The 144,179-nt window shown below is 41.5% G+C and overlaps 3 protein-coding genes and 1 non-coding gene across 6 annotated transcripts in view; 1 reads left to right on the top strand and 3 right to left on the bottom strand.

Annotated features, from left to right (window-relative positions):
- POLA1 (DNA polymerase alpha 1, catalytic subunit) overlaps nucleotides 1–29,742 on the bottom strand; it is a 185,530-nt gene extending 155,788 nt beyond the window's left edge. Inside the window, 24 exon segments of the mRNA XM_066545449.1 lie at nucleotides 163–287; nucleotides 773–869; nucleotides 1,954–2,073; nucleotides 2,333–2,462; nucleotides 2,873–3,048; nucleotides 3,911–4,027; nucleotides 5,601–5,690; nucleotides 6,427–6,488; nucleotides 7,272–7,356; nucleotides 8,655–8,812; nucleotides 9,834–9,972; nucleotides 10,321–10,395; nucleotides 17,278–17,394; nucleotides 17,841–17,953; nucleotides 21,357–21,535; nucleotides 22,440–22,617; nucleotides 22,837–23,032; nucleotides 23,902–24,000; nucleotides 25,393–25,455; nucleotides 25,699–25,814; nucleotides 26,593–26,673; nucleotides 27,146–27,242; nucleotides 28,170–28,294; nucleotides 29,700–29,742. Coding sequence (XP_066401546.1) covers nucleotides 163–287; nucleotides 773–869; nucleotides 1,954–2,073; nucleotides 2,333–2,462; nucleotides 2,873–3,048; nucleotides 3,911–4,027; nucleotides 5,601–5,690; nucleotides 6,427–6,488; nucleotides 7,272–7,356; nucleotides 8,655–8,812; nucleotides 9,834–9,972; nucleotides 10,321–10,395; nucleotides 17,278–17,394; nucleotides 17,841–17,953; nucleotides 21,357–21,535; nucleotides 22,440–22,617; nucleotides 22,837–23,032; nucleotides 23,902–24,000; nucleotides 25,393–25,455; nucleotides 25,699–25,814; nucleotides 26,593–26,673; nucleotides 27,146–27,242; nucleotides 28,170–28,294; nucleotides 29,700–29,730 — 2,769 coding nt within the window. The 5' untranslated portion in view covers nucleotides 29,731–29,742.
- LOC136553834 (small Cajal body-specific RNA 24) lies at nucleotides 451–581 on the bottom strand. The gene has a single exon (XR_010783235.1). It is a non-coding gene; the product is annotated as a small Cajal body-specific RNA 24 (non-coding RNA).
- A 3,156-nt stretch (nucleotides 29,743–32,898) lies between the features above and the next one.
- Nucleotides 32,899–74,076, top strand: PCYT1B (phosphate cytidylyltransferase 1B, choline). Of its 3 annotated transcripts, none has more exons than XM_066545447.1 (8): nucleotides 32,899–33,131; nucleotides 54,646–54,745; nucleotides 56,049–56,165; nucleotides 59,352–59,503; nucleotides 60,416–60,494; nucleotides 63,594–63,736; nucleotides 65,935–66,123; nucleotides 71,169–74,076. In XM_066545447.1, the coding sequence occupies exons 1-8, from the start codon at nucleotides 33,066–33,068 to the stop codon at nucleotides 71,373–71,375; spliced, it is 1,053 nt and encodes a 350-aa protein (XP_066401544.1). In that variant the 5' UTR covers nucleotides 32,899–33,065; the 3' UTR covers nucleotides 71,376–74,076. The 3 variants fall into 3 exon arrangements, with proteins under 3 accessions (XP_066401544.1, XP_066401543.1, XP_066401545.1); XM_066545446.1 differs by lacking the exon at nucleotides 32,899–33,131 and adding an exon at nucleotides 42,164–42,328; XM_066545448.1 differs by lacking the exons at nucleotides 32,899–33,131; nucleotides 71,169–74,076 and adding exons at nucleotides 42,164–42,328; nucleotides 70,294–70,607.
- Nucleotides 74,077–79,183: 5,107 nt separating this feature from the next.
- On the bottom strand, nucleotides 79,184–133,870 carry PDK3 (pyruvate dehydrogenase kinase 3). The gene is made up of 11 exons (XM_066545445.1): nucleotides 133,691–133,870; nucleotides 115,255–115,396; nucleotides 108,091–108,162; nucleotides 100,316–100,500; nucleotides 98,128–98,217; nucleotides 94,765–94,842; nucleotides 92,572–92,648; nucleotides 91,237–91,338; nucleotides 90,517–90,627; nucleotides 85,420–85,533; nucleotides 79,184–84,375 (listed from the first exon to the last, which is right to left on the bottom strand). The coding sequence occupies exons 1-11, from the start codon at nucleotides 133,794–133,796 to the stop codon at nucleotides 84,232–84,234; spliced, it is 1,221 nt and encodes a 406-aa protein (XP_066401542.1). The 5' UTR covers nucleotides 133,797–133,870; the 3' UTR covers nucleotides 79,184–84,231.
- Nucleotides 133,871–144,179: the final 10,309 nt, after the last annotated feature.

Genomic DNA, 144,179 nt, shown 5'->3' with positions numbered 1-144,179 from the left:
ACCCACAAATTAACATATACATCTTTAAATAAGAAACACTTTTTATGTGTGAAAGGGGACCAAAAAAAAAAACAGTGAAAAAGAACAGTTTCTTAAGGAGCTGATTCACAGAGAGCACTCTGAAGTTAAGACAGTGTAAGCCATAAGTTAAAGCACTCAAACCTCTGCCCTTTTCTGTGCTTCTGATGACAGTCTCTGAACTGTGGTGAAGCAGATGTTGAACTCCTGAATAATCGATGGGTACAAGCTGTTGAAGTCGAGAAGCAAAATAAACTTGTCATAAAAACCTAAAACAGAGTTTAAAACAAAAGTCATAATTACTCCAGTCTCCCAAAGGACTTCACAGTACTCCACAATTAATATTTAAGTGACAGTAATACATTGTACCACATTTCCATGATCTAAATCCCTTGAAACAGCTGCTGAGATGCAGCACTGCCCTTTACAGAAAGCTGTCAGAAGTGGAACGATCCAACCCCATTAACTCACCAGAGTTGAACAGATACCTTCTGTGTTGCTATAGGACACTTGTACAGTTTTCCCCACATAGAGGAGAAACTGAAAGAAAACTTACATGTCCATTAGAGAATTATACATAAATGTACAGTCCTAATCCCTCAAAAGAAGCAGTTCCACAATCAATGTTGGGAATTTTATTGTATGCAACAACACCAAACTCCCACAACCACAGAGTTCCCACTGCAATCCCTCTGTATTAATATAACCTACCTGTTTCTAACTTCATTGAAGAAAGAAAATTGCCACATCTTACCGACTTTGGGTTCCAAGACTAAGCCCCCAGCATATGCTGCTTTCTTTTTCCCTATCTTTGATTTATTCTGATCTTCAAAATCTTCATCTTCATCCACCTACATATGGCATTTAAAAAAGTCATTATCTAGTCTCTAAAATTTCTGTAATGTTAGAGGAGTTATTTTTGGCAAGTCAAATACAAATTTGGGAGCCAGTGCAGAATTCCTTTTAAAATATATGCAAAATATGGTGTTTTCATCATGATCCTTACTAAAGCTCTCTATATGTCAAAACAGCATTCAAACCAATTCTGACAGGAAAAAAAAACTGCGAACAAGAGATTACAAAGACTTTAAAGTATTGTAATCATTCAACATGGCACCAGAATGCCTTTTACAACTGGCTGTAGAAGTCCACATTATGAAAAAAATCAACTCATGACCCAGAAGTGGTATGATTGCCCAATTAAAATGTTGGTTTTGCAAACAGAATGGCTGGGCTTGAATAAAACAAAAACATTACTACTGACCTAAAGAATATTCTGTTATTTTGTATGTTTTAGTAAGAATTCTTCTTCAATTTGTTCAATTCTATTCTGAATCATTTAGAATTCCGGTGCTACTTTGATGCAACAATACAATCAACAGAAATCATTGCTTTCAAGTTTGCTGTTGAACTTACTTAAAACTAAAAAGCAATATATCGTGAAATACAAATACTTTCTCAAATTTTAATTTGTTCACTGACATCTATATATTTCTATAATTATTATTGACAGTGGTATTAGACAAAGGAATTTTTTAAATATCTTTGGATATTTCATCCATATAACAAATTTTTCTTGAAATACTGTTCATCAAAATAACTAAATGCAAATATTAAACAACACAGATTGTCCTCTTTACTGTTTCCCCACACAGACAAGTACTTAACTTATTTTAATTTTCAACTAACAGAACAACTGAGGTTTTTATAGATCTATACTGCAATGGAAAAGCTGTTACACTGTCCCACTCTCATTATGGATTGCACACAAAACCAATGTTTTAATTAAGCATATGCTGTACCCTTAAGTTATATCTGAATTACATTTGGGGTTCCTTGTGTTCCCGCAGAACAGTAACATGCAGAAGATGGAAGAATGGTTTTTTCCTTTTTTTTTTTAATAAAAATTTTTAGGAAGAGAAAAACTGGACCCACCAGCTTCTGTGGAGGCTTTTTGAAAACTTGTTTGTCTGGCACGATGTAATCCTTCTCATGAAAGGCATGAAGCAGCAGGAACTCATTACGTTCAGATCGTCCACCCATCATTGTCCTCGACTAAAGAGGGGGTGAAAAGAGAACTCAGAGCAAAGCACAAAGAACACAAAGACAGCAAAACTCAAATGTGATACTTTTAAGGAAGTTTTACATTATTGCTTGATTAGAACATTGAACTCTCCTCCTCACGGCAAAAAATTTAACAGCATTGTGCATTCTAAATTAGTGTTTAGAAATTAAACCCACTAAATCAAACATAGAAAACATGGAACTGTTTGGAGGGGACAGTGGAGAGGGGCAGAAAGTAATAAAAATGTACCATGACATTCCCAGAGATGTTTGTTATCTGAAGAGCCAGTGGCAGAACATTCAGCTCACACATGATCTGGAGAATGAACTTGGCATCTGTCCAGGTGTTTTCCAGCATGAACAGTAAGCGAGGAGAATCACTGGGGAAAGAAGGGGCACAGCCTAGTACAGTAAAATCCATCCCCCTTGTACTCTGCAGGCTTTAGACCTATGTGCTGTATGGAACACATGGTATCTGTAACATGTGACTGATTAATTTTATAGCAATGTCTTGTAATTGAAAAACCAGCCCAAAACTCAGGCTTGCATCTCCTGTTAGTGTGCCTACACCAATGCTCCCACAAATCAATTTGCCTGATACATAATAAGCCACCACAAGTAGCTTGAAACATTATTTTATCATGTTAAGACAGTATTTAACTTTTCAAATCCCAGTATGCTACATCAGCATCCCCACAACGAATCGAGTAAGGAAATGTAAAATTTTATGTCAGGGAATCAGCTCCTCTGCTCTCCAGAGAAGGATTAAAATTCCCAATCAGCAACGTACCTGTACATATTTGGAATTTCCTCTGGTAGAATTGTTACCTTCTCTGTTTTCAAAATCTGATGGACCAGTTCAGACAAATGGTAACTTTTGCAACGAATCAGTTCTTTAGCAGAAATTTCTACATCACAGATCATGCGACCGCAGGCAGCATTCCTTTCAGCAAAACCTCCTCGGCCCTTCATGTATTACACAAAGAGAGGAGAAAACACAAATAAAATGAAATATTCAAATACTAACAAAAAACATCTACCCACAATGTATGTTTATAAGACTCAGTCAATTCAGCTGGTCACTAAGTACTCAAAAACTCTATTAAATATCACTAATATAAAGACTTAGAATTATGCCCTAAAGGAATCCATGGTACCTTTCACTCTATGTAGATATTAAAAAATAGATACTTAATTTTCACTACTGGTTACATCTTAACCCTTAAACTATCATGCTTTTTTTTTCCTTCAATCATTAGAATAGCCCCAACAAGAACCTGAAGGTGGATTTTGTCTTTCTTCTAAGGATACTTTTTGTAATAACAGCAGGATAAAAAAGTCACAAAACCACACAGAAATACCCAACTTGGCCTCCAGCAAGGACTGGAACAGGCAAGAACACAGCCATGTTCAGCACTTCAAGCTTCAGACATTATCCTCTAAACAAATATGTAATAAGAACTACAGAATTATTAGCTTAGCAGCTCTCTATGGGATGATTCACCCATCAATCCAAATTGCTTTTTCTCATTTTACAGTTACATCAGACAAAGACAGTTAGAGTAAAGACTATTGCAATTAATCTGTCATTACAATCATCTAGTTGAGATAAGTAAACTAAATTAGCCTAACTTGAAAATCGGTTTATCCTATTACTGTAATAAAAGTCTCATAAACACTCATAATTTCTGATCTGGGACCCACAAAATTCAGCATGACCAACAGTCAAAATACATCAGTGTCACATTTACAATTCCTCGGAAAAACTAATTCATTTTTAATCACATGCAACATAAAGGGCCTTAAAAGACTTAAGCAATCTTATTACCCCAAGCTTTGGCATATTAGACCTCCTCAGTCGACCTATCTTGGACCAGTGAGGGACTTTGCACAAATTAATTCTTTGAAGCAGCACTTCCAGATCAAATCCATAAATATTATGACCCTTGAAGCAGAAAAAATAACAAAAAAGGTTACAACAAATGCAAATTGAAAGACTTACTTTCACACACTCAGTATTCCTTTGCCCTTTGTGATTTTTTCCAACTAATTGATGGCATTATCTCTCTTATAGAAAGCACTTTCTAAGAGAACGTTCATCAACAGAACTCATTAGTCTTAACACTAACAATGCTGTTCAGCAGAATACCAAAATCAGCTCTGTAACTGGCTCATTGCACACACAATACAGCTTCATGCTTTGATACCAGAGATAAGGATTTAAAGTTTTCCAGAAAATTCCACAACATTCTTCATAGAGCACATAAATTTACTCTAAGAGTAATTCCTTTCTTCTCCACCTGTGAAAGTGACAATAGTGGCACTAAAATACTATAATTTTTTCCTTTGATAGTGCAACAGGAACAGCTGTTAAACCTGGGTAGAAGACCTTGCAAGCAATATTTACATATCAAAGCACTCCAGCAATATTTTAAACAGCGCTAAATACATTGATGACACTGGTCTGTAGCCTCAGCTGAAAGCAAAATGCTGCCCTGGGGAACATGAGCCAGCCACCAGGAACTGCAGGCTCACTCCAGCAGGTCCCTCTGTGCAGTGCAAAACTGTGCTGGAGAAGCAGCTCCTTAAGAAAGGAGCAGCATTTCAACAGCACTAATTAACCCAGGTGAAAATTAAACTGCACTAACACAGCTCTGCTGTTTTCAGGATAGGACAGCTCTCACACCCCCTGCCCTGCTCTTGGCATCTTCAATTTTAAGCGACTGGCTGCAGTGCTTCTTCTGATTCCCTGCCATAGGCACCAGGAAGCTTAGGTCATAGGCCAACACTGGATACCAGCTGCAGTGAGCTGAAAACATCAGGCACTACTGCTCATTTCATCATATTCCCATCACTTAATTATTTCTATCTACCTACAGAAGTTAGGTAAATACATATAATCTAACAAGTTGTATGTAATCAACCTCAGACTTAAAACCAACTTCAAATTGTCTTCAGAATTTTATTATGTGGAAGTTAGTACTCCACATTAATTAAACATAACAAAAAAAAAAAAAAAAAGGAGTGATTACAATAAACCCTCAGCTGCTAAAACAGTAGAAAACATAAGTATGCTTATTGCAAAATTTTTCTCAGATCTCATGGATTTGTATAGATGGTTATTTTGATTTACAGCATAAACACAAATTATATGAGCATCTGAACTGCAACAGAATCTTAAGTATACCAAGAGTTCCCATTTTTCTAGAAAACCAGAGTTTTTTGTTGTATTTTGTCTTTCTGAGTAAAGAAAAAAACCTCAAACTTGTTTCAGGTATTGTGAAAATACTGCCTATTTTAGCTATTATAGGAAATAATAGTATGTATAAAATGCTGTCAGGGAAAATTCCGTATCATCTTTGTATCAAACTATACCTGCTGTCTCATAAGCAAACTCAATTCATAAGGCAGTCTAAGACAAGCATTAAAAAGCCTCTAAGGGGACAAAAGAAAAAGAACAAAGCTGACCAACTGACAATATGCTTGAATTTAACTCTCAAAGTCTCAGAACTACTCACCACAACAACGTCTGGGTCAATTTTGTGAATCTTCGCAAGGAAAAATCCCAGCAGTGTTCTCTCTGTTGCAGCAATCTCTATTTTAGCATTCTAAAAGGAGCAAGAGAGCACCTGATTTCAATGACCCAATAAGTTTAAAATGGAAGCATCTCCTCTTCCCTACCAGTTACAAGACAATAACAAAGCACCACAGAGTTCTGCTTTCCCTTCTGTAATTCAAGGATTTTTTTCCTCACTCCCATAGACATTGGAAAGCTTTTCTCAGAGGCTTTTTCCCTTCCTGCTTTTGAATGCAGGTGTGGTATTTTAAGAGCCTCATAAGAATCAAGCACACCAGGAAAATGTTCCATATGCATCTTTCACTCACAGACTTTAAGATCACACAGAAATAGAGGAAAAACAAAAATAAGTTACTTTATTATTCTGTCAGCTCTCCCACTACCCTTTAGAAAGAACATCTCCTAAATTTTGACAGACTTTACTCTCCAATAAAAGAAGAAACAAATTCTCCCAGTTTACTATGAGTACAGTCAGGTATAATGAAAATTAACCACAATTTTAGCCTCTTTGCAAAATCTTTCAAACTCTCCTGCCTAACAGTCCTCTATTTTAAGAACACAACTAGCAGCAATACTGAATCACACAGAGCACACATCACTTTTTTACAAGCAACACAGAATAAATACCTGGATTTAAGTTTGCAGAGTGGAAAACTAACTAAATCATTTCATTCCTTCGACTATTTCTCTTCACCACTTATCAAAAGCACCATAAAGTTCATATTCTATAAGGTACTGCAATCAGAAGGGTAACAAAATGAAATTACCTTCTTTCTAATGGCTTCTTTGAAGTCATAAGGAAAAATGCAATCACTCGGTTTGGAAACAGCTGCAAAAAAGTGTATTTGTATTTACATACAAGTTCCTAATCATTCCCCTCCCCATTAGCAACAAATTGAGCTGAGAAAACTGGCCTCTGATTCTGAAACAGAAGCTTTAGATGAATACTGTCTTTAAGATAACCAAGTAATTACTAAATTAGTAATTAAATTAACCAAGTAATTACTAAAATTCCAAATTACTAAAGCATTAACAAATCTGAATCAGTCATAGTTGATGTTATCACTGGACATTAAAGCTATGGGCCACAGCTCCTGAAGAGCTTCTTCTCACAAGCATTCAACACTTCATCACTTCCTGTCAGTGTCTGAATTTCAAGGTTTAGCTGGTATTACAGCAAAGACACTGATGTCAGATCTTTGTCCCCTAAGAAAACTTGTTTATAAATAATTCAGTTCAGAAGAGCTGAACAGAAAAATAATTAAAGTGACAGTAAATAAATGGTCTAAATTGATGAGAAAGATGGAATACAACCAATAAAAATTACACGCATCTGTATAGAGCAAGCTTATCATCTCAAATTAAGATTTTTTTAACTAAGTTTTCAATAAAAAGTCAGTAACCAGTGAAGTTAAAAATAGGGAGTAAAGCTTGTCTGAGAGTTGAAATTTTGTCAGTTGCCTATTTAGGCCATTATTGCTGCAGTGACAGAAAGAAATAAAAATTTACATAAATTAATATAAACCCCCCCAACCAAAAACCCAAAACAGAACAAAAAAAGAAAAAACATGGAATTAATAATTTTTCTACTCAAACTGTTCCAAGTACATACCACAGAAATGTGTTTGAAAAGGAGGCTGAGGTGGAGCCTTATCCAAAGGAAATTTCTGATGAACCAGAGCTGCAAGAGCCACAACCTATACCAAGGAGATATAGAACACACAACTTCATAAGCACAAATAAGCATGACTACTATCCATACTCATTTCTTCCATCCTTTTTTAAGAGCTCCTCATCTCTATTCTCTTGTTTCCCCAACAGATCTTTCTTATTTTAACTCCAAGTAGTTGAAAAGAAGAAAGTTATCAATCGACCTCAAGGAAATAAAACAGTACTTGCTCGTAAATGATTATAAATTTGAGAGAAAAAATAATTCATTTTGAAAAACTTCTACTTTTATCAGTTTTTGTTCTGAATCTGACCAGACCCCACAATGTAAAGGATTCCCCATGGAGTGCAGGGGAGATGTGAGCAGGGCAGAGAAGCCTTGCCTCAGGAAGGGCTGCCCCTAAGCAAGCAGTCTACACTGCCAAGAAGCCAAGAGGTTTAGTGCTTGGAAGCCAGAAGCTTTAATGACTTTTGACTGCTTGGCCTGGCTCCCCAGACACTGATCAGGAAAACCCAACAGAAAATAAAGCAGAAAGGCTTTAAAGCATCTTGGCAAGCCGAGTCCTGTTGGTACCTTGTGTATGTCCCATTACTTTGGTCAGAAACCACTTATTTTCCATACCGCCACCAAAAAAAAACTTGATTCACCATGAGGAATAATTCTGCTTGAAAAATTTGCCAACCTATTAGTCTTCAATTCAATTAGCCAGAAAAAACTGGCTAATTGAATGTTATATATCCTATATGTGAATACTAAATCTCTTCTCCCATTAATGAGAGCTATGTTAAAAAAAAGTGCCTAAGAACACATTGTGGCCTGCAGTCCACAACTGAGAGTGGCCCCTACATCTCTCTTCCTTTCTGAGGAAAGATCTTACAGCAGAATAGCAGGTGCTCTAAGATCAATACCAAATTCTCATTTTAAAATGAGTTTTACTAGCAGAAAAGCCTGGTCATTTTACCCATAAGCTATGATTAGCGCTAGCTTAGTTAATTAATTAATACTAATCCATTAACAGCTGTGCTGGGGCAGTCTCACTTATAACTATGAGACACAACAGACAAAACAGAAGGCTTGAAAACATACATAGGATCCACTGTCACAGTAAACATTCTTACCAAGCAGGCCCCCTAGGCCAGAGTGTGACCCCAGTAAAAATTTCTTTGAAAAGCCCAGAGCAGAGAAACTTTTCAACAGTAAATATATTTAAAACATGTTTTATGAGGATCTTCCAAGCTTAGGAAACTTTTAGTTTATTTAGTTATTTATTTAGTTAGTATTATGCCAAAGAACAAAACCAAACCAAAATGAGAGCAGATTACTTACCTCATTCTGGTGAGTCTTTGGGTTCTGAATGGTCTTCATGCTGAAGGACATGACCACCAGAGGAGGAGGAGGAGAAAGCTCTTTAACCACATTCACCAAGCCAGGCTTCATGGCCACAGCCTCCACTTTACACCAGCTGACTGGCTGATTTGAAGGCTCTGAGGAAACAACACAAACCACCTCCATGCTTCTGGGAACCACAGACAAGGCTTCTCTGATGGCACTGCTGCACAGAGCACATCTTTCAAATGCTTTTGTCCTGGTGGGATAGTCCAATACACACACCAATCCTGCCCAATTTTTGGTAACTCTCTGGACCCTGACTTCCCAGTCAGCAGGAGCTCTTCAACACCAAATAAAAGATTTGGATCTGCATATTCCAAAAAATACTTCAGGAAGCTTTACACAGAGTCATCTGTACTGGTATCAGTTCTGTCAGTGATTGAGTGAGCTGCTGAGAGGAGAACCCCCTGGTGTCAGCATTCATACAGCCAGTTCTGCACTGGAAGTGCCCCAAGGAGACTGCAGCAACAGATGCAGCTTTTGTCCAGTATGATCGACCTCCCTATGTTCATGGGAATATGCAGCACACATTGAATAAAGGGTTCTTACCCTTTAAGCCAAAATAAAGCAGCATGACCACCTCTAAGTGCTACACACCAATCATGAGGTAGAAAGGATTTAAAACTAAAACAGCTCCACACCACAAACTTTTCCAAGTGTCAGAAAAAAGAAATAAAAACCTAATTCACAAACAAAAGAAAACCACCTAGCAGCCGTTTGGTCTCAAAAATACCTATTTGCAGAAAAAAACCCAAATCTTAGTTATCAAGAGCAGAAAGATGAGACATTTTCAAATCAAGTAAGTTTAGCTCCATATACATGACATTAGGGAAGTCATCCAACAGCAGCTGCTAGGCACTGCACAGTTCCCTCTCATTGGCACTGAAAATTATAATCTCATCTGTACAGTGCACAACTTTATACAGATATTTCTCACTCCAAAAAAGGAAGAATAACTTAAAATTTGTACTAGGTAATGAAAATTAAGCCAATAAGTTGCAAGGTAAATGTACAAAATGATAATTCATCTGTACAATTGAAATTTCCCCTACCCCCCCAATCTATAATTGTATGTGTTTCCTGGTAACCAGGTATTTCACATGCAAACCACCATACGTGGATTTTTTATTTCCAGCCAGCAGGGTCCTTTGATCTTCTGATTCATCAAGAGAAGTTCCAGGCTAGAGGTGTTGGTTCCAAAGACATGTGAGAATGTTTGTCCCTTCAGGTCTTGGGGAAGCCGAGGGCATTCAGCCTAACAGGTAACAGAGAGCAGGGAGTCATTTCACCCCACAGAAGTCTTCAAGGTTGACAAACCACATTCAGACAGCACCTTCAGTACTGAAATCACCCTCATCCCCCACAAGCAAAGCCCTAACCCACAATACCTTTCTGTAATTGAGGAAATCACACTATAGGCTCGACTTAAAAATCAGGTCAGTAATGTACAAACACACTGAAGTTTAAGTTCTTCATCCTCACTGGATACATCAGCCAAGACTACAATGTTCAATGACCACTTTAATACAGAAACTGCTCACGCTGTAAACTTAATTAGATAAAAAAACAAGGTATGGTATTTTATCAGATTAATTATACTCACTGAATATTTAACTTCTAGATATTCAGATTTTGCTGGTACATCCGGAATCTCAAAAGCGTAGTATTTTTCCACTTTCTATACAAAACAAAGGTATATTTTCGGTTTCTCCCAATTGAATATTCATTCTGTCCAATAAGAAAGCTAAAGAAAAAAAGACTAGGCAAAAAACACATTTCAAATATTATGGGCTTGATCATCTACCACCAATTCTGCAACTCATTACAACCAGCTGAAGACATTAAGAATATTTTAGTGTCTGTTTTTAATCTCTAAATGTTTTCTTAGCATCAAGAGTTTCTACAGAATTGACTTGCAAGTATACTAACCACTACCAAAAAAAAACACCTGGCAGTTAAGCAAACTCAAAAATATTCTTTAAATTCACAGCTTTCAGACATACTCATGAGAACTGGTGCTTGCAGATCACTGCAAAATCCCAGAATGGCTGAGATGGAAAGGGAACTCCAGGCATTGTCTAGTTGAGCTGCCTGCTCAGAGCTGGGTCAATCACAGTGGGTTGCTCAGGGTTCTCTCCAGCCAGATATGAATATCCCCAAGGATGGAGACTCCACAGCCTCTCTAGGCAACCTGTGCCAGTGCTTGATCTCCCTTACAGTAAAGCAGTGTTTCAGGTTCTGATAAATTTCACATGTTTCAAACAGTATCTCTGTTGCTCTTGTCCTCCATTGGGCACCAGCAAGAAGTCTGCCAGACATCTTTACTCATGCTCATCAAAAATTTATAAACAATTAAAAGATTTCCACTGCCAATGCCTCACCTTGAACTTTCTCTTCTACAGGCTGAGCAGTCCCAGGTTTCTCAGCCTCTCCTCACATGAAAGATGATCTAGGCCCTGTAACTATCTTTGTGGTCCTATTGTGGATTTGTTCCAGTAGCACACATTGTTCCTCACACAGAGGAGCTCAGCTGAACACAGCACTCCCCAGGTACTCACCAGGGCTGCAAAGGGGAAAGGACCAGCTCTTGACACTTGCTGGTAATGCCCATGGCAGCCTTGCCCCCAAGGCTACATGGTTGGCTCTTGTCCAACCTCGTGTGTACCACGATGAGCACATCCTTTCCTCCAAGGCTGCTTTCAGCCAGTCAGTCACCATCATCTACTAGTGCCTGAGGCTATTCCAGTCTTCATACAGGACCACTTCCTTTGTTTTGTATTTATGGATTCTTGTAGGTCATAAGATATATCCAGCCTGTCTAAATTTCTTTGACAGCACATCCATCTGGTGTATCAGCCTCTCCTGGTTTTGTACTGTCTGCAGACTTGCTCTGTGTGTGGCTCCATGCAACCACCCAAAGCATTAACAGGATGCTCAGCATGACTGGATCCAGTATCAACCCTTGGGGTGCACCTCTAGGGACTGGCCTCCAACTGGATTTTGTGCCAGTGATCACAACTTTGAGCCCAGTAGGGCAGCTGGTTTTCAGCCCACCCCTCTGCCCGCTTCATTAGCCCCCACCCCATCATTTGTCTGCGAGGATGCTATGGCAGGTAGCACTGACAGCCTTACTGGAGTCAAGACAAACAACAGTCACTGCTCCCCCCTGTCCACCAAAGCAGTCCATCTCTTCCCAGAAGGCTACCAGCTTGGTGAAGCATCTTTTTCCCTCTGTGAATCTGCACCAAACACTCCCAAGCACCTTCTGACATTGGCCAGCTCCCTCTGCACACAGGGGTGCATTCCATCAGGTCCCACATGTCTTTATCTGTCCAATTTGTTTAAATGTGCCTAACCTGATCCTCCTCCTCTGAGGACAAGTCTTCTTTGCTTCAGGCTTTCCTTCTGGTCTCTTGGCCATCAGAGACTGCTAAAAGCTGGACTAAGCAGTGAAGACCAAGGTGAAGAAGACATGCAGTATCACAGCTTATTCCATGACCTCTGTCACCACATGTCCTGTCCCTGTCAGCAGCACTTTTCTCCTAGTCTGCCTGTACCTGCAGAATCCTTTCCTACGGGTCTGTGCTTCCCACACCAGACCCAGCTCCAGGTGGGATTTGGCTTTCCTTTCTCCATCATGATGTCCCTTCCATAAGCCCATCCTCTAATCCTGACCAGCTCTTTGCCCACCTTCAGGCAGTGCTCCATGCATTCCCACTGCCCTGATCCACAAAAGGGCTTCCCCCTCCTTGCTATCCCAGCCTGCCTTAATCACATCCTACCCCACCATATGTCTGTGATCCCAGCCAGACTTGTCCCTGTAACTGCACACAACTCCTCCCTTTACACTGCAGGCTTTTGTGTACCAGCACTTCAGAGAGGAACCCAGGAGAGATGATTTCCCAACCATCTGCCAGCTTTTATCACATGCTCACAGCAGATCATTTCTGTGACACTACTGTATTTTTCATTTTAAGTGACTTAGGTTTCACTAGAAAGTAGTCCAGTTTGCTTATGTATCTCTAACTAAGACAGTTAAAGAAGTCTGAAGTTAAGTATCACTTCTGCTTTCCTCAAGAACAATAACAATTTTCTACAACACAGCTTGTCAGTTTCTAAGAATAACTACTTTTATTTTTCAAATTATTACAATATCCTGTGCAGCATGTGCTGAAATGCCATACTCTACCATGTCATATGTGTGTTCTGCCCTGTAGTACTTTACAAACCATCTGCACCACTTTTACATACTGTTATTGTAACTATGCTAGCACATTACTTTACTACAGGAATTCCTAGAGGCACCTTAAATTAAAAATCACATTTCCCACTGGACAATGCACTGTGTTCATCACTTTCTATACCAGACTCAGCATAATATGCCACTAGAGAAAGTTCAACAAGAAAAAACAAAATCACCATAAATGGGAATAAAATTTCAAAATTAACAAATACATGCACAGTTAGGCGAACTTGAAGTTATTTGGTTTGGGGGTTGGATGGCTGGGTTTTTTTCCTTAAATTAATAGCATCAGCAATAGTTCCCTCAGGGTGCTACAAGAGGTGCTGTTGGAAGCTTGTTACCTCATGTGCTACTGCAGGTGTAAGGCTGCAAAGCCCAGGCAGGAGAGGAGAGAGACCTCTGCTATAAATAGGAGGCAGACAAATCCAGAAACTCCTATGGCAACAACAGTTTCATGGAAACACAAGTGTAACATAACTTGACAGAAGAGCACCACTATGAAGCCAGATCAGCATTGCAAATTAACCATGTAAATGTAGATCTGAACTGCTGAGCCACAGCAGCACATAACAGGAGCAGATCAGAGCTGTGACATAATAGAAGGCAATAGCAAAAAAAAAAAGCAATAGATGCACTGCTTTTAGCACCTATCACTGGTGCTCCCCCTCCTCTTTTTTTCATTTTAATAAAAACCTCTCAGGCTTCAAACAAGTTCTTGTTGCAAACTAAGATGAACATAGTATAAAAATAGTCAGCTGTAGTGTTTCATCTGCGTTATTGCACAGAGCTCAGCTCAATTACACCAGCGTCTGGTCATAACTCAGTGAATGAATGCTTGCTGCAGAATAATCTGCCCTTCAAGTGGCCCTTCAGAGAGCAGAAATGAGCAGCAGTGATTAGCTGCTAAGTTCCTAAGTGGAGTAAGGCTGCTTTCAAATTGATTTGTGAAGACTTGCTAACTTGGCAGCAGTGCAACCCATTGAAGCTACAATTAGCAGCAGGTGCAGCAGGAAATGATAGGGCTTAAGTGTGTTCAAAGGGACAAAGTTGGGTGCTGGCAAGGCCAAGAGAACAACCTGCCTCAGTGTCTCCACATCATCACAAAAAGGGATATTCTGAAAGAAAGAACTCTGTCAGTAAAAGAACTGTCAGGGATGTCAGTAACCTTCCTGATTTCCAGCTAATGATGGAAGAAGAGTGGTTATCAGTTTCACAGTACCATTCAAACACTGAGACTTCACCTTACTCTGAATGCATTGCTCACAAGTCTCACCTGAGCAGCACAGCCATTTGTTTGAAGTCTGTCAAAACAACAACCCAGCACTGAACCACTGGCTGCACATCACAGAGCAGGAGAGATCTTCTAAAGCACGTTAGCCCTTTACCACATAGAGTCACAACTGGGTGAAGATCGCTCCTTTGGAGCATTCCTTTAGGTGAATGCCACAAACCATTTCAATTTAGAGCCCTGCACACCCCTATGGACACACAGATGCAAGGGCTGTGTAAAAACACCTTGTCTCTGGTGGTATGAGTACAATGAAAAGGAGGTTGATTGTGAAAAACAGAGTCAGGTATATAACCAGGCAAATTCAGGTATCCCAGGGGGAACAGAAGAAAAGGAGGGCACAGTAATGGGACAACCCAATTACTTCTACAATTATCATCTTGCAGAAAGCACAAAGCCTCCCTGCTGCAGAGGCGTAAGCCTGGTCAGATTTGGTGCCACTTGTTCACAGTCAAGTTTGTGCAATCTGCAATATCTGAGTTACCATAATACTATCTTTGAATACTCCTCCAAGGACCCCACTAGGAGTCCTGCTCCACTACTATGCTGTCCTTTCTCTTACCTTCCATATTACTACTGCCATACCTTCCTACTGTCTCCAGTTCTCATTACACCCTCCCAGAATGCAGTAACTACCAAAATTAACTGAAAATTACACAAGAAAAATAAAGCTGGGTAGCTTTTATCCTTTTAATAAAACTCAGTTTACTTAAGAATTCAAAATAATTTGAAATCTTACTGTTCACAAACAATTCTGGTAGGTTATTTCAGAGCTTCCCTGCACCAACTATCCTGCCTAATTAATTCATGAATTAAAAATTACAAATTCACTCTTTTGCTAAAACTCTCCTTTAAATAGCTCTCTAGCTGCTCATCCCCTTTTAATGTTTCTAGAGAGCAAACAGGTCTTATCACTATTCTTCACTTTACCAGCTAAAAAAAAATTAAAGCTCTTTCACAGTCATCTCTGGTATAACTGTCCTTTTGTCTCATCCTTGTAATTGCCATCTTTTGTACCAGTAGTCACTTGAGTTAATCTTTCCTCCTTCCTTTCACCCTTTAATGAGGGTGATCAAGTGTTACAATATTTAAGGGAAAATCTCAACAGTGTCTTAGTGCTCCCACTTCCCCATTCTTGTATTACATCCAAGGACCCACATGTGCTGCAGCCATGTTCCCAGACAAGATTGTTGGGTCTTTTCGCCCTGAGTTCTGTGTAGGCTCAGTAAAAATTTGACAGGTTTTACCTTGATTTTAAAGAGCCATCTTTGAATATTCAACTACATTACTCTTTTACCTCATTCACATTATTCTCACTTGGCACACCACGGAAAAGATGGAGGTTTCCCAAGATTCTGTAAGCAGATCTGCATCTTTCGAGATCTTTCTCCCTCTTTCCTTTCTAGAGTACAGCTGTACTCCTCTCTTTTAAAGAAAAATTTTCTTTGAGTTCTCTCCCTCATTCCTGAAAGGATTTTTGAACAGTGAGCTATCAGCAACCTGTCTTTTTATCTATTGTTAAATTTACTCCTTTCAGACTAAATTTACTCCTGATCCCACATGTAGTTATGTTATAATTAACTATACATGAAAAATAACAGAAAACTGAAAAATCTGAATTTACATCAGTTTTGAGAGAAAAAAATATGCTAGAGCAAAAAAAAAAAAGGCTTCACAAAGTACTGATGTCACATCAATTTTCCCTGAACTCAGTAAATAACACACTAAGCTACAAGTTGCTGAAAAGATGTCCTGTCTTGCATGATTTCAGTATTTGAGAAACATTGCTCACGTTTTCACTTTAACAACTGAAACTTTCAGAATGACTCTAGCTAGCTTTGGATGAGATGACCTCCTGAGAATCTTTCCAACCTGAATTACCACACAAACTGTTTTTATTTTCCCTCATTTACATATTGTTACATTCCATTCTTCCTGCATTTTTACTTGTCATCTCACTTGCTGATTAACTATTCAGGAATGAATCCTGTAAAATCACAAGATTGCCAGGATGGGGGAAGTTACAGCTAATGAAAATCAGCTTTGCCAGACTAATGACAAGTTACTTCAAGAAATATAAACTTTTCTGAGTACTTCAGTCAGAACAGAAGTACTTTTCCCCTAACTTGACTGTTTGCCATATTTCCCCACCAAAGCTTCCCACCTCTGCCCTCCCCTGTAAAAGACAAATACTCTATGTAAGTGGACAATAAAGCTCTCACACTAATTCAGTGCCAAACTAATTCAGTCCAAATCTGCAACATTCTCAGCAGTATCAGCTCTTTTCCTGCACACTCCTGACAAGTATTATCTTAATTTATGTGCAAAGTTTCCATCATAGCAACATTTTGTGTATCCAAAGTCATTTTAAAGATTTGTTGAGCAGGAGCACAGCAAAATAACACTTTTAAGACTATTGCCCATCACTCTAAGCACAGAACAGCTTTCAAGACTGAATGACAGTCCTCACTTGTTACCTCCTGCACAGCCACACTATGACAATCCACACTGAGCAGCATGCACTCTAAAAGATAAATCCACAAAGGTGAGAAGAAGGATGAGACATGCCAAGAGATAAAGTTCAATAAGATGTCTGATCAAATGCAAAGACAGTGGAATCCTAGAGTACTGATTTATCTGCTGGACAACACAATCTTTCATTATAAACTCTGGCAACATGAGCTGTTACTAAAGCTTTAGGTATCAGAACTTCTATCTGTTCTGCATTCTCAGAAACAGCTCAGCAAGCCAGTCTGACACTCAACTCAGTTTTAAAGAAGCTAATGAGTGAGTATTTACAAATGCATTGTTTAAACTTCTGGTGGAACAACCATGTTGCAGATTAACCATTCTTAAAGGAATATAGGCATTTTTAATGGTTTTTACAAGCAGGTAAATTTACACACATCAGGAGTTATACATTTGTAATTTGGCACAACCTCCTTCCCTGGACAATGTTTCAACAGCCTTCCCACCTCACAATCCAGAAAACAACAGAAAATGACCAAATAGAGTGCTCGCAAACAAACCTTGGATTTGAACTTCATGATCTTGTACTTTGGTGAAATGGTGTCATTAAATTCCTTGAAAACACTCATTATAGTTACTGGAGTCTCTGTCTCTTTGCCAGTAGATAGGTCGATTTCCTCAAAAACAGAAGTGAGGTTTTACAAATTAACAAAAATGTCAGCAGACGTGACAATAAGTTGAATTTTACTTTGCAATTATGAATCATGTATCTCTTTTTTTAGGAAGAACTAAAACGCAATCAGCCAAGAAATTCCAAACTTAGAAGATATTACTTGAAACAGAATGTTTAAAAAGCACTAAGTTCTCTAGAAATACTTCAAGACCACTTTATTTGCAAAGCAGCAAAGGGTGAAAAATTGTCTGCCTTTGTTAGCTAGGCTCAGGGGAAGTCACAGGGCTCTAGCCTGCAGCTCACATGTGATGTACACATTGTTTTTGACTTTAGCACCTACATCAGACAACACTGGCTTCCAACAGCTTCCATAGACACTGCTAAACTCCCAACCTGCCATAAGCAGGATGAAAGGCACTTATGTTTGACGTGTTTAAAAGTCACACTTACTGTTTCACGTGGCAGCAGATAAACAGTTCTCTCAATATTTTTCACTGTCACACAACAGCTGACATAGGTGTTTGCAGATTCAATCCAAACTTTGCCAAACAAAAATACCACACCTAAGGAAGAAGGGCAAAGAATTTGATATGTAGTTTTGCAATTAATCATTTCTAATCTTGCTTGAAGCAGCTTATAATGTGTTCTTGCATTGAAACACAACCATTGCTGTGTTGGGCCCTCGAACAAATCTTTCCAATGCATCAGCACATTCTAAGTTGTTTTAAACACCAGCTTTACAAACAGACACCTGTATCATTCTTCCTGTCTCTACCTCTATTGCTATAGTAACACCTGGTATGTAAAATCCAAAATGGCATTACACTGCCAGTCTCAAAATTCTGCTCTGATATTCCATTGCTGCCTGTACTAGTTTGATAATCCCTGGAGAGAGGGAGGAAGGAGAGAGATGTCAGTGAAAACTGAAGATTATGAGAATGCCTATGCTGTCAATCAATCCTCTAACATGTGTTATCTCCAGTTTTCCACTCCTCAGCTAGACCAGTACAATTGACTCCTTTTCCCTACACTTCAGTACCCTGAGATCAAGACTCAATTACCAATAAAACCTGCAGAAAAACATTCTTAAGACAAAAACTGGAAGCTGATCAGCTTTCAAGTGACTATTTTTAACAAATGAGGACACCAAAAGATGCATGACATTCCTAGGAATCCTGGGTGCCAAGACAGCAGTTGTAACCAAGGGAGACACTCAGAAAGACTACAGAGCTGGACCAGTGGCAATCGACTTCACTGTGGACAATGCCCTTACAGTACATGCACACCTTTGAGCCCAGAGATCCTGGCAATAGAACAAAATGCTGCAAACTGCTAATCAAATTATGTCAAACTTAAAAATAACACAGTACCAAACCACCCAACTGTCACAAACAGTTTGCAAATTACAAGTACAAAAAACTTCTAAGTACAACTCAGAAACCTGGCTTTACTGGATTCCCTTCAAGCTCCAAATAATTTGGAATTTGATTATATGGATGAGAGTCTTCCTACAGCATACTACTATTGATGAAAACAGAAATATCCATGCTGAGACTGTCTCAGAAACAGGGTTTCATGCATAGAATCTGCATTTCTCCTTGGCCTGGCAATGCACAAACAAGTCCTTGGTTAAGAGTTATAACTTATCTTTGCCAGCAGATCTATCAGACATAAAGGCACCTTTCTTACTCCATTAGATCAAAGATAAATCAGTGAAGATGCACTAAGATGGATGACAGAGTCAACGTGACAGGCTATGAAAAATCATTTTCTGAGTGCTTGGAATAGATGTGCACAAGACTACTTTTGTCAAGGACAGAGAATGCTGCGGTTTTGAAGATGATGAGAGCAAGGATACAAGTTTCAACTGCACAAAGTATCTTAAGAAATTTTAATACAGAGGCAATCTTGAAGATTTAGACAGTTTGAATAGAAGTATCGAGAAAGAGCTCCAATTGCAGATCTAAGTGACAGGGAAGAAGATTAAGTTCTTGTCCCCAGCAATCTTTTACTTTTTTGTTAAGGGATAAAAAAAACCCCACCTGATACAGGTTTGTTTCATAAAGATGAAACTGAGAGAGAGACCACAAAACAGTAACTGACTGCTTGAACAGCTGGAAATATTAAGAGCATGGAATAGTTAATCTGTCAGAGGGGTACATATAAACAGGGGAGTAGAAAGAAGGATACATGAGCCAGTCAAAGATAGGGCAAAAAACTGCCTGGATTGCAAAGACAAACTTCTATCAACTCTAGCACAGACAAATAAGTGATCTTAATAACCAGACTTCACTGAATTAGATTAATTTAGAATGGAAGGATCTCTTTTTAGATCATCCAGTTGAACACTGGCACGCTCTATCACCCCCACAGACAGTAAAAGCAGAACTAACTTCAAAGAGTTTTCAGAAACATTTCATGCAAAACCAAAAGAAAAAAAAAAATCAACTGAGAGATATCAGGCCCTATGCCCTGCAAGACTATGGAAAGAATAAAGCAAGAAAAAATACTAATAAAGCTTATAAATCAAAGCCTGTGAAAAGAAAGATCATGCTACTAAATGAATCAAAAGGTAAGCAAAGTCAAGACACAGGGAAAATGTCTTGCAGAGGGGAAAAAATAAGGGAAGGTTTTATTCGTTATTTCTTTAAAATGTTAATAGGATCACAATTCTCGAGTTCTCTGCCTAAGATCATAAAGGAAATTATGAAAAGTAAGCCTCCAAAAAATCATTAAGTTTGAAAGAGTCTTATGATTATGCTATAATATTTACTCTTCAGGCAATGCATTTGACATCACAGCAAATGAGGCAAAAACAAAGATCATGAACATGTTAAACAAAAAGCAGTATCAAAATTTTCCCTTCTACATTACTAATTGAAAACAGGTGCAGTCTTTATTATTCAATCCTGAAAAAGTCATAATGAGAAAAGAACACTCCTTGCATGCGAGGAACAGAAATCCTTTCATAATTATGTTCCATTCAGCAATCACTGACTTAAAAGACAAAAAAAAAGGAAAAATAACAATAGTGGGTTCTTTACAAGTAGCAATTTTATATTAGAGCCATTGATTTCATCAAGATATCTATGATTATTACCACTCCCATCACCAAGCTGTTCAGCCCAGCAGTCTCATATTTAAGTTTGGCATCCCAACTCACAATAAAAGGTGTTAACAAAGAAATGTATCTGACTCAATGCTTACAGTTTCAACTGAAAAAAAACCTCCAACAACACGTGAAAGAACCTTCTGGTAAACACACATGAAGCACAAACTAGAAACCCAATACCCTAAAGCTGCTGATGAAATGAGGGGATGGATGGGAAGTGCTCAGAACAGATGTGAACACAAACTGTTTTGTCAGAGCTGAGATCAGAATGAGGCAATTTTAAGACTATGAGAGCAGCAATCTTAATTTGAAGACAACCTTCAAGATTTAGATAGTTTGAATTAGGAGATAAGCAATACAAGACAGACCTTGTATTTTTCAGACCACCTTCCTCCCTTGACAGACATACCTTTCCTTTGCATAAAATCATGCAACTGCTACAGTACAGGCTTTTTTATTCATCCACATGAATTTTGAGCTACTTTTCCAAAAACAAGAAAGCATGCTCAGTTGTTGCATCACTGAGCAAGAAATTAACAACTTCAGCTTGCTCCTGGAATGTATAAAATTTTAAGAAAGACAATAGGTCACCAACACTGAACAGTGCTAGTAAGTCCCTTTTACTTCCCTAACTCTATCCTAGGTCAAAAGATGACATTCTTCCCATAATCACAGTGCCTTGCTCTGCCTCTTCTGTACAGAGGTACAGAAATACAAGAGATAAACATCTTAGACACAGAGACACAGGGCAACTGGATGTAATTCAGTTAAGTCTGAAAACCTCAATTTTCAAAAAAGAAAATCTGAACAAAAAGAATCAGATTAGCATTTTCTGCCTTTAGCTGAACAGTTACCTGGCTGACTGAACTGATCTTCATAAGCATCCAGCCAATAAAATCTGAAGACTTGGTCATCACTTTCCCCATTCACAAGTGGAAGGAGATTGGGGTCCAGTTGAACTTCTGCTGCTACTAGATCAGCTTCATCCTCATCAATTCTGTCCCAACACGAGAGACCTGGGAGAGAACTACTTCTGCAGGTTTTGCAGAAGAATAAAAAAACAATTAAAATTGTGCCTTTGCAGTAATTACCATTTTGATTTTTTCCAGGTCTATATTTTTACACCTTTTGTTTCTCTTTCCACTACCAAGCAATATTCCCAACACCTGGGTTCCCTCAGGTTTCTTCTGCAAAGAGGGATGGAGTCACAAAGACAGACACCCACATTTAACTACGGGCCTTGAGATACCACACGCAGGCTTTGAAAATCAGTCACCTGCTATTTCAGCCTTGGTCAATTCAAGTCTTCACATATCAAATATATCCATCCATCTATACAAGTTGCTTAGTGGGAACAAAGGATTATTTCAACAAAATTACCTTTTCAGTCATTAGATGTTCAGGTCTTTTTCATCATTCAATTATTTTACAGTTTGAATATTTTGTTATGGAAACATATGATTCAAGATTTTCCAAACATTAAAAAAAATCCAGAAACAGGGAAAAGCCCACCTTTTTTCCTATTTCCAAAGACATAGCTGTTCACCATTACTTTTAGCAACAAAACTTTTACCTACATCTATTACAAAAGACTTTCAGATTCACTTGGAGTAAGTATTGTTAGAAATTCCTTGGTTTTGCTTACTGCCATCAAAGTTCACTATTCAACACTTACACTGAATCACTTCAGTGTGCTGAAGTACATGTTATCACATGCTAGATCCCAAAAACATCAAATATTTTTCAATTAAGTAGTTATCAGCATGTTACTATTTTTAATGTAACTATGAAGAAAAAAGCATTGCATAGCATTATTATCATTCTGTCTATATCACAATTATCCCTGTGGCAAAGCAAATATGAAGCCAAATCTAAGGTGAATGGAAACTGAGAGCCTTCTTAGTGGAAGAAAAAAAAGAAGCAGAAGAGATTCTTACAAGACAGATGTCTCTTTCTTCTCTGATTCCAGCTGCTCTGTCTCTTTCTTCTCAATTTCACTGTCTCTTTTCAAGCTTTCAGCTGTCTCAGGTGTAGTTTCCACATGCTCTGCTTCCATAGGTTCATCAAAGTCCTCCTCATCAAAATCCATCATTCCCTGATCATCATCTGGAAGTGCTGCAGGTAGAACTAAAGGCTTGAATCATCAAAATTACACACTGCATACTACAGCAGTATGCAGAGATAGCACACCATAAGCATGACCATAATATACAGTATTGATAGCTTAAATATGATACTTTGTTCTATCTAAACTAGTACAATTTAACAAGTGTTTTAAAACTACTAGACCATATTTAAAGTTTCCAGAATTGGGTTTTCATTTACTTTTGATACCTTTAGTAGCTTTCTCTCCTACTGCCTTCACTATTCTCTCATTTTCTATAGGTTTTTGTACATTCTTGGTGTCCTCATTTTCAGAGACTCTGACAGATTTTGCTGTATTATTGGGGTGTTTAGGATGAAATGAAGCTGGAGGAGGAGTTTCCTTTCTGACATGAGCAGGAACTTTCTTTGATATAGGGGTGATTACCTGAAAAACATTTCCACCATGAGTTAAAAATAATCTTGTAAGAGCAAAGAAGAAAAAAATAAACAAGAAAACCTTTCACTTGCTATTTGCAGATCTAGTAACCAGGGGTGGAGGAAAAGTTCCACATATTTTGCACCATGATCCTCTCTTACTACATCTCCCCATTTTTTTCCAATTACTTCTAGTTTTGAAGACAACTGTTAAGATGAGTAGCACTGGTGATTATTTTCAACATAGGAGCTGATGTCACAGAAGGTTTCACCAATCAGATGTATCTACACAACTCAATTTTCCTTCTACAGACCATTACCAACTATCTCTTTGTATTTCCAGCTATAAAGTCCTTTCCATTTACCAGAAATCCTAACAAAATGCTAGCCTTCCATCCTCAGCAGCCCATCCTCCTCTTGCTCCAAAATCTTCCACTAGGGCAAACTTCTATCCATAGCAACAATTTTCCATTTGTTTTCCATTTCTGCAAACAATTGGTTTCTTATCCTTTTCCACACTACTTCTTATTTCACCTCCCATCCTGCTCTCTTGCCACAAGGGTCTTTTCTACTCTTTGGAAAAAGACAGAGCAGAAACTCACCTTCATGTGGTGCATTGAACATTGTAACAACAGTTTCACCTGTCAAATGTACCAGCTACAAACTTCTACTATACTACAGACACAAAACTAATTGTACTGTTTGTGTTCACATGAAAGGCAATGCAGAAAAAAGCACAAAGTTACACTGTAACACTGCTATGGAAGCTTAGGAGAAAGTTAATTTCCAGGAGGAGAAACAAAAGTCAACAGTATTGAAATCAACAAAAACACAGATTAGCGCTTATTAATAATGAGAACATTTCTTCCCCCCCTTTACCTTAGGAGTTTGGGACTGTACAGAGAAAGGATTGAGTGGTACTCCAGCAGATCTTTTCCTTTTCAGCACTATAACTGGTGGTGGACTTAGCTGAACTGTCTGAATATTGAAAGAACAGAGAAAGTGACAAAAGGAAGAGTTGTTTAGTGTTTTCTTTCGCCTTGGTTAGTAACATTTTCCTTTCAAGAGAAAGAGGGACACCAATATTTTTGGCTGATGAAGAAAACACCTCCTGATATGAAACCCAGCCCCATAAAATAATGTTACCTGAGCAATCAGCCCATGAAGACACACACTAGATTTTTTGGGAGAGGAAACAGTCTGAGGAAAACTGCCATCAATAAGTGAAAGTTTTCAAACAGTGAGAATTTCAATAGCTAACTGTGCCTTTATTGCACAAGTATCAGAATAATTTGTGCTGCTTTTCATATCTGCTGAAGCAGTAGTATTGAAGATACATGCCTCATGAAAGGCTGAAGTGCTCTTTCAGTACTGTTCCACTAGAGGAAAACACAACTTATTTACAGATATTTTATACTTGACCTTATCGACGGTTAATAACAGAAATTTTAAAACCAGTAACAACAACAAAAAAAGAGTAGCTAACTAGTACTTAAGTAAATAGAAGCCACAGTGTAATTATTTTCCCTAATCAATGCTCCACAAAATTGACAGCATTAAATTGCATTTCTTTAATGATACCAGGGGGCGGGGCGCTTATAGTCATGGGGGGTTTTATAGCCTCAATCAGATGTCATAAAGAGGAGTAAAATAATAAGAGCACAAAACTAAGAGAATAACTTTACATTGGGATATCCTATGGCCTTTACAGGGCTGAAAAAACATGTTCAGCTTACTATGGTCCAACACATTCCACCTCAGTATCTCACTACTACAGCAGTTTCAACATTTACGTGTGAGCAACCCTTCTGGTTTTAAGAAATCTTGCTAAAAGGACATCACATATTTGAGACAGTCCAACCCTGCACTCCTGCCTCCAAGGGAGTGTTAAGCTGGTCCCCTGCAGGAAATCATGGAAAGCAGGAGGCAGACAGAGGTTCAGGTTACATGACCTTCTGAAACACTGCTCCCTCAGCTCCTCCCATACAGCTCAGATGGAGATGTCCTACAGCTGAGGTGTGGTGACAGATACACAGCACACAATTCAGAGGCAGCCAAGCCCTCTTTCACTCCACAGTGACTCAAACCCTGAAGGCTGCACTAGTACAGGCTCCACATCATCTTGATATAAACAAGCTGTAATCAGGTTATAGAGGTATTGCCTTACCAAGCAATGCAGTCATGTAACATCTGCACGGTGGAGACAACAGGCAGAGAGCACACACATGTGGAATATATCAATGAGATGTGCTATGGATGAAATCAGTCTTAGACTGTCTAGTTTCACAAAAAAATGTATTTTCTTGGTGTGTTCCATGACAAATTAATGGATTAATGATTATTTCCAACAGGTTTTATTAACATACTCACTTCAGCACTAATATCTTGAAGAATATCCCCAAGTAAATCATCCTTGGACAGGTCCACAGTTTTCTGTAAGGTGAAATTGGCCAAACAGTTCTCAGTTACATGTGCAAACCCAATCAGCAGTAAATGACTAAGAGGATTTTCACAAAACACACACAACATTTTCAGAAATGCTTCATACACAAGAGATCATAATAGAAGTTTGTCTCACTAGAGACAAGAAACTAAAGTGGGTCTTTGATTTACTCCACTCCCACTAAAACTGTGAACAAGTCAGAAATATTTAAATTCAAAAATGTAAAAACTTACATCTGTGTTTTTCTTCCCAGCACTGGCCATAAACATAGACTTAATTGTGTTTGGCTTTGACACCACAGATTTTTTCACATTCTTTTTATCAATTGCAGATGTTCTGCCACCTTTTCCTAACAAAACAAAAAATTTTAAAATGTGCATTTCACGTTAAAAAATTCAATGTTTACAGGTCCAGTTATTAGCAGGGATAGATAGCCAAGGTAGTCTGCCCCTTCTACCTTTGCACTTCTGGCTGAAATGAAGCCTAGTCATCTTTCAGCTTTGTAGGAGCTGTCACGCACATAAAAAAATGAAAAGCCCTCTCATCACCCTCTCTTTGCTAATCATGTCATAGATGCCTTTTGCATACTCCAGAAAAAGGACAAAGATACTTTACATGGAAGCATTTCCAGGGAATAAAAAATGACTGTCCAGGAGTTTGGCACTAGGCTTGGATTCTCAACATCAGACTCAGTTTCTCAGTTTGCCACCAAATTACATTAAAAAATGGGAAAACCATATGATCCTAGATTCCTACAAGCATGCAAGTATTTTAGTGGTCAAGAGAAACCACCCATCTTTTAGGCACTGGCTTTGAAAACCAAGACTCCTCCCAGATGCATTTTTTCTAGAAGTGAATCCCCATTCCACAGCAGACTGAGCAGCAGTGCCCCAGTCATGCTGAAGCAGCTAACAGTGATGTGACCTCAGTTTGTGAGCCTCCATCCTCTGCATCACTGGGGCTGAATAAAATCCACAGGCACCAAATGACAGAGCTTCAAGTAAGAACACAAAGTCATCTGTCATTTGACCATATTTACCACATTTACTGATGGCAGGAAGTTGCCCATTTTGGGTATCTTTTAAAAGACCCTGGCAGGCAATCTCCAGTGGTCACATGCATGTTACCTTTCTTATTGGAAATAAGAGCATCATCATCCAGATCTTCATCAAAGATTTCCCTTCCATCTTCTACATAACCTATTCCATCTGTAGAAAAATTGTTTAAAAACTGTGGTTTAAATTCTGTCTTCTGACATTCCTGAATTTTTTACATATTAAACACTTTCCTCCCTTTAATACAGAGCAAAAGTTACAAAAGCAAGTATTAAATACAGCACTCTCAGCTGTATCCTCTATTAGACTAAATATATTTTTACATGTTTAATAAGAAATTATCAATAACAGTGCTTTTTTTTTTGGTAAAACTGTAACACTGATGACTGGAAATAAAATTTCAACAACAGGTCTTCATGGGAAAATATTTTCATTATCATACTAACAGACTATTATGAGAACAATCCAAGATTAATTTCTATTAAAAGAATGCCTTTCTCTTGTCTCCTAAAACAAATTTTAAGAATATACTAACAATAATTTATCTCAAAGCATGAACATTATGAAACCTAATTGAATTATAACACTAGAACCAAAATAACTCTCCAAATTAATTTTAACTTACCATCATCAACAATCCAGTCATCATCCTGACGGTCTCTGACCATCTTGGAGTATTCATCCTCATCTATTTCATCATAAACACCTGAGAACTCTTCAACCTACAGTTAAGGTATACTGAGGATTAACAGTTTCCATACCTTCAATATTGCAGATCATCAGGCAGAATGTAAAAGTTCCCAAGAATGCATGTAGGGTTCCTACACTGCTACACTGTTCACAACTTTTGGCAGTGATAAAAGACAAGTTATCAATTCTTAAAACGATCACAGTATACTGAAATTCAAAATCTACTGAAGCACTGGCAGAGTTTTATTTGAAAGCTACTTGCTTTATTGCTCATTTCATTACCAAAAACAATTTTTAAAAAATAAAAAACCTAGCAGTGAAAACTTGTGGCCTTGGCTCTAGTCTCAAACACCAATCTGAGCTCAACAAAAAGGAAAGGGATTTGATGTACCCAAGCAGAGTGTTCACAGAAAATTTGCATGTTAATGATCTAAGGACTTCTGGTTTCTTTACATTTATTCACCTCAATGAGGAAGTCACTTCCTGTTGGCACCACGACTGGACAATGTTACAGTATAAATGTTACACTGCCAGGTTTTACTTCCTCCACTTAAATTGAGGTCTATTTGTGGAAACACAGCATATAAATACTAATGGATTTTAGTCACGTAAAGTTCTGAAATTAAAGTTTCATATCATTTGAGATTTAAAAAAAAAAATACTTCCTCTCATACCATTAATTATGTAATTTTAAGAATTGGCCCTTCCCTGTAGCATAGTTCTCAAGCAATGGCAGTTAACAAAACTGGGTTGGTTTGAAAACAGAAAGAAACAAATAAATTATATTAGAAAGCAGAAAACTACAGCTACACTCAGAAAAACATACACTATTAAAAACACAAAAGCTGATCTGAAAGGCTTATTTTGTTTCCTCTAACTTTTACATATCTATAAACAGTGATTAAGCTGCTCAGCTCACATTCACTTTTAATTAAGAAGAAAAGATGAGGAATTTTCACCTCATATTTTAATTTTTCCCCAGCTTTGGCTTTTTTCAGACGTTCAAGTGCTTCTTGCTGGCCTCTTCTATTCTTCCTCTCACGTCTAGAACGTGATGCTGCAAAACTTCCAGACTCACTCATAGCTGTAATTAATTAAAAACAAGAGAAATTAGTTTAACAATGAGCTGTTAGCTTTGGTACTTAAGTGTCAGTGATGCATTAATAGATGACTGCAGTTTTGCTTAAAACCACAACTTACTTGGCTAAAAGCTCAGTCACAGATGGCTAAACCAATTCTGGAATGATACTGAGGGCATGGCCTGACAGGGAGCTCAAACAGCCCTCTCATGCTGCTCACATTCAGCATGAAGCTATCACCTAGATTTCCAAAGCACCTCTCGAATCCCATCAGCCTCTCCCTGTAAGAAATCCCTCCACCACTCTTTCCTTGGGAATTTCCAGCTCCTTTTATTTTGCATGTCTCCATGACAACTCAGGAACACCAGACCTGGAGAAGGCCTACACTGCTACAAAGCAGCAATGTTTTTAGGCGATGTTTTTAGGCGGTTTCCACAACGTTTGAGTGTGACCAGATTGAGACAAACTAGAAATCTGTTGACAGCTGACACCCCATTTCCTCTTCCACTTCCTTCCCTCCCAAATGCTCTCCCCAGAAAGATGCTTTCTACTTCTCCAGATCTTTTTTTCTTTCCCTTAATTTGGAGAGGAACACTTATCTGACCAGAGGGAACAAACGGGGCCAACCCAAGTCCTAGCAGCACACAAGCACCCGGGGACAAGGCTGCGGGCTCGGTGTGAGGAGCTGCACACCCCGTGCAGGCACGGGAGACCCAGGTGGCCAGAAGAGCAGGGCACTCCCCTCCTGGGGGCAGCAGGACATCGCCCTGTGACCGGAGCTGCACCCCGGCAGCGCGGCTGAGAGAAGGCCGGATCGGCATTGCTAAAAAGGGCATTTGCACTGCCTGCTGCCCCGCGGGGGAGAACAGCACAGACCGCTCTGGGCGCGTTTATCTCTGTTAATGCTCCGCCTTCACTGCCAGCGCCTCAGGCAACGCTCTCCTCTGGGACACGCGTGCTCCAGCCCCAGCCGGGGCCACCCCTGCCCGCCGCTGCCGCCTGGGCTGAGACACGAGCGGGCAGAGCCGCCCCAGCCCGCGGAGCTGCACCGCCGGCGCGGGGCCGTGCGGCCCGAGCCCGTCCCCGGGCGGATCGCCCCGTTCCGCGCCCGCCCGGAGCGGGTCCCGCCGCTGGGGCAGCGCGGGCGCGGTCCCGCCGAGCCCCCCCAGAGGGACGCGGGACCCTCGCGCGGCGCTGTCCGCCCCCACCACGACCGACCGACCGACCGACCGACCGCCGCGCACGCGCGCCCCCGCGCCCAGTGCGCGCGCGCTCGCCCTCGCCCTCGCCCCGCCGCCGCTGCCCGGTCGCCCCCCGCCTGACAGCGAAACGCCAGCGCCTGCGAGGGACGAGGACAGGCAGGAGAACAAGGACAGGAGCCCAGGCCGCCCCGCCGCCCCCGGGTCTCACCGTCCGGGCCCCGAGCGCCGCTCTCGGCCATGGCGCTCGCGCCAAAGGCTCCCGAAAGTGGCGCGAGACGCGAGCCCCGCGCGCCGCCGCCGGGGCCGCAGCCAATCAGCGGGCGCGGGGGCGGGGCCGCCCCGGGCGCGGAGGGAGCGCGGCCCGCGGAAGGGCCCGGCCCGGCCCAGCCCAGCCCAGCCCAGCCCGCCCCCGCGGGGCCCGCAGCGGGAGCGGCGCTCGGCGCCGGGCGGAGCCGCTTCCTGCGGGAGGCCTGCACCGCCGGGCACGGGCCTGGCCTGGGCTGCGCTGGGCCCGCTGTTGCGGCCCCGGTTTTGCCGGCGTTCTTTTGGCGCCAGGGCCCGCAGTATCCCGCGAGTCTGAAGGGTCTGAGCAGGGCTCCATGTGCTGCAGGGCCCATAGCCCGTACGGGTCCGGTGCCGCAGTTGGGACAAAGCCATGTTTAAATGCTTTGTCATAAATGTATCTCGTCTGAATGTCACGTATAAAATACATCTCCTGAGCTCGGAGAAGGCGGTGGCCGATGCCAGTTGATAAAGGCTGCAGCCAGGCTGGAGCATGAAGGTGAAGAATCACCTGCAACAACGTTAAAAACGGGGATTTCCCACACGATTTCCATCGACCTGTAACCCCTGAAGGGCGAATAGTGATCATGACAATATTAACTTATGTAGGAGCTGTGGTCTTCTTTTTGCATATTTAGGTATGATGCTCTATCACAAGTTTCAGGAACTTCTTCAGTAAATGACTAGAGTCTTTCAGAGGCTGGTCAGCTTAGTGACAAAATATGTTTGTTTATATATATATATATATATATATTTGTGTGTGTGTATGTGTAAATTTAACATGTAAATATAGTTTACGTATATAAAAATACATCTTTTTATATAATATATATATTATATATATATATTATATATAATATTGGATGCCCTCCTATTTTCCAAACCCTTTTTCCTTTTTATTTTCTTCTTCACTACAAATGGAAAGAAAAAAAAAAATGTAGATTCTGACTGGATTTCTGATATCTCAAGAGGCCAAGTGTGTGTAAGGCTCTGAGAAAAGACCCACCAGACTTTTGTTCTTGCATACCCCTGACTTGGTCAGGGTGGGAAGGTGGGGTATGTTCTCTTCATTTTGATGCTACAGAGATGCCTTCACTAAAATGTGTCAAGAGTACTTACATAACAGCCTTTAGCTGAGGAGCAAGGACTGTGTCCAGAAAATTACATATTTCAGTTTCAAGCAAAGATGGGAAAAGGTTTTTGAAGCTTCAATTAAGACAACTGAAGCATTACAAGTCCTCTCTTCTAGGAGTGTTCACATCTGTCTGTGTGGGCATTCAGAAACCCAGGGAAACTGAAACCCAGGGGTTCATGCTGTTTCACCACAGATTAACCTCGATATTTTGTCCAAAAACATCAGTGCTGGCTAGTCATTACTCAAAAAACCTACCACCATCATTTGTAGAATTTTGTGGAGAAGCATTTACTGCTCATGAAAATATGCAGGCAGTGACTCCAGCTTCTTGCAAAGGCAGGTGGCACCACAGGGCTCTCTCCTTAGGGCTGATATGCTGTTGCAGAAATGTGAACCAATATTATTGGGTCTGAATATACTGATTGTTTTCAATGACCTGGAGATAATTTATATGGTTCTGAAAATGAAAATTACTTTCCTTCCTTCTCCACCGGGACTCCTTTGCTTTGGTAAGAGAAATAAAAATCCTCCCAATCCTCCAAACTTACATACCCAGGTGCTAGTACAACATTATCCCACTGCTGGACCTAGTCTAGGTAGAAGCAGAAGAATGACCCCAGCCACCTGTGGCAGCTCCCTGGTGCCAAAAGAGGCTGGACACTGACAGCCAGAGTGCCCATTGCAGGGAGAGTGACCCCTCTCAGCTGTACCCAGTTAACAGGCTTAGCTGTAGCAAATGTGCATCCTTGGAAACACTGACAGCCACATGAAGAATGCCTCTCATCTGCTGTCCTGGTTTCCACCACAATCGAGTTAATTTTCTTCTTAGTAACTGGTACAGGGCTGTGTTTTGGATTCTGGGAATACTAATGCTGATAGCACACTGATGTTTTGGTTGTTGCTGGGCAGTGTTTACACTAAGCCAAGGGTTTTTCAGCTTCTCACTCCACCCTGCCAGCAAGGAGGCTGCAGGGCACCAGGAGCTGGGAGGAGGCACAGCCAGGACAGCTGACCCCAGCTGATATTCCATACCATAAGATGTTGTGCCCAGAATATAAACTGGGGGGAAACTGGCCAGAGGCCACCGCTCAAAACTGTCTGAGCATCAGTCACTGGGTGGTGAGCAATTGCACCGTGCATCACTTACTCTGTAAATTCTAATTATTGTTGTTCTTATTTTTTCTCCTTTTTTCTCCTATTAAACTGTTTTTGTCTCAACCCTAATACTTCACTTTTGGTTTTTCCCCCAATTCTTTCCCACATCCCACTCAGGGGGTGGGTGGGAGAGTGAGTGAGTGGCTGTGTGCTGTTTAGCTGCCTGCCAGGTTAAACCAACAACACCTACACACAGCCTCTCCTTCACAGGAGTGTGGCACTATTTGCTTTACTTCTTTTTTTAAACATGTGCACAATCACCAAGAGTGATGTGGGGCTCAAAATCAGAAGTTACTCAATTTTTGAACCGCAATACATAAACATTTATAAAATAAAAATATTTCTAAATTCTTCAGTTTGAATAAAAATAGAATGCCAGTGCATTTCACATTTACCTAGCCTTCAGATGCTTTGGATTTTTGAATTGGCTGGATTTTATTGCTTTTGATTACAATTAAACAATACCCTTTGTCAGCTGTCATGTGAACAGTGGCATGTTTGTCGTTCAGGTGGTGCTGTGCTTTGAACACAGTGACACAGTGAATTTCCCAAACGGAAGTTGTTGCCACAGCTCCACTGTGGGACAGCGCAGACCAAACAAAAGACTTTTTCATGGATGCTCCCTCAATCCTGACATTCATCTCTGGCCATAACAAAAATGCATCTGTTTCCCACAGTACAGCATAATAAGCATATTTAAATGTTTCAGGGAGAAAAAAATAAAAGGTGGGGGGAGCAAGGGACGGGCTTTGCTTTGGGAAGGAAAAATAACCCAGCAAGATTTGGGACTTCCTCTGCTAAAGGGTTTATCACAGCAGATTGCTTTGAGCTGATCTTTACCCTCCCTTTGGCCAGCCATACAAGAACAACTTGGCATGACCTTTGCTCAGTTGTCTTTTAAGAACAAGAAGTGGGAATTCTGGTGGTCCAGAGCCAACAAGATTCCCTTGAGGCAAGTGTGATAGCTACAGAGAAAAGTGCAAGACAAGCATAGTAACGAAGATGGTAGGCAGCAAAAAACACAGTACAGAAGAAGAAGCTCAGGAAACTCCAAGATTTCAACAACAGGTGACAAAGATGTATTTTTTGTTTTGTTTTCTCAGAGCTGTAATTTAAATATGTAAGTTATTAATAGTAAATCCTGTAAACTCATTGCAAGCGTTCCAAGATAATATAAACAGCAGTTTACATTAGCATAGGAAAGTACAAATGTAGTATCAAAACTAAGTTAAAAGGACAAAATAATTACTGTATTGAAGATTATTTTTTTCTTCCTTTTAATGACTAGAGTGTGCTTGATCTGCTGCAAAAACAGTAGGGCAAAAAGTTAAAACTTTCAGATTCAGACATGCACATTAGTTTATGGTAGATAACACTTTTGATGATGAAAAAAATCTGTTAAAACTAAGAGTAGTGGTACAAAAACAATGCCAGTAAATCATGAATGACAGCAAAATAGCAAATTCAGCTGTACTATGACTACCTCAAAATGCTTAAATATTATTATATTACTTAGTTAAGTCTGTTAAGTACAGACTACCTTTGTGGAGAATTGTGTGTGTGTGTGCATGCTACTCAAGATATGAGTGTATATGTTCTATGTGTGTGTTTCCTACAAAAATTGAGTATTTAATTATCTTACTTTTAATATTTACATTGATCTGAATTAATGAACATTATCACTAAATTAAATTAAAGTTTTTCCTTCTAATTTCATCCAGCTCTGACCACTTCTGCAGCTGCTTACTAAACTGTGCTATGCATGCGACATTTCAACAATAATTATTTAACTGTTCAGGGTACTAAACTCCTAAAGAAACTAGTTTTATAAATTGAAATGAAATCTCAAATTACTACCTTACAAGACATCTTTCCTTCAAAACTCTTCACATATAGTTAATTGACAGAAGTATGAAAGAATAGATGCTTCTCCTTGTGTTTATCAATAATAATAATGCAGACATTTATGTTAAAAGGGTAAATTCCTTACTTAACAGGCCTCTAAATGCCTTTTGTTCACTGCACAGCTCTTTTTAATTTCCTACCTGAGTTACTTGCTAACAACAGGATGAAGAGAATAAAGTTGTTATTAGGATGTTAAGGCTCTGAAATGAAAATGTGAAATGGAAAAAAGAGCACACACTAATCTCCATTACAACAGAAAAAGTCTATGGAATGAACATTCAGAGACACTTTTTTCATTTTTAAACAAACACAATTCAATTCTGATTGCAGTTAAATTACAGCAAATCCTAGTAACTGGACCAGAATTGGTGAAATTATGCTAACTGGAACAGAGAACAGAATCTCATCACCTGCTTGCCTAATACAATATTCCTATTCAAGCCTAGAAGAAAAGTACAAAATATTATCATGTATATTAAATAGGGAAGACAAGTGAGAGCAAACTCACAGAAAATGAGCCCTCACATAATTATAATGTCTAAGAATTAAGTCTGATACCAATGGTATTCAAGAGCATACAGTTATTGCCACAGCATGAAGGTCTCTGTTTTAACTGCTTTCAGCACTCTCTCTTTACAATTGCACAGAAATGAACAATTAATGTATAAGCAGAACATTATTGCAGAGAGGCTGTTACATTTCAAGACCTGGCTGAAGATCAAATGTGCTTCCATGGGTGAATATTCTCAGCATTCACTATTTCAGATCCCTTAGGCAGAAGGGAGGACAGCATCATGAGATGCTGCAGAGTCTTGTTGTAACCCTGACAGCTGTGGTGCTGGCCTGGTGCTGGGGAAGGCTGTGCTCACACTGTGGGGAAGCAGCAAGGGCCCTTGCAGCAGGGGAGCCTGGCAGGAATCTGGGGCCTTTTCCCCAGCCTGAGGACTGTGAGCAGGGCAGCCTGGAGATGGGAGTCAGGATCAGCTGGGACAAGTCCACGGTATTGAGACTGGTCTCAAAACAAACCAGAAACGCAACTCAGAGTCAGGTCCAGTGATGGTAGCCTGGGTCAGATGCAGCCCAGTGATCACCAGGCAAGTTGCAGAATGATCTGGGTTTGAAGGAACCTTAAAGGTGATCTAGTTCCCACCCCTGTGTCACAGGCAGGGACACCTTCCACTGGAGCAAATTGCTCAAAGCCCAATTCAGTCTGGTCTTGAACACTTCCACTGGGGACTCACCAAACAAGGGCATTAAACAAGGCAGGTTCCAGGCCAGGCTAGGGAGGCAGGGGCATGGCTGTGGCTGAGCTGGATGGAGACCAGCACTCCTACAGCTCAGCTCCAGCAAGGACCAAGAGCACAGGCCAGAACTCAGAGCCGTGAGCAGAGGGCAGGGGACCCAAGTGAGGCTTGGTCAGGACTGTCAGTGCCCTCACAGCCTTGACAGCAACTCCATTCCCCGCAAACAAGGTGTGTCCTCACACCTGAGAGCTCAGAACAGGAAGAGGGATTTAGTTTGTGCAGGCTGTCAGTGGATAACTTTAAGGACACTCAACCAGGGCAGGGACAATGCCTGGAAAGGGGCTACAGCAGATAGACCTAGAGGGTGTCAGAAACCCTATAGACCAGCCCCAGGGGGCTGCCAGGTGGGTTCTGAGAGGAGATTCACTCAGGAACGGGGGCTGGACAGGGGGCCAGTACAATGAGGACACCAAAGCCAGTCAGGCTGATGGCACAGGAGGAATTGCAGAAGATCCCACAGCCATGGGCCAGGCCCCACTGTGTTCAACTCAGGAAGGCCTGATCCAGCTGTGTCAGGGTGTAGCAAGGGGCAGCTGCTCCATGAGGACAAGGAGACAATGACATGATAGGGCTGGTGGGGGTGGGGGACTTGGCACCCAAGGCTGTGTCCCACAGACCCAGGCAGGGCGAGCATCAGGCCCAGCCAGGAGTCCCCAGATCATCATAGAAGATTCTGGACCTGCCTCATCATTGCAGGCAAGGTAGAAACACAAGTTAGGTCAGGCCTAGTGGTGGTGTCTCCTTGTGTGTCCCTGTTCCAGTGCATCTGATCTTGCTTTCCAACACTAGCGAGTCAAAAATTTTTAATTTCTTTCAAGTCCAGCTTTTGACTCTTCCTGTGGACACTAGCAGGAAAGTAACTGTGAACCTGAGAGAAAAGGTCTTTCCAGTTAGGTTTGGTACTTGGTCTACCTTAGGTCAGGCAAAATGGGAGAAGCTGTTACAGGAAGAGGCATTCAGATAATAACTAGTAAAACTATACTAGCTCCCAGATAGCCATTTTACAGTGCATAAAGTAGTGTTTGGCTTTAAGTAAAGTGTGTGTCTTTACCCAGATTATGAAACTCTCCAGTTATTAAGTTTTTGGTACCCAAAATATTAATGTGAACTCCTAACAATCACTCAAATGCAGTTTACAGTATGATTTCTCATGTTTCACTTGGCAGATTTGCATTTGGAAGAGTATGGGCAAAAAGCTGTGAAGGCCCTTGCATGAAACATTGACAAATGGAAAGATAAAGGTTGACAGGAACAGTGGAGAGGAAAAAAAAAGTATTGGAGACTTGTAATCTTGGAAAAGATAGCATGACAGAATACTGCTGATCAGTCCAAGAAGTTTGAAATTGAGCTGGTGGTAAAGGAAGGCACCAGAGAGATTGAAAATGGATAGAAGTGAGTGCAATACAAATATGTTCAAGAAAGGTAGTCTTAGCTTTGTGTGGATTCAAGGAGATTGGAGTGCTTATCTGGGAAGCCAGAAGAAGAGAAAAAGGGATAGAAGGGATAACAACGCAGTTTAAATGTAAATATTAAAGAGATTTTTCTTAAATTATATTTTATCTGTAACAATAAGAAGGAGGGCAGAGAATATGAACCATTCAGACAAAGTTCATACTGAAATATGTAAAGTAGAGAGATCTGTAGCATTCAGCATTATATTTTTTGTATTTCTAGCAGTAAAGTTGCAGCTGTAGTCCTGTGCTTGCACCACTCTGTAAGAAATCTACAGAGAACCCAAAACAGAGCTGGGAGGATAATGGAAAGATTATAACATGTGACCTATGAGAAATTACTGCAGCTGGGACAGTTTAGTCTAGAAAAGTCAAGAGACATGTAACAAAAGTACCAGCCTGCCTGCTGAATATCAGCTCTCTGCTCCAAATCCTCAAACTATTGTTTCAAAATCTTAACCACAGTAGTCATACAAAAGCCAAGGAGAGGAAATCTGTTCTCTGTGTCCAGTAGCAAAAGCAAGCAGTGGCATTAGTTTGCAGCAATGGAGGTTCAGATTTGATATTGAGAAAACCTTTCTGGTAAGAGTGAACAGTGTTGAGTGGATTAAATAGATAATTTGGGCTCTGGGAAGGGAAGGACCAACAGAGGTTAGCTAATCCAGTTGCTTTCTAACCTCTGAGCATCCATCAGTAAAGTGTCACTGCTGAGAATCCCTCAACCTCCCCTAACATTATTTATTCAATAAGTAAAACCTCGATGATTGAAATTAGCAAGGACAATCTAATAATAGGACATTTCCCACACGAAGTGACCACCTCTCTGACTCAGGAAGAGTGAAATGAGGACAGATACCCTCTTGGTCAAAACCCAACCATGATTTCTCCCCATTTTCTTCAGAAGTGCTTATAAAAGTAGTTCATGAAAGAGCAAGAACACAAAGAACCTCTACCAAAGTGGGTAACCCCACTTATTCAAAGCAGTGCTACAAAGCACAGATGAATGGCATCACCAAAGGCCACTATTTTAAAGAATTTGTGCATTTCAGATGATTTACATGTCAACTATATCAGAATTAATATGACATTTTTAGTTATACTCTTATATAAGACTGACTAATTTGATTCTATACAGGTATCCTGAGAACATAGATTTTATTAAACATCACATCTTCACTAAAGAATTGAGGGAAAAAAACAGGTATAAAATCACACTGTACCAAATACTGTTTTTACTTTTCATAATTTATGGACTGTTATTGCATATAGAAAAAATTGGTGGATTTAATCAGCATACATTTTATAAGACTATTTCATAAATAGTAAAAAAATTTTATTTATTCTGACAAAAAGAGTATAGTTTATAAGCATTGTGCATTCCACTGGAATGATGAACTGCTCTTAAAAATTAATTAAAGCTACAGTATCAGCCAACATTATATGGAAGCAGCCAAGAGATTGGTGTTGGAGTCAATGAAAACCTATAGGTTTTATTTTAATTCATATCTTTCATTCTCTACTTTTTTTCCCACCTACACAGGAGGGAAAAAAAAATATCAACCATTGTGGTGTTTTAATCTCAATCTAAAAATATGTGATTTAACTAATTGATCATCTCAGCAATAAGGTATCTTTTTCTGCTATTTTTGACTATTAATTCTAGGATGTCTAGAATTAGCATGACATCGATGGATACATAGATACATAAATGCAGGGATTCATGCATGCACATATACATACATAGAAACACAGAATTTTAATAAAGCTGGTCCAGACATAAACCATTCCTTTGTCTTACAGTCTTGCAGCTGACCTTATGAAGTCTTTCAGTTAAAACCTTCAGTATCCAAAATATATCCATTGAAGCAAAATTTATTCAAGCCCATCAGTTAAATATTCAGTAATTTATTCTGTTTTCTTTTAGATGCTTGTCTTTGAAGTCAAACACTATTTAACCATACAGGGTTTTTTTGTTTCCTGATGACTTTTGAACAGAAATTATGTGAGGGTCTGCTTGTCTTCATTTTGACTCAATTATAAGTAAGAAGACTTTTTCAGCCTCTCTCAGGCAAAGACCATTTTAAATGCAACTTCTGCTGTGCTAACTGGTGCTTGAGATCCATGTAGCTCAGAGAGGGATCATAGTTTCAGTTTGAGAAATGAGAGGATTTAAATGTAATATCTAAACAGATTTTTTTAATCTTTTATAATTAATTGTTGCAGTTTGAGAACTGAAGTTCTGTATTAAAAAACCCCAAACCACTAGGTATCAGGTGGAACTGGAACCCTCCTAATAACTGAAGTTTTTCCCTGTTTGGTGCTTATTCAATTCAGACCTTGAAATTAGTGGAAGGAGGATTGGGATCATGGTTTCCTGGCTTGTTTGCCTGTAATTTGTACACCCTGGGACAAGATTTTGATGCATCAGATGTCTATTAAACCCAAGCCGTTGTTGCAAAGGGCTCAGTCATTAAAGCCTACGGTGATATGTCCCTGTAACTTGTGAAGAAGTGGCAGGAGGCTGCCCGGGGGACCATGATCAGCCTGGCACAGGATATTGATTACAGAAAAGAAATTAGATGCATGAACCTCCCCACTCATGCCTCTTGCTCCACTGTTCTTTTAAAAGCTGGCTGACTTGTAAGGATTCACAGAAGACCATCTGTTGAGCTTTTCCAATCAAACCTAATTTGTATTAATTTATTTTCGAGAGCAAAGAAGACACACTCCAGCCTTTTGAAAGCTCATTTAGCCCCAACAGCTAGAAGATGCAGTTTAGGATATGTTATTCAAGATATCCAATATGTTGACTAAGATTTTTAGACAATTCTATTTGGACAGACATGACAGACCCTACATCCTTCTCTCTGCCATTATTTCAACTTCCTCTCTCTCTTGTAATGAGGTACACAATATTTCTTTTCATGCTCTTCAAACAGAAGGACAGAATACATGAAGCATTTACCAGAGATAGAAATTAAGTAAGCAGCATGAAAAGTATTCCACTTCCACTTTGAAATTCTGGCCTAGCTTAGATAGGTAATAACACTACTGCAAGAGAGACATCACATGTATATGGAAAAAACTATCATTCTGTAATGGTACATGTATATGGAAAAACCTCTCTGTAGAGAAGATAAATCAAAATGCATCTGGAGTGAATAGCACACTCTCAGCATGAAAGCAAAGATGAAATTCATCCTTTCAAACTCAAAAGAAATAGAAGGCAAGGGAATTTACATTTCCAGTATATTGGCAATCATCCAACTTGAAGAAAGTCTGCTTTCCTTTCATCTCTATTCCCATGCACCTGCCTGATCAGGGAGGGCTGAGCACTCACCTGGATATGTCCATACCTGGTGCTACACCTTCAGGACACCAGCACCAATCCCTGAAGAGCTGGCATATGTGCTTGGGTTTATAAAAGGGCTGCCTGCTACCTCTGGCTGCTCCAGTCCTAGCACTGCTCATCTGTGCTGTCCAAATATTCTTCTAACAGCATAACACTCCTGCAAATATTTCTCCTAAGAAAATGAGCTACAAATTTCAGGCCGAGTGCTGTATTAATCATGGTTTAATCATTTCCCTTGAGTATGCTTTCCATAATGTGTGAGTAGTTCTTGCAGAATCACTGATAAAGGAGCTTAGTTAATAGGGAAAAGATTCAGCTGTGAGATTTGCTTAGTTTGGCTACCTGTTTTTCTTGCTTAGCCACCTCTTTTGACATGTATTTGCCTTTTTTCTTGACAGCTGTCTCATTCTTTCTTTTGACATTCTCTTTTCTTTCTACTTTCTTTCTCATCTCCTCTTATTTACTTATCTACCCCTTTCCCTTTCACCTAGTTCATACATTTTTGTATTATACTTGGTTTTCTTTGAAGATGTGCAGAAGATAAATTCACTTGAAATTTAGGTCTCAAGGGGAAAGACCCTGAGGCACAATTCTCTTGTAACTCCTCATGGTCTGGATGGCCTTAGATGCTCGTGTCCTCTGATGAAGTCTGATTTTTAAAAACAATACTGACAGTGACCATTAAAGCTAAGTATTACTGAAATCTACTTTTGATTCTATCAAGGTTATCAATAGCCAATGGAGCCTCTCTGTTCTAAAATTTTTTTGCTTTATATTATCTTGGTCATATTCTCATGCTATTTAGGAGAAGGAAGTATGGTAATTTCACTTCAGCAGTGTAAAAGCTACACTTGTGTGTGTTGAAGCAGCTGTACATCACAACCAAAGATGTAGCCGTGGCTCCTGGGCAGGTGTCAGCCAGGTTCCATGGGAAGGGCCTGGGAACTCTGAATTTGCTATGATTAGAGCTGCTACTATTACAGCCATGTTCTTTATCCATCTCTCGGCAGAACAGAACGACGCTTTCGCCAAAACTGTTATAATAGCTCTCACTAAAAGGCAATTAATGTTTTCAGCACCAAGAATTTGGTACTCCAGCCCCGTGCTCCTCCCCGGGAGCGGAGCGGGCAGGCGGGAGCTGTCCGGTCAGCACCGCCCCGCCTTCGCTGCTTCTGAACCCATCAAACCTCACCGCGGGTGGCTCTGAGGGGTGACCGAGGCCGCAGGGCCCGGCTGTGCAGCCGCGCCCGGGCTCGGGGCGGACACAGCGGTGCCGGCTCGGGGTGCGGCGCTGCCCGCCCAAGACGCCGGCCGTGCTCGGAACGCGGTTCGGGCTGGAGCCAGCAGGGCCCTGGGGCCGAGAGGGCCAGTGGGATCCTGGGGTGCATTAGGGACAGCAGTGCCAGCAGGGCAGGGAGGTGATCCTGCCCCTCCACTCAGCCCCAGTGAGATGAGTGTGTCTGGAGTGCTGTGTCCAGTTCTGGGCTCCTCTGGACAAGAGATCCTGGAGTGGGTCCAGTGGATGGGAACAAATATGATTAAGGGACGGGAGCACCTCTCTAACAAGGAAAAGATGAAGAAATTGGGCCTGTTCAGCGTCTAAAAGAGTCGACTTACAGGGAACCTCATTAATGTGTATAAATATCTAAAGGGGGGACGCCAAGAGGGCGGAGGCTTTTGGAGGCTCCTCTGCTTAGAACAAGAGGCAGCAGGGAGAAACTGATGCACAGGAAGTTCTACCTGAACATGAAGAAGAACTTCTTCAGTGTGCAGGTGACCGGTCAGTGGAACAGCTTGCCCAGAGAAGTTGTTCAGTCTCCCTCACTGGAGATGTTCAAGAACCTTCTGGTGCCATGTGCTGTGCTACGGCACGGCCCTACCCGAGCCGCTGCCCGCGCTTCCCTCCGGCCGGGCCCATTCCGGCCCCCTGAGACCCGCGGGGGCGGGGCCCGCCCGCGGAGCCGCCGTGGGCAGCGCACGGTGGCGCGGCGGGGCAGCAGCCAACCAGGAGCCCGCATGCAAATAACTGGCCCCGCCCCCGCGCGCGCAGAGCGGGGCGGGGCCCGCCGGTTGCCGTGGCGACGCGAGCGGCCGAGCCCCCGGGCGGCTCCCGGGGAGACCCCCCGCGCCGGGCGGGCCCGGGCGGCGGCCATGCCAGTGCGTGCGGCCGGTGCTGAGTCAGGAAGAGGCATCCCCAAATCCCGGTCCGAGACCATGGAGGAGCTGGAACACACCTGCCCACAGCCGCGCCTGGTGAGTCGGGCCCGGCCGCGGCCCGCCCGCTCGAGCCGCCCCGGGTGCTGCGGGGCCGCTGGGCCGGGGGCGAGGGAGGGAGCCCGCGGGCGGCCGGTGCCGCCTCACGGCGGGTCCCTTTGTGCCACGCCAGGGAAAGGGCCAGCGAAGGCTGTCCGAGGTGGGCTGTGCCGTGCCGTGCAGGAACTCGGGGCAGTGCGGTGACAGCCAGCCAGGATCCTTGGTCCGCCCGTTAGAAACCCGGATCCACCGCGCTCCCGGCGGGTCCGGGCGCGCCCGGACACCGGCGCGGCTGCCACATGTGTGCGGGTGGCGGGAGCGGCGGCGGGAGGCGTGCGATGGTCGAGCCGTGCTACGATCTCGAAAGCTGCCAGTTTCCAGTGGTGAATGCAGAGGAGCGGCCCGCGCTCCAAGGAGCCGGCGGCGGGGAGCGATGGCCGGTCCCGGCCGCTCCGGTGCCGCTCCCGCTCCCGCCGGCAATGGCAGCCCCCGCGGGCTCCCCACTGAGCGCCCGGCCCCGCGCTGCCCTGCGGGCCGGGTCCCGCACGGGTTACTGCGCTCAGAACGGCAAATCCCGCTTTTCTCAACTTTAGGAGTCCGGTGAGGAGTTGCCGGTTCTATTCAGGATGTGTAAGGAAGAAGAGTCTCGGAGAGCTGCGGTTTTTGGTGGGACAGGAGAATGAGGGAGGGCCGGGAGAGTGATACTTAAAATAACTCCTCTGATGTTCATTGCTTAAAGACTCCCTCAGACCATGTAGGCAACTTTACGAGGATGCTGTACCCCAAGAGTTCGGGTTCTGAGAGCTGTCCTTCTTTTCATGTGCTCATTTAAAATTTGGAGTGTTTCCTTGCTTCTTGTTTAAATCTGTTATTATTCCCACCAGGAAAGATCTCTCCTTACCTCAGCATGGTATGCACCATTGGCAAGGTGGTAGAAAGTTAATAACAGCAATACATAAATGCAACCACAGAATTGTGGAGGCAGTGTCAAGATGTGAGAATGCATGATGTATGCAACAGTTTAGTACTAGAAATTAGATCACTTAACACCAGAATTCAGTCGCAGGGCTAATTAAAACATATTTAAACATCAAACTTCAGTAATTAAATTTAACACTATAGTTGAGACATTGTTCTGATTTGACAAGAAATAGCAACAGTCATTGGAGCTGACCTAAATTAATGTTTTCTTCTTGCTCATGTTATAATTAAATTCAGCTTTAAAGAAGACTGTTAATTTGTTCATGGAAGGCTTTTGCAGCTGTTTTAATAGGGAAAGTTAGCTCAGATGTAGTTGCTGCAGTGTGTTCATACAGGCTGTCTGAGATTTCTCTGTCAAAAGCTCAGATATAACAACCTGTTTGAATATATTACCCTGTATAGTCTGACATTTTAAAAGATTTTAAAGAAAGGAGTGACAATATGATACCAGTATTTACAGTATCATGCATTCTGGTATAATTTCTGTGGAAATTAAGGTGACAGAGTACATGAATGAAACAGGAATTCATTATGTTGTTTTAGATCTTCCCGAGTACCAATAATGGACAATGGAGGCATTTTCAATAAATATTTGTGGAAAGTGTGTCCTTATGAAGTGATACCACATCAGTCATCAGATGTGTGTTATCTTCAGGCTGAAAAAAAAATGGTTGCCTGGTGAAGTATAATGCAGTACATGAAGTCAGAGCATAGCAAGTGAGGCCAACAAGTGTAGTCAAGCAGTGTCTGAAGTGAGAAAAATTAAGGCTGGGTGTTCTGAAGAGTTAAAGTGAATCACCCCTTGACAGACAGTCTAATAAATGACATGGACATCAAGTTCCTATGAGATCTTTTTTAAGATCTTCAGTACTTGATCTGATCTCATCCTGTGAAGGCAGCATGTGCAGTGGTGGGCCAGTAACCTTGTCACCTAGATTATTAGTGTAAAGGAAAAAGGGTGTCTCAGGTAACATTTTAATATTGTTTGGACCTCAAGGATGGCTTTGGTACTTTAGAATTATATAACTGGTGGCAAGTCTGTGATATTTACAGATGGCTTCTTAATGCTGTTCATTGGTTCTCACACATCTCTAAAATTAATTATCTGGGCTTTCAGGTTATATATAGGCTAAGTTGAAGGAAGCAGTTTTCTTGAGAAATCACCTCAAATTTTAGAAGGTGAAAAGGGGCTGGTTCTTTTCTGAAACTCTTGTTGTCCTTTTCATTTGAAAGAGGAATTATTTCTTTAAAGCTGTAAAACTGTGAATATTTTTAATGGATATGTGCCATTAGACCTCTGATTTTAGGCTATGAAGTCTGCTAGCTTGTCAGGAGCTGTCACATTAGCACTAAAGAACCTGTGTCCTTCAAAGATCAGGAAATCAGGGGACATTGAAGGCAATTCTAGGGTAAGTTTCAATGTGTATTGAAACCTGATATTTTCTAGTGCCTGGTACTGTTGTCATTATAAATTGCCATTAATTTTTTCCCAAGACACTCTGTGCATTTTCTTAACCAGCTGGAGCATTAATGAGCATTTGTGTTGCCTCAGTCAATTCCTGTGCTCCATCTTTGACTTAATCTTTGCCTTCTTTATGCTCTCAACTTCCCTGTATCTTAATGCCAGGAGGATGTCTCTCTGAATGACCCCACAGGTCTTGGTCTCAATGCACAGCAGAGAAACAAACCCATCAGAGTCACAGGCTTTATCCATAGTGGTGACTTTAGGAGTTTTGTGATCAAGAAAAAAGCCCTCACAAATAGCCTTTCTCCAATCCTGGTTTGCATCCTTTTGCATTTATCCCTTTTCTCATCTGGACCAAACTGCTATGTTAGGCCACATTCTCATCTGCTGCAGTCCCATTCATATTTTTAATCCTCGGAATACCCGTTGTCATGAGGGCCTTCGCTGTTTTCAGTGGGATAAACATGACCCCTGGTCATATCATGCACATATTGATGGCATGGCAGTTGTCCCTGGATAGCTTTCAGTAGGCTGCAGAGTGCTGCTGGGCTGTGGATCTCAGCCTGGGAATCCTGCCCTAAGGGTTTGCCCACGTGCATCAGTACTAAAAAGGAAAGCTCTTAGTGTAACTGAGAGATACTACAGCAGGAAGTACCAAAGAGGAAGTACAAAACCTTGTGAAATGATTTGCTCATTTTTTTATAATTTATTTATGTCACTTGGGATCAAGAGTTTCACTTTGGTCCCAGGTGTGTGTAGCTCTTGAAGGATTGGTGTGTCCTTTGAAAATTACTGATCTTCACGTGAAAGAAACAAACAGGCATTTCAACACTTTGTTCAGGAAGACAGTTCCATGCAACATCTTTCATAAAAGAAAACAATGGCAATTTATAAGGACAGTGCTGCAGATAAAGCAAACCCAAATAGACATTGAAACTTACTTGAAAATAAACTTCAGAATGCACTGCTTGGTCTCATCTTTCCCTTGAACACACTGAGAGCTTCTTTTCCTTGTATTTCATGTCTCTGTCTTCCAACACAGGCATCAGTGGAAATGTGATAAAGCACTCTTAGGACCAGGGAACCAATGTCTTATTTTCAAAACTATCAGAGCCTAACTGAGGGTTAGATAAGTTGAGGGAATGCAGGGCAATGAGACATACATTTCCATCACAGTACTTAATTTAAGAAACCAGATAAGCAGAAACCCACCTGAGTTAGCTGGGGTGCATTACAGGGGAGGAGAGGGAGTAGCTAGGTAGGTATGTGGTTGATTTGGCCTGTGCTCACAGGTACATCAGGGGGTAGAGGGCAAGGCAGGAGGAATTAAGCAGCAGTTTGCATTCATTTAAAGTGACTCTAAGATGATGTAAATAAGCAGGTAAGTGCTTTTTGTTCTGTCTGCTCTGCCCTAGGTAGTGCTATCCCCAAAATACTGGGCTGTTCAAGGCTATGTGACATCCATACTACCCTTGGATGTCTGTTCTCAGGCTGCTGAAGCTGTGACCAGCTCTCATTTCTTGTGCAGGAGGTGGCACTGGGGCCCTGTGTGGAAGTACCCACATAGTTGATTGGGGGCTTTTTTCCATCATCATTACAAGGACAGACTAGCTGGACACTTCATCTATCCATATGGCAGATAAAACGTGTTCTGCCAAGGCACTGCAAGTGCCACAGCCCCTTTTGGTTCACCCTTGCAGTCCCAGCACTGCTCCAAAGCCCACATTTACTTCTGTAGTGTTGTGAGATTCAGAGGCTACAGCTTTTACAGGTCAGTAGGAATTAGGGATTTAGTATCTTGGGGCCACTGAATCTACAGTACTTGGAGAATGAGACTCAGGTACAGCTGAATGTGACAGATCGCACATAGTTTTAGATATCAGATGCTTCAGCCATTTTGTTTATTTTCTTGATTTTTTAGGAAAAATGAGACTACATTAATTCAATTTTTTTTCACTTATTCAAGTACATTTGGAAAACACTGTTATTTTTTTATTTTATTGAAGAGAAGAGGAGAACTTTTAGTGTTTACACACACTGGACCTGTATAATAATTCAAAGAGTCACTCTGCTTCTTTAGACAATTTCTTGTTGCTGCTGTTAAGCAATGAACTCAAACACAGAATCTGAAATAATTGCAAGGAAAGTGTACATGCCTTGGATTCCTGTATTTTCATCCCTTCATATTTACAAAGAAAGTTCTAAGAGGTTCTGATGCCATCCCTAGAATAATTGCAATATTTTATTTCCATGAGCTTTCATAGATCTTCATATTCATCTTTCCTATATCACTGGAAGGCAGTTTTAATCAGAGGAGCCAATGATTAATGTAGGGGAAGTTTATTGTGGTTAAAAAGTGTCCCATGCATCTGTTTCTCTCTCACGTGATGATATGACAGGGGGTCTGCCATCTGTTTTCTTCAGTGTGGAATTAAGCATAAATAAATATGTAAATAGCTTTACATTTAAGGAACCCAGAATTGCTTTATTTGACTAGATATTTATTTGGTCCTTTAGAAGTTTGGCTTTTGCTCTGGATTAATTTTCATTTTCATATATGTTGGCCAGTATATAAAACCACAAACCCATAAAAACGTGCCAAGTGAAGTTTGTGCTTGAGGACATGTAGCAATTTTTTCTGCACTTAAAAAAACCTAAATTGCTCATAGACATGAAAAATCTGCTTAGATTTCCCCCTATTACATCAGAGGACTTGCAGTTTATATACCTTCTGAAATGCTACATTTTCTGCAAAAAAATGTTGCAGTACCTATTTGTCAGGTACACAGAACTACAGATACCTTTTCAGGAATCAGAAATCATTCATAAATACAGGGAGAAAACACTACATTCTATATATTGCATTCTCTGCTTGAAATGCAATGATATTTTAGAAACAGGTTTTATTAGGAGAATATTGCCAAGTTCTTAAACTGTGCTGTTGCCATTACAACAAAGGTTTGTATCATACCTTTAAAAAGGAGTGGAAAAATACTGTAAATAGATTCTCTCTGCTCCCTCCTCAGGAGCATAGACAACATTATAATATAACATATGTATAAAGTGTAAAAAGAACTCAGCACATGCGTGGATATGGAGCAGAAGAAATACAGAATTAGGAGGCAGATTGACTACACAGGCAAGACTATGTGTAGTGTATACTCATACATCCACAATCATGCACAGACATTCACTACAGCCATAACTGTCTGTCCCAGTGTGTCCTTTGTTTCCATGTAATCTGCTTCCCTGTTTTACACACATACAAACAGATGGTATAAGATGAAAACCTCTTGAAAGGCACTGGATGAATCAGGGATCTTGTAAAGAAGCCCATCACCCTCCCTATGGGAAAATAGATCTTCCCAGAGTTTTTCTGCTGACAGCTGAGGAACTGCAGAGTATGTGTCTCCTGTGCAGGAGGAAAAAAATGTTTGGGTTTTTTTTGCTTCTTCGTAGCTCTGTTTCTGAGTAATGGTTTATACAAAATGCTGTTCTATGTCTGACATTAAATAATTGATAAATGTAAAGTATCTCTGTAAAGAAGCACAAGTAGAGATTGATTATTTGGCCAAATTCACCCAATAGTTTAGCAATATAACTGAGTTGCTTTCAGAAGATTAACCCTTGCCTGTGTTAGAGCAGAGTTGGGTTCTTTTAGCCATATATCAGGTGAATTCGCAGATGACACTATGTGAGGTAGGAGTGATGTTCTGCTTGAGGGTAGGAAGGATTTACAGAGGGACCTAGACAGACTCATTAATGGGCTGAGGACAGTTGCAGGAGCTCAGTAAAGGAAAGTGCCCTGTCCTGCACTTGGGTCACAACAACCCCATGCAGCATTACAGGCTGGGGGAGGAGTGGCTTGAGAGCTGCCCAGCAGAAAGGAACCTGGGGGTGCTGGTCACCAGCCAGCTGACAATGAGCCAGCGTGTGCCCAGGTGGCCAAGAAGGCCAATGGCACCTGGCCTGTGTCAGCAAGAGTGTGGCCAGCAGGAGCAGGGCAGTGATTGTCACCCTTACTCAACAATGGTGAGGCCACACCTCGAGTACTGTGTCCAGTTCTGGGCCCCTCACTTCAAAAAAGATACTGAGGTGCTGGAGTGTGTCCAGAGAAGGGCAGTGAGGGTTGTGAAGAGTCTGGAACGTGTCCTGTGAGGAGTGACTGAGGGAGCTGGGTTTGTGTACTCTTGAGGAGGCTCAGGGGGAAGCTCATTGCTCTCTCCAGCTGCCCGAAAGGAGGCTGTGGTGAGGTGGGAGCTGCTCCCTTCTGCTATGCCTAGAGTGAGTGCACCAGAGGAAATGGCCTTCAGCTGAGACAGAGGGGATCCAGATTAGATATTAGAAATTTTATTTTTTCAATGTTAGGGTGGTCAGACATTTAAATACGTTGCCCAAGGATGTGTGGAGTCGCCATCCCTGGAGGTGCTCAAGAGGCATCTGGATCTGGCACTGGGTGATGTGTTTTGGTGGTTTAGGGGTTACAGTGGTAGTGCTGGGTTGGAGTGGATAAAGCTCTTTTAAAGCTCTTTTCCAACCTTCATGATTCTGTGATTTTATACAGTACAAGTAAAAAGAAATGTGTAATAGACATTCAAAACACAGGAGCTGACGTTGTCTCCACTGAATTGATCAGTAAAACACAGAGTGGCATTAGAGCAATGGTTACACGGCTCTGGTCTGTTGACCGTGGCCAACTTTCAGCATTCCTCCTGGGTCAGCAGGCAGTTGCCACTGGGCATTGAGTTGCAAATGCTCCACAGCCAGTGTGGTTCTTGGTGATGGTGTCTGCAGGCTGATGATTGACAACTGGTGCTCCTTTGAAGGAGCCACAAGCTTCTTTATCCTGGAATGCTGTGTATACTTCCTTGGTGCTGGGATGTCTGACAGCTTTCCTGTCTGCAGCCATCAGGACAGGAGAACATCCAGGCTCAGGGGCTGCACAGTGCCCTTGCTGCAGTTTGCTCTTCCAGTGAGTCCTGCCTGGATCACTGGCATGCAGAGCTCCTCCCATCTCCTTCTGGCTGTGCCAGGGGAGCAGGCTCAGGTGGATGACTTCCCAAGGGTCACATTTCACTTCTAGCTGGTGTTCATGGAGGTTGAGGTGCTTCATTGGCAACTCTTTCACTTGAACTCTGCTTAACTTGGGGCCCATCCTACCTCTAGGGATGATTTTGTTTTCTAAATAATGTGTTCCAGTTCAGTCAGAAGTCATGGCTGTCATGCAGGAATCTTGTCACAAAATTCTTTGGCCTTTTGCAAATATTACACTCAATTACGTAATAGTTGTTCTAGTTTCATAATCTATGAATCTCTACATATATACATCATTATGCTTCTTGAAAAGGCAGTGGAAGCTGCTTTTCTTCTGCAGTATCTTCAATTTGTAATTACATCTTGCACTTAATAATTACTTAATACTAATGATGAGCAAAGTATATTTGATTGAAGATTAAGCCCAGAAAGAGCAACAAAGTTAATTTGAAATGTTTGCAAACAGAATGCTGAAGTTACTGTTCCTATGAGGTTAGTTTGCCATATTTTAGTTTACATCCACCTTCCTGAGTCAGCAGAAGTCTGAGAGAAGAGGATAGACTTTTTTCTATACTGGCATTGATAGTAGAATAGTTTGTAAAAAGTTTACTAGGAGACAACCACCAGTAACATTCAATTACAACTTAAATGCTCATAAATTTAGGCTACTGACCCAAAGAGGTAGGAGACAACATAGTTTTCCTTTTTGACAGTGTTTGCTCCCTGAACCTTTAAGAGAAGACTTGGTAGGTCCTTAACGTGGCCTTTCCACTTACAAAAAGTGTTCATACCTCAGAAACTTGGCACGTATACTTACTTTTCAGTAGTTTTGATTGGGCTTTTTCTTAAATATTCCTTGAACTGATGTCATTGTTTCCTGCTCTGTAATTATTGTTTCCCAACATCAGGAGCAGGTTCCCAAAATAATTGTTCCTCATATGAGTAGACCTTACCCACGTTATTTGTTCCAGTGAAATCACTTACCTGTTTTAAATCCTGCCTCTGAGACAGAAGGTGGTTACAGCATCAGACCTCCCACAGAATTTCCCTGCCAGTTTCATTCTTTCATTAGCACAGGCCCAGCCTGCTTTATCAGGTGTTGCCTCTGTAGCTGTGCATGATTGGAAATTTCATTGATCTTTGTTGATGGCAAAATCTTAGATGACAATGCAACTTCACCAAGAGGAGGAGAGAAGGTACTGTAGTTGCATGAATTAAAAAAAAAAAGCAGTAGTCCCTTCCATTAGATGTATTTCCTGCAGTCACCCTGCAGGCAGAGGTATAAAGGCAGGTGCATTATGTCTTGGATGGGTCTACATTTACCTACTTAAAAGAATGTTTCTGTCTTCCTTGCTTCTGTGTAAAAAACCCAGCCCAACTACCAAACACAGAGAAGCAAGCAAGCAATAACACAACAGGCTGTAATCAAAAGAGAGCGTGTGGAGGTGCTTGTGTCCTTGACCTTGTTATTTCAGGACTCCTCTTTCTCTACAAATCACCATCAACTTTCCTTTTAATCATTAGAAAGACAAGCATGAGTGTTTATCTTATTCCTAGGAGCTAAGTTAAAGGGCTACAGTAACTTAAGAGACTGTGAAGAGAGATAATAAAAAGGCAGCTTCAAGATACACCTGAAAATAAGGTGCTTCTAGCTGTCATGTGGGGTTTCTTCATGAAGTGTCCTGGCCCCAGAGCCAGCTCAGGGATGCCAACCACACTGTGGTCTTCTCACCAGATAGAGCTGTGGGTTACAAAGACATTGCTGGTGCATGTGGGGCTGTGAGGTGCTTGCTGGGAAAGCCCCCATTATCCACCTTACATCTTTTAGTGTTCTGATGTTTACTGAGTATCATTCAGTTCTTCTGCAAATTTCCTAGAAAGCAAGTAAGACACTATTTAAACTTCTCATAGAATGAACAGCTTCTGATATGCAAGGGTTACAAATATGATGATTTCCTGTACCCTCATTTTACTGAATGCTGTGTCTTAATTTCCAGGAAACAATACTCTTATTGCAAGAGCTTTTTATCATCTTCTGAAGTAAATATCATTAATAAGTCCTAGTATAACAATGACTTCTCCATTTGTGACATGTGATAAGCTTTCTCTCACATATTACTACAGGATGATGCAGGTCTCAGGAGCTTACCTTGGTCCAAAATACAAGGCTAATTTCCCTTGCTAGAGTAATTGCAAAATGTAAATGCCTAGAATATGAGGAAGGCAGAGATGAAGGGAAAACCTATCAGAGAAAGACAAAGTCTTTGTCTAACCATATGATTGTTGGCAGAACTATAGCAAACTTCCAAAAGAAATTTAATGGATTAACCAAAATGAAAAGCTGCTATATACATTATTTGCTGTTTTCTCACAATTCTAATTCTTACCATCAAGAAACTGGAAAGAATACAAGTAATTATATATACAAACTGAAAAGGTTTGATAAATTATTTCTGGGTTTTAATAATTTCTTGAAATATTTTCTCTTATGGGCTTTTATACAAACCAAATGGTCTCATTTTACTCATAAGATGTTTTTCTTAAGCTTAGCAATAATTTTTCTAGGACAGATAAAATAAAATAGTAGTGAGTAGTCATTTGGAAGCTATTGCTATAGCTTTCATCTGTCAGCACATGGTGTTTATGCTTTTCTCTGTTCAGTTTTGACAGAATATGGCTGATTTTAATATATTGCATGTGATGTATTTTCATATCTAGTAACTGTGAGATCAGAGAGTAGAGGGAATATTGACAGGTCTGGTTCTAAGCCCTGATCTGTAAAGTGAGCTTTAATGACAAATATTTATAAAAGCTGGACCGATGGGAAGCTGATAGAGGTTGTTCTCCATTGAGCAGAGACTGAAAGAAAAATCTCAGTGTTACAAAGGTGGTTACATGGATGAAAAGCACCACAGTGTTTGCCTGGGGGGAAAAAGAGATATCTTCCTGCAAACCAGGTCTATTTTCTTCAAATAACCTTCAAGGAAACAACCTCTGCCAAGCTAGGAGCTGATTACCAGTTGCAGGGCTCAGACCATAGCCATTATTGTTTTAACATTTCTGCCTTCCTCTTTATCTCAGCAGGAACCAGGCTGTATGGACTGCCGTGTAACTTGACTTTTCTTGGAGATATAAAGACAGATTAGCACCCAGCAATAGCAAAGCCAGAAGCAAAAAGACAGTATTTAGAAAATAAAGGAAAGAGCTGGCACTGTATGATTATGTGTAATGTTCTACACTGTGCAGCGTGGGTGGCCTGATGAACAGTTCCCCTCCATGAAACCCAGACAGAAACTTGGGCTTGGTAATAGTTTCTCCATTTTTAACCTTGTCTATGCAGAGGTGCTGTGATTTTCATCATGAAGATGCTAATGATGATGATTTCCTTTAACATTTGAGAGTATGGGAAAAAAATAAGGAAAGAAAAATGGAAAGGAAAAGAAAGAAACCTACATAAAATTGCATTACTTGTAGTAAACAAAATGAATAGCAAATCAGCAGAAAGAACTTGATCTGAATCTTTAAGTCTTTGTTGTTGTTTTACTACTCTAAACTTGATCTGAATCTTTAAGTCTTTGTTGTTGTTTTACTACTGTCGTCTGAGCTTTCCATGCAACAAACCAGTGAGCCCAGAGATCAGCCAGCAATTAGGCATGACATGCCCTAAAGTCTCTCAGGGATACTAAAGAATGCTAAATGCTCGTGATTAATCATTCAGCATCAAAAATCTGAAAAACTGTGTAAAGGCAGAAATGGATGCTGTTATGATCATCCATGGGTACTCAAACTGGTGTGACAACTGTACATCAAATGGTCACTGTCAAAACCCAACCAAGCCACAGCTGCACAGCCATGACCTCCCAGTTAAATCAAGTGACAGATTTCCTTCAGCTTTTCTCAACCACCACTTCATTTCAAAAACAAAGCAAACCAAAACTCAGTTATGTTTTTGTAAAGATTTCAAGCCAAAAGCTGTAGAAGCTGTTTTTCCTATCAGACTATATGGCAGATAATAAATACCTGAGGGTCTGATGGCTGATAACTTCCTACATAGACATGGGCAGAAAATACAAATTCAGTAATCAAGTTTCCTGACAGATAATGCCATGTCAGTCTTCACACATCCTCACACTGTCTCATGTATCTTTAGGTTATAAGCTCCTCAGAGCAAGTACCCTTGTGGTGCTCTGATCACAGGTAGAGTGTTTTAGTACTATTACAGAATGTGTCAGACCAGAAAGGAGTTGCAGCTCAATCAGCTCTTGTTAAATGGGACTTAAGGTTGCATCCTTGCCTTTATTTTGAATGGCTCCTCAAAATTATAGGAGATTCTGACTAAAACCACAACAAAAAAACCTCCACTGCCAATTATTTGTACTGATGCCAATGGCAGGAAAGGGTGCTTGTTAAGAGGTGGCTCATTTGCAGCTTTCTAAGTCCCAAGTAGTTTTTCCAGCTATTACTTACAGGTAACAGAATACATTTTTCCTTAGGCCTTCAGAGTCACTGAGAAGTGTTAAGCTGCTCACACCATCCAACCTGACTTTGTTCTGCAAACAAAAAAATTGTGTGCCTTCACCCACCTCAAAGATGACCAAGCTTCTCTAACAAGAGACAAAGAATTCAGTCACATGACATGTTTAAAAAGCTTTATTTTCCTCACCATTGTACCTTGTGTGAATTGTGTGTGCTCAGGGGTGGCCAAAAAGCAAAAATCCCCAGAGAACAAACCGGCATGAAGTCTGGTTACAGCATTCTGCCAGAATGAAAGGGTTCTTTTATAACTGCTTGGTGGTGAAAATAAATTTAATTTCTTTGTGCTTTTTCCTCCTCCCAGACTCTGACGGCACCTGCTCCATTCGCTGATGAAACAAGCTGTCAGTGCCAAGCACCCCATGAGAAGTTGACCATTGCACAAGCGCGCCGGGGAACACCAGGTATGTGGAAAGAGCTACATCCACAGGCCATGGGCACTCCCAAAGCACTGCTTCTTCCATACAAACATCAATTAATGATTATTTGTGCCTTCTACTCAAAAGCAAAAGCCTAATGTCTAGTGCTATCGGGTAATGGAGAAGAAACCAGCAACTACAGTTCTCTTAGAAAAACAACAAGAAAAAACATTTCAAGTTAGAGTTTGATGTATTTGTGGATGTTGGTTGGAAGGAGGGCTTGCCAGCCCACTCCAGCCAGTATGAAAATTGTGTTATGTAGTAGCTACCTTCTGGATTCTCATCTCTGGAAAACTTTTCTTTCACTGATGTTCCTGATGATCACATCAGACCTTCAGTGGCCTTAAAGGTTACTTGCCAATTTCTTTGTCTGGGCATCTGTGATTGGACTGGGGAAGCAGGATGATTTCACATGAAGTCCCAAATGTATTCTTCAGCCCCCCCATATTTGAAGAGCTTATTTTTTAAAAGGCTCTGTTGACTTACTCTACTTATTTAAAATAAGCTTTCAAAGTATGTCCACATTATAGGAGCAAGCTGCAGCTTTCCAGTCAGCTGTGCAAGGAACAGTGCTCTCTCTCCCATGGACCCTTGGATGTCCTGACTGCAGAGACATCTCTCTGCTGTCACTGAAACACAGTCCATGGAGGTTTGAGCTCTGTTGGTTTCATCTCCACTGTGCTTTTGCTTGGAGGTGGCAAAGCATGTCATTTGAGAAAGCAAGTCCTTTTTCATTCTGGAGGCTGCTGCTGAAGGTGCTGTACAGAAAGATTTATAAGAGTGATAGCATGAGAAAGAGAAGTTATAGGCTCATTAGAGAGAAGAACTTGGGGAAAGTCTGGAAAAAGTGAAGTAAAAGGTTTGCATAGAGGAGGTAAGCAATTGATTTTTATAGCAGTAAGCTGTGGAAAAAGTCAAGGCAAGAGGGAAGGAAAGGGAAATGATGGGAAAAATCCATAAGGCATATCTGATTAGAAAGGCAGAGAGAAAAGAACAAGACATATGGTGGAACTCTGAATGAGGTAGAAAGATGACATTTTTGCTAAATTAGAATATGGGGATGATGGATGATAATAAATAGGGTAAGTCTGAGAGAAAACAGCAGAGAGTACAAAGAACAAGTAATGTGCAGTATCAAAAACTGCAGGTTCACCTGTGGGGCTTTTGAATATCAGAACTGGGGTAAATCTGTGCAATCATCTGATCTGGGAACAAAATGCCATCCAGGAGAATTAAGTGCAACTTGTTTGAGATCTGAAAAATCACTGTTGTGTTTCTTTTTCCACAGTTGACAGACCTGTCAGAGTGTATGCAGATGGAATATTTGACCTCTTCCACGCTGGCCATGCTAGAGCTCTTATGCAAGCCAAAACTCTATTCCCAAATAGCTACTTATTAGTAGGAGGTAAGATCAGAGTTATTTATTGCACTGGATTTTTGCTTCTGTGCTTCACTATCAGAAAGTTATTGCTGTGCTCCCACCCCCAGCTGTTTATACACTATGACTTGAATGCTGCTTTCACTCAGGGGCTTTCTATAGGTGATTTGCCTTGAATTACATCTTACAATTGCATCAATTAAAGTAAAAGTCAAATTCTGCCCTCAGCAGCACAGGCACAATTCCCATTCTAGTTAAAGCAGGTGCCTGCATGGGCTCTGAGCTTAAAATAGCTCCATATGAATAATTTACCTTTTTCAGTTATTTGCTCAAAATTGTTCAAAGATGGAGATGAGTGAATGAGAGCAACCATTATTTATTTCTGGCTCATTAGTCCCTTTGCCAGCCAGGCACAGACCATGACCTCTGCCTGCCAGGCCCAGACCCAGCCTTCAGCATCATCACAGAAGCTAAGTCTGGCCCATTGTCATTGAAGACCCAAATGTAGGTCATGAGTGGAATGTCATTTCAGTTCACAGGTGTCCCCAGGCAGGTTACTTCCTTAATCCTTTTTTTTTTTTTTTGGCTAAGAATATCTTCTTTTCTTGGTGTGTGCCTGGCTAACAGCTGTTCAGCAGTTGGCCTGTGCCAGAGGAGTCACTGGAGGGTGGCTCTTTCCTACCTAGTTGGCTGTGCACGCCCTGCTCTCATGAAGCCTCATAAATGTGCAGTTTGGTTCCATTTTCCTTGCCCCTCCAGGGTTGAGATATTCCTCGCAGAAACATTTCACAGCAACCTTCATTCAGCTGCTCAAATGCTTTACAGTGAACATGAGTGCAACCTTCAGGTACTATAAGGTGCATATTTTGCATATTTGTCCCAAACAGTTGCGGGGGCGGGGGGTGGGGGGGAAAGACCCAACACAGAGGAAAACCAAAATCTCTTTATAAACACGTATTTTAGTTTTACTCAAGTTTATGAAATGTGGCAATTCCCACGGAGCTTCCTGTGAGGTAAAGGACAAGTCCCTTTGTTAGGAAGGAAACATTAAGGATTCTCTGGTTTCCTGCTGAGCCAGACAACTTGCAGAAGCAGCACGTGGAAGCACAAGACTGTGAGGTTTAAAAAAACAAGCAAGTTATGTTCATTTTGTTGTTGTTTTCAAAGGATATGGGCTTGCCCCAGATAAGAGAAGGAGCTTTGGGGAAAAAGCCTGGCTCCTTTGAAATTCATGGCATAGCTTCACTTTGCCCCTATTTTTGGTGTGAAGGACAAAGCAGCCAGCACTCATCAGCACCTTCTCCCAGCAAGGCACTGTGTGTTAGCATGTTTGAAAAATGGACACCTTCCCACACCCACATAAAATTTGTGCTGCAAAAGCACCGGTGTCATATGTCTTTGTGGGCATCACAACAAGCCCCTTCTATTTTTCTTGTGAAGACAATTATTTAGACCTAAGATCACTTTTCTTTTTAAAATGGACATTTATACCTTCCCAAATCAGTTATTAGAGCAGGATGACAGATTCAAAAGAAGTACAAAGTAAGATATTGTGTCTGCATTGTACATGAACAAATAGTAATCAGAAAATAAAATCAAACCTTTCTTCAGAATTCAAGCAAAAATTACTATTTCCCAATAATTTCAGTAGACTTTTTCTTCCAGGAGAGGGTTGCCTAAAGATGTCATAAAGGCTGTAAATAAATACAAGTACAGTCTCTGAAGGGATTTTTCTCCTGAAAATGCTTTGATCACCATTAAATTTCTTGTCAGCAGGCATCAAAACTGACATAATAGGACAGAGTAGCATTTTGCTTGCTGAAATTCATACGTATATTATTATGTGGCTTTGAATTTTGCACAAGCTTCAGGGCTATCTATGCCTTTCTACATTTTTCCTACTTTGAAAGTCCTTAATGACCATCACAGCAAGAACATCCATTTCACATCTCAGAAAAGGCTGTATCTTTGCCAGCACCTTGCCTGATAGGTTGATGTTTTCAAATTAGAAAGAAGCAGCAACTGTAGGGCTGCTCTCACACTTCACTGCGGCACTGGTAATGTTACATCTATCATTTGTCAAGTACATTTACAGACAAAGATCCAAAGGCACAGGTTTGACCTGTGGTGAAGGACAACCACTGGCAACCCAGCTATAAACGGGTATCACATTATTCCATGTGGGGTGTCAAATGACTGTTGTAGATGTAATGTTGGAAAGAGGTGGTGGTGGAGAAGGTCACTGGTTTTTACACAATGTTATGTGGGTAGAAAGACAATACCTAACTTTTACAGTCCTCTGGTAATGTGGGTCTTGCTGCCCCTCATTTTAAAAGCAATGTGACAAAGTATTGGTGCATCCAGAGTTAAAGGTGCAGGATTTCTGGACCTTTAATCTGCTCATTTCACTAGAGTATATGGCTTCTCCCAGTCCTTTCCTTGGGGCTTCCTTCAGCAGCTTTCCATTTGAACATGGCACAAGCCTTACTCTTCTTTCTGTGAAACCTGCTGAACTCAAAGCTAAGCTTGGAGACAGATTCCTATAAAGTTTTCTATTACTTGTTTTCCATCAGGATTTATTTAATGAGAAACTGTCCCACTGTGATTTTGAGCTTTGTTGGCAAATTTACCTTTTAGAGTGTTGTTTATATAAAAATAAAAAGCAGGAGGTGGAGGCCCAGAGAGGCTGAGGGGTCTCCATCTTTGGAAACCAAACTGGACATGGCCCTGAGCAACCTGCAGTTGACTGTGCTGGGAGGAGGGGGTTTGGATTAGGTGATGTCAAGTGGTTTTCCTGCCTCGACCATTTTGTGATACCTGAAGTTAGTAAGCACTCTGTGATTGTGCTCACAAAGCACGCTGTGTTGTTTGTTTGGTTTCAAAGCATTGGCCATCACCCCTGGAATATCACAGCCCATGAAATCTCCATTTAAGAGTGGGATTGGTTTACCTTAGCATGTAAAGGATCCCACCTGAAGTGTCTTAAAATACCATACTTGGCCTCTGGCTGCAGCTCCAGAAAGAGAAGGTTGTCTCATTATTACACAGTTATATCTGCCAACTCCAAGCAGAACTCTTAGATGCCCTAGAACACCCCCCAAAATTGCTAAGCTAATAACTAAGTGCTTGATGGATTTACCTAGAATAATCAACTCCTGGTCATGCTAATTTTACTGAATGTGGAGCCATTTTGCTCATACTTCTATATTTTAGTTTGCAGTGATGATTTAACTCATAAATTCAAAGGCTTCACTGTGATGAATGAAACAGAGCGATACGAAGCGCTCAGACACTGTCGTTATGTGGATGAGGTCATCAGAGATGCACCCTGGACATTGACACCTGAGTTCCTTGAAAAACATAAGGTACCTTTGTTCCCTTGTCTCCCCCTTCCCCTTTGTAGACTGACAGTTGAGAATGAGCAAGTCTGAAATCCTATTAAGTGGAGCAAATTATTTTATTCAGTTAATTCCAGTTGCTGAAATTAGGTACCTAGCATTCCTTGCCTCCATCTCTGTCAGAAAACATGATGTTTATTTTGCCTTTTTTTCTCAATATGCTGAGATGATTTCTCTACTGTGATTTTTGAAAGGTAAAATAACACTGAAAAAATTACTGATAAATTGACTTTCAGAAAAGGAGATGGTAAACCAGGAAAGTTGTCACCTAGTGACTGAAGTCCTAAATTAAAGACATGTTTCTTATTAATGGCAACAGGTGCAATATGTAAAAATACCATGTGCCCTCTAAAAGGCAGGATAGAGTGTTTTACATGCTATTGATTGCCTTGCAACACATATGAATCTTAACAAAAGCATAATTAAGTAGGATGTATTTTAGTGTATACATCACTGGGTGACAGAAGGACAGCATGACAGTACTAGGTATACATGTATATATGCACAGCCCTAAGGACCCAACATCAATTATCCTGCCTTCATGGTTTTGAAAGCCAAGCCTTCACCACTTACTTTTGCAGTAGGAATAAAAGCAGGAGCTTGTGTCTTGGGTTTTGTAGGCATATCACACTGAGCCAGTCAGAGTGATGAGGTAGTGGCAGTGCTTTTGGAGAGAAGATTTCTGGTTTTTTATAATTGATCATACAACACAGCAGTTGCAGGCCCAAATCTAGTACAATCCACTAGGTGACGGCTTTAGGATGAGAATGTCAAAAGCAAGTTAGCTAAAGTCAAGAAAAGGGATAACTGTCTGTAACAATCCCCCAGTGAACCAAAATCTGGTGCTGGTGATGTGATTCCTCTTCTGTTCCCTGGCAGATTGACTTCGTAGCACACGATGACATCCCCTACTCTTCCGCTGGATCGGATGACGTATACAAACACATAAAGGAGGCAGGTAAGGGCAACTTCACATTTTTAGCACCTTCCTTTTCAGCCTCAGCTCACATTCTTTTATTGCCTTTTAACCAGAACTGCTGGGAGAGGAGCAATAGAGGTAGTATCACATTGTCTTACACCCTAATGGTAGGTACTGCTGACTTGAGCAGAAAGAAAACCTCAGAGGACATCCTTGGCTGAATTCCTGCCATAACCCCAAGGAAACCATTCAGATCTAGCACAAAATAGACCCATCTGCATTTTTAAAACAGTTTTTGACAATTGTTTTTTTTAACTATTTTCTTGACTAAGAATTTTGAATGGATGAAAATGAGTTCAGTTCCCACAGCAGGCCAGCCAACTTTATTCAGTTCTTGATAACCACAAACTGACACCTCCTTGACACATCCCAGTCCTAAATATAGGTAAGCACAGGCAACCTCCAGGAGCCATTAGGATCCACTTGCACTGAGGGTTCTTTTCATTACAGTGGCAGAGTGTTTAAATCAGTATCAGAGTAATTAATTTCCCATGACCATTTAGCAGTTTGGTTGATACCATTACATTGAACATGAAGATGCTGAACTCATTAGGAATTTGTGTCTCTTCAGTTGAAGGCAGATGAATTTGAGGAGATAACATTAAGCCACTGCTTGCCAGTAGTAGCTAGCCTAATAGAGTGAACAGTGGAAAGAGGAGGAACAAATCACATCCTTCTGCTGCTGCTCCCTCGAGATCCTGCTTTGAGCCTTGGCAAATCCAGCCTCTCTGTTCTGCATAAACATGTATATTGGAGGCTTGAAAAAATTCCAGAGCAATCTGCCTGATGGTCTTATGCCATGCAAAGTGACCTCAAACTATACTATGACAGCCATAGACCAGCTATTGACCTGAGCTGAAGGAATAAGCTTTTTATGGCAGCAGTTCTTGATCTTTTTCCACTTGTGAACCTCCCTGTGGTATCAGACTCACAGCCCTCCTTTGGGAATGACTGTTCTATAGTTTCAGAGCCAACACCAGCTTCCTTCAGTAGGCAGTGAAAAAAGGTCCCTCCGGTAAGAATGGGTCACCAGGAGACATACTGAACATGTGCTGGATAGGCAGCTATTTTACTTTTCTTCTGTAAGGTGCTGAGTGCACAGGACAGCACAACAGGAACTCTTGGTGTCACTGGATCATTACCAGACTTGGTGTGAGAGTGCCCAAACCTGACACACCCTTGTCTACTGTCACTGAGCATGGGCACAGTGCACACACAACCCGATGAGAAACTCCAACTTGGCAGAAGAGAGTACAGACTTGCAGCTTCAGGGAGCTGTGGTCCATTGTGTCTGTCACCATGAGATACCAGAGAAGCATCTTGGGTCTTGTATGGCTGAATTTTGCTATGTATAAACTGGGAATAATGTTAACTTATTTGTGATGAGTTTTGAGATCTAGTGCTGTTAGAGTCCCTAATGCTCCAGAGCAGCATTATTACAATAATGAATTTCCCCTTTCTCCCAGGGGTTTTGTTTGAAATAGACCAGGGCTATTGATGCATTTGCACATTTTTCCATAGTTCCAGTACTCCCATTTTTCCACATCAGGTTGTTGGAGAGCAGAAAGGTAGATGGGAAGCAGGGAGCTCCTTGGGTAGATTCTCATGGGCTCCCAATTCCCCACTACCTTCAGTGGATGGGAGGGCATATGGGCACTGGTGAGCTGGGTAACAGTGCACTGACTGAAACTGTGCACATCTGTGAACATTTAGCTTGGAAAACATGGATCAGTCCAACACATGAAGCAGATGAAAGCAAAGTCAGTGACTAAGGATAATGCCCACCTACAGTTCCACTTTCAGCTTAACAAAGGTGGGGTTTGGATTTTGTCCATGTATTCTTGTAACTCTTATCTATAAAGGTTTCTGGCCCAAAGTGGGTTTCATTGCTTCCAAAAATAGTTTCCTGAGTGACTGGTGGAAGCCTGAAAAGCAACAGTCAGGGAAGCATGTCTGCTCATGATTAAAGTAATCTATTTTTTTAGCAGAGTATTAATTAGAGATCAGAAAGAAAAAATATCACATAGCATTTAGTCACAAGAGGCTGCTAAGCTTCTTGGTTCCTTCTCTGAGTCTTTTTCCAGCCCTGTAAAATTAGGTACCAATGCCTGCTTACTTTAAGTGAACGTGTGAGGATTAATTTGCCAGGAGCTATAACACCATTTTAAGACAAAGCACTACTTTCTTTTCCCAAACCATCTCCAATCTTCTCTCTCTCTTTCATCAGCAGCTTCATGTTGCAATTACATATAAGTGAGAGTAGCAATTTTTTTTTGTAGCCCTAAATAACTACTAAACCAAGGTGTGCCTGCACTCTGCTACTATTTCATTTGTGAATTGCAGTAAGAGTTCAGGTGCTCCTCCTTTGGAGGGGAGCAATTAGAAAGCTACATATATCTCAGTTGTGTTGAGGAAAACATGGGCAGTATTGATAAATGGCCAGTTTTCTTAGGGACTGATTTCTCAGAGCAGGGAGGATGGTTATGCAGCCACTGGCATGGCTGGATGGACACAAAACACTACACTTCATACACATGACACTTCATCTTTCTGTTACAAACCACTGGCACCTCCAGGGTGTTTCCAGTTAACTGTAATGCATCTTTTTCCTGGCTTTTGTCAAGGCCAGAGGCTGGTCTGTTCTACTCAGCAGAACAGAGACTGTCAGGTAAAGCGCAAGAGTGGAAATAAAGGAGAGCAGCAAACCTCCCTGCTCCTTTATATAACATTAAATAAGGGCTGTGCTTATGGAAAGAACTGCTCAGTGAATTGGCCACAGCTGTGAAGCTGGGCCTTCCTGGCTCAGGAGCCCCTGCCAGTCTAATAACTTCCACATCACAGCTGACACTGTACAGAGGGAAATTTTAGTCTTTCTAAAGACTTGAGAGAAAAATGAGTAGTATAGCAACCTTGCCTTCCCCAAACTCAGACAGGAACAACAGGAGAGAACTTGGAATAAGGCAGAATTGCAAGCCTCTTACCTTTGTCAGGCATTTTTAAGTTCATCCTCAGCTATGTGCCACAGTGCCTGGTCCTGCCAAGCTTTATCAGCAGGCTCTCTTTTCCCACTTTGCTCAGGAATGTTTGTACCTACGCAGAGAACCGAAGGCATCTCCACATCGGACATCATCACGCGCATCGTGCGCGACTACGACGTGTACGCGCGGCGCAACCTGCAGCGAGGCTACACCGCCAAGGAGCTGAACGTCAGCTTCATCAACGTGAGTGCTCCTCAAACACTCTCAATGTAAAGGAAAGGTTAAGAAATTATATCTTCCTCATGCTGCTTTTAAAAGAGCTGGAAAGAACTTAATTTAAAAGACACTGGTAAGCTGAGAGTAGGTTTAATTGCTCCTATTAATTAGCAGCTTAGTTTTCATCTTACACTTCTAACAAAGGTGCTGCTCCCCTTTCCTCCTTGAGCTATAGGTGACAATGACACACTAGGAAGGAGCCCACCCTTCCACCAGAAGCTTCTCAACCATTCACCCAAGATATGGTTTCTTTCTATATTCCTATTCCAAGAAGGCAGCCCAGAGAGCATGGATTTTGAGATCCAAAGTTTCTCTACAATGTGATAGGATTAAAAAACCAACAAAACAACAAACAAACAAACAAAAAAAAAACCCCAAAAAACAAAACCAAAAAAAAAAAACCACCAAAAAACCAAAAGCCCTAACAAAGCCAATCACAGAGCAGCAGTGAAATTACTAGGGAAAGTTAAAATGGTTTTCAAAAGCCAAGGAAGTATGCTAGGAAGCTGGTACATAAATGATGCTGCTGTAGAGCTCAGAAACCACAATGGCAGGAGAGCCACGTGAAAGGATGGCTCAGATTATTCATCTTCCACATACAGACCTGCCCTTCCAATGAGAAGTAAACACTTCACGGAAATCAGACTTCACCTCCTTCATTTTCTGTTTCAAGTCTTGACTTAAGACCTCAAGATAACCCATGTAACTGAAAACTCTGTTGTGATCTCTGAGATGGCTCACAGCAGGACTTCCCACCTCCCTCCCTGGAGCCTGGAAACTCCCTTGTGAAGGACTGAATTGTGTCATTTCATTAGAGTTTATCTCTTTCTTATTTTGAAGTCTGGCAGATAAACCCCAGATCACAGGGCATAAATATTTATTTCACTGTGCTTTTTTTGAGTCTTCTACACCTGTAAAAAATCTTGCTTGTAAGTACTCCACTCAGAAAGATCACTATTGCAAATATCCATTAAATTAAGGCATGCTGGATGCCTTGGAGATTCTCAAATTTATCCTAAATTTATCCTTGAGCAGCTGTGAGGTTAAGATACTGTTGCATAAGTCATGCTTGCCCCCCCTCACACTATGATGTCTCCTGAAGAACCTCCTGGAATGATTATTTAGCTTGCAGTAATTTAAATGCAGAAGTACTGATTTGTACTGGAGACTGTTCACCTCAAAATAAAATCCCCAGGATTTCACAAGAGCACTGGTCTTGTTTGCAGAAGGGCACTGGTTTCCTCATTAAAGGGCTGATCACCCTTTAGGTACAGAGGAAGGTTTCTTTGGACCTTGGGGATATTTTTTTGTGCTTGTGGCTTGCAAAGACAGTTCTTCTAGTGATTTGTGAGCTAGAATAAACCCCCAGTGCTTGCTTTTTTAAAATAAATTCAAGTGGCCATTAAATGGAGTTAACAGAAAATTAAAAGCCAATAGTGATATGCGCTTCTACACAGACCACTACACCTTCAAGAGCACAGCCTTTGTTATTTGCTTGTACCAAGCACATAAGCATTTCAAGACAAAAGCTCTTTATTCCTGAAGTATTTCAGAAGCTTTTTCCAGGAGCTCCCTAATATTATCTTCTCTCTCTTTTTTTCAGTATGACTTAGCAATTAGGAGTTCTCTCCTTTCTGTGAAGTTTGCTGGCCACAAGCCATTGGCCTACACACATCTCTGTTGCAGCCAGAAGCTCCTGTATAAGCCAGGCTCAGAATTTATGAGAGTTTTCCTTCTGCTCTGCAGAAATCCACCCAAAGAGACATTTTAGTCCAAGTAGACATCCAGGCTGGCAAGTCAGCAGCATTTGCTAGGGAACATAGGGAGATTTACCTTTTGCCTACTCTTAAGTTTGAGCTGTTAATTTCCCACTCACGTCCTTCACAAGATTCATATCAATTTCAAAGTGCATTCAGTTTGAAAATAGACAAAGATTCAGGTAGTGGCTTAAACACAGTAATCACGCTAGAAACCTTTTCAGTATGTACCTTCTGCATTTCATTCCACAAATGATAACCTTGCCTTTATAAAAATAATGTGGGAATAGCTAACCAAGGCCATATATATTAGGATGCATTAATGCAATTTTTTTTTCTTCTTCTCAACTGTCTGTAGCTAATTATTTCTAAGTTTTTCATTAATCATTGACCACACTTTTAAAACAGGAGAAGAAATATCGCTTTCAAAACCAAGTGGACAAAATGAAAGAAAAAGTCAAGAATGTGGAGGAAAAGTCAAAAGAATTTGTTTACAAGGTGGAAGAGAAGAGCCATGACCTCATTCAGAAATGGGAAGAAAAGTCCAGGGAATTTATTGGCAACTTTTTAGAGCTGTTTGGACCTGATGGAGCTTGGGTAGGTATTCTGCCATCCCAGGAAGTCTGAGTGTTTTTATTTCTCTTCTCTAACACAGGTGAAGAGCAGATACTTTTGCTGCAGACTTTGTCTCAAAAGGCAGCACAGCAGGGTAATGGCAAACCTGGCTGCTGAAGCCATTAATGCATACCAATACTGCAACAGCAGGATTTGCTGCTTCTGGCTGTTGCTTGTTTGGGATATCTGTATTTTGTGAAGGTGTGATGATGAATTTAATACTGCATTCAGCAGAGCTGCATCACAGCACCACACAACACAGTCTGTTGGTACTGTTAGCATTAAATGCAACCACTCCTACATCAGGGATGTACACTGGAGGTAGTGAGGAAAAACAGAACCACTGGAAAGGTTTTCAGTAGTTCTCTTCCTGGTCTGTATGCAGCAGTAGAAGATTATAATTTTCTAACTTCAAAAACTGCTGATAAAAATTCCAAGAAGTTATTTTACTTGTCAGGTTCAGGCTCCTCTAACTGATAGCAGGGAAGGTTGAGGTGGGACTGTAGCACTTACAAAGCTCTCCTTGGGATGTTCTGCCTTCACAGAGCCGTTTACTAAAGGTCCCCAAGTGCCTTGGAAAGGCAGTTCAGAATTTGCAACAGCATCTTTCTGGAGAGAAATCTGCTCAGACCAAACTCATGCACTGAGTGGTGAGCTGGTGACACTTCAGAGCCCCAGAAGAGTCCTGGCCCCCATCTGTCAGTTCTGACAGCTTGCCAAACCTCGAGAAGCTTTGTTTGCTTCTATGACTTTTCTTTGCTGCACTGAAACCAGTAACAAAGCTGAAATTGAATGTAGAGTTTGTCTGTGTCGGGATGAAAGCCCAGACCCTCCAGTGCAGGCACCATCTCAGACACACTGCTCTGGTTGCAAACTCTGAGTGAAAAAGGCACCTTCTGCTGGAAGGAACTCGGCAGGTATTTTGTTTGTAAACAAACACGTAGCAAGAGTCACAAAGCTTTTGTGAATTAAGTAGCTCACATCAGTGCTGTGTCACAACTCAGTGCTACCAAGTCATGCAGTGCCTGCCTCTTACTGCACTTCTCATCTTTGCACTGACTTGCCATGTTGATTACCACTCTGTTGAGAAAAACACAAAATTAGGTTGTGGAGGCTTCAGAACAGAGGCTGTTATCATACAGCTACTTCTGTCCACCCAAAGGCAGTGATCACTTACCAACACAGGCCCCAGCCACACGAGCAGTGAACTTATAACAGATTGTTCAGTGACACTGGCATGTTCCTGGGGGAGGGCAAGAAGGCAACTCTTCTGGTTTACCTACATTGTCCACATCCAGATGAAGCTTCCTCTGTGAGTTAGCCCACAGAGCTTGGTGTGTGTTCCCCCTATGGGATGGTCCTTTGGCCATATGTGCTGAATAACTAAAGCTGATGCTAACAGAGTATGTGAAATTCACAGGAGGTGAGAGGAGTTTAGCTGTGCAGAGACAGGGAAGGAATTCAAAAGTATTGATCCTATTTCCTGGCTCTGCCCACTCAACAGTGCATACTAATGGCATTTTTAAAAACCTTTGCTGATAAAACATTTTACCAAATTGAATTAAGGAAAAGGTGCTCTGCATATGTCTTTTAAAATTAGAAACTCTTGTTCCCTGAGTAAGTGTTTGACCACAGAGTAGGAAGTCTGGCACAATCACAGGGACCTTTGCTAAGAACAAGAGGAGTGAAATCTCTTCACAGTGTTGTCGGAAAAGCATCAGTGACAGCAAGCTGAGAGGTGGTGTAGCTTTTTTAAAATCAGTTTGAGCCTTGGCAACAGGAAAGACTTTTAAAAAAATGATAACTTACTATTAGTGTCAAAACTGTTATTAGTGCTAATTTGCCTTATCACTGTTAGTTAGAAGTTGCTTTTAATGTTGACATTAAAAGTACAGGAATCGTTATGGGCATGCTGGATTCCTAGATCAGTAATTTGCATGCCATTAATATGCTATTATTATTTCACAAATAATTATTATAATATACTTTATGCTAGCATCAATTTTCTAAAAGTAAGGGCTATGTAACCCACAGAAAAATGCCTGCTCGTGAAAGAGGTCAAAATGTCAGTTTCAGATGTCTGGATGTCTGTAATTCATTGGCAATTTTGCCCACCTGTGCAATCCCCCTGTGCATATGTTTTCTGCAAGAGAGTCAGAGAGGTCAGAAACAATGATTAGTGTGGCATGAAAGTTCTCTGTGATGTGAGACAGGACCACCACACAGTCTGGCACACAGGGCCTGATGGCAGAGACACCACTCCAGGGTGCAGGAATCCATTCCAGCTCTTCTCAGACATGTACAACAGGCACCTACAGCTGAGGGCAGAGGAGAGAAAGCACAGCTCACAGGGCAGGGTTTCTGTGCCAGTCTCTCTCAGAAGTGTCCCTTCAGATGAGGTGTCCCTTCAAGGGGCTGGCTTCCCCCAGCTCAGCACACAGGGATATTTGGGGAAGGTTGCCTTCCAAACAGCTGACACACCTCAGACATCATCAGGGGCTCAGGTAAGACAGGTTGCAGATGGAACTTGGGGATGGTGTTTAGGCCACACCACCTGTCTGCAGCCTGGACCTGAAGTGGCCTTGGAACCATCAGAAGCTCAAAAGCAGACACCCAGCTGGTACTTGCTTTGTAAAGCCAAGGGGTATCAACATACAGGCAGTAAAATTCAGAAACAGGCAAAATATTTTTCCCAGTTGCGAGTTTGCCAAAGACAAACCCTAAACTGGTTGGGTGTACCTGAACTTGCTTGAGTCAAGGCTTTGGAACTATTTCCCTACCTGTGGTAAAGGACCACAGTGCATCCAGCCTTGTCTAACCCTCCAAGGAAGCCATTAACACTTGTTCTACTTCTTCAGCACCCAATGGCCCAAGGAGCTCCTTGCCTGCAAAGGGCATGGCTTACTGACCCTGCTAGGGCACAGCTGGAGAGAAAGGTGTTCTGAGGCAGGTGAGTGACACCACCTCCTCCTCCTGCAGAGCTGTGCTTTTAGCCAGCAGCCTGGTGGTTCCAGTTCTAATGCAGGAGGCAATGTGGAGGGGCTGGGCCCTTGCCCTGCTCAAGGTGTGAGTGCATCAGTTGTTTCAGCAACAAACTCTTCCCTGAAGGCCTGGGAAGCAGGTGTCCTGCAGCCTGGCTGAGGGACTTAGCAGGAAGGTGGGATTCTCCTTTCCAGACCTGGCCTCTGTCACTAAGGCACAGTCAAGTACTCCCTGCCACGTGGGATGGTGCAGGCCAAGCCAGGCTGGGGCACTTGGGTGTCCTCCAGCACTGCCACCACACCGCCACAAAGAACCACTGTGCCACTGAGGTGTTAGAAGTGACAACAGAAGGAAGTCAAAGTATTTTGATTGGCCAGGAAAAAAATATATTTCATATCAAACATGGGGGTTTTTTTGTTGGGGATTATCTTCAGTGAGAGGGTGAAACAAGCCAGCAGAACCTCAAATTTCTGTGATCTCAAGAGAAATTTTGCACCCCTACCACTGAATTACAAACAGGCTCTGGGGCTTTGCCAGCCCTGGTGACATCCTTGCAGCTCTCAGCTGCAGAAATCCTCCCCCAGCCGAATGCTTCCTGGCACCATTTATCAGGAGCAACCACCATCTGCTAACTATTGAGATTTTAGAAGTCTTGGACCTAGCAGTCGTTCAGGGGTAGGTTACACACCATGGGTTTTTTGCTCAAGAGCCTTGAGAAGTGTAGCTCCAGGCAGGAACTGTTCTGCCACTGTGTTCTGCAGTGAAATCCAGGCTCTAAAACTAAGTCAATAAAGGCTAATGTGATCAAGATGTAAATTAGGAGAGGGAGCTCACAGAGGAACAGCTAAGTTCAGTATTTGTGCTTGATTTTTAAGCCCTGGGATTTAGCAAACACCCAGAAACCTGAGGGAGAAACCAGCTTCTGCCTCTCTGCTGGCAGGGAATACTGAGTTTCAAAGAGGAGGAGAAAGAGCAAGATGAGCAGCCAGATACTGTGTCAGCACAGGGCAGAGTCACTGCAGAGGGAAGGGGAATAGGAACAGGATGAAAACTGGGCAACTGCAAGCTGGATCTCAGCTAAAACAGGCAAACCCATACATTCTGCACAAGTATTTTCCTCTCAGACCTGAGTGGTAACTTAACTTTGTCGGGGCTGGATCTTCCTTTCAGCCAAGCATCGCCTGTGACTCAACTGCCAGTCCTGCAGCCAAGGTTGAGGCCTCTTACTCCCCATGCCCAGGAGGAGCAGCAGGGCACTCGGATTTGGCACTTCCCATGTGAAGCCTGCAGCAGCTGCACAGCACACACCATGTCTTCCATAACCCAGCGTGATGCAAGGCCACATTGCTGCTAAAGACTAGAGGCACTTGCTTTAGTGTAGCAGATTGCTTGACTGCAGAGGTGGCTCTTCCACCCCACCAACTCTGGCAGGTCTCCACTCAGCTTTCCAAAGCAAAAGTGACAATAAAGCTCCAAGCAAAACATAGAGCCTGCAAGTGTTTTCTCTTTTCAACAGACACCCAAATTCTGACATTCCCACCCTCAGTTTATGGGTTTGGGTCGTGCCTGCTCCAGGAAGCTGGGGAAGTGGCTGCCAGTACTTGGCAGGCACCAGGCTGTCTCCCTTAAGAAGGGACAGAGGAATAAAGGCTAGGAAAGCCAAGAAGCTCAGGAGGAGAGGGGTGGCCCTTCCCAACATTCTAGAAGGAAAAGGCTGTGGGAACTGGAATACTGGGTGTTCAGGCAGAAAAGTGACCTTTGGAGACAAGAGCATGACCAATACATGCAAAAAACACAAAGGGGGTCCCCCGTGTGTGGCTCAGGCCAGTACACATGGTGTTCCCACACTGGGGGTGGCCCAGCTGAGGTAAAAACTTGCATGCGAGGACCAGGTTATCATGAGCACAGCAGAGCAAACCAGCCATGCTCCAGGGCTCTGGCTCCCTGCTTGCTCCCCGGTGAGAGGCACAGTGCAGCCCCTGCCTGCCCCCAGCCTCCCCCTCTGTGCAGTACTCACAGAGCATCTTTTCACTTTGCTTTTGCAGAAGCAGATGTTCCAGGAACGAAGCGGCCGAATGCTCCAGGCCTTTTCTCCCCGGCAGAGCCCCAACAGCAGTCCTACGCGAGGCCGCTCGCCGTCCCGTTCTCCATCTCCACCCTGGGTCATCAATAAGACCTCCCCTCCCTCTTCTCCAAAAGCTGCCTCTGCCTCCCTCAGCAGCATGAGCGAGGGAGACGAGGATGAAAAATAAAATATCTATTTTTTTAACCGTGAGACAGAAGAACAAGCTATGAACTCAACCACCGGATGGGGAGAAGCGTGAGGAACACCAGGGGTACCTCTGGCAGCAGGGATCGTGCTCTGGGAGATGTCAAAAATGAACTGGAGCACTGCAAGGGAGATCTCAGGAAGAGCTTATCCCATCCCCACTCCCTCACGGTGCTGGAGGCCCAGCCAGCAGCACTTGCCAGGCACAGCCCCAGGGACTGGCAGAAAACCACCCATGTGCAAGTTCCTGCCCCTGTCCTGCTGCTTTCCAGCTGCTGCTCCAGGCACCGAGGGGGGCTGGCAGGAGGAGCCCAGCTGGCTCCCGATCCAGACCCAGCACACAGGCAAGGGCTGGCTGCAGCCTGCAGAGAGAGAAGATGCAGTTGTACCCTGCTGACCTTGAGCTCTTCTGGCACGTGAAGGAATGGCATTGCTGCAGCAAATATGTTGAGAAACTGGGAATAAAGATGTTTTTTTTTTTTCTTTTTCAATAACATCTACCCTGGAGCCCAAATCATGCACTGAAATGAAGAGATCGCCAGGCAAGTTGGTGGAAATCCATTTAACATATTCAGTGCTGCTTGTTGACCAAGCCTCTGTGTGGGGTGTAGGTATGGAGTCGGGCTTTTTGCTTTATCAGATCACTTTTCATGTTCCTAGTGCCTGAACAGCTGCCTAATCACTTCTGTTTTGCTCCCTGGCTTTGCACTTTGAAGGCAAGAAAGTAAATGAAAAGACAGCCATAGCTGGATTGTGGTGGTGTAGGAAATAAGACAGTTTCAAGATGCTGATGGTTTTTACTGATGAATTGTAAAAATATCCCAAGGCCTTTGGACGTGGCCTCCTAGGAAAACGTGCTGCTCCCAGCTATGTATCAGCAATGACAAGCAAACAGTGCTGCTGTGGTACTCAGCCAGTACAAACTTCTCATCAAACTTTAAACAAGATGTGTTCACAGACATACTGCCCCTGCAGAGGATCTCAAGGCTATTCCTCTACACTAATATGGAGAAAAAAAATGAAGAAAAGAACAAAGAAACTTTTTGAACAGGATTAGGCACAACTGTTTTCTTTCTCTGTCCATGACAGGTGTACAGCCTCAAGCAGAAACACAGGTGAAGCTCTCCCCTCAATGCTGATCTTCCTAGCTGGCAAAGCCGTCCTGCCTGACATCTGGTTCCACGTTCAGTCCCTCAGCTGACACCTGCTGGGGTGGCTGCAGGAGCTGGCAGGATTCCTGAGCCCTGGGGCTGCTCTGCCCCACAGCTGCAGGAAACCCCCAGCGCTGTGGTGGGGCTGTGCCACTGGTGCCACTTGGCTCCCCAGCTTGCCTGGCACAGCTGCCTCAGTGCACAGGCACGTTTGAGGCTCTCCAGCCCAGCAGCAGCTTTGGTGCCAGGCCAGCAGGTGACAGCTGCCACTGTCCCTGTCTCGCAGGCAGCCTGCTGGGCACAGCCTCAGGCAGCCTGGGCAGGGGGCTGCAGCCACAGCAGCACTCCTGTGCCACCACTGCCTGCAACTGCAACCCCACCAGGACACGCTGGCTGCTGGGGGCAGCACCAGTCAGCATTTGCTGGATCCCTGCACAGGCAGCACAGGAAATGCTGGAGGAGGGAGGGTTCCACGTCTCTCTTGGGAAAAAGCGGAGGGACCCAGATGCCCAAGCATGTGAGGTGGCTGTGCTTGCTGGCAGCAGCACCCCCTGGCTGCTGTCCTTACCTCCCTGGGTGACCTGGTTGATAGGTAGACACCTTTCCAGATACTCTCCTGGGCAAGTAAATTATAAACCTTGGTACCAGGCACCAAATTAGCCCCACACTCTGCTCACTCCCTACAGCTTTCATCCCTCCTCCACTACAAGGTAACTGATTTACTTTGGCAACGTTTTGCCAGACCACCACAAGACCAAGTACAACATCTCATGCATTTTGTCCTCTGGAGTCAAGCTAGTTCCTTCACAGCTGCCAAAACAGGTGAGCAGGAAATAGGGTGGAATGTGCAAAGGGACAGCCACAGATATTTCAGCTGCCACCAGCTGTGTGCCTGATGGGACCATGCAATTAAGACCTTTCTCAGCCTTAGGCAACCTGTTACTGTAATTTCATACCTGGGATGCACTTGTTAGTTTTTCTGATCCTTTGCAAGTCTTAAGTCTTCCCATCACAAACCACTCCTCCACCACAGGAACTGTCTGCTTCTACTGGTGCTGTTGATAGACGAGCCATATCCAAATGCAGTGGAGGTGGGCAAGGATTTGTTGTTCTTGGCTTTTACCGTTGTTTCTTGTTCGTTTTACTTTCCTAGCAGTTCCTGTTCAGCAGCCCTTGCTCAGTGGGTTAAGTGGAGACAGCACCACGACTTGTACATGGGAAGTAGAGAAAAACTCAGCAGTGACCTGTTCTTAACAGAATGTTTGTCAGGGTCACAGGTGGCTACCCAGCCACAAAGCCATATTCTGTACCAGGTGTCTTGTTTGCATTTAGGATATCACTAAGCTGAAGCCTTTGCCCTGCTGGTACATTCATGTGCTGTCTCCTGCAAACCAGAACCTCATGGTGTCTGGACACGTGGAAGACAATTTTGCACTTCTGAGTCATGGTTGGGTTTTCCTTTTCACAAGTATTGCTTTAATTTAGTCCTATTTATCAGCCAAGCTCCACATGAACAATAAAGTGTATGACAGACACAGCTGCCTCTCCCCTTCATTTTACAGCATCTTTGGACAGGTGAACACAACCTGCAGAGGAAACCCCAGTGGTGGCACAGTGACTGTCATCCCCATCCTTGGTAGCCCAGGGCTTTAGGCCTCTACAAAGCCACGAGAGCAGCTCTGCCAATATGCCCAAAAAGCTGCTGCTTGTTCTGCTGCTCTCTGCACTAACAGGATCACCTCTCCTTGCCTTTACCTTGCAGCCAGAAAAGTGTGGGGGAAGGTGAGGAAGTGCTTGTCCCAGCTGGAAAGGTGCAGCATTAGACATAAGCAGACTGATACCTTCTTTACCCTGCCCCAGCACAGTGGAATCAGGAGCCAATATTTTAATTCTTACTTCAAAGTGGAAGAAAGAAATAATGCTTTTGCAGCCATTCTGGTTCCACTGCTGAAAACCATCCCCAGCAGCAACTGAGTTGCTCTCGTGGGTGCCAAGATGATGTATGGCTGTGCCAGATGGAAAATGGCAGCAGCAAACATGAGCCACAGGGACAAATCCTGACACTGGCTTTTGGACTTGACTCTTCGCTGAACCAAGTCAGTCTGGTGTACAAATATTCCTGCTTTGCTCTTTCCCATTTGTCCTTTCTGTAAGAAGTCAGTACCTGCAGCAGCTCTAAAGATTATTTATTCAACAGTCCTGCCTCAGGCAGGGAGCAGCTGAAACAGCAAATGGAGGCTCAGGACTTCCCAGCCAAGACATTTTTAATTACAGAGTAAGCAAATTTCAAAGTCATTGAGCATAGGAGATAAACTATTTAATGGCACAGAGTCTATACCAAAACACTCCCAGATAATACAAATTCCCCGTATCACCTGAGATGGATTTGGGTCTGTTCCCAGCAGTGCCTTGGTAGCCCTTGGGAGATGTGTAAGAACATCCCTGGGAGTGAGCTTACAGTGTGCATCCCAGCCCAGAGGGGAGCCTTGTTCTGGCTGGTGGCAAACCCCTGAGGAACAAGGCAGTCCCTGAACCAACACCAGGCCTGTCAGCCCAGCAGCAAGGAAGGTTTGAGGCTACAGTAAATCTCCTTGTAAAAGGGCACCAAATCATCATGGAAAGTCTCCTGTGTGATAGCACGTAACTCCCTGACCTTCTCATGAAACAGAGCTGAAAATGAGGCAGAAAATGGAGCCAGGGCTTTGCCTCTTGCATGGAGACCCTTTCAAGTATCAAACCATCTTACAAACTCCTCTTCTGACTGGATTTTCACAACAGCTCACTTTCATCTGGCAACACAATGTGTGTTCCACAAGCACACACAGGTGTTTTCTGCCCTTTTCTTTCCGAAGGGAAGGCCCTTTCCTGGTGTAAGGAGAGACAGCATTAACATTTCTAAACCAAATGGAAATCAAGGCCACTGCCTCATGGCTCTTCCTGAGGGGAGAAGAGACAGACAGACTGAAATAAAAATAACTGAAAGCCTTTGGACAGGCACTTTCACTGTGCTAAGTGGGGAATGTGGGACTGAGACTCCAGCAGACCCTGAGGTGCTTGCCAGGACCAGCGGAATGCAGCAGGTTCCTGTGTTACACAATTCCTCAAATGTGACACCTGAGCTCCCCTGCCCCAGCAGGTACTCATGGCCAGGTCAAACGGTTCTTTCACACCTGGTATCTCCATCTCCTTTTAGAGGCTCTCTTCAACAACATCAATCTCTGCTTCAACAAGAAATGGGAAGTTCTGAGCCAGGTGAAGCAGTTTTGCCTTTCACAAAAACACAATTTTTTTTATGTTTAATGGGATTAATGAAGACAAAAATGTTCCATTATCTCAAAACAATTATTCCTGTGCCTAAGCACGTGACAGCAGGAACACTCAAAGGGAAAATCCTCCCTGGTGGCACCAACCAGGCTGCATGTGCACATCAAGTCTCACGCATATTTCAAATTCTAGAAATAGCTTTGAGAGAATAAATCATGTCCTCTTCAGCACATTTTGTGGGTTTTTTTTTTACCATATTCCTGTGATTCTCATAATTAATAATTTCATTAATTATGAGAATCACAGGAATACGGTAAATGAGATTAATAATATCTTTTTTTACCGTATTCCTATGATTCTCATTATTAATAATCTCATAATAATATTTCTCTACAAACACTGGTTTTCCATAAAATAAAGTGACTGTGAACTGCAAAGGCATCAGAGATGCAGTCAGAGCAGATTAATTATAACCTGCTCTTTACAAGTGACCACTTCTGATTACCAACAGGGGATGTTATTTTAATGTTCTACACACCATTCTGGGCTCCAGCTTTTTCATTTCAAAACTAACACATGAACCAGTAGGGATCCAGTTACTCTGCTACTTGGCCATACTTAAGATAGTTTATATCATCATCAGTGTAAAAGTTAATGAGCTTCATTTTTACCAGTGTCCTGAGCTTGCACTTCTATGGTATGTCATTAAAAGCCAAAGGCCAAAACAAAACGGGAAACTATCCCTTGGGGGAAATTTTCATTTGTTCCACTCATCCCCCCTTGGTTATCTAAAAGGCCTCTCACAAATGAGTGCATTTATTCTAGAAAAGAACCAACCTAGCATTTTAAATATTCATATTGTTCACATGCAAACAAAACTGCATAAAGCCATATCCTGTGTAAGAATTAACAAAATGCCCCCAGAATAGCTGGTTCCAAATTAAATATAATTCAAACAGCATCACAGATCTTGGGTGGCTTGTTTTAATTTCCTTTTTCCTCCACAAGAGAGCCTTTTCTTCAAATGACCCACAGCACTAACCTGGTACCACAGCCACAGAGAGAACATGAAGAACTGTCAGAAAACCCATAAGCTCACAGTCTATATCTTTTAGAGAAAGGGAAAAAGAAATAATGCTATGAGGTCAAACACCTCTATTCTGACACCTTTAAACTTCCACTTGGGGAAGTCAAATAAATTTGTCCTTAAGAATGTAGAGCTAAACCACACAGGAGCTAATTAAAACCCAGCCATTATGCAATGAGTGGTGGTGGTACCATGCCATCAGCAGAACTGACTCCAGCCAGTCTGACCTGAATGAAATTGCCCCCACAGAGAACCACCCAAGACATCTTGCATGTTTTACCCAACTGTTTACCAAGAAGCCAAAAGTTGAGATGCATTATGTATTTCAGCACTAACAGCAAAACAAAATGCATTTCAAAAGAGCAGAATAAAGCATAAGTCCAGCCTCTTCACCCATGACAAATGGCTATTTGTGAAGCAGTTTGTGAGTGGCAGCTGTGTCCATTACAACCTGCAGGCCCCAGCAGTTTTATACAGGCAGTTCTCAAGTGCTGCCTCACACTGACACTGACACCCATTCACTGAAGGGACACCCAGATCTGAAAACCAAGAAGGAAGATTTGTTCCCCTGGGGGGAAAACTTTACCTTTAATGCAACAACAGAGAGAAACTACCCCACAGCTGTGACACACACTTGGCACACACAGAGCCACCTTCCTTTACCTCAGTGCAAAGCTCACCATGCCTCGAGTGCTGGGCCTCCACCACCCCAGGACCCCCTCTCAAGCATTCCATGCACACAAAGAGATTTATTAACCAAATAATAATTTATTGACCACCTGGATCAGGCAAGGGAGGTGCTCAGGGGCAGCCATGCACACCCACAGGCCTGGGTCTGCCAGGACAGCTCATGGCACAATGTGCAGCATCAGCTCCCACAACCACAAGCACTTCAATCAAACTCCTCTGGAAATTTCCAAATACCAGAACAGTCACCATGGGACCTTGAAAATGGGAAGAACTGAAGCTTTCTTCTGAAAATGATCTTTTCAATCAGTGTGTTTGCAGGTACCTGCACATTTATTAATTTCAGGAAAAGAATCCACAGTGGCAGATCAAAATGGAAAATTGGTTTACAGTGTTCAAGTGCTGGCTCCAGCTGCAGTGGCAGAAGCAGTGATGTGTCTACTGCCTCTGGACTAGGAGACACGAGGGGAGCAGCTTGGGCCAAAGAAATACAAAAATTAAGCAAGTCACTAGGACAGAAAAGGACTTTGGGATTGCTGTGGCACCATTTCTAAAGGCTGCTGCTCTTAGACAACACAAGCAGGCATTATTTACTACACTCCTTGTAACTCCCAGAGAAGATAGTACAAAAGCTTCAAGTAAAAACAGCCTCTGAGTTAGATCATGAATATAAACTGATCAGACATTTTAAAAACATTTATTTTTTCCTATCAAGCATGCCTGACATGTTTTATATGTCTCACTTCATTTAAAAACTGTCTACTGCAAGACTTCTTTCCACTGAAAACAACAAATTAAAGTACTTAGTAAGTCTGCAGCCATCTAAAAAAGGCATGAATTGTATAACAAGAAAGAGATCCCTTATTACAAATTGTTCTCCCACATATGCCTGTGTCCTAAAGCCACAAATCTTCATTATACTGCTGCTGCAACTGTTTATCTTCCACAGGCAGCAACTGTCAAATATGCAGTACATGCTGACACATTTTGCAATTTTGAGCTACTTAATTAACTACTCAGCTCCTGTGAATACCCTGCCATGGCAAATGGTAAGCAGTGAGAAAGTACAACACACAGATTTCTTCTCAGCTGAAGTTTTAAAATAAATTCTTAATCTGAAAGAAAATTATCTCAGCTCTAGCAAAATTCTGGCCATCTGGAGCCTCATTTATTACTTAATAAGAAAGCTAACGAGCCAAGTAAGATGGGTCCCCAAGTCCCCAAGCATTTTCCTGCTCTGGAACTGCTTGGTAACAAACTTTGGGTTTTTTCATTTTCTTGAATAACTTATGAATGCATATAAAATGTCATGGAATGCTGAAGAAATTTCAAGGTAGAAGCCTTGGGTGTTAGAGATCTGTTTCCAACAGCTATTTTGGCTGTCAAGAACAATCTGAGAATTAGCTTTTGGGAGGTTTATACACCAGAAAAAAATCCAAAGCCAAAAGGTGCTCATATGCTAAAATTCCTCTTGAGCTCCCAAGTGAGCTGTCTGAGGGTGCTCCTCTGTAGGCACGTGAGAAATTGACCTCGGACTGCCAAATCACAAACTGAGCTCCAAATTGTGTGAAACCAAACCAGGCCCTTAAAAATGTCAACATGTAGTTTTTATGTAATTTTATTTGTCAGCCACGGAAGGAAAAAGGAAAACGAGTACACACAAGTCAAATACACAGGTAATAGACTAGAAACAAGACAAGTATCATAAGATTCCAAAATAAATTTAAAATATCACCAAGTAATCTCATGAAAAAATACTTCTCACCCCTCCATTACAGGTTTAGTAGATTCAAACAATGCCACACCTCAGAGGAAAGGCACCACAAGACCACTTTCCCTCGTGGATGCAACCCAGAGCAGCTCACCAGGAAGAGCTGTCCTGTACCTGACCCTGGGGACAAAGGGATTTAACTTCCACCCACATGACAAACTCATCACAGCCAGTCAGGGTCAGCACAGCCTGCAGCTCCCTGAGGACAATCCCTGCCCAGAGCATCCAGGGCACTGCCTGGCACCTGCTCTGCCTGATGTCACCTGCAGAGGGTGTGGATTTCAAAGGACTCTGTCCAACACCTCTTGGCAGTTTCAGTTCCAAGGAAAAATTCAATAAAACAATTAACACCAGAAGGACAATGTCAATTATCATACACTCATCAATCCTTCTAGTACCACATGAAAACCCCTCTGGATTTAAGAAGCAAACAAGTTCACTATGCTGATTTCTGAGGACTTTTAAGGCAACATAATGCTTCAATTAAAGCACATGAACTTTAAATTTTCTTATTTATTTTTAATTAGAAAGCCACTTCAATTACACAAATCTTGATTTTTTTAAAATTAATATCAACAGCCTGAGTCCTGATCCTGAGAACATTCATTTGAGTGGCATTCCTCTCATACACTGTTGACTTGTGCAAGTATTTGCAAGACTCAGCCCTGAAGTCACTGCACAATTTATAGCTACGTTCCTCATTTGTGAACAAACTCAACCTCTGAAGTCAGTAACACATTGTTCTGTCACGTGCCCTCATATTCTCTTAACTTCAGCAAAAACACATTTACATATGTGAATCCATAGGCAGGTGTGGATGCCAGGAAGAAGCAAGGAAGAGCTACCAGAAAGCACAGCAGCCTGGAAACAAGCAAGGAAAGGGACCACTGTCCAATGGGGCACGTTATCCTCAAGATAAATACTAACACTGAACATTGAGGCTGTTTTCTACAGAATTACTTCCATGAATCTTGACCACTTTTGCAGCACCTCACACATAAGGATCTAGAAGTACCCATTAATAAGGTGAGGAGGGAGGAAACCTCTTCCATGTCAATGAGGTCAAGGTATCACCTTAAATACATTGTCTGGGTGGAGGTGAACAGGAGATTGCACTAAAGATCACTCTTGCTCACTTCTTGGAGAAAATGAACAGCTGTTTCAGAGCAAATGCTACTGAGGACAAAGAAAAGAATGCTACCCAGTTGTAGCAGTAAATGGAGCCTTTCATGGCCAGAAAGTAGCCTGAGTTTTCCAAGAACACTATAATTAATATCCATGTTCTTTAAGCATGTGCCAATGGACCTGCTTAAACACTGCCCAAGAGGTAGCACAGACTGCAGCAGGACAAAGATTTCTCTGTGCTCTCCTAGGTCATCATAGTCAATTACACAGGCAAAGACTGCACCTGAGTTGCAAAAGAAGCATTTTGGTATCTTCTGAATTTTTCTCTGAAAGATCCCTTGCCGCCTTGAAACAAAGCCTAAAGAGCAGGGAGCATATGTACACAATTTGGAGAGACTTCTATTAATATTAAACTAGGCAGAGGATTAATAAAATTACATTCAAGACACATACACCAGAAAAATGCACATTGGACAAAAAGTAAACTATTTGTTACACTATGACATACAGAAGTTGTTTGTAAATTCTCAGGAAGAATCAAGGAGCAAACATCTCTTGTTCAGTTTGCTAATCATAAACACAACAGGTAAGGAACATTTTCACTGAAAACTTTTTTGTATTTCTGTGTCCTGTAAGTCAAGACAAGCAGGTTGCAATGACATCAGCAGGCCACAACTCTGAAAATCATAAAAATTGTGTATCATCAGAAAGTTTGGAATTAACAGCCCCAAGATATTAAAACATAGTTATTATAAGAGATTCCAATCAAAGGTGGAAGTAACTGAAAAAAAATCAGTATCTGTAATTAAACCAGCCATATTAAAAACCCACCCATGCTCATTTTTCAGGCACAGCTATTGAAAAACCCTCTCCTAATTGAAGGTCTGCTGTTGCTGCTTCCTAAAACAGCTTTCAGACTAAAATCCCTATGTAGAAACATGGCATAAGGACAATGAGTGGGGAACAACTGATGGCACTCCTGGGATTGCCACTAAAGCACAGACTGCCTGGACAGGGTTGGAGAGAAGTTCTCTCTTGTATTCATTGTAATGCCCCCATAAAGACCTTGGGGAATGGAAAGAAAATTAACTCCTTGTGCTCCAGCTGTTTTGAGGTGTTTGTACAAGCTCAGGGTTCTTGGAAATGGGTGCCATTTCAGGGGAGTTCCGTTTTCAGGTACTGGAGCACTCCAGTCCTGCAAGCAGCCAGATGTTTTTGTGGATCAATGACATCACTAACACAGCACAACATCCTCCACAGTAACTTCAGCTTTTGTTCAGTTTCCATGGTTTACATCCCATGGCTCCCATGGCCTACATGGAAACAAGTCCAGTGTGTCAGCATCCTTCCTTTGCTTTCTGTTCCCTCTCCTCATCATGTATAAGGAGACAGCCAAAAACAAGTACCAGGTCAGGATTTATACTTCAAAATACAATTTCTAACAAAAGCTGAAACTCAATTTTCTTATGAAGACTACCTCATTCCTTGGAATGTTTTGGGTAACGTTCTATAAAAAACTGACCACATGCAACCGAGGAAATACTAGTTTCATCACAGGTTTCTATCTTTAAGCAAAATCTCCTCTGCAATTACTATAAAACAAACAACTTGAAATAATTTTAAAAACAGTATGAAGTTACAGGTGGGGGCAGAAGATAAATGACTGAATTTTAGTAGATGTGACTTGCAACCAGTGTTTCAGTCAAACCATTGCCCTGGTTTCAGCAGAGCTGTATTGCTTGAATAACCAGCTGCCTTCTCTGCAGCAGTGCCTGCAGTGCTGGGAAGCTGCTGCTCTGGAGGCCACACATGTCACAGCCTCACTGTGCCCTGCCAGGATCCTCTGGCCAGGCCCCAGCAAGTCCACTTTGGATCAGGAGGGCCCCATCAGCCCCCTCCACTTCCTGCCCCTGGCAGAGGGGGCTCTGGGGGGCTCTGAGGGCAGCACTGCCCAGCTGAGCACAGGGAGAGCCTTCAGCAGCCGCCCTGCTGCCCCTGACCCGAGGGAAGGGCAGCAGCCCATGGACACAAGGAGCCAGTGCTCCAGGGCCTGATCCCATCCCTGTGTGAGGAACAGCCACAGGACCTCCAGCCCTGGGAGCTCAGCACTGGCACACAGGTCTGGGAACTCACTGCAACAGGCAAGGCAAGAACTTCCACTGCTCAGAAATGGGGCTCTATGGAGTTTATTGCTCAAAGCACTTTATAATCCTTCAATGAGATGTGCTATGAAGTGCAAAGTACTATTGTAAAGTCAAACTAAGATTCATTTTGTTTTTTTAAAATACCTAGGAATTTCTCAGCATTTCCCTAATAAATCAGTTCTTTATAAAAATAAATACTGGGAGGACAAAAGGGACAGTTCCCCCACAATTTTAGTAAACAAGTTTCATTTTTCCATGCTAAAATCTCTATTATCTTTCCAAAAAATATCAAAACACCTAAGAGAAATTGAGGGTGCATCAGAGCTGCTTACAACTCATCTTCTTTATTGCCACAGCTAATGTATCACCAGAGCTTCTAAATTTCACAGGTTTTTCTGAAAGGCCATAGTATCAGAAACAGCATTTGGCAAAGACTTTCTGAAGAACAGTTTTCTAATAGTCAGCAATGACCCTTACTATAAATTTAAGGGGAAAATACTTGGATTTTTTTCATCTTTGATATTTTTTAACTTAAATCAGGTACTGGCCACATTTTGTCCCTCCCATTTCTACTGTATTTCCAGTTTCATGTACTTAGACCAATAACATGTTCCAAAGGCTGGTGTACAACATCTTTATATACACTACAAATTCAGATTACCAGACTGCAGTCAGACATTGAATGTATAAATAACTTTGCAAACTATTTACAGGTTTTAAACTAATCAGGTTTCAAACAACCAACACTCTTAAGGCAAATTCATTTGTGTGACGGCTGTCTGGCCTCTCAGCATTTCTCTCCCCTCCCCAATTCCCCTAAAATGATAAGCAAATAGGAACTTGAATTACCCCCTGCCCCTGTATTGACAGAATTTCTTGTATGAAGAGATGATCTAACTACTTAGGAGCTTTCCTCAAAACAAGGAAAAATGCACAGAAATGCATTTCTGTGTCAAGAAAATCATTAAGTTGCATACCAAGGAGTGGAAGTCCTACCATCTTATAACAACACAACTTTTGTATGCACATGACAAATGGGTTTGGGAATTTGGAGAAAGCATCAGTTTAAAGCTGCACAACCCTTTTTAGAACTATGCATTTATAAACTCACTAGAGATAAGATCTGAAGAGCTCAAAGGGATTTTCTCTTAGTGGTGACACTGTGCAATACAAATGCTGCATGAAGCACACGTTTAACTAGGTCAGAATTTTTCTCTTACACCATATTGCTGTGCAAGATACTATTCACCACTCAGGGGTTCTGCACACCTTACCAATCCTTACATTGGAATAAGAATTGGCCACTTCAAATAGTATCTTTTTGTTACAATATTGTGTTCCTAAGTGCAGTCACAGTGCAATCCCTTTTGTCAATGCATGACTGAAGCAACCAAGCATATTCTGGTGAAGTACACAGGATTCACATACCAAACGTGCTCAGTGCCCTCCTGCAAGTCCCAATCATCACTTTGTTCTTAGTATTTTTCAATGCCTTGATCAGGTCTTTGTTTGGAAGTAATTAGCTACTGTGGTTTGAAGGATTTTGGAACAAAGCAGAGACTTTATACTGAATGCAGAGGTCATCTCCAACAGAGACAAAAGGTGGCAAATTATCGATTGGCTTTGTATTTAGAAGCATCCCTTGGTTCACTGCTGGGATTGCTCCAGTCATCTGCTTCAGGTGTGGTCTTGTAGTGCCGCCATGCTGACTTATTAAAAACAGGAAGTCTTTCAAATGATTCACTTGAAAGGGCCTATGGAAAAACAAAAGGAAGGTTAGGTATCACTGGAGATACAGAGCAAGGTGATACTCTGGGAGTTCTACAGTTACAACTTCTGCACCCAGTAAGTGTCACAGTTATCCCAGTGTTACATGTCACAGCACTACTTTGAAAATACTTGAGCTGCGACTAGTAGCTCTAGTTATACTCAAAGTCTCAGTCAAAGTTAAAAGAAAATAACAGCATTGAAAATTACTTCCCTTCTTTCCAGGGAGTGATGTCTACACAGATGGCAAGAAATAGATTTTTGGTCAGAAACATTTTAGTGGATTTGTCACTGACATAAAGCAGACAGCTACTCCAACACTTCCCCTCCCCAGAGCACTTGGGCTCTGCCAGCACACTGACCTGTGGGGGCTGAGCCAGTTCAGTGCCCTGAGCCACCTTTTTCCTCTGAAAAAGGCCAGACAGTTTTCCTCTACACATACATGCAGAGGATCAAACCCATCAGAAGCAGAGGAGTTCACAACTCACTTGCCATATACAGCAGGGCACAGTGACAGTGCCAAGCCAACAACAACCTACATGAGCTATACACTCTGTTCTTTTAAACTCCCTGATGGAATTCAAGCAGTGTCAACCTTTAGCCCCTGAGTAGCCTGGGCTGTCTCAAAAAATGACAATAGGATCAATAGTCTATTGCATCAAGAACTGCATGGAATAGAACATATTTGCTAGTCAGGAGCTGGCCAATAGCCTTGTCATTTCTATTGTGGCCAAAACTTAGAATCAAAAAGCATTAACCAAAATTATCTCTTATCACTTGTAAGATTCACTACTTATGACAGATTAACAAAATGCAGCAATCCAACATAGGGACTGAAAAAAAAGCAAACTAACAAGTGTTAGTGCTAGATTACTATATATAATCTTGGGGTTTAGGATTTTATGTAACTGACTTAGGTAAAAGTGTCAAAGATAGCAAAAAGAAATTTGAAAACAAGCTGAAGAGTGAAGAGAATCTGCTACAAACAACCTGCACTGCATTACTAGTTTAAAAAAGGGTGAAATTCATACCTTCAAATAAATAACAGCATCTGAACCCACGCCTTCCATTGAGTAGAGTTTAAGGTCACCTTGAAAGTACCTCGCGTACAGACGGGAAATGGGCAATCCATAGCCAAACCCAGCCTGCAAAAGCAAGAGAACAAAGGTAAAAACATGATGAAAAGTTAAAAAAATGCAACAGACCTCTGCATTAATTTACAAGAGAGGATACCTAAATATTAGATTTGTATCAAATTCTTTTTGAAGCTTTCCTTTATGTCTCAGCTTATACTCTAAGTCCATATTCAGCCTTTTGAGCAAACTCCTTTTTTCCTGGGCATTAGTTTTTGGTACAAAAAGGGCTGAGTCCTTTGCTAGAAGTCCTTTGTCCATTTGCACTTTCTCAGAGGCAGGCAGGTACCAGACATGCTGTCAGTAACCAGCAAAGCAAACCAATGCTCTGCACAGCTTCCTCACTGTGAGGACCATTGCATTCTTTCTTTGGAAAAAATCAGAGTTTTGAAAGCAGATTTTTTCTCCCCCAAGCCTGCAATCGTTCTCTCAAATGTCTCCAGACTTAAAAACTACACAAGAAAGCCACAGACAACTCCTGTCTGCTTCATCTGGGTCACACTATTAAGTGACTGCTGATGCCCCAGTGCCACAGAGATCAGCAGAGTCCTGCAGAGAAACACAGACTGACAGAAGGCAAATTATCCTCTCTGTTTAACAAAAGATCAGGATTCCACAGCACTGAATGATCTCCTGAGGACTGACATGCAGTACCATCCACACAATTTTCAAAGCATAATGGACTTGATGGGTCAAAAGTTTAGATTTTAAATTGACAAAACTAATATTCATAACCATGCCTGCAACAAGATCAATCACATGGCACCTCTTCCAACCCTCCCTTGTCAGAAAAGCTGTAAGAAAACCCTCCAATTCTCTCTCACTGGAGCCAGGGAGTAAGATTTTGCTTAACATGACTTTCAGATGACTGGCTGTGTGCTGAGAACCACAGAGGGTGGTTATGCACCCAAATCCCACCTGAACTTTTCAGGATTATCCAGTGCAATAAAGGAACTATTCCAAACACACAAGCATTTGGAAAAAAATCCCCAAACATATACAAGGCAAGGTAGTATGGGTGGACTATGAGAAAAAATAAACACTTGAAGCTTTCAAAAAACCAATAAATTCATTCCACAATAATATTTCTACAAAAGCAACATGACAGAAAGTGATAAACATGCCCTGAATTTTATAAACAAAGGCCTAAAATTATACCAAAAAGAGAATGCTAAGAAGAAGGATTTGCAAGCATTATGTACAGCTAATATGTGGTATCACTTTATAGGAAATCCTTGAGGGAAAAGTGAACATTAAAGAACTTGTACTACAGTGTCCACCACAAATTCTCTTGCTGTCATCTACTACAATATCTTTAGGCCATTTTCCCCGTGTTTTTACAGAATTCTAAATTTAATATAAAATTGGTTTACAGTTGCTCACTTACTTCTCCTGAGCAAAATGAGACACTGAAATGCCCTTTTCACACTGCTTGTCATAGCTATTAGTGTCCCTTAATAGAGTTAAAACAGTTGTTTAGCTGAACTTTTCCCAACATCATGTTTTAAATTTCTCAGAGAGAAATTTCATCTCCCACTAGAGACGCATCACTTTCAAACATCTGGCCTTGAAACTTCAGAGATTTCTTTCTTAACCTCTAAAAAATTTATTTGGCTGTCTTAGAAAGTACTAAAAAAAAAAAATTAAAAGCTGATTTCCTCCTCTGGAGACTGGACAATAAATACAATAAAGAAATTATAAAGCACAGCAGCCAAAAGGCAACTTGTGGACAGTCCATAGCCCAAAGACCAGCTCAAGTAAAGGGCTGTATCAAACACTACTGAAAACACGTTATACATTTCTCACTCCAGAACTACCCCTCCTTAAAAGCCAATTCTGTTTGTCTCCTGTTCCTTTATGCCCTGTGCTAGCCCACATCATTATTTCATACAGCCCTCTTTCACACATCTACTGTCAGCTCTCTGCACTGCCTTTAGGGTGCTGTCCAAACCAGGTAACTTACAAGAATTACAGACAAGAGACCCCAGATGAGAACCTTGTTAAATCCTGGCCTTGCAAAGGGTCTATTTTGCAGAAGAGAATTAACAAGAGGTGTTTACTACATAGATCTGTGCTTGACCTAGGGGACAGAACAGTCTGTGATGGCACACCTGCCTTGAGAAAGGAAAACTCCTTAGAGTAAATTTATCATTAAATGTTATGGTATGCATTAAACAAAAAGCAAGTTATTACATTTCTGTGTTACTAGCATGGACAGATTTTAATTAAAACTAATTTAAGCCACATTTCTCCTACTATAAACAAATGCTGTCAGAGAGAGAACCAATAAATTCCCTAAGAAAACCCACTATCATTACACGACCATGTGTTTAATCTCTACTCTGCGCAGTGGAGATGAACCTAAAACCCACTAGAATCTGAATGCTGCCATGGTAACAAGGTTTCTCAGCAGGATTTAAACAACATTTGCAATGACAGGGAGTAAAAAATTTTCCCCAATCAAGAGAAGGATACCTCTCTTCCACTGCCCAATTCCATGTATGTTTCATAAACTAGACAGGGGATCATATAACAACGGGAAAGAAGTTAGAACAGAAAAATATGTCTGTTTACACTTCACCTCAGCTTAGCTTAGAATATTACCTAAATCAAGGATGACACACTATCAGCCTTCTGCAGCACTATAATTCTTTAGTGGCTTGGTCTTTGTCACTAAAGAGACTCCTTCTGCATGGACATCAAAGAGGATTTATGTGGAACCTTTCTGCTGAAGGATTTTTATTTCCAGACTGACATACAAAGCACTGCGTAATTGTTTTTAACCGGATCTGGGCCATAACACATAACATGTCAAACTTCACTGGTGAGCCCTTGTTAGTGGCAAGATTTGGCACAGACTCAGAGTTTATGACTTTTTTCTTTCTGCACATACATATAATAATAGAACTGAACAGCTTTTCTCAACTTTCAGTCCTGTGCAGGCATTGGTCAGACTCACAGGGCAAAAGCTGCCAGACTCACAAGAGAGGGGGATCCTCTGTAGGTTTGACTACAGTGGCATAGACTGGGAAAGGAAAATAAAGCCTGAAAATGGGATATAGAAGAATAGCAAAGATAAACGCCACAGAATCAAAGTAAGCAGTTTTGAAAATGAGGAAGTAAATATAGCAATGCATTGCTAAAGATGCACTGAAAAAAAGAAAAAAGAATTGTGTCAGTCCTAAGATGAACACATTTTACAATCAGAGCTACAAAGGAAGAGACAGTTTAATAGTGAATACAAGTGGTAATCAAGGTGTAAGTTTATCCTGAGAATGAGTTTCAGGAAATCCTTGTAGACTGATAGGGTAAATTGCTGATCAAAAGTGAGACAGAACAAAGGCAGATTATGCATCAAGAGAGCTTCTACCATTTGTGACAAAGAAAAAAGCTTATATTTGAATTAAGGCCTGTTGCCTCTCACCACATTCAAGAAGATTTTCTATGAAAAAGCAGAAGCTTGAAACACGAGACTGACATGTGCTGTAGAGGAAGGAGCTGTGAAGGATCAGTACCACGTAGTGCAGACACAGGACTGGGTTTCACACCTCCCACAGTGCAAAGGGCAGACCCAGTGCAATGCACTGCCATGCCACAATGGGGTACCCACTGTGGACCAAGGCAGCACCATAAAGACTTTCTGCTCATAAGCTCAGAGGAACTTTATTACCTCTGAGTCACTCTGAAGTGATTTTACCCTCAGTTTACTGTTAAATATTTTATACCCAAAATAGTCACATGGACAAGAGGGAACAGCCCCAAGCTGTGCCAGGTATGTTCAGGACATCAGGAAGAATTTCTTCACTGGAAAGATTGTCAAGAATTGAAACTGGCTGGCCAGGGAGGTACTGGAGTCAGTCACCATCCCTGGAAGCATTAGGAAACAACTGGACATGGCACTTGGTGCTGTGGTTTAATTCACATGGTGGTGCCTGGTCAAAGGCTGGACTTGGTCCTGGGAGGTCACTTCCATTCTTAATGATCCTGTGATTCCATACCCTGCCCCATTATCCATCTGAAGGCACTTGAAGCACAGAAGGATCAGCAGGGGAGAAAAAAACCCAACTACTTAGGAACATGCTAGATGAGAATGTTCCTAAGCAGGGAAAGGAAATTTCTTAGAGAATCAACTTCTCAACAAGCTTAGAGAGAAAGGATTGCATCAGCAGCAACAGACATCAGAAGAGGCAAAACACAGTATCTGTATTAATCCACTTACTGAAACCAGACAAGTGGAACAATAGCTATACAATTTTTATCACAATGAGCCAATATGCAATTTAATAAAACAATTTAGAAATAGTATTTTAATATTTTTTTAAATCATGCTTGCTAAAAGAATCTACACATTCAACACTGAAATAATTTCCCTGCCTAAAAGAAACTATGGGGAAGTATTTTTTTATTTGAAATATGGCCCTGATGTATCTGAGAAAGCAGTATCACAGAAGATATTTCCAATTTAATAGGAATATACCAAATACGTTCATACCATATGCAGGATTTGGTATGTTTTTTGATGTGTTTAAGTCCATAACTTCGACAAAAATTATCTTTAAGCTTCAGTATAAGCTTATGCATTGCCAGAAGGTGCTTCTCAAGTGCTGAGCAGTGTGGCCCAGCTTTTTAATCCATTTATGATAGGAAACTTAGATTAAGAGTAATTTATACATCAAAGAGGAGCTCATTAGGTAATTCACCTGCTCAGTAACATAGCACTAATGATCCTGCCCATTAACCTGTGAAAACACTGTGCTTGTGCAGATTTTTTATGCTTGTTTCCAAGAATGTAATGTCAAGACAAAGCAAAGTAATTTTCTATTCTGTAGACTAAGTGATGATAACAGAATACATTTTCTCCTGTTCTATCTGGAAAGATTTGCTAATGATAAAATATTTCCTCAATGAAAACCTGATCCAGCAGATTGCAGTGAAGGGCAATGTAAAATCAGAGTATTGCAAAGGGACATTTAAACACATATTGCAATTGCTTACCAAAGGCACAGCCCTCGAGGGCTCCAGACTGGGCCTGGGTGCTGTTGAGTACATGTAGTTAAACAATCTGTCTATTTTTCTTAGAGGTACACCTCCACCTTTGTCACTTATCTGAGGAATGAAAATTGAAGAGTTTCAAACATTAGATTCTGGAAAAAAACCCACAAAACATCAAGAAGCATTATCTAAATTACTTTAGAAATTAACTAAAGGAGCAGTTAGGGACTTTGGGGCTGTCTGGTTTGGAGAAAAGTAGGCTGGGAGTGACCTTGCCATGGTCTACAGCTTCCTGAGGAGGGGAACTGGGGGGTGGTGCTGATCTCATCTCCCTGGATCCACCAATGGGACATGTGGGAACAGTTCAAAGTTGCAAGCAACATCAGGGGAGGTTTAGAGTGGACATCAGGAAGCATTTCTGTATGGGAAGGGCAGTGAAAGAGCAGAACAGGTTTCCTGGAGAGATGGTCAATGGCCCAGGTCTCTCAGTGACCAAGATGCACTTGGACACTGCCCCTAACAAATGTGCTTTGGCTACTGGTGAGCCCTGAAGTGGTCAGGCAGGTGGACAAGATGCTCCTTGTAGGTGCTTCCCAACTGAAAATATTCTGTTCCAATGAATATGAAGCAGGTGATACAATAATTAATTTGCTTTTTCAAATTAAAAGTCATTCTACTCTAAACCTGGCAGGTTTGGAATGTGTATTGTTTTTAGGCATTTACCTTAATAGATAGATCTTCTTTCCCCAAAGTGACTAAGGTTTTGATCGATGGATACGCTTCTTTCTTACCTTCATGCAATTCCACTGTGGCTCTCATTGAATTCTGAAGATAAAAGAAAACACAGTCTCTTTGATTCTAACTTTAACATAGAAGATTTTTCTGACAGGCTAGAACTTGAATTTATTTTGTAGCATCCACTCTGTCCTACAGTTGTGTACAAGATAGAAAAGCCTGTATTTAACACAAATTCAATGAATTGCCCAGTTAAATTTTTACATTTCAACTTATTATACATACCTTTTATTTATTTGATATAGTCAGAAAAAAGAAAGCAAGACTTTTTTTTTTTTTGGTCCTGTGTGAAATCAAGTAAATATATCCACAGGATGAGAACATCCTTCACCTCCATCATCACCACACCAACAGTGCCATTCATCACAGAGAGCTACTTTTGATTTTCTCAGCCTGGGTCATGTGTAAGTTACCATCTGTCCATCTGACTTCATGTTAAGAGTTTCCAGTGCTAGTCTCAGTTCTTTACAGGTACAACTTACTGGCTTCAGCCTGTTTCATGACTTCATTTCAGCCTGTTTCATGACTTGGACCAAAAACATACTCACATGTACTGTACAAATTCTCATCTGTTCTGCTCCAAAACTAATGTTACAAATGGCAAAATGGGAGAAGACCTCAATGAACATAGTTGACAAATTTCAGAAATCAAACCCCAAAAAACAGTACTTTGAAAAAGTTTCTCTCTGGCCAAATACAAGTTTTCCTCTCAATTTCTGGCATTCAGCTGCACCACCTAGAGACCTCCTCTCTTCTTTCAAATGATATAGCAGCTCTCACATGTTCCATTTGCACTCTTGTTCCAATTATTCAGAAAATATAAAACCAGAACAAAGCATGTAATCTTCACCATTCAAAGATACAGGGCCTGTTTTCACAAAAAAGACACTGATCCTAACCTCAAATAGGTTAGGATCACTGATCCTAGTCCTCAAATATGCAATAAAGAAGCAAGCTCATAAAAACTGCAAGGTTATGAATATTCCATCACTGCAAACCCAGACTGTCATGAGTGTTCTAAGTTAATCAAAAAAGCTACAAAAGCACAACAGGAGAAGTGGGAGGCCAGGCAGTTTTTAAGTACACAGGGTCATAAGAGAGGGACTGAAGTCTGGCTTTTGAACAAGTGAAGAGTGTTTGAAACTTAAGGATAAGCTTAAGAAAGGAAAACTGAAATAATATTTAAGAACTGTAACTGAAAGGAATCAATTTCAACAGCAATAGGGTCACAACCCCCCCCCAGCATTAATAAGTGCAACCTACCTTGAATAATTCAAATAACATATGAAACAAATGAGAAGGTACATAGACTACTTGAATAGGCTTGTTTGGAGCTTTAGCTAAAAAAAAAGAGAAATAAAAGCATCAAATAATTTTCCTTCAGAACAGTATTTTGTAGCACTGCTGTTTACCAGAATAACACACACATGTAGGCACAGACAAGTATGTAAGCATGTTCCAATTTTCCCAGTGCAAAATTAGTTCCATGAAGTAAAACCATAAATTTTAGTCACTGCTATCACCTGAAAGACCACATTATAATTATGATCTTCAAATCCATTCAGTCAGCAGACTTTGTTTAGATATGAAAATTTCACTAAGTAATGGTTGGTTTCCTACAACAATGTACACTAACCAAGAAAACATTCCTAATTAAGTAGGAAAATTTGACATGCTCACATAGTATTTAAGCATATTTGCTGCAGAGAAAGATTCTTAAAGTAAAGAAAACCCCACTGTTTAAATATTCTGAATTCAACTACATATTTTCCCTTCATTAAAACACACAAAATATAAGTATTCACAAAAATTTTCAATTATACTTCAAACAATATCCCAGCTTGCATATTCCAAGCCATCACTGAATTGTTTGTCCACTGCTGTCCCACTGTGAGTGTTCTAGCAGAGGGGTATGGCTTGGCACAGGTCTGAATGCCAGAGTGCTCACTGATTGATGGGGCAGGAAATAATACAGCTGCATTTAATACATTCCAGGACACTTCTGGGGCTGAAGATGAAGTCATCCCTGAACATTCATGTATCTACTGGCATTAAATTATGCAGTTACAGAGAGTCAGACTGAAGGGAAGTCTCAAACTGTCTGCTTCATACAGAAAAATCTTCCAGGAAGATTTAAATATGCACAAAGAACATGACTGGAGTCAACGTCATTCCTTTTGGCACTGAGGGCTGGTAACAATCCCAGTCATTATTTTAAGAAACATGGTAATGAAAACTCCTAGGAAAAGGAGAAGACCAAAACAATGCTCTGCAAGGCAACTTGATATTTTATTCTGTTATTTTTGTCTGTCCATACTCCCAATTCCCTCATGCTTCACTGAAACCAAGGCAAACTGACTCACACTTGTTAGAGGCACAGAGATAGAAAATGAGTCATTGTTGCTCTTGCAAGGTAATTTGCAAAGCTGCTTTCCTCATGTTGATAAGCTGATTTAAAGGAAACACATAATTCTTTATTCACTTTTTTTTTTTCTTTAAAGCTCCAGCAACTTGCTTTCTCTACTGCTGGATCTTTTTACTTATGCCTTCAGATGAATTTTGCATTGATTGAGTCCTCTGCTGCAACACTCAGTACTTTTATCTCTAGAATCACTCAGTTTAAAAGGGGAAGGCTGGGTCCTTTGTATTTAGGAGAGATGGGTGGCAATGCATCATTGCTGACAGCATCACCTTGTGTAGAGAAATATTTCTACACTGCTCAGTAGTACTTTGAGCAACACACATTCCAAGTACCACACTCTCCCATTGAGTGTTACCTATTTCTGAGACTTTTGCAATTCTTCTGCTGAAGTTTGGAACCATCTTAGTCTTATGTTTGGCTGCTGTCCAAAATCTGGGAGAGGATCACTCAGGAAATTTTTTTTAACTAAAACAAAATAAGCTCCCTTTTGTCAATAAAATAATGAACAGAAAGCAGTCAGTATGCTGACACAGCCTGTCTCATCAGTTTGGTGTCATCCAATTATCATCTCTGCAATCAACTTGAAACAGATTTCCATGTGAGAGGCTTATGATAGGATTTAAAGTATAGACTACCTAATAAAAATCCCAATTTTGCCATCTTACACAGAAGGGCTCACTACTGTGTTGAGAATGCCAGTGGAATTCATGGGCTTATAAGCATATTTTGGAATAAAACAAGTTTGAGTTCTGTTAGAAGATGAGACAGCAGGCATATTTCCTTCTCAGTTATGAGGAGTCTTGGTTTATTTTCTTTAAAGTGATAGTGAAATTAGCAGATAAAGCTCTGCTTTCAGCACAAACAAGTACACATCATGATGATAAACTATAGCTCAGGTGCCTACATAGACACATTAGAACAAAAGTAACTGCATAGTTCAAATTATAATTTACAATTAAATAACAAAATTAGGAATCACAGATACCAGAAATTTATTTTCTTACACACATCAGTTAAATTAATTTCATAATTACCATTGAATTCTTCAACTTCCAGATCAGGTGCCACTGTATAGTACTGTTCACATAACATCTTAGCTGTTTCATAAGCATCTACAAAACAACAGAACAAACATGGATTTATCAAAATCAAGCAATGCCAGCAGTGTCCATCCTCCCTGTGAAGGACCACAAACAGAACACTCACTTTGAGCACCAGTTTACAAGCATAAAGCTGGTATCCAATCTAATCCCTTTTTTCTCTCTACACTCATAGCCCAGTTGCCAGGAAAGGGAAAACTCTATCTAAAGCTCTACAAAGAAAAGCACAGTACTGGAGAGAAACTATTTTTCTTCTTTGTTCAGGGCTTGAAAACCAGAAGGATGTAATCTTAGGCTGACCATAACATCTACTTATTTTTTATTTCCTAATCACAATTTAATACTTGTTCTTTCCATCCAAAATAAAAAGAATGACACTGCAGCCACAAATTCAGGTTCTCCAAATAAAATAAGTATTTACAATACTTAATTTTCAAGGTCTCTTGGGGGAAAAGCTGGAGAAGATTCTTTGTTTCTTCTCACTGAACCAAAAATGACTCCCCCTGAAAATACCTCCCCATAGACCAAATCAGGCTTTATGTATTGTTGAAACACAATCAGAAAGTGTAAGTTACCCTTTGTCACTAGAGGTGGCCCCTAAGGTTCAATACCAGGCAATATTGTTTAATTTACCCATCTATGACTTGCAGGAAGGGGCAGAGGCCTCCTCAGTGATCTCACTGCAGGCCCAGAGCTGGGAGGAGTGGCCAACACCCCCGAGAGCTGGGCAGCCCTTCAGAAGGGCCCTGACAGGCTGGAGGGATGGGCAGAGGAATGGTCTGGAATTCAGAAAAGGCAAATGCAGGGTCCTGCACTGGGGAAGGACCAGCCCAGGCACCAGCACAGGCTGGGGGTGCCCTGCTGGAAAGCAGCTCTGCAGAGAAGGGCCTGGGGGTCCATGGACAATGAGCTGTCCATGAGCCAGCAGGGCCCTGGGGCCAAGAGGGCCAAGGGGATCCTGGGGTGCATTAGGGACAGCAGTGCCAGCAGGGCAGGGAGGTGACCCTGCCCCTCCACCCAGCCCCAGTGAGGCGTGTCTGGAGGGCTGTGTCCAGTTCTGGGCTCCTCTGGACAAGAGAGACAGAGATTCCTGGAGCAGATCCAGTGAAGGGAAACAAGGATGAAGAGATTGGAACATCTCTCTTATGAGGAAAGTCTGAGGGAGCTGGGCCTGCTCAGCCTCGAGAAGAGACAACTGAGGAAAGCCCATCACTGTTTAAAAGTGTCTGCAGGGGAGGTGCCAAGAGGATGGAGCCTTTTGGAGGCTCTTTTCTGTGATGCTGAGCAATAGGAATAGAGGCAGAAATTGATGCACAGGAAGCTCCACGTGAACATGAGGAAGAACTTCTTCCCTGTGCAGGGTAGGAGCACTGGCACAGATTGCCCAGAGAGGGTGTGGAATCTCCTTCACCGAAGATGTTCAAGAACCACCTGGGCACAATCCTGTGCCAGGTGCTCTGGGATGGCCCTGCTTGAGCAGGGAGGGAGGTTGGACCACATGATTTGCTGTGCTCCCTTCCAACCTGACCCATTCTGTAATTCTGTATTTGAAAGATTTCTTATTGTTTTCTTAGCAAATCTGGGTCAAACACTCTGAGTGCAGGCTAACATTTCATCTTCCTCTAGAAGCCAATTCTCTAGCAGAGTCCTATGACTGTGGAAGAGACTGTGAAGTTCAAAGCATGCTTCATGGTGTGGATGGAGATTAAGCAGCAATAGCAGTGAGAGATTTATTGGTAAATCTAAAATCCTGGCTCCAGAAAAAACCTGAATTTGCTGTCAGCTCAAAAGTCTCATTGCAGGACAGACAGCGAGACAGAGAGAGCCAGCTCAGGCAGCACAGACACAGCACTTGGTGCAGCTGCTTGAAGCAAGATGTGGCTGTTTAAATCATTTCTACGTTGTCTGAAGGGCACACAGGGCTTATAGCTGCCACATACATTACCAAAATCAACATTTTAACTGATCAACTGCTCAGAAGACTGCCTGTGAACCAGAACATTTGGGAGCTAGCACAGCATACAGAACATAAATTAACCCTTCCACCAATTCTAGAAGGAAAAGGCCTCGATCACCATGACAGGACTGTACAGCCCCTGTCTTTAAGCCATTTTATTTTTCTGAAAGGCAACACTGGACACTGTTTGGTCAGTTTTGTGTATGATCTAGTTTAGCTACTTGTTTGAAAACTGGACTTAGCACTGTCTGACACTGTGCACTCCCCTGTCAAAGGCAGCAACTGTGAATCTGATGATCAAAATTGATTCAAATATTGCTATTAGAAGGCAAAGCTAAATAAACAACATGGCTGTAACCTACAAAATGCTGAGGCCAAAGTGGAATAAGGTCAATCAAAAGGAAAAAAAGCTGATGAAAAAGACCACCTCAGGAGCCAAGAAGGGGTAGAAAAAAAGCTGTAAGAGAGCTGTAAAAAGCATTACAAAGTGAGCTACCTTGCAGGTCAGACTTTGAGATAAGAAAGGCTTCCCTCTCACTTCACCAAAGGTTGAGAGAAAGTGAAGAAACACATTCTACCCCCCTTTGCAGCTGCACAAACAGCAGCAAAGGACAGAGCCTGCAATTCTCTCCAACAGCACGACCTGCATTTGCAAACAGACGCACCCAGAGTGTGAACCTTCCATGGAGATGTTCCTGAAGCAGGAAACATTGCCTCATGCCTCCTTGCTAACGTTCTGAAAGCAGGTAAACATTCACAACACAGAGCAAACAGGACCTGCAGTGTGACTGTGCCAGGCCAGTCAGGTACAACCATCACATCCATGTCTTCTGCAGGAGACAGAACAGGCCGTGTATGATCAGGTGACAGAGCAATGTGGAGCTTCACTGGGATAGCTGCACACCTGAGGACATTTTACTAAAAGGCCTAGCTAAACAAAATTGAAATTTCACTTACTCTTAGTTTCCTGTAATACCTCATGTGATACAAAAGCAGTACATGAGAACCTGCTTCTAAGTATTTCAGGAAGAAAACACCTGAAGTTTAACAAAACATTTAGACACTTTATCTGATATTTCAAAGTACAAGTTAAAGCTATTAAAAATCAAATTGTGTTCTTAGTTCTGTTAACAAACTAAAAGTTTCTCTCATTTCAATAATGAAAACATTAGAAAGGCTCAATAAGCCCCAGGCTTTATTGTGAGCAGTACTTTCATTTAATAAAATAAGAAAAGAAGAAATGGATCTAAATCACCTTCAGTTGCTTGTATGTCAATAAATTATTTCTGAATATTTTAAATTAGGGGATTTCAGTAACAAAAATATTAACTTCATCTTACCTTTAACCACCTCTGCCACATCACAATTAGGATCAATACTTCCAATATGTTTGGGATGAGCAGGATTAATATCTCCACCAAACAGAAGTGCTAAAATAAAAAAGAAATGGTAGTAAATTATTTATTACCCTTGAGGCAGGCCAGAAAGTTGGAATCTGATGGTATCTGAGATTTACTGGATACTGCATCATTTTGTAAAAAGATACTCCAGCAAGTTGCCAGAATCCTCCTTTAAGGAGACTACTTGTCTAACTGCTCATCTTCCCTCCCTTTTCTTTATTTTCAGTTTTTACAGTCAAGACTAGTTAAAACAGAATTCATGATGTGGGAGGGTTAAGGTGAAAACCTACATTTCAAAGCAGATCACAAAAATTAGATAAAATTAAAATATAAAACACTCCATTCATACTGTTATGTCAGAACAGAAGCACTCACAACAATGAAAACATTACAGTAAAAAGGACTGTGGAGCTGTAAGGCATCATTAGAAGCCTTTAACACTCACCTAAGCTGCAATTTCACAGCAGGCACAGAGGTCTCACTCACTCCACTCCCTGGATCTCAGCAGTATGATCCCCACTCCCTCTCTGTACAAGGGTCTGCTACTCACCAGACCCTTCACCAAGAGTTTAAAGAAAACTCCCAAAGTAGAAAGGTTTTGTACTTTATTTCAGGAGTGATTTTCTGCCATTTTAGCAAGTAAGTGAGCTCTGACATGAAGCAGGTGCAGCATGAGGTGAGCAAAAGTCTAAATCTGAAAGCTTTTCCTACCCTGGGCACAGCAAGCTCACACACTGGGCACTGTGTCCTGCAGAACAGTTCTGGAGGAAACAAACAGTCTGCCAGGAATGTAGGAACAGAAATGCAAACCATGCAAAAACCTGGATTTGCATTCTGCTTTCCAATTATCTTTTTCTTCAGTGCTTCAAGATTAATATTTGCCATTACAGACAGACCACACACTGCTAACACACAGACATTATACAAGGTTAACTAAACTTTAAGCATCTACAAGCAGTTCTAAGCTCCAAACAATTAAAGAGGAGGATCCACAGGAAAAGCTAGTTCAGTTGAATGACTCAAGTTCAATATTTTAGGATTACTGCAAATTACAGTAGCACTCAGCCCAGGAATTATACTAGGACAATGTTTGTACTCTATTGCTAGAACTCTTCTTTGAAAGCCTTTTAACTTGGTTTTATGTCTGTCATTTCTCTGCCCAGGTGCAAGTAAAGAAAAAGCTGTACATTTCTCTCATTTTCTGTGCTTTGCCACATTCAAGTTATCTGTACACACACAGCAAGGCATTTGGTTAATTAGTCACATGAAAGGTTACTGGAAAGACACACAACTTGTAGTAAAACACCTCATACTCCAGCATTTGCATTATCTGCAGCATACAACAACTTCTAAGAGCTCAGAAAAGCAAAAGACTGAGCAGAGAATGAAGTTCTAGAGCTAGAAGGCACAAGACACACTAAAGCAGATCAGAAGACTGTCCTTAACTTTACACAGATCACTTTCTGCATGGTTACACATACTGGTTAATAGGAGCTGTGCAAGTAACTCCCTTCACTCTGTAATATGAATATAAAAAAGCGAGTTTATTAGTAACAACAAATGAAACAGAACCTAATGACAAAGGATGACTAATTCCAGCATTTATTCATAAATAGGAAATAGGAAGTAAGGGAAGACAAGAGATGGAATTTAAAACTTCAGTTAGAAATACTCAACCTTCTTTAGAAGGCAAGAAAGTCTAGATAACTTCCTGGAAAAAACAGGATGTATAGTACCTAACCTATTCAAAATATATAGCATCTTTGCATTTCATTATGAAATAAATGAGCTCTACAAACTATGTTGAAAACTCTGTGAGCAGAAGATACAGCTACTCTACTACTACCTAATAATACTTTATGTATCACTTCACAAGCCATCTCAGCCAGTAAGACTAAAAAGCAACACCACACTAACAAAGACTGACAATTCTAAAAGAAAGCATACTGGTGTTTTGGATTCATTTCTGATCATTGCAAAGTACCAAATCAACAGCTGCCAGTATAGCTTTTGCCACAATTAGCACAGAACAGTCATGAGTAAGGAAAAAAAAATATAAAACAAAGCTTCATCTTCAGGTTTACAAGCAATAACTGAGTTTCCAAGGAAGAGAAAATCAATTACTTACTGTGTTGGTTAATAAGCATACGGAAAGAGATGCGGTTGGTGTAGAATCTATCTAGGAAATACTGGATGTTACTGCTAACAAATGGATCAAAGCCATATTTTTCCTTGTACTCAATCACCCCTTGTGCCATGGTTGGAACCACGTCATTGTGTCTGTTCCTAACTTTAATTAAAACATCCAAAAAGCTGGAGGAAACAAAATTAGAAACAGATTGTTAGAAATAAAATTAAACTCAACAACAACATAACCATATTATCTGTTTACTATGCCTCCCAGTCAGTAACAAATATCAGAGGGAAAATACAAAAATATAATACCTAAACAAGCCTATTTAAAGACAAATATTTGATCAACCTCTCACTCACAAGACCTGTGAAGCATTTAGAGCTCCAAATAAGTTATTTCTCCCACAAATATTCATTGAAATTAAATTAATCTCTCTTCAACACTGATGGATAGCAAAAGATTCTCTTTCACCACAATCATATGTACTACCATAACTGTCATCCCCTGTAACTCCTAACAGTAGCTGAGAGACTGGAAAGGAAACTCAGGGAAAAAAAAACCTGACCCCCCTTTATTATTTCCTTAGAAAAAATTGTGTTTTCTTCCCAACACCTGAACCCATGGAGTGAATTTTGAATGCATTTCCTTCACCTTCCATCTCGTGGGCTAAGTTAGAATCTCAGGACAGGTAATCGTGTGTGCGACTCGTGTTCAGTTTCCTCTGCCACCACTGGATGGCAGAGCGAATACAACGGAGCTCTCGTCCGGAGCTCGGCAGCTTTTAGACAAAACTCCCACTGCTTTTAACGAGCATTTCCTTTCAAACAGCTCAGAGGATTTCTGTCTCTCCTGCCAAGGCTGCTCAACACCTATGACCTTCAATGTGCTCATCCTTTTTTCCCCCCCATGCAAACCCATACATACTTGAAATATCAATTAATAATAGCTTTCTAAAGAGGAAACATGGAAAATCAGCACTACTTAATCCTGCTACATTCTCCAATGTTAAATTAATGTTAACACCACAATGTTTATATAATGCTGTTATGGAAAGTACAAATGGTGAAATGCAGCTTTCCAAAGAAAGCAGAGCTGGAACACTTGTTCAACCATGCCTGTGTCTACAACTCTACAGATCCTTTTCCAAAAAACATCAATAGAACATTCTTTGTAGATTTGTAACAAATACTGAAAATAAATGTATTTTATTTTTATCAAAAGCAGAATATACATTAGCTAATGAAAGAATCACAGAAATCACTGAAGGGTCATCTAGTTCAATCCCCCTGCAAATGAACAAGGGAAAGAACCAAGACCACAAAAAGTAAAAAAACCCAGCCATTGGTCACCACATATAAATAAGATGTTTTCTTCCTTTTCAGCACCACTTAGTCAAGACAGCAATTTTTTTATACCATTTTTAACAAGTGATACACCTTTAAAATAATTGCCCCCACTCTACACTGCCATCTGCAAAGGAATGTAGGATCCCTTTTTACTAGTTTTTTCCTGATCCCAAGTCTAGCTAGCAGTTTTTGCCTGTGTGTTAACAAACAGTTCAGCAGTCTTTCAACACTACTCTGTTGCATAAAAAAGGGGAAGTTTTAACTACCTAATTCCCCATTCTAAATACTATCACAGTACAGAATGACTGTTCTCTTACTTACCAGTCTTGCTGACTGGGCAGCTTAGAACATTTAATGCTTAAAAGGTTTATAGACCTGATGTGTTTATGGAGCCTTGGCTCTGTGGGATCTGTTACCTCAGAGAGGCGATGTCAGAGCCTGGTGCCCGGCTGTACTTGTGCTGCTTCTCTGTTTCTGAGCACAAGGCCCTGGCAAAGAGCAGAGCTGGAAGCAATGTTTACAGTCACATCTGAAACACAACTGACAACACTCTCTCCTAGCTGTTGTTTGCTCTGCTATTTGTTTTTAAATACCTCCACTATCCAAAATATATACCTGATGCCAAGAGGGCAAATTGTTCACTGATATCCCACTACAAAAGTGCTTCAATGCACAGACCATGCCAAAGGGCAAAGGACTTAGGTTTATCTGCTGCAGACCAGCAAAATCATAGCTGAAGCTTAGTCAGCATAAAACTAAATATATAATAAAGGAATGCCTGATTGTTGCACTGATATGACAAAACTCCTGCTCCATCTTCCAAGATAACTGAGTTCACTCATGTGTTTACATTAAGCAGATGTTTTTAAAGGAACAAACACAAGAGGAATACAGGCACATTTCAAAGTAGCAGAGCAGAAATCAGAATACAACTCCTTAACCTTAACACTCATTCCTTACAGTCCCTCTACCTGTTACACTCCCGAAAGCCACAAAGCTTTTACTGTGCTCAAACTGTGGGAGACCATATCAAGGAATTTTTAAACTGTGTATGGGATTAACTAGGAATACTCCAGAACAGCTCTGAAAATTTTCTACCAGTTACATTTTTTGTCCACAATTCTGTGTATTTTCAAAGCCACGAAGAATAAATAATGCAGTTGGTTTGACAAATGAGAGATATTAATAAGAAGCCACTTTAGTTCAGTGAGCTTCAGTGGTTTCTGCATTAACAAGAATAATAACAAGGTTTCTGCCTTAAGAAGAATACTTAAGGCATTACCACAGGTGTTAAATAAATGAAGGCTAAAAAATTCTGCAAATACAAGAAATAACTTGTGTTGTGACAATCATTAATTAACTTCCTAATAACCTATATATATAATTCTGTTTTGATCCATCATTACAGTACAAGAAAACAAGCATAAGAAAGTCAATATAAAGACAAAGGGATTTTTTTTGTGTCTCTTATGGATAATATTACCTGAAACATGAAAAGCACAAAAGTGATGAGTAGAGTAAAAGCCCTTTTAAATACAACAAATGCAATGGTCTGAGGTTTTTCTCAATGGTTGCTGCTTTTTGAATCAGTGCTAACTGGCAGCTGAATATCACAAGAAAGAGAGGTGAAAGTTCACACTCTGAAAGATTTCTCTACTAGAAAGTATATCTACTTCCAAAGTTCAAAACTAATTAAAGTAGCATTTCACTTTACGTAAAAGTAACAAAACGGCACCTTCTTAATCAGATGTACTCCAACATTTACTTAGCTCAAACTGCTTACAGAGCCACTATTTTAACTGCAACTCTGCAGAAAGGAAGGCTCTTGTTTACCAAGTTCCTTGTGCACGTTATCTCAGACATGCTGGCAGCTGACAGCCTCAGTGGCTGCCAGCTCCAGGACACTCCCCTACACCCTCCCTTGAGAGGGCCACAAAGAGAAACTCGGGGGTGTAGAGGCTGCACTAAATGTCCTTTGAGAGCACATGTGAACAACAGTTTTTACAAACCTTTCAATTTTGAAACACATCTTAAACCCATGTGTTCACTGGATAGTGACATCTTGGGAAATTTCCAACACTTCTGCCCGTTGCACCCTTCACCGAGCGTGGACACCTTATCTTGGGGCTCCCTGTTATCACACTGTTTGGCAGAACTGCAGAAAAACTTCCACCTCACCCCTCTACAGCTAAAGAAGATATCTGTGTTATCAAAAAGGTAAAAGTAACCTACCATTTTACAAATGCCCATGCTACTGACAGTGACAGGAATGTGGCAATGCTGCACTGGGGCTTCATGAGGTCTGCTAACCAACAGAAGGCAACAGAGAAACTGAAACACTTCTGAAATGCTTCATTAGAACAATGCCAATGGAAAAAAAATCTCTTCAAAGGATTTTGTCCAACATTCACAAAAAAGATAAAACTCACGAACATCCATCTTCCCAATTCATTCACTAGGAGCAGAGAGAAGTTGGGCCACTCTGACAATCAGCTTTAGTTTAGTCTCTGCACCAACTCCTATAACCACTCACCCTCTCTCTCCACTGCAGGGGCACTGCTGCCTTTGTGGGCCACATGCTAACATTTTAGGGAGCACAGAGCTCAAAGTGGGCTACTCTTCCACTACATCCATTTCCCAGTTCACTTCACTGTGTGGCCTCACACACAGCTGTGCCAGTACATGGATGACATCTATAGTACCATAACATTAATACAGAAAATGGTTTCCCCAAAAAGAGAGCCCAAACTCTGAGAACACTACAGCAGGCTCCCCAGACAAGCAGCAATAAAACCACAAATAGTCAGGGGACAGTCTTCTGTTCAACTGATAAAAGCATTGCACCATTTCAGAAAACAGTAATTGAAGAACTACTGCCAACACTGATAGAGAACATCTGTGGATATCCAACCTCCTTGAATGATCGGTTTAGCTCCCCTTCTCTCCTCTGCTACTGTTACCCTGATTAGCCAGAACAGAAACGTTCACCTCAGCTGACAGAAAGTCCAACAAGGCATTCTTTAATTTCTAAAAATCAACTGCCCTGTTATTCTTCATGTTTTTTGAGTGTCTGAGGTGGACAGGACCATGTTCAGCTCCAAACAGAAGCTGCTGGGATGGTACTGGAACAAAGGCACTTCTACCCAGGCAAGATTCACATCCTGTGACACTAGTTAAGGGAGAAGGGATGGGGGCCATCATGAAATGCCTAAATCACCTGATATCCTTGGACAAGGATGGGCATTCAGTGACCAAAGGATGCAAGGCTGGGTCTTGTGCACGATGAGCCATATACCCTGTAACATTAACAAGTAAAGTGTGCTGTTCTAGAGCATGTTCCACACAGGAACAGGACAGCAGAAAGGAGCCAAGAGATGAAGCTGCTCCAACCCCTCACAGGTTGCTTTTGGTAAGGTACTCAGAGATACCCCACAGCTACTGCCTGCAAAAAGGGCTTTGGTCCAAAGGACCAGACATACCTTATAATCTTCCAGGTTTTTCTTTAAGCAAATCAATCTGGTTAAAGAAAAGAACTATTTCTATTTATGCATCCCTAAAGACACTTAAACAAAGTGTCTTCTAGGACTTAAACAAAGTCCTAGATAAAGACTAAAATTCCACACGCAATCATACATGTAGTCAGAAGAGAACAGAAAACTTTTATGCAAACTTAAATTAACTCAGAAATGTGGGGGTTTTCCCCAGTGAAAAGCAGCATTCCTGATTCTTCCTGACTATACTGATGGGCTTCTGACCACAAGACATGAAATTAGGATATGGCTAGGTAGCAGCAACATGGAATACTGACACAGGAGCTGAGAAATTTGTTAGATTTATCTGTATAATCCTAAGATAAATATGGACATAGTCAAGACTATTTTTGAAAGACATAGTTTGTAAAGAATATTTTAAAAGGTCTAATTACAGCTCAATATGCAATTAAATGGCATAGGCTTCAGTAAATTAGGAATAGTTGACATCCCAGAGCAGGAAAGTAAATCTGACTTTCTAATCTTAGACAGTCTATCCAATACTGCCAAAAAGAACAAATCTGCTTTTTAATCAGATAATACAGTTTTAATGTCTTTTCAAAGGTCAGATGTGGTATAGAAGACAGGTCTTACTGTCAAAGACCCCAGCTGAACTTCACCTCAACAGGTAGCAATAAATTCCATGCATACTTATTTTATCTACTTAATTACACAGAATACAATAAGTGCAAGATTTCAAAGCTTTTAACAAACAGTTATCCTGAATGATATTGATATTTGCTTCATTATGAAATATTTGTTCTTGTACTCATTTAGAGCATAGCAAACAGTATTTGCAGTTGCCATGAAACAGTATCAGGAATGCCATATCCATATGGTAGAATCAGATAATTGATGTGTTAATTATGAGACTCTAAACTAGATCTCCAAGAGAACTACTCATCAACCTTTATTTATTATACTGTGATCTACCTTGAACCTCTGAAGTTCATAAAAAGCTGAAATTCATCTACCTAAATACTGAAAGATGGTTTCAGAAGTTACAAAACCACAACCTCAACCCACACATCCTGGACATGACAGGCTTAAAAGGACCTGTGTTTCATTTGCCAAGCTCACTCAGGTGCTTAGGACAGCTCATGACATCTCAGAAGGCAACAGACACCTAAGTTTTGGTAACTTAACCCCATAAAGGAAAGCCTGCTGATAAACTAGTCACAAACAGAAATTCCTGTGTCATCAGCAAACATGCTGATGATGTAAATACAGAATCACAAAATGTGACAGCTAGAGGTGGTTGAAAAATTGAGTTGATTTATCCTCTACAGAATAAGCACGCCTAGAATGTCACTAAATCTATCTAATCTACTTATAAAAGCTTTTAAAATGGATGCTCTACAGCCTCAGTCTGTTCTCATTAATATTACAATCTTTACTTTTTGCTCTGCACACATTCTCAACTTTAATAAAAAAACAGACATTTTTTAATGCTCCAGTTATTCAGTTAGAGCAACCCATTATGCTTTATTACAGTGACCTTACTTTTTGGCACATGCAGACTTCCAGTGTCTCCAGTATCTTTTTTTGCCAGTCTAGACAAATGCCTTCAGCATTATTCAGAGGTGGAAATATCCAAGGCTCTAAATCTTGTTCCCTTCACATCAGTACTGCCCGTGAGTGTTTTAATTTCTTAAAAGGCAGTACCCAGAACTGCAGGCAGCATTCCAGCATAGAACTCACTCTGAGTAAATGGTTACTTCCCCCTTGTTCAATAGCACTCCAATTCAGTCAGTCTTTAATCCATATGGCTCCTTCTACAGCTCTGCCACGCAGGGAACTTTGTACTCCTGCACCTGAGTTTCTCCTACGTGTATTGGTTGAAACACAAAAGCTAAAGTGTCAAGATCTCAGGTAACATGCTCACAACCAAAAGCGCACAACATTTGAAATGCAGCACCTCCCAAAGCCCTTATTTAACCTGATGTAACAACACAATGTATGTATATGAAGTTTGCTGAAGGCAAAACACCATTTTTGCACAACACAGGCTGCATGGTGCACAAACAGAGCAAGGCATTTGATGAAGCTCTCTTTAAAGCACTTCTTGATCATGCAGGATTTCAGAACTTAAAAAGGAATCCAAAAGACAAACTACCCTAAGAAAGATAATTAATGGAACAAAATCCTGCAAGAAGCAATATCCTGAAACAAAGCTGACTGCTATAGGTACAGGGTAACAACAGACCCTCGTAATGGACAGGTGTCTGTATGAGTGTGTGTGTGTTTGTGTTTTAGTTATTTTGTTTTCAAGTCTCTGATGCATATGTTGCACCTGCTGTTCTCACGTGTGGGGTTCTTCTCTGTTTTATGCACACACATTTCAAGGAAACATTCTAATAGCAATTTCAATGTGATTTTGTTGATAAAGAAAATTGGCTAAGTTTTCCTTTCTTTTCAAGTAATGTTACTCATTAGGTAGGTGAACACCACTAATTGAAGTCCATTAAAAAAGCTTTTAGATAAAAACAATGACTGACACATCAGAATGCTTTCAAACTGAAAAAACCCCAAACTACGAATGTATTAACATACTTTATTTACAATAGAGCACTAAGCCCAATGTATACTAAAACAACACTTTAGTCTTAAGTATCTGATACGCAAGTATAGTCTCCCATCCATGTTGTTTTCTCAATACAGTCTTGAAGGAAGCATTTCATGCCATTTCTTAAACTACCAGTCTGCATAAATACAAAATAGACTGTTCAAAAGCACTTAAGATACCTACATTCTACTCCAGATTACAATTTTAGCTTTTGCCATACACATTCTAACTTACAATTAAGGTAACTGTTTTCCTAGAGTACAAAACCACTTGGTATTTGAGACAGATTAACTTCTTTTTCCTAACAGTTCATTTTTAGATACTCACTCATCCAGAACATGAGGATCCTCAGGACTTTTATTTTCATATTCTAAAAGCTCAAGGAAACTCTGCATGTACCTGAAATAAGCAAAAATTATAAAAAGAGAATTAAAATACTTAAACATAAAATACTTTTTAATTTATTTAGTTTTAAGACTACAGGGTCATGTAAAAGTAACAGATGCACAGTACACCGTTCTCTTCAAAGACTAAAAGTAGGTGGGATGCTGCAACAAAGGGAAAGAAAGCAACTACAATATATTATATTAATTGAAAAAGTATTACTTATGACCTTACAGTCTGCAATTCAGGAAAATTGCTATATAAATGAAACTGGAGTCAACAGGAGCAAAATCTCTCTATGGGTACATCTGTAATTTCAGGTAGTTTGTCCCTGTATTTTGATTTTTCCGCTCATCTACTCTGTACTAACTAACTAACTAACTCTGATGTTAGTTTTTTCCCATATTCCTCAAGAGCAATCCAAGTTTTCTTTCAAAAGAAAGCTCAGGGGAACACTCCATAAAAGGCACAATAACAGGACTGCACCAAGCTGGTCCTACCAGAGGTCTCCAGGAGAGCACACCCATTCACACACTCCCAGAGCTCCTCCGTGTGACACAACCCTCGGTTTCAAATAAACCCCTCTTGCACAACACAGCTCTCTCCTGCTCAGACTTTTGGTTCACAGGAGATTAACTGAGGCTCAGAGCCCCAGAGGACCCAAACCAGAAGCCCTCAACATGAACGTGGCCAGCCTGCTCTGTAGGACCTTGGCACCGCCAGTACAAATGTGCCACGCCTCAGGACCAGCCATCACCCCTGGAGCAGACACATTCAGCAGCACACATGGAGCTTTAAGGACCACAGAACCAGGACCTCTTTCCTGAGGTAAATAATCACACAAGGAATCAATCACACACATAAAAGGCAGGGTTTCAACATTACTCTCCCTTCACTCCTGGTTAAGTGTCACAGACATATTTTATGAAAAAACCTTTCCTTAGGATTTTTTCTCCTGAGAAGCTGAGAGGCCTCAGGAACAAAATGTAAACAATGGTTATCTGCTGCTGTGGAATGCAACAGGTGGATCTGTGATTGGTCTCATCTGGTTGTTTCTAATTAATGGCCAATCACAGTCCAGCTGTCCCGACTGTCTCGGTCAGTCACAAGCCTTTGTTATTCATTCCTTTTCTATTCTTAGCTAGCCTTCTGATGAAATCCTTTCTTCTATTCTTTTAGTGTAGTTTTAATATAATATATACCATAACATAATAAATCAAGCCTTCTGAAACATGGAGTCGACATTCTTGTCTCTTCCCTCATCCTAAGACCCCTGCGAACACCGCCACAGTTAAGTACTACCGCTCAAACTACAGCATCAACACTAATCAGGTGTTAATCACACATGTCTGTCAACAGCTCCAACTCCCAGCAGCGGTGAAACAGACAGAAGAAAAACCAAACAAACCTTTTTCTTTTTTGCACATGAAAACAACTAATTGAAAAGGTGTAAACAGCTAAAGCTAACACAAGAGAGAAGAGACAACCACAGAGCCTACACAAGGAAAAAGCAAAGCACACAACCAAGCCTCTCCCTTTTCAGTAGCAGCTACCCAGTAGATTAGGTCAGCTCAACAAAACGACCTATGCATAAGCTCTTTTGGTAGCAGTTCTATGTTAAGAGCAGCTTAATAAGGCTATGAAACTTCATCCTGCATCTTCAAGCAACAGTGAAGCTTGGGCCAGCACTGCTGTCTATGTGGCTCCCTCCAGAACCACATGGCACCTGGTCCATCTCCTTTTCAAGCTTCAGCCACAGGTCACTGTGACATTCCTCAGGAACACTGACATTTTCACCATGTTCAGTACAGGAACAGCAGCTCCTGTCCCTCAGTGCATCTGTGCCCTCCTGTAAACATCAGGAACCATTACAGAAATCCCCCAAATATTTGTTACTTACAAGAAGGGCATGTAGCTCATACCTCTAGTAGTGCTTATTTTAAAAGATGTTATTTTATGCTGCTAAGAAATGTCACCAGTTCACAACCATCACACTCTGAACTTGGCTGATTCACATGCAACAATTAAATCATGATCATGCTCACTCATAGAGGTACATGTTCTTCAACCCCCACCTGTCATCATATAATACTATCAAAGTCCTGGTTCTGAAACTTCACCACACTTGAGAAGCAACACAAAGGTTGTTTTTAATACAGACCTCCTACCATAAATGTCAAACTACAGCAATCCTGTGCACACACAGGGATAAAACAGGAATGAAGGCTGCTGGTATTGAAGGCAGCTGATACCTGATTTTTGTACTGTGTGGATTTGACTGGTTGCCTGCCATTACTGGAGAAATTAGGGAAATAGGCAATGCTTTTCCTTTAGATTTCTCTCCTTCTGATTCTAAAGTAAAGGAAATGCTACTCTAGAAGTCAAGTTCATTAGCAAAAGCATGCTATCCAGAAATTACCTCGAGAAAAGGTGAACTTCAAACCAAAGTCACTCAAATTTCTTCCAAGCCCATGATTAAACCAAGCTAGAAAAAAGTCACTTACTGTCAAATGGCCCTAACCCACTGCTCAGTGCCTACACTGTCCATCACCCAGTCTGGGGTGTTGTAATACCCTGTCTCTTAAGTCTCTGAATAGAAACTCAGCGGTGCAAATGCTGAACACCTTTTTCTTTTATGCAGGTGTGATTTCCAGTTTGTATACCAAATTCAGCCCCCCACCTCGCTCCCTCTCTCCCAAACAGCTCAAAATTAGAAATTAAGAAAAAATATGTTTAAAAGGAAGCTCATAACTCTGGTCTTAATGACCACCACCACCATTACACTCTGAGGACTGGTGAGCAGCCAGCAATACAGTCCATTCCTGTAAAAGTGTGTGTGAAAATGTCATTCCCTTTTCATACAATCCATCTACTTCCTTGCATTTTGTTTTAATTTGAATTTTAGGTGCAGAGAGGGATAAATGAAGATGTTAACTACAGGATTTGTAAAGCAAAAAAAAGCTTGTGATGTTTAAGCATAGTTCACATACAATTATCAGCCAGAAAGAACAAAAAAGTACCAGAATAATGCATGAATTACTGTATCATTAATAAATCAATACAACTATACAGAATACAAATCTAAAAGAAAAATTCCAGCATATGTGAGAAAAAGAGAATGTCAGTTATATTTTGCTATATTTGGTGAGTCATCAAAAGCAGAAATCAAAATCCATGCCCTTCAAACATATTGTCTTTCTGGTGTTTAATTTTTTATCACAATACACTACAATTCATTGGGCAAGTTCTTTGGTTTCAAGCACCTTTTTGCCTTGTTCTTCTGTTAATTACTGCTACATAGATTGAATTCTTCTTAGTCTGCCAAATGCAATAATTTTAGAATGGCACATTTCATACATGAAAGCACTGCAAAAGCCCATAATAGCAGCTCTGGGTTTTCTTTTCGTAAAAAAATTATGCAAGACACTTCTGCTTTTTTTCCTGATGTGTATTTCACTAAGATTTTCCTTTACAATCATTTTAATACCAAAGCACTAAAATGATAAAACAAATCTCCATGGTAACACAATCTTGCTAGCATAGTCTCAATGTAGAAAATAGAAAAAAAACCAATTATTAATCCCCAAACTGTACATATTTCTCTAATGCATCTTTCCCAAGAGAGAAATGGAAATTTATAGCATTTTCTAAGGAAAAGCCCTTGAAAAAAATAGAGAAATTTGTCTAGGGCTAAAAAAAAAGTGAATTTTACATATAACTGAGTAATATACTGTGCAAACCTCATGCTTACTTTTGATATTTTATAAGCTCTAATCTTATCCATTGTAAGGTTTTATTGTAACTATTTTCCCTCATCACATTAGTGACCATATCCTTTATTAAACAATTCTGCTATATATTCAGTATCCTACCTGCAGTTTAGCTATAGTGCCCTCTCAAAGCTGGCCAAAAACAAGCCCACTTCTTTGGCTCGAGCAAGCTGCCCATTGATTTTAGAAGCTGAAAATAAGGTGCTGATTGTTGATCTGTGTGCTGTTTGGAATCATTGCAGTCCACAGCCAGAACATATTAACTCCGTTTCATTCTAGTGTCACTTTATTCCTTCCCTACTCCTTGCAAAAGATACACACAAATTAAGCTATGACCTCAAACTGGAACAGAGCTGATGTTTTAGCTTTACTGATATGCAAAACTATTATTTTTGGTTTGTTCAGAGTTCACTCTCTGGCTAATTCCAGCTTTATTATTCAGGAAAGTGTAGCTGAGCAGTACAAAGGAAGGAGAGTGGTCTTGCTCAGTGCTGCACACATCAGCCTGAGGAGCCCAGAAAGGAAGGAGAAAAAACCAACAGAGCACCTTTCCCAAGTGCAATCAAGCAATCAGTTGTAAAATCAGATAGGCAGCAAAGCACGGGAAGCAAAGTGCCTCCAGCATGGCCATGGAGATGGATGGGAGAAGGGGAGAACAGGCCTTGCCTGCAGGAGGGAGCAGCAAAACCAGGCTGCCTCCCAAGGGAACCTCAAGGGTGAGAAAACTGAGCAACCCAGAATGTTTGATGGCTGGAAGCAGAGAGGATTGATGGGAAAGGATCCATGCTGCACTGTAGGCAGGCCTGATTTCTTATTCCTCTATTTACAGAGACACTTTAAATTAGAAGTCTAATAAAACCCATCTTAAAGATTAGGACCGTTTTGTATTAATTTTTGGCATGCTGGCATTAATGAATAGATTGAGAACTCGAATGTTAAAGCTCCAGCTAATTTGGAGTCTCACCAAAAGCACACAAAAACATAGGTTTTCTAGTGTAAAATAATAGCAAAAATGAAACAAACATGCTTGTGACTAGATAAATTACTGAATATTAGCAAATAAATATATTAAAGTGAGTAAGGAATTAAATGTCTTTCTAACTTGTGGCAAATGTACAATAGAGTTTTGCTTGCCTATTAATGAACTGACAAGCTTTCTGAACCTATGGCATAGCAAAAACAAAGGATCATGAAATCTGACCCTCAAAAAATATTTTCTTGAAGTAGTTTTGAACTGCATTAAGAAGAGGTTTTTTTCATTTTACAAGCTCACAAAACAGCTGAAAAACTAAATTTATATTTATTTATTCTACTACATAAAACCCAGGAATCTCACTCTGATAGTATCTCTAAACTTTAGGTTAAGAAAGTATAAATGTGTTTCAAAACCTGTTATCAACAGAGCTACATAACACTCAAGGTCATTCACACTGAAGTTAATAAAACCTTTGGTTTGGTCTTTTTAAAAGATAAATTTAAAAGTAAATTTTTCCCAAGGGTTATCATCAGGACTTACAAACTACAGGTAAATGTTTAATTAAGCAATTTAAAACCTCTGAACAGAAAAATACAAACTAAGCTCTTTAAAATCCACACCTATAATCAGGGGGGAAAAATGCTACAATTACTTTTATTATTTTGACATAAAATGATAATAGTATTATCACATAATCTCAATGAAGATACTCCTTTCCACAAAAACTCTTAGTTAACTACAGATCACAATCAGAAGAAAATTACAGAAAACATTTTGATTTCAAACTTCCATCTCTGGGCTTGATGTCCATTGCAACTTCTTCAGCACATTACATCTGGTGTTTTAGCCTGTCCAACAGACAACTATTGGTCTACAGCTGTGATGGTGCAAATCACATTGTCATATAACACATGCTGCTGCTTTTTCTCATTTGGAGTTTTGAGGGTTTTTTCCTTTTTTTTAATCAGTAATTATCTATTGTGGCCATATAAATCATCATGAGTCCTCAAATCTCTTCAGCAAAAATTCTGAAGGGGCCTCCCATCTGAACACCCACTCAGTTCCTTTGCCAGAGGGATCCAAATGGTGCTTAGCTCTGTAGAGGCAGGGCAGAAGCACAGCACAGACATCTGGACTAGAAATATTATGCTGCAGTCACTACAGAAAAATGATTTCCTTTTCTTCATTCACCTATGTGTCCACATTTCATTAAAGACAGCTCACAAGCTCAATCAGATTAGAAAAGCCTAGAAGGCCTGCATATTATCTACTCTTTTCTACCAGCATAACAACTTCCTGTGACATCAGACAGACCGACAAGCCTTCAAACCTTGCAAGCTGCCACCTAACCACAAAGTGATTGTGTGGCTCCACAGCATTTACACTCACTTGAAGCACTTTATCACTGTACTTGAAGTGGTCATCAAGACATCCACTGTTACCTTGCAAAGACAAACACAATTCCATACATCCTAATTTATATTTTCTAAGTCTGAAGCTTGATAAATAGGAGACCCAAGCCAGCAGTCAACATACAGTCAGCACAGAAGCTCTTGGCTCAAGGGCTATGACTGAATTTAACACAAGCCTACAACATTAGCTGCTTTTACTGTTAAATAAGCTGCTACTCACAAAGAGACTTCTGTTGTATACTGCAAAAATATTTTTACAAAAAGTATTTGGAAAATATTAACAGGTAAATGAACAATAAATACCCCATGAATAACGATTTTTTGTGCTTATACATCCAAGGCAGCAGTCTCTAAATCTCACCAAACATGCAATTAGGCTAGAAATTAATTACTGTGGAAAAGAAGGGAGGACTTGGAATCACTTTAGATCCACACTAGTTATTACAATGGAGAAGGTTGTTTACTAGATGACACCAGATTTTGACCCATTCCACACCAGATTTTTGACCCATTCCATAACTTCCACTGAATACCAGGTTGTTTTTAAAGATTTAGCAGTGAGAAAAACAGATGAGGTTTTAACTTTCTCTTGGTGTTTTTGACAAAGGAAGAATAAGGAGAAAAAGCAGCTGTTTCAAGAAGCCATGAATGCAACACAGTAAGGAATGTTTAAAAAGCTTGTTCTTGGAAGTTATGGACTCATTTTAATTACCTGGGAGACAACAGTATGTTTTTACTAACTTACAAATCCTTAGCTAGGATCCAGATTAGGGTATACTCAACATTAGAAGAAAATGAAACTTCACTTGACAAGACACACTATAAACAATTCAAGGCAGAAAACTGACCAATTCAGAAGAATTCAATGATTCTCTGTTGCAAGCATAACAATACAAACAGTGTTAGTTTTACAATAACTTTCCAATCCACTTTTTTTTTTTAAACTTACCAGCTCTGTACCAGCCCAACTGAAGGCCTGTTCAGTAAATTGTCAGGCAGCAAATTGACTTCCCTCATGGTGTTCGCCAGTCGCACAGGAAGCTCCTTCCGCAGGAACATGTACGAGGTCTTCTCACAGGCATTGTCACGACCTGGCAGAAGGAAGGAAAAACATTGCAGCAGATCCAATTTTAGACTTCTTAATATTAGAAGCTTTAAAAAAAAACCACTTGTGAAAATAAGAAGTTTTAAAGCCATTTCAGTACTCACCTTTACTTTCTTCTCACTCATGAGACCTATTCTAAACTTCTACCTTCCTAAAGCTTAAACCTTTTTGTTTGACATTCTTCCACATTTCACATAATCTCATTTTCTCTCCCATAAACAAAAATCCAAAAATCTCTCATCATATAAATAAAATTCATCAAATATCAAATACTTGATATTACCTGGAAATAAGACCTCAAAATACTAGCTTTTATCAATACAACTTTAGTATAAAAGTGAGCTTTTAAAAAGTAAATGCTGCACACCTAAGGGAGGGTGAGCAGTGCAAACAAAAGGACAAAACAATGACAACAGTTTGCTGATCTTTCATGTCACAAGTTCTTCAACCTTTAGTACTTTAACATTTGAGCAGCACTTGGTGAGATCAGCACAGGCCATCATTCCTCCTAGCACTGCCCTGGTAAGATTATCACTAGAGACCTGGAAGGAAAGTCCAGTGCTTATCACCACTCTCTCATTTGGAAAGGCCTCAGCTAAGATTATCTTTATCTTTAACTTTCACTTTTAAAACACTTTTTCTTCAAGGCTAGTATTTTGAAAATAAAACATACAAAAAATCCCAACCATACAGTCAGAAAGCAAATAAATGGATCCAGGAAAATAACAATACCTTCCTGCAGACCTAGAGGCAACAGCATTCATTCTCTGAAGCCATCCTATACAAACTGAAAGACTGACATGACTAAGAGCAATCTTTAGCTAAAGTAGTTAATTAGGATACTGCAAATATTCAAAAGCACAAGATATTAAGTCATTTGCCCAAGATGGAAAATCAGACTTTACTTAACACAGACTTTTGTGTTTTGCATCCTTTAACAAGTGGAGAAAGTCCTATCATAACTAATCTCTAAAGATTACAGGTAAATTAATTTTTTTTAAAGTCCATGTTTTACTTGTAATGAACAGCCAGGATTCTGCTTTCATCTAGAAAGAGAGCAAAGGTCTTTTGTGATGATAACCAGATCAACCATCTGCAAAATTTCTGAGTGAAGGCATAATGTGAGAGATAAAAATTATGTTCAAGCAAACCAGAAAGTGTTAAAAGCACTGCTAGGCACATAATCACTGAGATTTACAATTTGCAAGATTCAAGTACAATGCAACCAGCACAATCAAGGAGATACTTTTTAAGACAGTCCCATTATAATCACAGAGTTTTCACCTTCTTTGCATAGGTAACGTGCATTGATGGATTAGTTCCCAAACCCTAACATTACCTTGGGAAAATGCAGGAAGGATTAGGATTTCCCTTTTTTCCTTGGTCATTTAGGTATCATCAATCTGGGGTATCATCAATCATTAAATTCTGATAGTGCTACCAATTCCATTATAGTTCTTCCAGTAAACATTTGGACCTATTTTACTTGCTCCCATTTTCACACCTCAATTACAAATACACACATCCTGTCAAAATTAGACAAAGGAAATAAGACATTACATTGTTTTATGTGAAGCACAGTAATGACTTCAGAGTTCAAGCTTTCAAATAACTAGATACCAATTCACCTTCAAGAGAGGACAGACACTTGTTTGTTCACAAGTCACTGTATACAGCAGGTCTTTAAAGACTGAGGCTGGACAGCAGGAAAGACTCTGACTCAGCTCAGCCTAAACCTTCTGAGCAGGAAAGGACAAAAACAACTGCTTCTTCCCAAGAGTGACTGAGAGCAAGTGCAGTGATTCTCTAGGTGATAAAAAGCAAAATGAATGAAAGACAGCCCATGCAGAAAATTAGAAAGTTATGAACAAGAAGCCACAGCTCATGGGTTTGCGCAATGCAAACAAAAGCTGCTACACGCAAGCGTGACTGGCTGAAGAGACCCACATCCTCTCTTCCCACATGCAAGGGCACATCTCTATTCAAACTATCTCACCCCAGCAGCTCTAAGCCATCTCTTTTTAAGGAGCTGCCTTGCCCTGTTGTACAGTTCCATTTTAGGTACCTACACTTAGAGCCCTTTGGGGTCCCTTTGCATCTTCAGTGCAGGAAGAGGAAAGGAAGCTCTGGTTTTTAAGACTTCCCTGCTGACAAGCTTACTTCAGCCTAAGTTCAGCTCACGTGTTTGGTATGGAGCACATGTCCTTGTATCAGCTCCTTAGGTGCACTCAGTTTACCTGAGAGCCTCCACAGAGCTGCTTCAGCACTGAGCACCAACAGCACGTGCATGGCCAGAGAGGACGGCTGCCCACTGGGAGCAGCAGTAACTAGAGACCCTCCAGCTTTCCAAGCAAAAGCAAACTGTGTCCTAACACTGCTCCCGGGCTGCTGGTCTCACAGCAACACCTGTACAACCACTTCCATCAAAAAAGGGACATCACACTAAGTAAGAAAATCCCTTAGTCTGTATGTTAGGTATTTTCTTAAGGTACATTATTATAAATTATATTATAATTGCATGTATGATGAAGTCAGTATAAGTTCTAAAGATATTTCCAGAAACAGCATTCTAATAAGCTGCAATGAAACTTCTGCATGTTTAGCCATGGTCAGTTTAATTTTTTTTAAAGGCTGGCTTTAATTTTGATCTAGTCATTCCATCTATTTTCAACATATACAGCAATCTTTCTTGATTTTGTTCTGACTCTAGCTGGGTCAATGCACATTGCCAGCATCAGGCTTTTGTCTGAAACAGCACAGGCTAAAGCCAGTCTAAATCTATCAGTTTCAAAGGAATTTTAAATCACTCTCTCAGGGTTAAAGTGCAAGTTAAGTTTGTGAATAATCCCTCCTTGATTTACACCTCAATAAGTTATTTCAGAACATAAATATATGAAACAATGACCTGCTTACCTTTGTGTGAATTCAAATGGAAAAAGAAAAGCCATCCTATGTCCTAGTGGAAACTACACTGCACTAGGCACCAAGGGCTGTATTTAGCTTTATTTCAAAAAATTTAAACTCTTTAAAAGTATGCCTTTAAGAAACTGAAAATGGAAATACTAGAAGACTCAAATTGAAACACTTCCTATCCACAAAGCCAAGAAGGAAGTCAAGCAAGGCATCTCATGATATAAAGTTCAGAATTTTGCACACACCACCACCATTTGTTTCCTCACTGTCTCTAAAACAGCAATACTTGATTGCAGTGGAACAATAATTCAGTTTTGTGGCTTCAAGTGGAATAATTGTGCAGACAAAGTCAGGCATTGAAACAAGTTTCTTTCAACAAGAATCACATTAAGACTACAAAAAGAACAAACCAGACAGGATGCAACTTCTTTGTTACAGGTCTGCTCTACTGCAGGCAACAAAGCAATCCCATACTATTCTTCCTGGTAGAAAATAACCCTATAAAGTAATTATGCTTTCAAAGGGATTAGGTGTTAATTCAGGGTCAAGAGGCTAGATTATCTTCAGATTTTTACTCTTAATCAAGTTACACTTTCAAGCTGATTAAAAACTCTTACGATCATACCTACAGTGCCTGCAGCTTAACCCAGAATTTGATCCAATGGGATAAAGGAGAAGCACACATAAAATATCCCACTCTACTGGTAAATTACATGAATTTTTGAGTATCTTCTGAAAGCATAGATGGATGCAACAGAAAACAAGATGACAACAATAAAACAGTCTGTGACACAGGAATGAGTGAATCTGATGGATTTGTCTAAGAAGAAATAACTACAGAACACAGCAATGCTCTCCAAGGTCTCTCAGTTCACCACAGAGAAGGCAGCAGTAACCTTGTCCATCAAGCTTTGGACTCAAACTGCAGAAGATTCAACTTTTAATTAGCAGAAACTTCCTGATGGTAAGGAAGAGAGCAACCTGATGTGATTTATATATGTCTTTTACTAGTGAAGATAAACACCTGCCCAAAATCACACTAAGCTAGTTGATTCAGTGTCTGAAATGAGATTAGACTCAACATGGCCTAACATCCTTTGCAGCCCTAATTCTCTCATGACCCAAGAGGAAGAAACTGATCACCTCACATTTTGTTAACCACTTGCAAAGAGAAAGCAGTGCAAATTTGCACAGGGAAACAAGCAAAAAGTGGAAACTCTGAAGCAAGTCAGAGTTTGAAAAAACACAGCATAGACTGCATAAATTAAATTATACAGTAATAGCTACTTTGACAGAAAAATGACAATAAAAAGCAAGATATTGGTGAAGGAACTAATCCTCAAGTTATTAGTATTGCATGGATAGCTAGCACAAAAACTGAAAGAAATGTCAAGTATCACCACAGGTTTAAAAAAGGAACTGTTTAATAAATGTTCTACCACCTTCAATCTTCTGAACCATCTTACCTGTCTGGGCTCATCAGTTACCCTATGTAAAAGTGACACAGAAAAGCACATTCATGGCCTTCTCTCTGCCACTTTCAAACCTTCAGCTCAAAACTAGCACCAAGCAGAAACTGTGATGCCAATCTTGAGACTATTTTCTTTAAAAACAAGTCAGTGTAATGGACTGACAACAGACACAACCTTCAACATTGTGAAAATAAGAAAATACATCAGTCAAACAAAGATCTAAACAGCAATCTCCTGGACTTGACATCAAACTAAGGTCACTGAAAAAATTTCCATTTTCTATTTTTTCAGTGTGGCAGCTTTACACATGACAGACAGAGGGTTTGTAAAAATACTTTGGGAGTGGTACCTGTACAAACACTGCTGTGTTTGGAATGGTCACTGCTCACGAGAGTGAATGTTGGTGGATTTGCTTATGCAGTGAAATATGACACACCTGAAGAATGATGTGACTGCCACAGCAGAAGTTTAAGTTGAGAATATAAGTAAACTTACACATTAAAATTTTAAAAGTTCACCCAGAAGATGACATTTAATATTAAATCAATTTTTCCAGATATGAAAAAGTGTTACATGTTTCCACCAAAAATTAATCATGCCATTTATTCAACTAGACAAGTATCAGAGGCAGAAAAAAACCTAAGAAAAATATAGCAATAAAACATGACCCAGAACCTCTGAGGTAACACAGGTCACAAAAGCAGACTTGAATGCATTAGAATTTCTGAATGTAATGCCAGCAGAAGGGAAAAGATAAAAAGCGGAATGTTTTGGGGTTACACATGAATGTTATCACTGGTGGACCTTCCATTCAAAGGAAACTCAGGAAACAGTTCTAGTTCTACTCTCACTTTTCTCTGTTACTCTCTTTTCTCCTCTCTGGATTCAACTCTTCTCTAACATTTACTCCTCTCTTCTGTTTCTCACTTTTACTCCACAGTGCTGAGAAATGGAAAACAAATTAGACAACTCTTGCAAAGCTCCACTTCGACAAAACTTTTGTTCTGGTTCCTGCAACAAGAAGCATGAACAATGCAGAGGCTTTTCACACACATGCAGCAGGCCCTGATCCAATTCTGGCCAATTCTACCAACTGCCAGAGCAATACTGTACTGTCCAAGATCCACATTACAAAAGGATTAGTTCCATACAGAAGGCCCTACACAAATCTCCATTTTGCTGCAGAAGGGGGCAGAAATGCAGAACAAGACCATGAACCCTGGTTCCAATGCCCTCAGTTCAGCTGCCAGATTCCCACATTCATGAATACCCCTTTGAGAACAGACTCTAGCAACAGCCCTTCACAATGATGGTCAAAGTCACCTAGTTCAAAAACCTAATACAATTGCCACATCCCCAGGCTGTCACTGGACTGCCAAGGTCACATCATAAAAGCATCAGTAATTTCTGAATATTAACTCATCTGTCAGAGGAGGCAGGAAAAGAAGAAAGAAGAAGAAGAAGAAACAGTCTTTGCACTGCAGGCAAAGGTCTGGTTCTCTCCATTAATTATGTACTAACAGCAGAGACAGACACTGCACTCACTACTTTAAAACTCAAAAGCAAAGTCCCACCTGTAGTATACCAGAGACAAGGGACTCCATCCAGAATCTATAAAAACAAGATCAGAAACTACTACAGTTGCTTTTAGATAGAGCAAAATAAAGGAAGAAAGACAGGAAAGCAGGAGTGATCAGCCATATCTACTCTCTTCTCTTGAGCTTCCAGAATATTTCATAGCTCCTGTATAGGGAAACAAAACCAAGTGAAGCAGAAGGATGAATAAATCTTCAAAAGAATATGCAAAAATATCAGTGCATCAGAGGAGACTGAGCAAAAGCTAAAACTAATAACTTGCTGCTGAAGGTAGGAAAACAGAACTTAAGAATAATAGTTGAATTTCAATGATTACACACTATTTCAGGAACATGGGCTATTTATTAAAAGATAAACAAGCTATGCTTGCACAGTCCCAATAAATGTGGCTACAAAGCAAAACCCAGCAAAACAAGTTTAAATTTAAAATCATTCCTATGCTCCAATGGAAATTATTATATTTTCAGCATAGTCTCTAGATATTTATCTCACCAAGCACTAAAAATACAAAAAGTATACAGGGTTTGTTTGCTTGCTACCAGACAGGGCCTTGTAAAACCCAATGAAGATGATGAAGCAAGTGGAAAAGGAGCACAGAGAATATAACAGCAGATTATATTGATGTTGATTCTTGCTGGCCCTCACTCCCTACCACAGACTGCATCTAAGAGATGTGTACTTTGAAACTGGACCTACACACTGTGCTACAGAATGGCAACCACAGCCTGCACAGCTGTTCCCACTCAGGTAGCCTGCAGACAGAGGATCTGAAATTTAAGGATCCAAACCTTGCTACCTCAGCTATTCAGATTCTTTTTAGATACCTCAGGATTAAGCTTTAGCCCAAGCTCCATCACTGCTCTCTAAGGCTACTTTCACCAAGCCTTGCAACTGTTTCATGCAAGTGTGGGTTGTAATGGCATGCTTTCACCCGGCACATTAAGAGATTGGTTCTATGCCAGTACAGAAATGAGAGAAATTCCAAAGTTTCAAAAATGAAACTTGAAGAATTAGAAACAAAAAAATATTTTTATATCTAACCAAACTATAATAAACATATTAATTTTGTGAAGTCAGTTAAGTTCTGTCAAACAACTACTGCCAGAAAACCAGCCTAAAGCCAGAGGAACTGAAGTCTGGAAGTAATCCTTCCCAAATACTTGTTTGTCTTCTTCAGCCCAACTCCCATGACTAGCTGGGCCTTTTCAGCCTAGGGGAAAGCACACCAGCAGGGGGGCTTGAGTCTTCTCAATCAACAAGGTTTGTGTTCACAATGAGAATTCAGTTATTACCACTGTATGGCCCTTGATCTGCACTCTGTGCCACTGCAATCCAAACTAGGAGGCTCACATGTTATTCACCTTTCCATTTAAATTTTCCAACAGTCACATGACACAGCATATGGATAAAACAAGGGCTGAAGTACTGAAAGAGTTGAGCTTAATAGACAATTTCCAATTTATGCAATTCAAATACCATATTCAAGAACTCTTTGACTGGCATGGCCACTGCAATGCTCACTTTCTGCTCCTAAGGAAAATTTCACTACAGCATTCACTCAGGAGAATACACTAGCCTATATCCTGTTGTCTGAATGACCAAATCTCATTCATAATCAAGGTCCAGACTTTTGAACTTAAGAAGTTAAAAATTAAATACAACTACTCTTGAAGTTGTATACAGAAAAAAAATACTTCTCTCCAGTTATTTCCACAAGCCCTAAGAGTGAGCTGGTTTATGTCTTGTGTATTATTACTATGCCCATGTTAAGCAATACCACTGGCATAGAGAAAAAGTCAGTTCACACTTTCATATAAACACAGGTAAAGAAAAAATGCCAGCTAGCTGTCCTTAGCACAGCAGGACAGCTCAACACAGAGTGAATCATTACATTTACTATCATATTAGCTACACACTAATTTAATAATAAATAATAATAACAGCAATATCTAACTTGTCAACTCCCGTAAGCCTGTTTCAAGTCAATGGTGCTCTGCATGAAACTGACTGTGCTGGAAAGCAGCTTAACTTACTGCTGATCTGAAACAGATCAACAGGAGGAATTAACAGATGCACAATACTCTAAAATCATTACATTTAACTCCAACAGCCACAGCCTTCCTGTCACAGAAAAGACCCAAGTGAAGACACATCTGTCCAGCACAGTCAGTTTCCCTCTCAAGAGGAATGGATCATCAGATAATCACTTGTCAAAGCTGTAAACCAGCACTGTGTACTGTCAAACAGAACAACCCAAATTAAAATAAAAGCATGAATTTTTAAAATAGGCTTCCCTGATCTAAAATTAATGTTTAGCTGCTTACCACTCACTTCTAACAAAATCACTTTTTGGGTATTTTAATGCATTTGCCAAGAGACAACACAATAATCAAAAGCATCTATAAAGTTAATGCAGAGGCACTCAACCAGTTACCAGTGTACTATTTTTAGACATATAGACCAAAGGCTGTATTTCCTTAGAGCAATTTGGGAGTAGGCTGAAAGTCAGGTGAATCATTTCAGCAGCAAAGCTCTGTCTCGCCATCATCACAGGCACTTCCCACAGATAATGACAGGCAAAGAGCCAAAATGTTCTCAGGAGAAACCACGGCCCTGATCAGGTTCTTGATCTTAGAACGACCTGTGCAAGCCAGACTCCTTCCCTAGGAAGGCACAAGGGGCTTCTAAACCAGACAAACAGAACCAAACACCGTGGCCCTGCAGGCTGTATCAGCTCCAGAAAAGACTGAGTTGTGCTTCTTGGTCTTATAACCACCTTTTCCTCCCATAAGAAGTAAAAATCTGTATCACATTGAAGATTATAATTAGATGTTCCAAATTTTTAACACTCTCCCTAAGTTCTCACAACTTTGACAACTTCCTTCCTAACCTTTATGAAAAACTTCCATAATTCTCTCTAACCACTCCAGAAAAATACAAATCCCTGCTTTATCCTCTAGTTCCTGACAACCTGCCAAAGAAAAAGAGATTCCAAATCCCTGGCATAAATAAAATTAACGTTTATGAGCAAAGACTCACACAGTTAAAACCAATTACATAAAAATACTGCCAATAGCACATGCTCCAGTTTCCCTTTAGTCTCACTGAGGTGAAATGTATTAGACTGTTAAACATCTTGTTTCAAAACACTTTTGATCATTAACAAACCACATTATAAAAAAGGTTAGAAGATTCTTCTATGTCATTGCTACTTATCAGTTTGAAGTTATTTTTGCAATCTATAAAAATCTTTCAGAAAAGCAAAACAAGGACCAAACCAAACAAGTACCAGTTGAAATGTAAATTATTTTTAGCAAAAAAAATTTGCCTTTCTCTCTATTCAGTCTTAAACCTAATTCTGAAAAATGCCAATTATTTGCACAAGCCTACTATTTTAATGAATTAAGTCAGTGAAAATATTTATAATACTGTGTCACTTTTTTTACATTGACTACAAACTAACAGAAAATTTAAACAGAACAAATAAACATGGGAGAACGTCACATTTACATAGAAAGGTTTAAAAGGAAACAAGAGCCAATAAACCAGCCCCTTGTAACACACAAAGCATCAGAAAAAGGAGAACTATACCTTGAGTCACAGTTCAGTGCTCTAATTCATCCTTTCAATCTAATATTTCCAAAAAGAAAAATTACATTTAACTGACTCCAGAAAAACACAAAAACCCAAACATTTTTAAAAGGATAAGTAGCAGCCTGTAAAATATTTCAGCAGTTCTGAGAAAAAGGTGTTTTTTTAAAAAAGCCATTATATTAAGCATAACTGGTGACAAGTAAGGCAATTCTAATACAGTAACTGTGGAATTAGATAAAATAATTCCTAAATCTATGCCTAATTTTAAGATGGATTATGTTGATTTAAGGGGGACTGGAGACATACCATTCACTCTTCACATCACAGTCCTGTGGAGACCAAGGACTGCTAGTACAATGCAGAGTATTTATGCCATGCTCTCCACCAACACCTGTGTGAGCTGGCTGCTGGGGCCAGATTTCCTCTCGGTGCCCAGAAGGGGCCATTTGTGCTACAGCTGGACAGGACCTGCACAGCTTCTGAAGGGTTTCTCTCTCTCCTGCAAGCAGGACTGGGGGGGACAGGCTGGAGGGGGACAGGCCCAGGAGAGCTGACTGAGCTGGACAAAGGGATGTTCTATCTGACATGATGCCATGCCCAGCAATAACAAAGTGCTTGGCTTTGTCCCCCAAGGTGTCCATCACACAGTGACTGGCTGTGCACAGCTCTCCTTCTGGGGGTGGTGAGTGACTGCCTGTGCATCGCTTGTTTCCCTTCCTCTTTGCTTTACTTAAACTGTCTTGTTCTCAACCCATAAGTTTTCTCATTTTTGCCCCCCTTTTCTCCCCCATGCCAGTGGGGGTGGAAGGAGAGGAGCAAGCACCTGGATGGGTGCTCAGCTGCTGGATGGGGTCAACCCACCATAACACTGAACATCTGATACAACAACCTCACCTCGCAGTTATTCCATTATTTTGTACATTGAGCTTTGTTTGTTTGTTTTTAATTAAGAATGTCACACGGGGTGGTGCCCAGCTTCACAAAAAGCCAGGTACAGCACCAACTGTTATTGCCTTAGCACACACCAAATTAACATGGAAATTAGACCAGGCCAACACAATCTATTGTCTCTTTACTACCTCACTATCTCTGGGTGCTTATCTACGTATTACTTCATTATTAGCTCTTGTTCAGCTACTTCAGACAACCTGATTTAACTCTAATGTCCTCCTCTTCCTTTTCTCTGAAAGACAAGCAGCGTATTTTCCCACTTCCAAAGCCCTGGGGCCATCACCATTCATTAACGAGCCGTGCTGCACCAGGCCACACACATTTGCAGGAGAAAGTGTTCAGCTACTCACAACACACAGAACTGATTTACTTCCACTGGAACCCACTAAGCCAGGAGAATCTAAACATATTTCAGCTTATCTAAAATTTGGGTCAGGGGAGAGTTGTGATTTCCTTAATGTTTCTGGATACAATTCTTCTTTTTCTGAAGACCAAAGCAAAGATTAATTCAACAGTCTTTATCATTATGTACTTACTTTCATCAAGTAAATGTTTCACTTCAGCATTCTCTGCAATTACTATAAATTATCTCAACATCTTTTTATCTGTTTTTCTATCCCATGACTTTTCACCTTGGCTGTTATTTGTACTGCAACCCAAGACAGGATGTCCTTGCTTCCAGCTTTCATAGGTTTTTTAATCAACATTGCTCGTACACTGCTCTGCTGCTTTCCTATCTTTTGTCTGCATCAGAATTGCTCTTTCTCAAACTGACACATCATCTTATCCTCCTCCTTATGTCTGAGGAGAGACCCCATCAGCCTGTTTTCTTGGCTTGAAGATGTTTTGCTATTTTTAAATCACTGGCTGTCAGTTCTTCCAGTCCAGAGAAGGAATGCTACCAAATTCATGTTCATTTCAATCAAAATTTAATTTCTGATTTTCAAGTGCCTCCTTATTAGTTTAAATCTACTCTAAAGAAGGCATTTCAACAATTTCTACAAGTTGCTAGAAGAAAAACATGTCCCAAACATTCTTAGATCCTCAAGAGCTACAACTCCTATCTTTTTGTCCCTCTAGAAAGAAGCTTCCCAAGCCCTCAATTTCTGTCAAGCAGCATTCTCCATTGCTTCTGCTACTTGCTAAAAAGAAATAAACAAACCCACTGGCATTGTTTATTGCTTCATGCAGATGGGGAGTTCTTGTCCTCTCTCTTTCACCCAAGGCGTTCAGCTGTGTGCTTACACACCACACCATCTTCAGGGAATACAAAAAAAGCTCAAGCACGCAGACACATCCATGTGCAGGGAAAGATCATTCCCTTCCCAGCATCCCAAGGCAGAGCATTGCACAGCTCCACTGATCAGTGGGCAAACAGAAACAAACAGAACCCAGACTGAGAAATTTTCTGCTGCTATGGGAAACAAACATCAAGCAATTCCATCAGCTGAAGGATGCTCACTCGTAGACTACTAGTCTATGCTTACAGGCAAGAGTGGCCAGCCAAACCAGGTACTGAAGGCAGAATTTTCAATGAAAATAATCTTGGCGATCCAGGTTGATCATCTACAGCAATTTATGGAATTTGTACTGTAACTATACTAAAATACTGAATTCAGAATATATGAAGTCTCAATAACTCACAGACATTAAGTACTCCTTTATTGAATAAACAGCCTGTAAAAGTGACTGATAGAGAGGATTATGTGGATGAAATGCATCACAATCTAGTATTACACTATTATTAGCACTCCCACACACAAATATGTCTATCACACCACAGTTCAATAGTGACTGCTGAACAAAGTTACCTAACCACAATGACTCTTCCAGACCTTCCAAGCAATCAATACTAGGCCTTATAAAACCCCTCAATATTTATATATAGTATTGGAACATCACTGCCTGCCAGCAACTGGCAGTTGTAAATAGGAACAGGTTATAAATAACAGTTGCATCAAAAAGGCTTCCAGCTCACTTGCTGTGCTACAGCCCATTCAGAGGAAACCCTTTTTAATGTTCTGAGATGTAAACTTTATCCATGCCCAGACGTAGGGAATGAAGGACTGGACATGGAAAAGTGGTAACTGCAAAAGAATTCAAGAACAAAAGCAGGCAGACAATCCAGCCTGCACATCCAGCTGTCACTGGTAGCCTTTCAAGGTAAAAACTAAACAGCAGTAGAACAATTTTATCCCAGTGTTCCACAAAACTCCTAAAGGGATTCTATTTAAAGTTCTAAAAGACGTATTTGAAGAACAATACTGAAAATGCTGGGAAAGCCACAAAAGTTAATTCCATGGTATTTTTGTAAGGCTGCAAATAGTTCGTTTAATGTATTTATCTTTATGAAATCAAGAAAGATAACTCCATCACAATGTACATATACCACATAGTACAAATATTCCAGGCATCAAAGGATCCCAACCTACCAAGAAAAGCTCTAATGAAACTGCTGGATGGAAGCTGAAGCCAGTCAGATGAAAATAAAAGACAGTAATGTCTGACTAGCATTCATCTTCCTGATTCCATGCAGTGGCCAGCAAAGTAATGGTTAACATTCGTGCTAAGAGGACATTTTTGTTTTGAAGATGCATTTAAATCAAGTGTAAGGTTTTAAGAATAATGCCCAGAGAGCAGCAGAAAAAGCACAGCTGCAACCAATAAATAGCAGGTAATTATTTATTATCTTTTAGCCCTAAACTTTGCAAGTGCTATAGATGCACAGTCTCTCCACTAATGTTCTATTAAATAAAACCCCAAAAAACCAATAGAAATCTTCCAATATCTTTTTGTGTAGAAAAATCTTCCAACAGCCATCTTCTATAGGAAGATTAATAATCATATTTGGAAACATGAGGCAGGTTTTGATCTCTACTTTCCTACCCCAACACATTGTTCAAATTGTATCTGCCAGCTACTGCTCCAGTGGCAGGCTTTCAGCTCAGATCCATGCCTCTACCAAGAAGGCAACGTGAGGGATAAATACTCTTTCAAAACCCCAATTTAATATTGCTCCTACAAATGGCAGCAACCAACAGCAATGCTGACACCTGGTTTGCTCTTTGTGTCATTTTGGAAGAGGCCTACATGTTTCCCCAAGATATGTAAGTTTAATAAGTATGACATAAATAAAACAATTCCATACCAAAAATTGTATTTGAAAAATGAGAAGGATCTATTGATCATGTTTTCCTCCAGATATGCCCCAGGGCACAACAGTTCCATGCACTCATTGTGATTATCTGCTGCCTGCTCAGCTGTTCTCAGTACAGTAAAATTACTAAATTACAGCCTTTGTGATATTTTTCAGTACCACTAACTGCAGCAGCCACCACAAATATTTTGATTATAACCTGCAAAATCAGGATCTCCCAAGTCACATTCCACCACAAGAATTCACTGTGATTCACTATCTTCTGTCTTCAGCACAAGCACAGCTTTTTTAACCAAACTCATTAGTGGTATGTGAACAATAATATATAACATGTTCAAAGAGCTAACAAAACACCAAGTTTAACCCCTTAGGTACACAATTCATCCAATGCATTTTGTTTGAAACATGAAACAGAAAGGGCTGGAATAGAGCTAGGTCCAACTGGCCAAGAGAGCTTCAGTGGTAAACAAGCCCCAAAAGCAGATGGTTCATATTTCTGACAAAACACACCTCAGACTCAGGTCTCAGACATCTGGTCAGCTGAGCAGCAGCAATGAGAGGATTACATGAGTACAGTATCCTGGCACACATTCACAACACAGCCCTAACACAGCTCTAAATGACTCTTTCATGCATGATCGAAGGATTACACCATTTATACTGCCCTCATCTCTTTGTGCTTAGTTATATGTAACCTCTGCAGTACAACCATTCATTTGACAAAACATTTGTCAGTAACTTTACTGCCAGCTGAGTACCCCGATGTGAAGGAGCAGCTGTGTGCTTGCTGCCAGCTGGGGCAGGGTTCAGCACTCTGCAGCTCTCTCCATGCCAAGGACAGGCTGCAGGGCAGGCAGCAGCAGCTCAGTCTCTGGGTGGCTTTTTAAAATGCTAAGACACTCCTAGAAAAGCAACTCTGCTTTCCTCAGACATGTTATTACTTCCCCAGGCAAGGGATTGACCAATTGGTTACCCGTGTGTGTGGTTGCTGATTAAGTATTGGGTATTTTGGATTAACCTGTCATTGTCTGAGGCCCACCTTACATGCTGAAGCAAGGCTAAATTGAGATGCTCCATCAATATCAATCTCCAGAATGGGCATTTTTATTTTTCTCAAACAGTCTAGTCCCAAAATGTACAAAGATCCTGGACCTGAATGTTAGATGAAATCTCCATTTACAAGTTCATTTCAGAAAAGATATTTTAGTAATTAATTTAGTCTGGGTCGTTAAGGTACGCCTGCACTTGGAAATCTACCAAAAAACAACTTCCAGAGGAACTACCGAAGTTTGGAAGTACACAGCTGAATCCAGTTGGTAGATTTTGTATTTTTTCCCAGAGCAGAATAATTATGGAGGCCTGGATAAACCTGGAGTGACATGCTAGCATTAAACAAGGTCAAAATTTGTTTATATTGAAACACACTTACAGAAGGTCATTCTTTTGCAAAGGAATGAAATTGTACAAGAACCTTGGGATATGCACTTTGTAATAAAACAAACTGCCTGAACAGAATTCAGGAGTGTGCAAATAGAAAGTGTACACATAGAAAAAAAGGAAAATGCTGCAAAGAGTGAACGCTCAGACTTTGTGACACATAGGTCCCAGTAACCTCTGACACACTCACAGCAGCTACAGAGACAGCTGCAAGCCCAACAGAACATGGACACTAACAGGACTCAGCTGCAAAAACCAAGCAAGTGTCACTGCTTTAACTACTGCCTTCTGGTTTGCTTCACAAGCTTTTAGTACTTGCAAGCTACTTTAAACAAACTGGCTCTTATAGTGGTTTAAATAGCTGAATTAAGCAGAGAAAGTTTTAAAATAAATGTCATTAATTTATATAACTGGAAAGAAATAGAGACTCTACAGCCTCACTATGCACACAACTGTGTTCCATACAACCCACACTGCTAGTCATTTAGAATTTAGAAAAGCCCAAGCTGTACCTCAATATACGTTGCCACCAATTATCTTTGAAGAGACTCTTCAGCTCACAAGAAATACAAAGTTTCTCTTCCCCAGCTCACCAGAATTTTACAAATTTCTAAGTCAACTTAGTCTAAACCAATACAACCAATATAAAAAAAGACATAAAGAACACATTGTAGTTTCACTATTGTCAGAAATTAAGTCAAAAAACTTTCTTCAAACAAATACGAATCACAGTAAGTGCAAATTCCATATGAGAAATGTGCATCAGACAACAAAATCAGAAGCCAGGAGAGGGTTATTCACCCACATTTCCTTTGAGCTTACTCTTCTTCAACATTTGTTGAAAATTCAGCCATGTTTTTGTAAAACTAGCACTACATTCACGTAGCTCAATTAAAAAGACCATTTCTTTTGAAGTGAAACACTAAGCAGCCTCTGTAAGCTGACCACAAAACAGTGTCTTCTTCCCATCAAACATTCTTACAAGTGAACAAACACAACTGAACTGCACCTTGAGTACTGTGCTCCTTATGCTTGGCATATTTTCTCTCTTGAATACTCGTGTCCTGTAACACCAGTAAATTCTTCTTTGGCTACCTCAGATATAAATAACACAGTTCCCTGACATGGTACATATTGTCCAGGCCTTCTACACCTCAAGTGGGAAAACTTTTGCACTATCACTTACATTTTGATGTCAATTTTTCCTCTAGGCCTATGAAGACCCCAGCTGAATTAGAAATTACCCAAAGCTGCAAACATTTAGGATCGTGTAAGTAAAGTAAAAAACTACATTGGGTTCCATTTATTTGCTTAAACTGCTGTAATTTTCCTACTTGAGTTTTCCCAAATAAATACAGGCACTAGAGGGTAAGTGGAGATGTTAAGTGGCCCATAAAACTTATTAAGATCAAGGTGATAGGTTTAGCAAGGTTGATACAACATAAGCCTACTAATTTTAGAAACTCCTGGTGACCTTTCAAGACTAAACCATAGACTTTTTTTCTTCAGAGGTTTTAAATGTCAGTGACTAGATAGTTTCCCATCAGTCTTAAGACATGAAGACCCTTAAATACATAGCCACACACAGAGAAGATGCCAATGACACATCCAGTGACAACTGGAGCACGTCTAAAGACCAAGGCTGGCCAGACTGCAACGTCCTGTTCTCATTCTGTTCACTTCCAGTAACAGAAGCCAGACTTAAAATTGTAAAATAAAAATACTTCTTCTGAAGAATCACGGGACCATAAAGTAATACAGGAACTACAATGTCAAAACAAATGCAGCATTATGAAAAGGCTGCCACAGAAGAGACGTCCAAAAGCAAACGGTAATGCAGGGCAACATAGAACTGTAGAAATCCTTACCAAAAAAGCAAAGTTTAGTCCAAACATCCAAGGCATTAAAGCAAATCCTGAAATCTTTCCACCTCTTTAGTCACGACTGATACGGCTCACAATCACCAAAACTTCCCCAGCAACAATTTGCAAACCCAACTTTCAAACAGGCTAAGGTGACACAATGTGTTTAGTGCCAGGGCTAAAATAAAGATGTTCTAAGCTTTAGGCCATTGTTCTTGCCAGTACAGAAAAACACAGCATAAGAAGCAGCAATGCTAGAGAAGAAGCCCAGCAGCACAGGAAGGGGTGGGGAGGAGGTAACAAACTCAGGTGAGTGGAGACCAGAGAAAGCACAGCTTCCAGTGAGATTCTCCTTTAAGTGGAGACATGAGGTTTTGTTGGGTTTTTTTTAATGGTACAAAATCCTGTTTCACTGAGACGATATATCAAGCCCATTACTGGCTTTCTGTACTTACAGCGTTCTTTCACTAATACCATTACCATAATTGTGCAATTGTATTCACTTTTAATCACTTTCTGGCTGAACGTTAGCTTATTTTTGTCCTTTTGTACCCTTACTGTAAGAGTGGAATGAAGAAACACTCTCTTAAGCTTCAAGATGTTACACACGGCCTTGACTTTGACTATGCCAGCAATATTTACATGATAATAAAATCTCAACAACTTTCGTGTCAGCGAGCAAGAGACAAATAACCTCCGATACAGATACGGGTTTATCGTTATCTAGATGGAAGCATGTTTTTTAACAACAACACAAACCACTCCTGGATTTCATTCCAGGGCTTCTGAAAAGAAAAATGCTATTTATGATCAGCAACATCTCCTGAAGTACTCCTGAATTTTACACAAACAGGTCTCCTATACAAGCGCGGATAAGAGTTCATGCCCGAGCTTTAATTAAGCCGATCTCAGCATGGCAGATTCCAATTTTCACGCTAAGACCATTAACTTACTCTCTCCTTCACTCGCTAAGCTCACAAAACGTCAGGTCAGGAGCCCTTATTTTGGTTCCCATCCCAATGGCACCGGTGTCAGGGGATAACGCTGGCGGAGGGGCAAGCCCGGCTCTCCCGGCCCTGGGCGAGGCGAGCAGCGGCTGTTTGCCGGCCACCGGCAGCCGCCACCGCGCCCGGGCCCGGGGGTGTCAGCGCGGGGCCTGCGGGGCCGGGCCCCGGCCGCGCTCCCGACGCGGGCCGAGGAGCCGCGGCCGGGGAGCGGGCCCTGCGCGCCGGCCGCCGCTGCCCGGGAGAGCCGCGGCGACCCCCACGCCCCCCCATCCCCGCGGCCCCGGCACTCACCGAAGTCGAGGAACTGCTTGATGGAGAGGGGCGAGGGGGAGAAGCGCGAGTAGTACTCGATCTGCTTGGGGATGGGGCTCTTGAGCAGCGCCCCGCACAGCCGCATGGCGCGGCCCGCCCGGCTCCGCTGTGCTCCCGCCGGCGGCGGCTCCTGCCCGGGCGCGGCCGCTCCGCGCTGCCCGTCGGCTCCGCGGCCCGGCCCGGCCCGGCGGGAGGGGCGAGCGCCGAGCCCGCTCCGCGCACGCGCACGTCGGCGCGCGGGGGACGGGGCGGGGCGGGCGCGTGAGGGGAGCGGGAGCGGAGCGGGGCTCGTGGGGGCAGTGCCGGGTGGGTCAGGCCGCCCTTGGAGTCACAGCCACTGCCCTCAGCCGAAACGGCCCTCGGAGTGACAGTCACTGCCCTCAGTCCAAATGGCCCTTGGAGTCCCAGTCACTGCCCTCAGTCCAAATGGCCCTTGGTGTCACAGTGCCCTCAGCCGAAACGGCCCTTGGAGTGACAGTCACTGCCCTCAGTCCAAATGGCCCTTGGAGTGACAGCCACTGCCCTCAGCCGAAATGGCCCTTGGAGTGACAGTCACTGCCCTCAGTCAGGTTGGAAAAGACCTCTGGGACCATCGAGTCCAGCCTGTGCCTGACCACCACCGTGTCAGCCCCACCATGGCGCTGAGTGACACATCCAGTCTTTCCTTAAGCGCCTGCAAGGACAGTGACTCTGGCACCATGTTGTCCACAAAAATTGGATTCATGACCTGCTGTGTGAAAATCCAATAATAATACTCGAGAGAGAGATATTATTTTGTTTCAGGATTGGAGAAGCTTGAGTGCTCAGTGGTATTCTATGAATCAAACACACCAACTATCAAAACTTTTTACTAATTATAGATTTTAGCAAACAAAGAATTAGTGGTCATTGGCTACAAATTACATAGCTCTCTTATTAATCAGTGTTCTTCTATTGGCTAATGATTCTAATTAGACCTCTCATCTGGTACAGTGGCTTTGCAGGGTCGGTGGGCAGTGAGTCAGTGGTCCCAATCTCCCCCTGCCAGAATTACCTCTTACCCAGCTGGAGCTGACTTCAGCAGAATTGCTGAGTTAGCTTTATTAGTTTCTTCTTAATGTTGAGACTTCTGCCAGATGTCCTTGTGGCCCGTAAATTCTGCATTCTTTGTCTCCACTATCAGAGGACATCCTTCTCCCCAAGCTTTGTTAACCTCCTTCTACATCTCAGATCATCACAGCATGTCAAGCCCTAAACCTTAACAAGGCAATTCTACCAGTCGTTTTTCTAATGTTGTTTTTCTGACAGCTGGACATCACTTAGACCTTGCTTGCTAGCTGCTATCTCTTTCACAGATTAAATCTCCTGCTTCTTGATTAAGCTTGCACATATACAAAGATCAAACATCAAAGAACATCCTTTCTTGAGCAAATTTTATATATTTCACATTTTGCAACACCTTGGCAGTCCACTCCATTATCTAATTCCCCCTTCTGAGAAGAAACTCCTCCTGATGTCCAACCTCACCCTCCCCTGGCAGTTTAGGGCTATGTCCTCATGTCCTGTTGCCTGGGAGAAGAGCCCAAGCCCCACCTGGCTACAGCCTCTGTTCAGGTTTCATGTGGACCAGTTAATATGTCCCAGCTGGTCCATCAGAGGGTGCCTGCCCAGCTGCCTTCCAGCCAAAATACAGCCCTCAGGTATCCACTGAGTTGTACAGTGGATGGAAGGCTGGCAGAACAAAGTTCACTGCATGTGACAATAGTTGAAATTTTCTGAAAAAGTCCCATTTTTATCTAAGAAAGCATCTGAATACAATTAGAATTAATTTTGATGACTAGAATCGAAAACGAAGCGAGGTATTGGAGAATCAAAATGTATCACTGAATGCAGTCACTGACTGGTTTTTGCTATTATGTGGTTTAGGTACATTTAGGACAAATAGATTCCTTCTTTTTCTCCAGTGAATTCAATGTAAGCTTCAGCAGGTACAAGATAGTATTACTCTAATTTTATAGCTGATTTGCAAAAGAAACCAGTACTCTTCGATTACTGGAAGTCTCTCTCTGTCCTTTCTGTCATGATTGTCCTTACAGAATTTGAGACTGAGAAATCTTGACCTAATGTACAAAATAAGTGGAAAGCATTTTAAAATCACTTCAATTGCAGCTAATAGGAATGACTGGCTTGAAGAGGCATGTCATGTAATCAAGACTGACAAAATGAATCATCTACTGTAATTCTGAAGCTTTTTTGGCAGGTGGGAAAAAGTGTTTTAAAACTTTGTTATATACTCATCAGGATTTGATTGTGATTCATTTAGAGCATAACTCTGAAATCAGTTGTGGAATTATCTGGCAGAAAACAATATCTTTTTTTGTTAAAGACAGAACAACATTTCCCAGATTAAGATGAAATTAGCAGCTTCAAAGTATGATTCATTATCAGCATTTAAAACACTTGATTTTATGTATCTTTCAAATTTTAAAGTAATTCTAATGTGATTTTGGCTTCAAAAAGTAACAAGACAAGAGTTAAATATTGAGTTATCTTTTTAAACACAAAATCATTTTTGCAATATAAAGCATCACAGCATCACTTTTTTGAAATTTCTTAATCCTATGTTAGCCGACCCATGTGAAAAATTGGAATTGTTTTTGTCTATGGTGATACAGACTAAAACCACAATGAGGACATGCACAAAGTCACTGCAAAACAGAGGGGTGCTCTTCTCATCAGACTCCCAATAGCTTCTCTCAGCTCTGGAGAAATTGATGACATAACCAACTGATCAAATTCTCCAAAAACTGTTCAAACACACACTGCAGAGACATTCAAATCCCAGACCCACCCAGCAGCTCTTCATGGCCTTGTGCTTAAGAAGACTGAAGACTTGCTTGAGAGAACATAAATGCACATGGGAAAAGCTATGGTTTTACCAATGCAAGACAGCAGGCATACACATAAACCTAGTTCTTAAACGATCTACCTAAATAAAGAGAAGTTAATGAAAACCATGAAAAATACAAAATGTCACTGGGATCAATAGGATTAAATGATAAGCTGAGTTTTGCTTTTTGGACCAGCTGTATTTCTCATACCTCATACCTGCCTTCTTTATGTATTTCAGAACATATTTGGTGCAGAAAAGCTTCCTGAATTCATTCTCTGAGAGCCCCCCTCCATCTTTGTTTAAATGTTAAAAAATTTCTACAAGCATACAGGAAAAAAATTATTTACCCTTTAAGAAAATTTTATTTTAACATTGATAACATCTAACACTGCTGAACTTCTCTGGTGTTTTTATCATCTCTCTTTTACTGAGGGTATTATTTTCATATTTTCCAGTTAGATTCAAATCTGGAATAACTAGAATTAACCAAGGGGTCAAAGATTACTCATGTTTACCTGGCCATTTAGTAGCCAGAACAACTTAGTCACTTGTTCAGTTAGAATCTGTGAGCATACAGGAAACTGGAAGGCTCAGCACCTGTAAGGGAATTAGGGTCTGGGTATGGACACTGGCCAGAGCCCTGCTCTGAGGACAAGATGCCTGTGGTGTCCTGGCTTAGGGAGCACCACCCAGCCCCACTGCCCCTGCCTTGCTCCCAGGGAGCCCCAGACACATCATGGAATCTGTTTCTGTTGGGCCATCACTGTGACAAAGGAGATGGATAATTAAATCTGAGTAAACAATCTTGCCTTAATAATTTTTGTTGGTTTTCTGCATTGTAGTTGGTATAAAATCAATGATTCTAACTCACAAACCACAGAAATTCTGAGATGGAAAGGCAGCAATATCAGGTTTTGCTGCAAAGTGATTCCCTAAAACAGAGGAACTGGTGTAAAGAATATTTGCTAAAACAAAGCTTTTTGGCGTTTCCTACCCTCAGAAATTTCAAACACTGACTGTTGACCACTGGATTTAGTAGCAGTACTTAAAAATTGGCCTCTCCTGTGTTTGTGTTTTAGCTATGATGGGAGGGAGGGACTGTGTACCCTAATGACAGAGTATACATGGGAGAGCCTTTGCTGTTCCTTGTATGGGACTTGTCTTTATATGTTAATTCATTGGAGCCAGGGAGGTAAATAAGAGACACTTCTATGACTAGTAACCAGAAAACTAAGTTACCAGAAAATAAGTTTCTCTCTAAATTTGAGTTTTCTTAGCCCTTAAAGTGCTAAGAGAGGGAGCGCTTAAGAGTTAAAATTGGAAATTCATTCCTACATAAATTTGTAGCCAAACTTGGTATGGAGATTTTAAAAGATGCTTTTTTAATACATTTCCAGATCTTGCTCTTTCTGGACCTTTATATTATGTGCACTTGTTTTCAGATTAAAGCTTTTGCATGTAGTATTTCACCCAAGTAACATTTATTTACAGTGAAAATTTCAGACCTTTAAAACACCAGAGCCATAATCTTCTTAACAAAGCTTGTTTTATTTCACTGCAGAATACATAGTAGGTCTATAAACTAGCTGCAGGGGATTCAGTATAATGAACTTCTTTGTATGGATGTCAGAGGAGGGGAAAAGTAATGCTAAACTGCGGCTGCGCGGATGGCTGGAGTCCCGGCACTCCACAGCCCAGCTCGCAGTCCAGGTGCTTGCCCGACTCTGGGTCAGGTCCGCACCTGTGGGTCCGCAGTCCACGGGAGGGCGAAAGCCACGAATGCGCGCGAGAAGAAAGGGAGGACTCAGGTAGCCGAGGGAAGTCAGATTTATTCGTCTGACAAGGCGGGTGCAGGACGGGGAGGGATAACCTGGGAGTGCCTGAGCTACCCGAGCCACAGAAAACTGGAGTGCAACAACTTATAAAGACAGGGGGCGGGTAGGGGTGTACACTTACAGCAACGAATAGGAACATCAATACTTAGATACATAATACAAGTGACAGGTTGAACCAACGAATCAAAGAAAAATTGGGGAGGGGCCCCAGCTCCTGCCCAACCACCCAACGCCCAGGAGAGAAGAATCTAGAAGAAAGGGATGGGCCGCTGAGTGACAGACAAGGGCCTGGGGTGGGGAGAACTCGGATACATTGCGGGACCATGGCAACCTAGGTGGAGCAAATGGATTGACAGGAAACTGCCCAAGGCAGGGGCAAACCACCGCCGCTCAGGGCAGGGGAGAACCGGGATGAACCAAAAACAGAACACCACATCTCCCCCTTTTTTGTTTAAAAAGAAGAGGAGAGGGGTGGGACAACAAAACCTTTGGGCAACAAACTTAGTCTCTTAGAGAAACGGCTTCGGGATCAATTTCTCCGGAGGCGTCAGGGTCTTCAGGGTCAGAATTTGCATCTGATCGAAAAGACGTGTCTTCCCACGAGTTCTCTTCAGGGAAATTGGTGGACTGAAGATGGAGGACTTCCGGTGAGTGGGCTAACTTGAAGATGAGTCTCTGGACGCAGCCCCAAAGGATTGCTCCCGAAATTAAAATAGCGATTAAAGTGAAACACACATACACAACGGATTTCAAAACAGACGCGACCCAGCCTGACAATCCCCACCCTGAAAACAGGTCCCCCAGCCAGTCTGCAGTTTGTTGTTTGATGTTTGAAATTAGTCCATGCATCTTGTCGATGGCGACTCTCGCATCTTCGGCTCGAGAGGACAAGTTCATGCAGCAAAGGCCCTCAAATTCTTCGCACTTATGGTTGTGGAGCAGCAACAGAAAATCTATTGCTGCCCTATTTTGCAAAGTCGCCTGCCGAGTCATTTTCTCATCATATAGGAGGTCTGAAAGGGCGGCTGAGGTAAAATTGGCTTGCTTCTCCACCCAACACTCTAGGCGGGCCAATTCGCCTAGAGATTTTGCGATAGACACCCACGGCAAAAAGATGGTGAGTGCTACGATTTTTGGCTTAGCCCAATGTTCAATGACTGAGTCACAGTCAGGATCAAGATCTTTTAGGTCTCTTTTCGCGCGGGCCGAATCAGAGGTCGAATTCAGGCTGTGACTCTTGTTTCTCCAATCATAAATTTGGGTGATGTTGGGGGTCAACAGCGACAGCCGACCAAATGCGCAAGGGCCTCCTATGTGGTGAGAGGGGATGCCTGCCCAAGCTCGGTCTCCGCAAATGAAAAAAATGCCCCTGGGGAGGGCCAACGGCTTCCCGCCCGGGGTGGAGGAGAGTGGAACCTTAATGGGTCTTTTGCACCACCGGGCGGCCTGATACCTGGGGTCGGATGGGTTCAGGACCGTATACCCTTTCTCCCCGGGACGGGGGGTAAACCGAAACTGGATACAGACGGGAGCAACTGCGGAACCGAGCAAATGGAGCTCCTGGGGTTCGGAGTCTAAAGGAACAAGACCTCGGACTCCGTCTCTCCAGGCACTCCAAAAGGTTGCGATTGCATCGCGAGTGGTGGACAACGAAAAGGCGTAATTAAAGGGAGGGGGTAACTCTGAAGGGGGGAGAGGGATCCCCACAAGGCAGGATGACATCGGGTCCTTTGCTGCGCCGGTGTCCAGGCAGATGTGATCTTGCCCTAGGGCCTCCGCAAGAGTGCGCCAGACATTCGCTTTGGGCTGGGGGACGATCCACGCGTGGATGACGAACTGCGCGGACCACAGGATGGTTGCGAACAGGAGGAGGTGATTTCGGGTCTGGCTCATGTCTGCAAAAGAACTAAAAACACAGGAAGTCAGGCACAACAAGAGGTTAAAAGCAAGGGGATTCTGGGCTAAACAGGTAACGTATCTCAGGAAGGATGACAAGGGGGTCAGGGGGTCTCTTCTTCCGCCTCCAATGCGCCACCTGGACTTGCTCGACTGTTGTCTTGTGTTTCACCCCCTTTGGTACGTAAGGCCGTACCCATTTGGAGGGGACCCACTTGGGGCCTGAGGGAGTAGAAACACAGGCGTATCCTCTCCCCCAGGTCACAAGGTTGAAGGGCCCCTCTGTCTTCCAGGTCTCCGGATCCTTGACAAGGACCGGAGGCCTGGATTCAGGCTGCAGCTGGTTGTGTTTTCCAAAGTGCCTTACCATCGGAGGATTTAGGTTCTCGAACGAGCAGTTCAGGAAGTTGAGGGTGAACATTGCTCGTGCGAGACGGATGTGGGGGGGCTCAACCTTCATTGCCGCTTTCTGATGTTCGAGAACTTTTTTCAGGCTCTGGTGGGCCCTCTCCACCATGGCTTGGCCTGTCGGGGAATAGGGGATGCCGGTCTTATGCTCTATTCCCCATTGCTGCAGGAACTGGCGCAATTCCTTGGACGTGTACGCTGGCCCATTGTCAGTTTTAATGAGTTTGGGGATGCCTAGGACGGCGAATGCTTGAAGCAAGTGCTTCTCACAATCCGCCGCCCTCTCACCTGTGTGGGCGGAGGCGTAGATAGCACCGGAAAAGGTATCAATCGAAACATGCACAAAGCTCAACCGGCCGAAGGCGGGGATGTGTGTGACATCCATTTGCCACACCTCACAACTCGACAGACCACGAGGGTTTGTCCCCAGGCCCATAGATGGCATCTGGTGGGACTGACACTGGGGACATGTTGCCACAATCGCTCTGGCCTGTTCGCGGGTGAGGTGGAACTGGCGAACCAGGCCAGGAGCGTTTTGGTGGAACCGCTGGTGGCTAAGTTTGGCCTGCCCGAAAAGATCAGGGAGCGGGGCTACTTGAACAGGAGAGGCAAGAGCGTCTGCACGCCTATTGCCCTCCGCAATGTACCCCGGCAAATCTGTGTGGGACCGGACATGCATCACGTAAAAGGGTTGCTCTCGGTGGGAGACTAGAGTGACAAGTTTCGAGAGCAACTCGAAAAGTCGGATGTTTGAGACATCTTGGAGGATGGCACCTTCTGCTCTGGATACTACACCAGCAACATACGCCGAATCTGTGACCAGATTGAAAGGCTCGGAGAACCTCTCGAACGCTCTGACGACTGCATCCAACTCAGCTACTTGTGGTGAGCCTTCAACCACTGTAATGTCTGCCTCCCACCGCTGAGTTTGAGGATCCCGCCAAGTCATCACTGACTTGTGGGATGCTCCGGATGCGTCTGTAAAAACTGTCAAGGCGTCAAGGGGAACTCTGCTTTGAACTGACTTGATTGTTAATGTAAATTCTTGATTGAACAATTTGTGGGCCGGCCGATTAACTGAAATTTGGCCGGTGTAACTATCCAGGGCTAATTGAAGCATTTCATTAGTTTCTAAAACATTCTCAAACATCCTCATTTTAAGGTGGCCCGAATCAAATTTTATAGGGACGTGAATGCATTCCAGGTCCACACCTGCCAGCTCCCTGATCCGTGATCTTGCTTTCCGGATCAGGTCCGCCACCAGCTCAAGTGGCTGTGTCATTCTTTTGGACCTGTGATGGCTGAGGAACACCCACTCTATTATCAGGAGGGGGTCCCCCGAGCCCTGGTCCTTGCTCTTTTTGATGTTACTGTCCCATTGAAAGAGCAGCCCATGGAGGTGTGGCAATTTCCCCAACACTATGAAACGAAAGGGCAGGCCCGGTTGGTAACGATGGGCCTGCCTGGCCGCAATTGAACTTTGAATCTTTTCCAGCGCTGCCTGGGCCTCCGGGGTAAGGGTCCTGGGAGAACAGAGCTCCTCTCCCCCTTTCAATAAATTGAAAAGGGGGGCTAGGTCTTCGGTGGGGATGCCTAGCCAAGGCCTTACCCAATTTAATGACCCGCACAGCTGATGGACATCAGCCAAACTCTTGATATTTGTCTTAATTGCCAATTTTTGAGGAACAATGGTCCTCTTTGTGATCTCAAGGCCAAGGTACTTCCAAGGCGGCATCTGTTGAATTTTGTCTTGCGCCAATTCAAACCCTGCAGCAACCAACGCATTGGTTGTCAGGTCAAGAGCATGGGCTAGCAAGTCATCGGTCGGCGCACAAATCAGAATGTCATCCATATAATGATGAATGACGACGTTTTCCACCGCTGCACGGATTGGGGACAGCAGGGAAGCGACATACTACTGGCAGATCACAGGGCTGCATTTCATGCCCTGCGGAAGAACTGTCCAGTGGTAGCGCTTGCCTGGGGCTTCACGGTTGATGGAGGGAACCGTGAAGGCAAAACGTGGCGCGTCTTCCGGGTGTAGGGGAATTTGAAAGAAACAGTCTTTAATATCAACGATGGCCAGATTCCAATTTTGGGGGAGCATTGTTGGGGAGGGCATCCCTGGTTGAAGAGACCCCATGTCTTTTATGACGGCATTTATTTGCCGGAGGTCGTGCAAGAGTCGCCACTTATCTTTGTTCGGCTTTTTAATCACGAAAACGGGGGAGTTCCATGGCGACATGGACTCCACCAAATGGCCTTTACGCACTTGTTCTTGCACGAGCTCGTTGAGCGCCGCTAATTTTTGTTTATTGAGCGGCCACTGCGCCACCTGAACTGGTGTATCAGAAAGCCAATTCAGTTTCCAGGTGGGGCGCTCACCAGTGGCCGCCGCCCGAAAAACCTGGGGAGCCGCAGGTAGGTCAATTCTGGCTCCCCACTGGGCTAAAAGGTCTCTTCCCCACAGGGGCTCTGTGTAATCTAAGACAAATGGACGGACTGAGGCCAATTGTCCGTCAGGCCCCGTAATTTGTACAATGCTCTTTGATTGTTTCGCTAATTGAAGACCCCCTACACCTCGGATCTGCCCAGGAGCGTTTTGCAGATCCCAATGTGACGGCCACTCCCGAGAGGGAATGACCGTGACATCTGCCCCGGTGTCCAGCAGGCCGCACATCGCGACTCTCTCTCCTCCTTTAGAAAGTTGACACATTATTTTCGGCTTCTCTCGCCCGAGGGCTTGAGCCCAGGCCACCGAGTACTGCTGTGATGACTCAGGCTGAGCGCTTGATGGAGATGCTGTACTCGGGCTCAGCTCTGACACTCGGATGGCCTGTGCAATGACTTGCCCCTTGGGCATGAAAAGAGGAGGGCTGACACAGTGCAGCAGGAGTGAAAACTGCTCCGAGCCTGCCGATAACAGACCCGGAACAATTTCCACTCCCGGTGGAGTCGTCTTTGTGTCCCCGAGTACGATATACTTGCAGCGCACCCGCTCCCAATCCTCCGGGCACTCCGGAAGTACAGCAACCTGATGAAAATCAGCGGAACGAAGATGGAGTGGCTCCGCGAGCTGCAGCCTGCAGGAGGAAACACAAGACAAGGTAGTTAATTCTGTCTGAGTTGGGCGAAAAGTCAAGTCCGGTGATGGTGGAGGCTGACTCCCTTCATTCCCCCCTTCTCCCCTAGGTGTTATGGTGCCAGGGTCTGCCTCCTTATTTTTGTCCTGGCGCAGGGGGGCACTGCGCTGCAAAATTAGTTTTTTTGAGGCGGCCTTTCTGGGGCCCCCTGCTGTGCCTTCTTGAATTCGTAAAACTGTTTCCTCAGTGGACACTGAGGCATCCAGTGCCCAACCTTGCCGCACAGATGGCAAGGTGCAGCTGTTTGGTTGGGAGCAGAGGCTGATGGTGGAGTTGGCCCCTTGAGGGCAGGACAACAGTCAGCAGGTGGAGTG

This window comes from Molothrus aeneus, chromosome 2, assembly GCF_037042795.1.
Source record: "Molothrus aeneus isolate 106 chromosome 2, BPBGC_Maene_1.0, whole genome shotgun sequence".
Classification (NCBI taxonomy): domain Eukaryota; kingdom Metazoa; phylum Chordata; class Aves; order Passeriformes; family Icteridae; genus Molothrus; species Molothrus aeneus.
This window is presented reverse-complemented; position numbering and strand designations above follow the sequence as displayed.

What these genes read in the sequence shown, in the direction of transcription:
- PCYT1B (XM_066545446.1), top strand. Translation starts at nt 42,227, where the DNA reads ATGCCAGTGCGTGCGGCCGGTGCTGAGTCAGGAAGAGGCATCCCCAAA. An exon ending in AGCGCGCCGGGGAACACCAG is followed by an intron (nt 54,746 to 56,048) that starts GTATGTGGAAAG and finishes CTTTTTCCACAG; the next exon opens with TTGACAGACCTGTCAGAGTG. An exon ending in CAAACACATAAAGGAGGCAG is followed by an intron (nt 60,495 to 63,593) that starts GTAAGGGCAACT and finishes CACTTTGCTCAG; the next exon opens with GAATGTTTGTACCTACGCAG.
- PDK3 (XM_066545445.1), bottom strand. Translation starts at nt 133,796, where the DNA reads ATGCGGCTGTGCGGGGCGCTGCTCAAGAGCCCCATCCCCAAGCAGATC. An exon ending in TATGCTTATTAACCAACACA is followed by an intron (nt 98,218 to 100,315) that starts GTAAGTAATTGA and finishes TTTTTATTTTAG; the next exon opens with CACTTCTGTTTGGTGGAGAT. An exon ending in GGAAGTTGAAGAATTCAATG is followed by an intron (nt 92,649 to 94,764) that starts GTAATTATGAAA and finishes CTTTTTTTTTAG; the next exon opens with CTAAAGCTCCAAACAAGCCT.